At 39.2% G+C, this 144,179-nt stretch overlaps 1 protein-coding gene across 1 annotated transcript; it reads left to right on the forward strand.

The window, feature by feature from the left end:
- The first annotated feature begins 9,440 nt into the window (after positions 1-9,440).
- Positions 9,441-117,157, forward strand: LOC142836811 (uncharacterized). Its single transcript, XM_075951422.1, has 12 exons — positions 9,441-9,537; positions 12,175-14,499; positions 16,807-16,998; positions 28,300-28,467; positions 34,643-34,744; positions 48,779-48,889; positions 59,067-59,245; positions 98,915-99,072; positions 101,697-101,739; positions 103,439-103,625; positions 114,906-115,041; positions 117,058-117,157. Exons 1-12 carry the CDS (start codon positions 9,441-9,443, stop codon positions 117,155-117,157), a joined length of 3,798 nt encoding a protein of 1,265 aa, XP_075807537.1.
- The last annotated feature ends 27,022 nt before the right edge of the window (positions 117,158-144,179 follow it).

Consider the following 144,179-nt stretch of genomic DNA (forward strand, 5'->3'; position numbering starts at 1 on the left):
ACAACAAATAAATATTCATAAAGATACAAACCCAGAAGATCCATAACGGAATGAATTCCTCCAATATATATCATAAACCCTAGTAGCGATACACATTATTTGTGGATAAAACTAAATCCTGGGTATGCGTATAAGAAATAAAGTGCTTAGAACTTTTCAAATGTGAAATGGGGAGTCCTTAAAAATCATTAAAAATGGAAGTGGTATAATTTAGTTTTGTTTTTTTAAAAAAAATAGTCTGGCTTCTCTGTAAATATTAAAAGGTTATGAATTTAGAAGAGAAGTACTTAGAAAGCTGTTGTGATAATCCAGATTTTAAACATTTGTTTATGCATAGTACATGTTCCGTGTGTGCACTTGCAGACAGAGTGAGACGAACTTGCCGGTGAGTTGGTAGCGCAGCTTAGAGAAGGATCTAATATGATAAGTAGAAGCATGACTGTGACTGAATGGATGGAGATGCCGCTGACAGATGCACAGTATCAGAGGAGAAAACTGGGAAAGCAGGAGTCATCCGGGCTCGGGGGAGAAAGCAGGAGTCATCTGGACTCAGGGGACTATAGTTCAATTTTCAGGAAGATGCATCTTTTTAACTGTTGTGTGTCGCTTCTTACCTACTAAAGAACTAAGAAGTGGCTGAGTTGTAGCAATCTAGATGTCAGTTGGGACCTAGGCAAGAGTCCTGTCAGTGGAGTTCAAAGAGATAATAGACTGCTTGAAAAGAACTTGAGAAAAAGTCGAAAGGTGAAGAGTGTTGAGTCAGAAAACAGCCAAACTTCAATCTGTGTTGTTGTCTAGGTATGTGACAGCTGATAGAGATGTCAGGCTGATGAGAGAAAATGTCACTGAGGCAAAGGGGATAATTGGGGGAAGAAAGGTCCAGAGATACTTACATTCTCAAAAAATGCTTACATCATCCACAAAATAAGGAATTTGATCGATCCTGATACAGATTCAAAGAAATTTGTCATGATGGCTGAAAAGGAGAGAGACTCAGAGTCAGCTTCATTTTAGCACGAACTAAGTGGCAAATTCATCTTCTCATATATAGGAAAGTTGGGGAAGGGTGGGCAGGTAGGAGACTGAGAAAGAAAGCAAAACTCTTGCTTAAAAGATAAGACATAAGCCGGGCCGTGGTGGCGCACGCCTTTAATCCCAGCACTCGGGAGGCAGAGGCAGGCGGATCTTTGTGAGTTCGAGATCAGCCTGGTCTACAAGAGCTAGTTCCAGGAGAGGCTCCAAAACCACAGAGAAACCCTGTCTTGAAAAACAAAAAAACAACAACAACAACAACAAAAAGATAAGAAATAAGAAACCTTATCAATTTTTTTGTAGGGAACTGTTGGGATGACTATAACACCTCCAAATGAAATTAAAAATTTTAAAATTTTGAACTAGGGGCTGGAGAGATGGCTCAGAGGTTAAGAGCACTGGCTGCTCTTCCAGAGGTCCGGAGTTCAATTCCCAGCAACCACGTGGTGGCTCACAACCATCTGTAATGAGATCTGGGGCCCTCTTCTGTCATGCAAATGTATATGCAGGCAGAACACTGCATACGTAATAAATAAATCTAAAAAAACATTCTAAACTATGTACGAGGATTTTACTCTGATTTTCTAATCATAACTTTAAATCTTTTTGAAAAAGTAGGATTCTTTAACATTGTAAAAAAAAAAAAAAACTTCCTCTGCCTTAGTTATTTTCTTTAAGAACTCAAAGATGAATTTGTTAGAATTTTTTCTAAAGAAAGTAGAGATAATTTTTAAAAAGCATTCAAATGATTGAAAGTCTTGAAGAAGGGCTCACATGGGACAAAAGAAACAGGAGTCGGGGATACTAAGGGACAGCTGGCTATTCCAACCCTTCATTCTATTAAGGTTCAATAGAGACAGAGACCCACACTGGAGCACTGGACTGAGCTCCCAAGGTCCAAATGAGGAGCAGAAAGGAGGGAGAACATGAGCAAGAAGTCAGGACCACGAGGGGTGCACCCACCCACTGAGACGGTGGGGCTGATCTACTGGGAGCTCACCAAGGCCAGCTGGACTGAACGTGGCAGACAAGGAAGGCTGACCAAGAAGCCAATGGCACTGGGTTTTTTTTTTTAATTTATTTATTTATTAAAGATTTCTGTCTCTTCCCCGCCACCGCCTCCCATTTCCCTCCCCCTCCCCCAATTAAGTCTCGCCCCAGCCCGAAAAGCAATCAGGGTTCCCTGTCCTGTGGGAAGTCCAAGGAACCCCCACCTCCATCCAGGTCTAGTAAGTTGAGCATCCAACCTGCCTAGGCTCCCACAAAGCCAGTGCGTGCAGTAGGATCAGAAACCCATTGCCATTGTTCTTGAGTTCTCAGTAGTCCTCATTGTCTGCTATGTTCAGAGAGTCCGGTTTTATCCCAGGCTTTTCCAGACCCAGGCCAGCTGGCCTTGGTGAGTTCCCAATAGAACATCCCCATTGTCTCAGTGTGTGGGTGCACCCCTCGCGGCACTGGGTTTTGATCCTACTGCACGTACTGGCTTTGTGGGAGCCTAGTCTGTTTGCATGCTCACCTTACTAGACCTGGATGGAGGGGGGAGGACCTTGGACTTCCCACAGGGCAGGGAACCCTGACTGTTCTTTGGACTGGAGAAGGAGGGGGAGGGGAGAGAGGAGGGGGAGGGAAATAGGAGGAGGGGAAGAGGTGGAAATTTTTAATTAAAAATAAAAAAAAAATAGATAATGTGTTTGCAGCATACAGTGCCAAACAGACAAATAAAGATACCACTTTGCTAAGCAGGGCGGTGGTGACACACGCCTTTAATCCCAGCACTCGGGAGGCAGAGGCAGGCGGAACTCTATGAGTTCGAGGCCAGCCTGGTATACAAGAGCTAGTTTCAGGACCGGAACCAAAAAAGCTACGGAGAAACCCTATCTTGAGAAATTAAAAAAAAAAAAAAGATACACTTTGCTTCCAGTACTGTAGGATTAATTATACCCTTCTGTCTGCTCATGTGACTCATATAAGCAAATTATTCTGGGCACTGCCATGGGCTAACTTTTGCACTTTTGTAGAAGTAGAAAGCAGAGGACATTTTCAACATGTTTTGCTATAAAACTGGAACTTTATTAGCTACCAACAAATCAAATACATTTAGAAACAAGAAAGGGCACCATAGTAAAACATAATTAGGCGCATGTTGGCACAGACCATCAAATTCATTTACTCATGCATATTTATGTGCTGAGCACCATGCAAAATATTGGGTACACGTTGAGCAGTACATTAAATTTTCTATAACAAAGTTGTGCTCTCTCACGGCGAAAACACAAATCAACTCTAAAATTTCACAGTATGAGAAGAAGCAATCCAGAGCACCTAAACAATGTGTGTCTGCTCAAAGAGAGAGTTCACCAAATTCCTAATAATCTGGGCCTAAATCTAGTTAATCTGAGTTTCTGTTTCCCATCTTCAAAACGACAGTCTTGTATGTGATGACCTTGTCATAACTAGTGACTGTACAGTGATAGTTATGAACATAATTTATTAAACGGGCATATACAGTAAGATTGCATAAAGAATAACTGGTGTTATTCGACGAGGATGGTTTGCAGCATTTTGCATTGTGTTTCTTCAAGAAAACCATTTCAAGAAAAATGTATTCCCATCTCTATCTCAGAGGTTTAAAAAAAAAAGTTTTACAGAGATTGTAAGAAATGCTAAGTAGCCATCTGAGCCAGACGACAAACCCAGATGTTCTGAGTGTACACCCAAAGGGTTCTCCACTGAATACAGTTGGATCGCCACATTTTCTGCTCCCCCTGTATAAAACTATACAGAAATAATTTATAAACCACCCAAGTTATTTTGAAGCATTTTCAAAGTTTGCAAACCCAATATACAAATAGGACAATGATTGAAGATGTCAAATTGTGTATTTGTAATCTGTCCCAAATCAAATTCCCACATTGTCTTTCTAAGGGGAAAATATTATTACTTTTTATATCTACTCTATGGACTTATTCATGATTTTAGGGAGAGAGTAGAAAGCCATCTGGAAGTGCCATTGAATGTCAACTTTTCCAGAGAACAAAGATGCTGTAAGGAAGAAAACGTTATAATGCAAAAAGTTATAGTGCTACCATACTTTTTAGAATATGGATGATTTGGAATCAATAGACACCTTGATGTGAGGAATGTGGGGGAAATGAGTTGAGAGGAATTTAAGTACATTTTTACGAAAACTGGCAATAAGCCAGCCCCATTTAATTTGGCAAAATAAGCATCTTTATTGATTGGTCCACAGACAAAGGTTGCTCAGTCTTACACATAAAACTCCCCTGTTCCTATCCATGCAAACTTCTTTCCTTTGATTTTGCAGACGTTTATTCATTGTAGGACACAAGGGCAATGAAAATCAGATATAACTGCACACAAAGGCAGATGCCTACCAACAGCACTGCATGAGTAGTAAGGATACTACCCTCTCCCAAATACTTCTTTTCCAATGCTTGCTGTTACTGAAAACATCAGCAACAGGGAATATAAGCCTTTGTTTTACAACAGAGGTAAAGAATTTTATCTGCTAGGAAGAACTGCCAATTTTGCTAATGTGTGTATCCAGTCTCCCTATATTTAAATATTGTATGCAGGATAATGGTATAATGGAGGCAAAACATCGTCTCTTATACCACTTAATTCAATGAGACTAAAAATCTAATTACTTTAAACTTGGGTCAAAATCACAAAACTTAGAGTATTTTATTAGCATAAGAAAAATACAATAACATAAAATACAAATAATAATTAAATAGTGGCCGAAAAACTGAACTATCCTCTTGCAGAGAACCTAGGTTTTGTTCCTAGCTCCCACATGGAAACTAATAACAGTCCACAACTCTAGTTTTGGGATATCTTATAACCTTTCCTGACTTGATAGACACTAGTTATTTATGCACTCATCTCGACAAATACTTGTGCTCATAAAATACAAATAAATTTATTAAACAATGTAACTAAGAGAGACTTACATAGATCTAACCTACATGGGATGTAGAAAAGGACAAGATCTCCTGAGTAAATTGGGAACATGGGGACCTTGTGGGAGTGTTGAAAGGGGGAGGGGAGAGTCCAGGAGGGGAGCAGAGAAAAATGTAGAGCTCAATAAAAATCTATTTAAAAAAAAAACCAATGTAACTGTATAATTTGAATCTGAAACATCTAAAACCCTGTGTTTGTGTTTGCATGTATATATCTTATATATACTTGAGTTTTCATATGGTATGACTCATTGCAATAAATAGTTGAGATTCGACTAAATAGGAAGATAGAATATTCACAGGACAATATCATATAGTAAAAGTAGAACACTGCAGAGAAGCCAGAGAAAGATAGAATGCTGACAAATAGATAAATGAGCTAATTCATAATTTGATGAAATCTAAATTCTGAATGAAAATAATTTTAAGTTTGGTACTTTCAAAAGGTACAGATAAATGAAGAGATATACATCTACTAAAGATGAGAAGGAAAAGAAGAAAAGCCTATAGGAAATGGAAACTCCTGAATACTACAGTATGTAAGTCCAATTTCATGCTTTGGTGGAGGGTATGTACAAAATTAACTACATCTATATATACTTTGTTTATTATCCTAGAGATATCTGAAAAAGGTAGATCTGTATTAGGAAATGCTATACAAATAATTTAAAGGTTGATGTGGGATTGTCATCTGTGTGCTATGAATATGTTTTATTACCACTTGTTAATAAAGAATCTGCTTTAGGCCTGTGGCAGGACAAAATAAAGCTAGGTGAGAAGACTAAACTGAATGCTGGGAGAAAGAAGGGAGAGTCATGGAGACGCCATGTAGCTACCAAAGGAGACAGAGGCCCCACACCTTTATCAGTAAACCACAAGCCTATATAAAATAATAGAAATTGGTTCATTTAAGATGTAAGAGCTAGCTGGAAATATGTATGAGCTAATTGGCCAAGCATTGTTGTAATAAATATAGTTTCCGTGTGCTTATTTCGGGTCTGGGTAACCTGGAAATGAACAAACAGCCTCCACCTACAAGTGGTTTTGTCTTAGTTAGGGTTTTATTTCTGTGAAAAGACAATGTGACCCTCAGCACCACTTTCTTCCACGTTTCTACTAGGAAATCTGCTTTTTTAACCAGAACTCCCAAAGTCTGCATTCCTCCAAACAAAAACATGGTCAGGCTTGTCACAGCAATACCCCACTCCTAGTACCAACTCCTGTCTTAGTTGGGGTTTTATTGTTATGAAGAGACACAATGATCACAGCAGCTCCTATAAAGGAAAACATTTAATTGTGGCTGGCTTACAGTTCAGATACTTAGTCCAATATCATAGTGTCAGGAAGCATGGCAGCATGCAGGCAGACATGGGGCTGGGGAAATTTTTGAGAGTTTTGGACCCACAAACGTCTCTCCCAGTGACACACTTTCTCCAACAAAGCCACACCTACTAAAACAAGGTCATACCTCCATATAGTGCCACTCCCTATGACCAAGCATTCAAACACATGAGTCTAGGGTTCCCAATTCTATTCAAAACACCACAGAATTTTGCTTACATAAGTGAATTTCTACTTTAATTATTAAATTATTATCTGTATGTATTGTGAATTTAAAAGATTCAAGTAGAATATTTACTCATTTGGACATAATCAAATAAGCATCCACCTAATTATTAAAATCTGTAGTTAATGCATTGTTATATAACTTTCTCAAGTAGTCTTCTGCAATCTCAACACAGAAATGTATAGAAAGAGACTGCTTTTTCATTTCCCGACTACTCAGATGTGAATAATCACACAGAAATCATATTAATTACAACATTGTTTGGCCAATGACTCAGTCATATTTATAGTTAACTCTTACATCTTAAAATAACCAATTTCTATTAATCTGTGTATCACCACTAGGCTGTGGCCCACTGGTAAGGTTCTGACTGGTGACTGTAGTCTTTCTCCTTCCATAGCTATATGGCGTCCCTTTGACTCTGTCTACTTTCTCTCTATCTCTGTTCAGATTTCCTTCTTGCCATCACTCTATTAAGCCATTGACCAAAACTACATCTTTAATACCCAATGATAATAATGCATATTCATAGCATATAGAGGGGAATCCCATATCATCTTCCCTTTTGTTTCTAAATAAAAAGGAAGTTTTAACTTTAACATAGTAAAATTTCATATAATGAAACAGTTATCAAGCAAGAATTATAGTTACAATATTCTGTCCATTTACATTTGTTAAATTAAGGAAAATATTCTATTATCTATTCTATCTTTGTGAGTCTAAAGTTTTATATCTAATTTATCTTTTAACATAACTGAGGAAAACTATAACTATCTTCCTACAATTCTTCAAAGACCCCAGAAGGATATAATATTACCTAGGTTACTAGGAAGTCCATTATGAGCAACTTCTAAAACTCTAGAATTGACAGAGATATCTCACTACCTGGACAATCACTGAAAGTTCTTCCATAACATTGGGGCATCCATCTTCAGCCTACAGACCCATAATATCTGGCAGACTTTTCCATGAAGCAGAAAATTTGAAAGACTGTTTCACCTCTATTGTCAGTTTGTCAGTCACTTTCTTCTATATCTGCAGAACATCTGGCAGACTCTTTCAAGAAATAGGAACCCTCAAGGACTGTCTCACCTTTAGGCAACAGTAGCAGTCATTTTTCTGTAGGTTCTGCATGTCCAGTTCATACATCCTACCATCAAGCAGTCCAGGCAAGAGCAGTTTCTTGCCCAAATGGCTAACAAACTCCATAATGAGCCTTTTTGATGCCCATCATCCACTTGAAGTAGATTGGTGCTGCCAGAAACAGTTGTGTCTCATTGTCATGAAAAGTCCTAAGTTCTTAAAAACATTTTAAATGCCATATTCTGTTAGTCTTTGATAGGTTTGAAGAATACCTATCCATCTTAAATAAATCTCTGCACATCTAGAAAACCTAACTAACATTACTACAAGCTTGACTATTACAGATGACTATTTATTAACCTATATTTCTTAATTATACATTACATTTAAATGAGCTGCACAAATGCAATACCTTAATCAAGAGAAGAAATATACATATAACAAAATTGACCTTAAATTTTTTATCAATAAACCATGATTCATATCAATGCAAAGTATTCATCTGTATAGCATATCCTCCTTTAAATATAAACAAACATCTATATACAATCATTTAGGTAATTTAGGCATTGTTCTCTAGACTACGTCCTGCTGATGGGGCACTGTTAATCAGGTTTTCATGGAATATCCTGTATTGTCGGTCCATCTCAGCCAGCAGTCCTAAAGCTGTCATGGATGTTGGACAATCTGAGTTATTTCTTCAGTGGGTCTTATTTGATCAAGCCATATAAGACAGTAAGGAAACCACAGCTTTCTATCATCTGTGGGAATAAGAGCAGAACCTCTTTTGCAAAGCTACATATCCTTAGACCCAAATTTTAATGTCAAAATATCTTTAAAATATATAGGTTGGTTTAGCTTAGCAGCCAGTACAATGAAATATCTCTCTGTAATTAACTCATTCACAGTCAAAAATTTCAAAGAAATTACAATAATATACAAAATCCAGACTCTCTGTGTATTTGCCATCTTTTTTTTATTTTTCCATTCAAAAAATTTACACTTCCTCCCCTCCTCCCATTCCCTTTCTGTTCCCCCACTCCCCCTCCTCCCTCCCCTTCCCTCCTTAAGAGAGGGCAGGGAACCCTGTCCTGTGGGAAGCCCAAGCCCCCCCCCATGCACATCCAGTCCTAGGAAGCTTTGCATCCAAATAGACAAATAGACTTGGATCCCAAAAAACCAGTACATGCAGTAGAAACAAGTTCCAGTGCCTTTATCAATGGCTTCTCAGTCAGCCCCCCATTTTTAGCCACATTCAGAGAGTCTGGTTTGATTGCATGCTCATTCAGTCCTGGTCCAGCTGGATTTGGTGAGCTCACTTTAGAACAGGCACACTGTCTCAGTGGTGGACTAACCCCTCTCAGTCCAGACTTCCTTGTTCACCTTCTCCCTCCTTCTGCTCTTCAACTGGACCTTGGGGGCTCAGTCTGTTGCTCTGATGAGGGACTTTGTCTCTATCTCCATCTATCTTTACATGGCCTAGTCTTTTTTACTCCTTTAATCTATGGCTCTCTGTACTCTGTCTCTTTAAATACCTTGTTTAATTTTTTAAAACCATCTTTTATAACTGTTTATACTCCTCTCTTTCTCTCTCTCTCTCTCTCTCTCTCTCTCTCTCTCTCTCTCTCTCTCTCTCCCTCTCTCTCTCTCTCTCTCCTCTCTCTCAAGCCTACATACATTTAAAAACACACTGTGACCTATTCAAAGGTTTATTTCTTCCTAATCTATCTTTATTGCATATCTGTAATCATTTTCTGCCCAGGAGTGCTTTTAAAATGGTCAGCAGCTTGGTCACAGCAGCCCTGGATGCTTTACTCTCTCAGCCTTTTCATATGGCAGAGCTATCTTTACCACCAGCTCTGGGACTTCCAGGTGGGAGCTCTGCTCACCACCTCAACTCTGGTCAGCAGTTGGCCCATGTTGCCATCAAGTTAATTGCAGCATGCTGTCCACAAACCCCATCCAAGGGCTCTTCCTCCTGAAAGAACTGAAGCTGTTTGTGCAACTTGCATGAACCAGGAAGCCTTCTTAAAGGAGCCACACAGTTTCTGCCACTACCGTGAGTCAGGAAACCTTCTCTTAAAGGAATCATGCCTCTGCTTGCTTCTAGAAAAAAGAGCCCACCTGAGAAAATACAGCTACCATGAAGCCATGCTTAACTCTGTTGTTTATGTTTAGAATTCCTTCTCAAGTTCTCTCAGGTTTTATGTGGATGTAGTCCACCCATGTTGGTATGCCATGGAGTCGGCTCGTGTTGGTGTGCCATTTTGTAAACAGAGACTGCTTGTTCATTCCAGACTGCCTGAGACCGGAAGAGTGACACAGAAACTATATTAATTGCAACATTGTTTGGCCAATGACTCAGGCATTCTTCTAGATAACTTTTACATTTTAAACTAACCCATTTCTACTAATCTGTGTATCACCACTAGGCTGCATCCCATCAGTAAGGTTCTGGCTTGTGACTGGTGTCTTTCTCCTTTGGCAGCTACATGGCATCTCTTTGACTCTGCCTCCTTTCTATCTACATCTCTGTTCAGATTTCTGGCCTGACTTTACTCTACTAAGCCATTGACCAAAACAGCTTCTTTAATAACCAATGTTAATAAAACATACTCATAGCATACAGAGGGGGATCCCACATTAGGAATGAGGTCAATCAAAAACCACTCTAAGTGCAAAATTATCAAATGCTAAAAGCTATATACTGAATTACTCTTATTATATAATACATTATTTTAAGAATCAATCATAATCTCTAGTTCTGGAAAATAAAACCTGCTAGTCCATAAACCGTTACCATGTCCATGATTGATTATAAATGGACTTTAGAGAGATTTTTCTCCCTGTCTTCCCTCCCATGGTAACCACATTATTGTTTTCAAATTGTCAGCAGGCTCGTTGAAATTGTCCTAGTAACTGTCAAAGTGACGCCCTTCCTTCAGGATGAAGGGTGCCAAATGGAATGGTCAGAGTCTTCGAGAACTGCAGTATTCTTTTTCTCCTTTTTCTGTGAAAGGATATTTCCTTTCTGTGTAAGGAGGGATTCATAAGACTACAAGCATTGTATATACCACATAACTATATGTATATTATGTTTAAATCTGTAACATTTAAGATGAATTAATTTTAAAAAATTAATACCAATTTTAAGTTAATCAGCTTGTTAAATAATATTCCCTTTGAGGGACCAGTGAGATGGTCCAGTATCCTTGCCTCCAAAGTTTGTGACCTGAGTTCAGTCTCTGGGGCAAACTGCAAGTTGATCATTGACCTCCACATGCATGTCATGGCTTCTCTCTCTCTCTCTCTCTCTCTCTCTCTCTCTCTCTCTCTCTCTCTCTCTCTCTCTCTCTCCTCTCTCTCTCTCTCTCTCTCCTCTCTCTCTCTTTCTCTCTCTCTCTCTCTCTCTCTCTCTCTCTCTCTCTCTCTCTCTCTCTCTTTCTCTCTCTCTGTCACACACACACTCACACACATGCATGCATGCCCAAACAAACAAAATAAGGACAAAATATATTTAACCTATCACTACGAACACTGAACATCTGTTTCATTGATTGCCATGGCCCTAGTAGCCATTGTCATTCTTCTTTTCTGTTTTCTTTAGCAATCTCTCATGTATGATTTGAAATACAATATTATATCTTATTTTTCTCCATCATATTTTGTACAAGAGCAGATGCCTCATGTCCACATTAACAAACTTCATAAAGTAAAAGTAAAATAGTTAGCATTTTGAAATAGAAGAACACAACTTGCCAGTTGACAATCCCTGAGTCATATGTGGGCTCTGCATTCACTGGTCTCAAATTTATAGAGATGTTTAACAATATGAGTCAATCCTCGAGAAGTAAGAATATAAAGAGAGAGTCTAGTGCTTCCTTAGAAAATGAGAGAATGTGCAATAAGCGATCTGTTTCTCCCACAGCAGCTATTGGCTAGAGCTAAACATGCATATCAAGCCTATTTTATTTGTAATATTGCCTGGATGCCTCAGGAATTTGTGTTTGTGAAGATACCCTTTAAAAACTAGAAGGCAGTGGAATCAATGAAATGTGTTTGAAAGGCAGACTACAGGTTGTACTGATTCTCGTCCAATCTCTTTATCAGCATTTTTAAATCTATGAAGTTATATGGAGTTTGATATAGTCTTTAAATTAATGTGGCATTCAAATTTCAGGACAAGTCAATTTGTTTCTTATCAAGAAATTACCTTTAGGTTCTAGTTACATACATTTCTTTTGAAGCATGCATTTCTCTCCAATTCAGAAGTTGTCTTTGAATAAAGCCTAATTAAGTTTATTTTCTAAACTATCAAGTGTTCTTATGCACCCCAGGATAATTAATTTAAAATAAGACATTCATTTGGAATGGATTTTCATGAAAACTGAAGGAAACTGTTACCCAAAATGCTTACAAACGATATTCCTATATTCATCATATGATTTGAAACATCTGCTCTTTAAATGGACATAAAACATTTTTCCTTCCTCTCTCCTTTCTTTTTAGGTACGTCTCAGCCATCTGGTCAAGCATGTCAAAAAAATGTAAAAGATTTTGAAAAGGACATAAAGGGACACACTTCAGCGGCTGTGTTTCATCAGACTGGAGCATTGGGGAAATCGAAGGCAAATGGAGATGAGCGTATATCTGCTTCCAGAAGTGGGAAACAGAATTCCTCTTTTCTCCCCAAAGATGAGAAACAACCTCCATCTGACAGCAAAATACACAAGAGGATGGAGAATGATGACCCTCCTCTGGCCATCTCTCATCCGCTAGAGGAAGTCTTACCAGTGGCCATGTTTAATGACTGTGAAAAATCATTATCAGGCAAAATTACAACACAGGATATTCCAAACACAGTAGAAGCCTTTGAGCCAACAAAAGACAAATTTATTACAGCAGTCAAATGTGGGGCTTTCAATGTACAAGTGGAAACCACAGAAAGCATTTTCTGTAAAATAGGAGCACAGGTTCCCGTGAAAAAGCGATGCCCAACATGTCACCAGCGTTATTCTGTTCAAGTACAGAGAGGCTCCAGATCTCGGGGCCACTTCCCTAAACACAGTACTGTGTTAGCAGAAGGGTTAAAATGTAAGGTTCCATCTTCATGCAAAGGAGAGGTTTCAAGAAGTGATATCCCGTCAATAAGCATAAACATTGTAGGTAAAGAAATAATGGTTAAATATGTAAGTAAAAAAAAGACCATATTCATCAATTTATCTCATCCTAAAAGCATAGGAAAATCGGCAAAATACAGGAAAAGGTCCTTGAATCGCACTAAAAATGAACCTTGTCAGTCTCCTTCACAGTCTGCCATAAATCTTCCTGAAAACTGCAGGCTTGAAAACCAGAACCAGAGTTCAGACGGTTTACATGATGCTCCCTGGAGTGTGAATACTGCCCAGAAAGCGAATTCAGACAAAATTGTGGTTTCTCCAAGCTCACCTCTCAGGAGAGAGAAAAAGAAACTCAACACACAGCCTCTTCCCCCAGATGATTCTGAAGACAGGGATTCTGCCACATCTCAGCAGAAGGTCCTTCGAATTATTCTAGACAATCCCCCAAAGCAACATTTCTTCACAGCTGACTCTTGTCTTCCTACCTCATCTGAAATCTTAAGGACCACAAGTTTAAATAATACGGATTTAAGTGAAAGGTCTTTTGGGGATTCTAGAGATGTGGATAAAGAGAGGAAAAACAGCTCTGATGTCAGGGAAAATATCACCTCAGATTCCCAAGTACAGCCATGCACAGCAGAAACAAATGATCCCCTAAGTACTATGGGTGCTGGAATTCCCATTAAGGATGCCTCAGACTCTGAATTTTGTTCTTTGACTTTCCTGACCATGCAGCTCTTGGGAAAAGAAGCAACCGGCATCAGCTGCAGAGGCGATAGAACTCGACCAGCAGAAGGCTGTGCTAACTCAAGTTCTATATCTTTCCCTGTCAGTGAACACATTTTGAACCCTTCTCCTTTGCCCAGTTCATCTCACTGGGTCACCAGACATTCAGAACTTGTAGAGACTCCCGAGAACACAGTTTCCTTTAGCCAATATGATGGAGTTGAGACAGAGCAGGAGAAAGTACATGGTGATATGACTTTCGGAGACATTAATGAGGCTATGTTACATAGAGACTCTTCTGCAAACACACAGCTATTGGAAATGAAGAGCACACAGTATCCAATTGCCAGGCTTGCATCCTGCAGCCGCCTAACTTCGAAGAGCCCATGTCATGGCAATATACACAGCTCTGTGGAATGGGATCAAACAGAGAGCTGTACAAATCAGGTAGAGACGACAGCCCTCAGCGGAACAGAAATGCCAGCCATGGCCTCCAAAACTGGTGAATTAGAGCAGAAAGTCACTACTCAAAATTGCAGCGAAGGCACAGTTGATTCTAATTGCCCCGTGGGAATAAGAAACCCTAGCGAGCCAGCAGGGCATCTGGAAAATGGTGAAGATGACAACTATCAGGCACCAACAGTGGTAAAGAGTACATGCCGCAGGGATTTTGAAGACCTAACTGGTGAGAATCAGAATGAAATCTGTTCTCAAATGGACTTGCCACCAGACTCCATTGAGTCTGCCTGTACAGGACGTGCTACAGAAAAGCTGTTTCTTATTGATAAGACACTAAGCAGTGAGACAGCTCCAAATAATAATGCAGGTGACAAAAGTCTTGGACTGAACGACTTCCAACAGGAGCCAGCAGAGTGCCAAAAAACTGCATCAAGAGGAAACCCTGAAGAAAGTGAGAACAAACGTGACCCCACAGAAGCTTCCTCTCTCCCTGTGGATGTATTGCTGTTGAGACAGAAGGCTCTGAAAGGTACAGTGGGTTAAATGGGATGTTGAGCTTTTATGATCATTATGTGTGTGAGCCCAGGATGGTCCTGGGTGAAATACATTTTACTGCTTGGGATCTTTTTCTTATTGGCAAGATGTGTTAAGTATTTTGACTTACACAAACACAGGCAAGAATATATCAGCCTGTCTCTTCTCAGTAAATCAACCCTACCCATAAGTAGTATGTAGAGAAGTCGCTGTAGCTGTAGCTTATTATAAAATAAAAAGTGTTCTCTTTAAAAGATCAATATATTGGCAAATCAATTTTCTTTAAAATGTTAGCCTGTGCCTCTCATAAATAATCTATGATTTCTTCCAGCCTTGCAAGGTAAGCATGTTTGAATGGGAGGAATATGCTTGTAATAAAATGTGATTTTAACCTTGCTGTAGTGTTGCATGGAGAGGGTCATTCATGTCCCTAGGGCCATATGGAATAGTCATTAAAGCAAGGGACAAAAACCAGAGACAGCCTTAACTAATCCTAACTGAACCACCCGTTGAACCTTTAACTCCAACAGCCTTTGACCTTCGTTTTGTGTTACCTGGTCTTGCTCAAACAATTGATACAACGCAGGCACTTCTGAGACCTCAAAAGGGGCTAAGATGGAAGCTTTGTCCTAAGTACATAATGCTGTCTGTCTGGTTTCAATCTTGGTACAGCAAAACACCATTTTGGTCACTTCATAAAAGGTCCTTGTGCTTCTCAATGAGTCCAAATTATTTGATACTTAATGTTAGCATTATTCCATAGCGCAAATTAAAAATGCATATTGAATAAGTAAAAACTGTCTCTCAAATTGCAGCTAGCATGCCGAATATGCTCAGAAATGAGATTGAGAATGGAGAAACTTATGAAAAATAGCATCTTTCCTGTTCCTCTATTCTCTCTAAGATTTTAATGGAATAACTTAAAAGCAGGAGCAAAATTAATTACTCAAAAGTTTTTGAAATTTTAGGCATAAAAATATAATACAAGAAGCATTATCTATTGCATGTGTTGCCATAACATATGAAATTTGATTCATAAAAAAATAATCATCTAAAAACAATATAAAACTTATAAAAACTGTACATTTTTCTACTTTTTATAAAGCCCCAATGCAAAATCTGCTGATCCCAGTGACTGTTTGCCATGACCTGTATAACTCCAAATACCAGGGCAGACACATAAATTCCAAGATTTGTTCACTTGAAGGAGGTTCCCTTGGGCTCCTAGTTTTAGAGCTTAGAAAAAAAATTCAAGATTTGTGTCAGTGCATAGTTATTTTAGAACTGCAAGGGAACCTATAGTACTTATGCCTCCTGGAGGAGATACATGCACATCTGGATGAATATCCCCCACAAGCTGTTTTCCTATTCCCAGAAGTGTGTTGTTCCCTGTACTGCCTCTCCCAACACTGCATACAATTAAAAATTCAAATAGGAACCCAATCAAATGAGATTACTCTCAATAAACTGAAATTGTCCTCATTGGTGAACAATGGCAACCACTGTTTCCTGCATTTCTGCGGTTCATTCAAAGTCTGTCCTACAATCTTTTTACTCTTTTTCTCTTGGTAAATGAGTTTCAGGCACAGCTGACCTATTTGAACTTCTTAACCCTTGATCCACCATACCCCTTCAGGCCCTTAACATGGGGTGCTTATACTATTTGGACCAGTCTTTGTCCATATAGCAACAGGTTCATTCTTAGCTTGTCTCCTTATGTTTTCTTTCTCACATAGTAATCACAGTAAGAACTCAGAAACAAAATATACATACATATGTGTATGTGAGTGTATGTATTACAGACATACACACACATATGCAGGGCAGGTCATGCATTGTCTACCAGTTTGATTATGTGAGAAGATTCTAAAGGGAAACAAACGCAAAATTATAAAAACTCATTTTTTTTCTAGGAGCTGAATAAATAAAAAGTCAAGTTTTCAAATCTATGTTGCTTGGCTTTTGTATAGTATTAAAAAGTAAAATTTTAAACAATGAATTAACTTTCTAGATTTTATGTTGATGTGATTGAGGTTTTCTTTTTAATCCCTTTCAGCTTAAATGCATTGTGATAATTTATTGGTAATATTGTTCACCTAATAATTCAATTTCTTTGCCTGTCATCACAGAAAGCAATACTTTGGGACTAAATAAATCTTAATTTGTATCTTTGTTTCTCTCTCCAACTTAGCAAGTGGAACATGAAGGATCTGAATGATATTTTGGTCTGTGTTTCAAGGACTCTTTCATGTCCTATCTTGAAGGTGTGTCTCACTTTGATATTCAATATGTTTTATTCTAGACCAGAATTTGGAAAACAATAACCCCCGAAAGCTATCACAAGAATTGGCTCTAAGAGGTGAAAGAGCCAGTGATGGTTCCCAGGAAGAAGCAATAGACCAGTGGGCCAGGAGGAGGCAGCAGTTCAAGGATGGCAAGAGATGCAGCTCGGTTGGGGGTAGTTCTGTCATCAGCAGCTTCACAGAAGGCTCCAGTGAGTAGCAACCTGCGTTCCTAAGCAACAACAAAGGCCACTCACTGTCTTAATTAAATTCCTTTCCCTTCATCTCTAAGATATAGATTCTGGTTTTTGAACATGGTGATGTGGTGATTATATGTTTTTTTTAATGAATGATACTTCTTAAAATAATCAACTCTTTGTTACACATTAAGGAATTTCTACTTGGTAAATGACCTTCAGAATACACCTGCAGCAACCTGCTTAGGCTTCCTTTCTTTTTAAATACTAAAGTAGTCTAGCTATGGGATTGTTTATTAGTGTTCTACTTTTTTAAAAAAAAACTACATTTGTATTATAAAATATGCATAAAATAAAAGGGTAAAATCAATATCGTTGATTATATGAAAAAATGTCTCCTCATTTTAATATCTCTTTAATGAAGTGTCTTAAAACAGATCTGCATTTTTGTGAAATAGAGCTTCTTGAGGCTATAGTGTGTTACTTAACCAGCATTCTACCTCAGCCTCACAAACAATGGCAGTTGAGAACGGATGATAAGCTATTTCTGATGAAAACTGACTAAAGCAAAACACGAGCCGACACATGGGGGCAGGAAATGTAGATGCTACAGCTACTCTGGATGTGAGATTACAGCTGTTGATATTAAAGGAGACTTGGCTTACTAGTAGGGATGTGCTGTTTGCAAATTACAAAAGCAAAGTGCTTTTGGAAAACATCCATACCTAAACCTCAGTGCACTGCGATTTTCTTAGAAGGAAGAAAACAGAAACAGAACATTGTTGTGTTACAGAAAATGTCATTATGAAGAGACAGTGGTGAGAACAGTGAGGCACAAGCTAACAGAAGGACACAAGCGTCATCACAGGCAGGGGTGCTGTTCATTTCCCAGAATGAAACAGGAGCCTGACAAAAACTAAGGTTTGGAAGAAGTCATATATCTGTGGGGAAAGATTATAAGTAATGGGAAAAATCAAATGCTATGATATTTCCAGCACAATTCATGGGATCACAAAGAACGAAATTCAATGCTTTATTTTGTTGTGAGAGTTTTTATTCTTGTCCGTTGAGCTGTACCTAACTCGCCAGGTTTTCTTTATGTTGGGCGGCAAGGAACTACAACTGGAACGCTGCATATACTGCTGTCTTTGACACTTCCAATCTTCCCTGTTGTTCATATACACTTGAAATACCTACCCAAGAATGCACAGCTTTTATTAGACTCCCAAGGCTCTGCTCCTACCGCATGACTAATTTGTTTTAATGTTCATTTTCTTCCACATTATGCTCCACTTTTACTTTATCAACTGTTTTATTTATATACTATGAGATCTTGTACATGTTTTTAAATATATTGTTAATACGTTTCATTGATTTTCCTCACCATTTTAACAAGATTTATTAGTTTCCCTTCTTTAATAAAAGCCTAATAACTTTTTTCAAGAAAAATCATGTAGAAAGAAAAACTGATTTATTATGTATCTTAAAGTATTTTTGCCCTCTTAACTTTTAGTGACAATTGGATATTGAATTCTAGACTCAAAGCATGTAAGAAACTGGGTCATTGCCCTACTAACAGCAGTACCAGTGAAGAATTTCCGTTCAATATGATTTTCATGACTTCTGTCATTAATCCTATTTTGTTTCATGTACATTAAGGATTTTTCTCATCATCCTTATTATTCTTTTTGACTTCTCGTATGAATATCAGAATGTGTTTTTTAAATATATTGTCATGCTTGGCCCCAGGAGCTCACTGGGATTTGCTCACTCATAACTGTCTTCAGTTCATAGATTCTCAGCTGTTCGTCTGCTTTCATTACTTTCTCTTTTTGTCTGTGTCTTACTGGCATTATTTCTAATGGACATTTAACTTTCGGATCCATTCCCTGAACACATTAACAGCTTCTTTCTACAATGTTTCCCCTCATCTGTCCTTGCCACAGTCTATGAAAATCTAATGCTCTGTTTTCTTAGTAATTCAGTCCACATATAAGTCCTTCTTGGGTTTTTGCCTATTGTTTTAAAATTTTAATCTCTTTTTTTTTGCAACTCATTCTTTGGGGATTATTTGGTTGGGAGCTTGGTCTTTGAAGTAGGGTCTCTCTCACATGGGAATCATTGGAGAGGGTAGAAAAGGGGGAGAGAAAAGGAAGGAAGTGGATAAAAATTTGTAGCTCAATAAAAACAATAAAAATATATATAAAGCAGGGTCTCTCTCTATAGCTTTGACTGTCCTATACTTCCTGTGTAGATCTGGCTTGCCGAAAACTCACAGAGATCTTCTTGCCTCTGCCTTGGCAGTGTTGGGATTGAAGGTGTGCACCACCAAGTCTGGCAACTGTATTTTAATTTTTTATAAACTAACTTTACTTTTTGGATGACTCTCATTTTAATGCCTTTGAGAATATTAACTTTTTTGTATGAAATGTTAAACTTATTTTTGATAAGCTACTAACTACTTCTGCTAATACACATTTCACATTGGCTGAGTTTGTTGTCTCCCTTTGGGCTTCAGTTGGATATTAATTATTTGGCACATTACCTCCAATTGGGCAAACTATGTGGGCAATGAAACATCGTGGATTGATTCTGCTTTATCCACTACAATGATTCTCCTATTGCAGTGACTTGTTTAGCTCTGGCCCAGGAGATTCCATTTCCTACTGTGTCTCCTGTCCTTAATAGCAAACATTTTGCATTAGGCATAGATATTGCTGCTGCTTGTATCATGGTGGGCCTCAAAGTGGGGGTACTGTATTCACGAAATTACCTTGTAGTCTCTGATGGTACCCCAAAATATCACTGTCTTGTTTATACCTTGGGTCTCTCTAGTTCTTGTCTTTTCACATTTTCGACCCTCTTGGTGATATTCATATAATCCTGTACCAAACACTCAAATATAGTCAATGCTGAGATTTCACATCATAGTTTACAGACTGTATCTGAGTGTCAGGTGATACATAGCTCGGGGCATAATGTGAATTCTTCTCCTGTTTATAAACTCATTCATACATCTCACAACACACCACACAGAGAGAGGGTGGGGGACAGATTATCCTTTCTCTAACACTTATCTGGACTTCTAAACACCTCATTCTTTTATTGTGCACAGAGTTCAGATATAAATTCTGCTTCTAAATATGTGGAACTGAACATCCAGTGTTTCTAATCTAAACCCTGCAGAGATTAGGAGATAATTACACTCATGTTTTATAGCGTTTCTATCAAAATGAGAGGCCATAGTCTGTGCCTACTCCACTCTCTTGAAATCATCACAGAAAATACCTTTCATTTGCCCCTATGGGATCCTTTTCTACACTTCTAATGCTTTTTCTCCAGCACAAGAGTCTCTCCTCTTTGACCTATGTCAAGGGGCTCTCTGGCTTTTTATTAGATTTGGTTCTTAATAATATCAAGAGACTACTGATGTGAATTAGGTCCAAACAATATTGCTCCTGGTCTTTCTGTGTAGGAGGGCATGGGTGCCCTCTCTCTCTCTCTCTCTCTCTCTCTCTCTCTCTCTGTGTGTGTGTGTGTGTGTGTGTGTGTGTGTGTGTGTGTGTGTGTAATGTTCCTATACAGTAACCCACACCATACTGCGTTCTGTGATGTTAAGTTCTTGGAACTAATGTTACCCACTCGTTTTTGTCCTTGGGTAAGCTATTATCAATTCAAATTTAGCATACTTGGTTTCCTTAACGCCTGTCCAAATTTTGTGAATGTTCTAATTATCTTTAAGTTACCCATTAGAGGGCACCATCTTTTTCTGCCATAATCTTATAGTAAACCAGCACTTCACATTCTGATGCTGTTGTAAACCACCTATAAATAAGCCAGTTCTGGGTTATTATGCCTATAAGGATAAGTAATACCCCCCAACATAGCCTTTAGAGTTACTCAGAAGTAGAGGGACAAAGTTGAAATTTATTAGAATTTGAAAATTTTTAAGATTTTTCAATGCGAGATCTTGGTTATAATAGGTAAGAGTTATGAATTAGTGGTTTAGAGGAAACATGAATACCAGTATAAAGAATTTTAAAGGTAAAAAGAGTCCAAAGGAATATGTTGTCTGCTGTTGGTTTCTCTTGAAGAATTGTCAGGCTATTTTGGCTTATTTCGTTTCATTGATTTGATGTTTTTCTTTTGTAATAACTTCACTTATTCTTTGAGATTAAAAGATAATTACATCATTTTCCTCTTTACCTTTCCACCCTCCTGACCACTGATATACTCGTTGCTGATAGATATTCTCCTTGCTCCTTTTTTCTTGTTGATGTATACTACTCCTTGCTCTCTTTCAAATTCATGGCCTCTTTTTCAATTGTCTGTTTTCACATGGCCATGTGTATATTTCTACACATGGATACTCTTCCTACACAACTTGCTCAGTGTGATATTGCATGTGTTTTCAGGGCTACCTGTCAGTAATGAAATAAGCAATTGGTGTACTCTTCCCCAGTCAGCATTCCTTAGTTCTCTGTAGTTCTTTGTGAAGGGCTGAGTCCTCCTGGGCATTCCTCCATCTCTATAGCATGTCTATTGTTGTCCTTGTTCAGCTCACATCTAGGCAGTCATGTTGGTGAGACTTTGAGTGTAGCTTCTGACATTCCTAGAAAACACAATCTCACAGACAGCTTCTTGATTTTTCAAACTTTTACAATATGCTCACCGCATTTTCTGCAAAGTTCCCTGAGCACTTTTAGGTGCAGGAGTGTTTTATAGATGGGATTGGGCTGAATAGCTCTACATTTGAATGACCATGGTCTTCTGTGATGGTCTCTGTTTTTAAGAAAGAGAAGTTTCCTTGATGAAGGGTAAGGATTACCATCATCATCATCATCATCATCATCATCATCATCATCATCATCATCATCATTTATGCCCCAGGAATGCTTAAACATGCGTGGGCAGCCCATTTATGATGGTTCTCCAGTTGTTCCTATCCTGGGAAGTCCTAGATGCTTGTGTTATTGTCATACCCAAAATTCCACGGTCTTTTTTTCTGCTCTCTATCCAGCGTTTTGGGGACCATATGCTCTTTGTCTTTTCCTGTGCACTCCTCCGAGCAATGCTATCTTCTGGTATCTGACGTCGTTCACTCTCATAACATGACAGAAGTATCTCAAGCGTCATTGCTGTATCCTGTAGTTTACTTCCTTCTGTAGATGGAGATGTTTCTTAATGTTAAAAGGACTATACTTATCAATAAATATAAGGGCAAATATTAAGAATGTAGTTGGGATTATATTGGTTTAGTAAAGTGGTGGTTGTAGGTTCTCCTCCAAGATCCATGTCTGAGTAGCAGGATATATTTTCAGTCCTGGGCATAGCTTCCTTCCTGTCAGGTGGGTGTGATTAGAGACCTGTTGGTTACCACCCAGGCATATATGTCACTCCTACACCTTATATTATCATATCCAGGACATGATTGTGATTCATAAGCATTCAAAAGTCTCACATCTGTGAAAGACTATTGCTTGCTTTCCTCCTTAGGAAGCTTTCATGGACCTTTCTGTAACCATTCAGGTCAGTTCCAGTTCTGGGTTCTGTGTCTGAAGCATGGCATCTGAAACACAGGAGTTTAACCTGTCAACCCTGGGAAGCAGCAAAGGGTAATAGCAATAGTCTATCATATTTGGGGGAATCTCTTGGACAAACTTAACCAACAATTCAAAGGAGTGCTTTCACATTTTGGTGTTAGGGTTTTGCTTAGGTTGTTTGGGATCTCAGATTGAGTCTGGTTCTTTCTAGGACATTGTGTCCTTCTGTGACTTGACGTTATAGCAAGGTTCTTTCATTTTAGTGGCACATTCTTCTATTCTACAGCTCATAGACAGTCATGTCTGCTTTGCCCTTCGTGAAATAAGAAAAAACAACACATGTGTTGGAGTCATCTCGTGGTGGTCCACAAAACCAGCTGTGAATGGTTTCTACATCACTGCTCAGTGATACGGGCCATGCTGGGAATATTTATACAATGAAAACTGGAAATCGGCATATCAGAGAACGTTTTTTTTTTCAATTTGGAAAGCTATTTAAAACATTTACCAATACTCCACTTGAAATAATACAAGATCAGCTAATGTAATGCTAATGTAAATTCAAATTTAATGCCCAAACATAATAATTTTAATTAAACAATTACCTCTTTGGGGTAAGCTTTGTTTTGAATGAAAACTTATCCTAACAATTTTGTTCATGGTAGCTTGAGAACAAGAGTCTGCCACTTCTCTTTCAGCTGATCCAAGCCACAGACATATTGAAAGCATGCTATAGTTATTGAGAAATTCTTCAGTACAGCCTGCAGTTCAGCCAGCACAGTTTGGGCTAGTATTGTTTAATGTGCGGTTTGCATTCTTTTCTCATGTGTAGACTCAGCTCATGCTCCTAATATATGATGTAAAACCTGACAGCTTTATTGAGCATCATTACAGCTGGCATTTTCACTCTGTTAAGCTCGCTCATCTCTGACTTCCTATGTGATAACTGGAAAAGACATTAAGAATGACATGTTTATGTGTGTTGACACAGTTGATCAATCCACCTGACTGTGGGCAATGCTGACTAAGGTGTACGAGGTAAAAACTTGAAGGTTAGTAATGGAAGTGGTAAGGGACTGGGAAATGGGGCTCTGATGTTTTATAATCTTTAATGGCTCCTGTATCACAGTCAGATGTGACAGAAATTTGGATTTAATCATGTTATAATACTTCATAACATTTCTCATTCTTCACTCAGTTAATAAAATTATTATAGAACTGTACTTTTAAGATGATAGTTGCCATTGAGAAAGAAACTAGGAAGAAATAAGAGAGAGAGAATGGTGGAGGGAGGGAAGAAAGGAAGGAAGGAAGGAAGGAAGGAAGGAAGGAAGGAAGGAAGGAAGGAAGGAAAGAAGGAAGGAAAAAGGAAGGAAGGGGAAGAGAGGGACGGAATGAAAGGAGGAAGGGAGGAAGATAAAAGAGAGGAAGCAAGGGAATTAATTCTAATTTCTGATAATAAAAGCTGAGAGGACTGGAGAGTATTTGAGAGGTTAAGAGCTATTGCAAGGGACCCATGTTTATTCCGATCACCCATTAGATGTTTCAAAACCATATGGAATTCCCCAGGCTCCCCTGCCCTCTTCGAACTTCTGTGGGCACCAGGCATGTACATGTTGCACACACATACATTCATATAAAACTCATACACATAAAGTAAAATAAAAATCTATCTAATATAAAATGAAATATCTAAAAACTTTTAATAGCAAGGCCTAGGGATGGTGATGTGCCTACTTGATGCCAGGTTCTATGCTAAACCACTTACCATGTGCTTTCTCGTTGACATTGCCTGTAAAATTTTGAGTTATGTTCTGTATTTAAACCTCATTGTGATAATCAGGTCCTCATGCAGAGGATAAGGGATGGGTCCAAAGTCATTCAGCTACACAAAATTAGCCTTAGAACTGAATTTCAACTATAGACAGTCTAACCGGAACATATACTCTTATGAAAAACAGCAAATTACTGGATCTGTTTGAAACTCAAATAAAATCCTTGGCTCTTTGGGACAATCAAACAGGGCCTTGCATCTTTCCATACCACCTCCTATAATAGAAAAAAAGTGTATGGGTACCTAAGGTGTTCATGTTCTGGTCCTTTTTTTAAAAAAGTATTAATAATTATTATTATTCATCACTATTATTATTATTATGAGAACAAAACTTCAAATGAAAGGAAAAGAACATACCTGTATTTTTCTGATAAAGAAAGAGTTAAGATGCAATTTCACTAATATCAAAACATTTAATAACTCATGTTTGAAATGCTCATTTATTAAGTGTTTAATCTAGCAAACCTAATTTGGTAGCAACCTTTTTCTGACAAAGAGTTATTTGGACTAGCCTGCTTAGACCATGGTTCAACGTGGAGCAGATGCTGAGCCCTCAAGCAGCTATAAATTTTTAGCAGGTGTGTGGCTTGCTGCTTCACTGGCGTTTAACACCAATTTTATGTCTCTGCTTATGTAAGGGTATGTTCATTAGCTCTGTCTTGCTAACTGAGTGACTACAGAGCTACTCATCCACAGAATCACATCTGTTGGTAAGTAAGTGAGCTGTTTGATCATCCTCATACATATTGATAAAAGCAAAGACCCACATAAAGCTCTGCCCTCAGACCCTCACATGCCAAGGAAGGACTGCACATCCGATACAGGCATTTACTGCTGAAGGGAAAAACAGTGTCGATAAACCAGTTGTCCAGGAAATCTGTGTGAGCTATGTCAATGAACATTTATGAACTGAATTTTTGAGGTATAGGCATCCTCCTGAATATTAACCTTCAGCAAGCGATGAAAGGAGACAGAAACAGAGACCCAAATTGGAGCACAGGAAAGAAATCTCAAGGTCCAAATCAGGAGCAGAAGGAGAGAGAGCACGAGCATGGAACTCAGGACCGCGAGGGGTACACCCACACATTGAGACAATGGGGATGTTCTATTGGGAACTCACCAAGGCCAGCTGGCCTGGGTCTGGAAAAGCCTGGGATAAAACCGGACTCTCTGAACATAGCGGACAATGAGGACTACTGATAACTCAAGAACAATGGCAATGGGTTTCTGATCCTACTGCAAGCACTGGCTTTGTGGGAGCCTAGGCAGTTTGGATGCTCAACTTACTAGACCTGGATGGAGGTGGGGGTTCCTTGCACTTCCCACAGGACAGGGAACCCTGATTGCTTTTCGGGCTGGGGGGAGACTTAATTGGGGGAGGGGGAGGGAAATGGGAGGCGGTGGCGGGGAAGAGACAGAAATCTTTAATAAATAAATAAATTAAAAAAAACACTAAAAAAAAAAGAAAGAAAATGTACCTAAAACTTTAGAAAGTCCTATTATAGCTGAAAACAAAGCTTTAATTTAGCCTTAGAGCTCAGAAAGCCATTATTGTAAAACTTTTGGTTTACTTTTCCGGTCCCAATCAAATGTTACACTTAGATTTACTTAAAACAATTTAAAGGGTTTTAAAACATGCTATTTGGAAGAAAGTATCATATTCTGAATACATTTATTTAAGATTTCCTACTTTAGGGGACTTTAGAGTATTTGTAAAAATATTATAAGGTATCTGGAGATAGGGTCCAAATGTAAAAGCAAAATCCTGTTAGGATGGATATCTATTTAACCTATTTTATTAATTCTATGATTCTATACACTCTTTGTAGTGCACCTACATTCTGACTGGGACCTCCCTAGTAGAACAGATGTGGTATTTTTACACTTTGGGTGTTATATTAATACTCAAAAGGTGTCAAATTTGTCATTTAAACTTAAATTGTTATGACAAAAGTGCTTCCCTCCCCCTGTGTATCCACTTCCTCTTCCTCACCTGATTCTCTGAATGGATTATAGTGATATACTTCCTAGATATGCCTCTGTTTACAGCTAGCTGCTCTGGCTTTCTCTGAACCCTTGCACCACACCACGACCCCTGTCTCATTCATCATTCTATCCCCAATGTTCACAAAATTGCTCCTGGTTCAAAAGAGGAGAGCATTTATTTCAAATCAATTCAGCGAGTGAGCAAATGTGCCTGAAACCACCCAAGCCGTCAAATGTCTAGTGCAGTCTCACATAAGATAAGTAAATGGAGACGTTGGAAATCTATTGTTCATCTGCTTCTGGGTCAGGACAATGACTAATAATTATTCTTTTAAGTCTAGTACTAAGAAAGCAAAAGTGGAGATGAACAAGAACCATGAAGAATGATTCTCCAGAGGGAAAACTCAGAGATCAGAAGACCAATAGTTGTCTAGGGAGGTGGGAAAGGGATTAATTTATCTACCTAACCCGTAGCAGAAGTCTAGGTTGTGTTGATGGGAATAAGAGATTTCACCCAGAGACTTTCTGAGAAAGGTGTGGGAACTACTACTGTGTATGAGTAGAACCAGAGAAGGAAGTAAGGTGTTCTATTATGCTTTAAGGATGATTGCTGCAGCATTTACCTATAATCCCAGGACTTAGTCCCAGGATTTGGGGAAATGAGTCAGGAGGAACAGGACATTGGGAGGTCAGCCTGTGCTTTCTGTCTTACAAAACAGAGAGAGTAGTTGTGTTCTTTATACCTCCGACTCCTAATGCTATTTAAGAATGCAAATAAATACTGTAGTTTTCTTGAAATTAACGTTTGATGCTGAAGTGTGATTTTTCCACCCTGTCTGCATGAAAAACTAAAAGGCTTGGAGGAGGCTTTTTCTCAGGTTTGAACCTCCTAACCAGAGCACAAAGAAAAAAGGAAGGTAATGTGGAAAGACAAGCTCATTTCTTTTATGGACACAACTTTCCACAGGATCCAAGATATGCCTACACACAGAGAAAGTACTAAGCATCTATAGATCTAATAGATAAAACTATTCCTGTAAACCCATGGTGAGATTTCTAGAAATACACTTACTACTGTCTCTTCTAGCACAAAGAGAGGGACATGATTTTTTTTTTACTTAACAATCTTTTTCCTTGTACATGGAATTTTGGTGGGGTTTTTTTGAATTTTGTTTTTTTTTTTACAACTTTATTTCATGCACATTGGTATAACGATGTCAGATTCTCTTGAACTGGAGCTACAGACAGCTGTGAGCTGCCATGTGGGTGCTGGGAATTGAACCCGGGTCCTCTGGAGGAGCAGTCAGTGCTCTTAACCACTGAGCCATCTCACCAGCCCCTACATGGAATTTTGAAATGGATCCTTAAAGTTAATTTCCTATTCTTACCTGGTGTCAATCTGACCTCTAAATAGTAATATATTGTTTTTCAAGGCAAGCATTTTTCTTTGACTAAAGTATTTCCATACTTTATCCACTTCCCAGATTCCCACAACACAGACTCTGAAGCAATATTTGTATTTTTTAAGATTCATTTTATTTTAGTGTGTGTGTGTGTGTGTTTGTGTGTGTGTGTGTGTGTGTGTGCGCGCATGTTGGTGCAATGCATGTGAAGGCCAGCAGAGGGTGAAAGATTCCAGGAACTAAAGTTACAGTCAGATTTGAGCCACTAGATGTAGGTGCTGGGAACTGAACTTGCATGCTCCTAATTGCTAGCCCTTCTCTACAGCCATAGGAATATTTATTTTGCTATGCTATTTTAAGAATATGTAAATTATTCCCAAGAGAAATGTGCAGCAAACTTAGCTGCTTATATCTCAGGATGCTGTTCTTTATTTAAAGGGACCTTGCCTCCCTATCCATATCTGCAAGCTTTTTTACCTTGGCCACGAGAGCACTAGATCTTCTTTCTTGCCAAGCTATAACTTGATTTCTCAACTTTTCTATTCCTCAGTTACTTCAGATGATGCTCATTCTGTGGATTTTGGCTTTCGAGTTGATATTGAAGAGAAAGGATTCTACACAGAGAATTTTCATTCAACAGCATGGGTTTTCCGGGGTGATGATGGGAACCCTGAAGACAGCCCCAGGTGTCTTAGTAAAAAGCCAAGACCAGTAGCTGGTAAGGACTTTCGGTTACAGCAAGATGCATATGACTTAGAAAACTGATAGCCACTGAGTACTGAAGAATATGGGAAGTTGACATGAGTTTAAAAATCTAAAATTATTAAATGGAAACTATTTTAAAAGCTATTCCTGAAAAAATATGTTATCAGGTGTGGTGGTTTAAAAGAAAATGTCTCCCAGCCGGGCGATGGTGACTCATGCCTTTAATCCCAGCACTCAGGAGGCAGAGGCAGGCGGATCTCTGTGAGTTCGAGACCAGCCTGCTCTACAAAGCTAGTTCCAGGACAGGCTCCAAAGCCACAGAGAAACCCTGTCTCGAAAAACCAAAAAAAAAAAAAAAAGTCTCCCAAAGAAAGAGTTGTGGCTTTTTTGGAGTGTGTGTGGCTTTACTGGAAGAACTATGTTACTGCAGAGGCAGGCTTTGGGGTCTCATATATGCTCCAGTGACACCCAGTGTCTCAGACCACTTCCCATTGTTTGCAAGCTGTAGAACTCAGCTACCTCTCCAGTACCATGTCTATCTGCATGCTACCATGTCCCACCATGATAATAACGGACTGAACCTCTGAAATTGTAAGCCACCATCTCAATTAAATGTTTCCTTTTATAAGTGTTTCCATGGTTATGGTATCTCTTCATGGCAATAGATAGAAATCCTAACTAAGATGGAAGACTCAATTGTACTGGCTGCTTTTGTGTGTCAACTTGACACAAGCTAGAGTATCTGAGAGGAAGGAGCCTCACTTGAGGAAAAGCTGTAAGTCATTTTCTCAATTAGTTATCATGGGGAGGGCCCAACCCACTGTGGGTGGTGCCGTCTTTGGGCTGGTGGTCCTGGGTTCTATAAGAAAGCAGCCTGAGCAAACCATGAGAAGCAAGCCAGTAAGCAGAAACCCTCCATGGCCTCTGTATCAGCTCCTGTCTCCAGGATCCTGCCCTGTTTGAGTTCCTGTCCTGACTTCCTTCATTGGTGAACAGCAATGTGGAAGTGTAAGCTAAATAAACTCTATCCTTCCAATTTCATTTTTGGTCATGGTATTTCATCAATAGAAATCCTAGCTAAGACAACAGTGATTAACATGCCAGCATGAATGGGGAAAATCCCATATGGTCTCTACTCCTAGATGAAAAGTTACAGGTAATCAGTGGATGCTGAGAGAGGGAAAAATCAATACTCTTCAGAGACAAGCCTAATGATAGGTCATATAATTCCAAACAGATAGACCTAAGCATTTATGTTTATGAACAGCACTAGAGGACTGAGTCCATCATATTGTATTTCTAAATTTGTATGTGTATGTGTAACATTAACAATAAGAGAATAAGAGGCCATGAATTTGAGAGGGAGTTGGGAGGGATGGGGACACCTAGAGTGAAGGAGAGGAAGGGGGGGAAATTATGTAAATATTTATCATGCAAAAGTCTCATAAATCAAAAAAGAGCTTTTTCTTCAGAATAGTAACTCCAGATTTGGAGAAAATAGACAACTGAAATTGAGGATAATGGTATATACCCAAGATTCTGCACGCAGGAAGTGGAAGCCAGGTTGTAACCAGAGAAATGACTCAGGAGAGTGCACACTGTTCTTCAGAGGACTGCAGTGAGGTTGCCAGCAGGCATGTCAGATAGCTCACATATAACTCCTCACGCAGGGTACTCAAAAGCCTCTGACCTCCATAGGCGCCTATACACATGCATATACCCCACCCAAATACACGGGAATACACAATTTAAAAGTAGTAAAAATAATTTTTATTAAAAAGAAACCAAAATCAGCCTTGATTTCATGGTGAGTTTAAGTTCATCTTGGGGTTCCACAAAACTTGCCTCACAAAAGAACATTAAATGTGACAAATTTATAGCAAGTTTTCTTATGAGAAGGAAATAAGATAAATCAGAAAAGCTACAAGATCAATGATGATGATCCAGGAGTAATCTTAAAAAATTAAGGTTTCTATGTATAATTTTTATTTGAGTTTGTAGTATAATAGAAGAACCCCAGATTTAAAGTAGGAGCCTCGTGGCCAGGAATCTATCAAACTCATTGATGGAGATCAGGCACCTACTATGGACCTGTCTCATCTTAGAAAGGCAATTCATGGTGTTGAATGAATGGATAAGACACTGTAAGTAGAGTAAGTAAGAAGTACTGTGGAGTGAGTATTGAGTAACGCCAGCCACGTTACTATAAGAAGATACTCATTGATATTTTTATCCATGATTTAAAGCATTATAAAACTTGAAATTATGGACACGAAAATGAAATTGAATTTTTTTATATATCTTCACTATTTCTATCTCTTGGCTATTTCATTTTGTGCAGAATAGTAAGTATATTCACATAAATATATTTGTATATTCATGTGTAAATTTTACACAATTTAATTACATGATACACTTACTAAAGGAGCAAATATTTTTGACTAACTTCTTCCCCTGGAATCTGCTACATCACTTACTTATGCTGGGATGTACACATCTTCTTGACTGAGTAGCACTGGGAGATCAAAAAATTAATGTAGACATTGGGAAAGTGAGCCACAGGCAAATGGACAGTTTTTAAATAAGACATTTTAACTACCTCATACTATCTTTAAAATACTGCAATGATAATCTACATGTGTTAAAAAGGAAAATAGATTTTAGACTTATAAATAAAGCTCAATCCTTAATTTCCTAGTTCTGAGTTGGAAAATAGTCAAACCAAGGTGTCTCTTCCTGCAAAGCTACATTGCTGTAGCAACCTTAAAGATGTAGGATGTTTTGGTGTGTGAGTTTCATTATTTTTATAGAAATATTTGCTCTTTATTTGTATTTTTCAGGCCAACAATATGATGCCAAGAAAGTATTGTCTAGAGGGATAAATTACTTGACAATACATCCACAGTCTGTGAAACAACAATGACATTCATTTGTAGCTCCTCAGCAGCTGTGTGGCACTTATAGATTATTCACTAGATAGTGCCATGGGAAAGGAAAAACTATAAATCTTAAAATATGAGAAAATTGTCTTCAGAATGGGAGAGGAACACGCTACCAACATGTTGATTTTGTCCTCCCACAGGAGAGTTCTACAGATGAGCTCACCGTTTAAAGACTTTATGGAAATGTTTATTCTTCCATACATGTTATTGACATTCAGTTTGCTTGATTGAAAAACCTAAACCACAGAAACACGACCTTGAAAGCAATAGCTATTTTAATAATCTCATGAAATATAAAAACAAAACAATAAATGTGATTTGATTTGAATCAGCACATAAAAATCTTCCATTAATCAAATATGTGCTGGGTAAATCGATCTGTCAAAAGCAGAAGATAGCATCAAGAGAGTAACCTAGAGGGAACAAGAAACCTTGAAAAGTAGAGATATTAGAAATTATTGTTACAACAGTCAGAAATGGATTTCTGCTTTTCTTTTTGTGCTGATTAGCTAGCAGCCTATCTCAGAGTGTTGAAATATTAATTCCTAAGTCCTTGAATTTTCCAGTTCTGCCTCTTAAATTATGAGCTCCAATAAGACACTGTCCAAATAGTTAATGCCAAGAGAGAATTCCCTTAATGAGTAACAAACTTTCCCAGAAACACAGAGCATTGCAGAACACAGAACTTCAGAACCAGAATCCATAGAACACCTTCTCGGCAATATTGTTATGATTTTCTTGACAAAAAGAGAACAGCATGTTTTCTTCAGGCATTTTACAAAAACAAACATCCCTTCCAGAGTCCACATGAAGACACTGTATCCTTTCATCCCATTGTCAGTGTAAGCACGAAGGCTTCAAAAGGAAATAAAAAATTGTCCTTCTCGGACCTTTCTACTACAATCCTATTATATAAGAAAGTGCCTTGCAGAAAAACAGTGTGCAGCAAATGTTTGTAAATTAATGACTCTTCGTTGGACTGCAATGAACCTGTGAAAATGGATGAATGTCCCCTTGTTTGTATCAGATGCTTGTCTTCCTTATCTGACCAAACAGGTGGTCACAACTGAGCATGCCTGAGCAGAAAGCTTTGCCTTCTGCTATATTTGTTGCTTCTCACAAGAAATATAATGATTCATCCCAGAATATCTAAGAGAAAAATCAAGCAAATCATTTTACAAGCTCTGCAAAGTAATATAAATTTATAATGAATAATGTTTTTGCTAATGTTAGGAGACATGCATCTAAGACCATCTGTCAGCCATGTTGAATAAAAGGCTCTACAACATGTGAAGGACCAAACTAAGGGCTTTCACTACCTTCAGGAGCATTGTTGCCCATAACTTCAAAGACTCACAAGTTTCTTTGACATCCTCTGTGCTTTTAATTCTGCCTTTATTTTGTCTACATGTGGGTACAAATAGTACCTTTGGATATGGACTTTAAGATAAGGCAACTGTACAAAAAAGAAAATTCTTTCCACTTCAGCCTGGAGAAGGATCTGAATCTAAGAAGTAACAACTAATATCCACAGAAGAAAAGGGAGCAGCAGGTTGAGAAAAGGCAGTAAAATATATTACTTGGAAATTATAACGCATTCTTACTTTGTATGAAAGGGAATTCTGTTAAATTTCCATTTTAAGATGTTAGGTTACCCTACTCTTTTCAATAGCTTGAAATTCTTATCTTATACTTGCCGAGCATTTACACAAGTACCTGGGAGCTGAACTACTGTTCAGAATGTTCTTCTGAGGCTTGGGAAAGTCATTAGTTATATTTTATTATCTCTTGCTCTTTACTTACTGTTTACAAGTCTCCAAGGCAAAATGTCCATGATGTTCACAATCTGGAGTTAAGCTTTTTCCCCGTTTCTAAGGAATAGCAGCCCCTAATCATTCTGAACAGAGAAGACTGATCTGTGAGGCTGTTCTTCAGAGTGGGCATAAAGGGAAATGTGCCTGAAGGTAGAGGAAAGTCAAGAAGATCAATGAATGGATTGATGTTGTGAAGAAGTTAAACTGGTTAACAAGCAGAAGTTGTGAGGAACACACACACTAAACACACACACACACACACACACACACGAGAACATGATACAGAAAAGAAGCTGTGAAGGTAGTAGGGAGAAAACAATTATGGAAGGAAAAAACTGGACTACAGTAATTGAAGTTAGCTTGGTGACTGTAAAAATCCATGTACCGTTACTATGAAGAGCTTAGGATTCTCCATTGACAATGTAGGCAAACCTATGTGTTCCAACCTCTCCAATGCCAATTACTCTTGTATTTTTCAGAGTGAGACAGGTCTTTTACTTTTCTAGGCTCCTGTAAAACTTCAGTTTGTGGAATGTTCCAGTTTTCTTTTTTTTCATGAATAATGTTGTAATAAGTTCTCTTATTTATATATCTAAGCAACTCCACATTGCTAGAACTGTGTGCAGAGTACTTAAGGCTGAAACCTAAGGTATATTGCTGCCCAGCAGCAGTAAGCTTTACTTTCTTGACATGAGTACTTAACCACTTTACCTCTCAAAATTCTCTTCTCTAAATAGTAATCATCATCATCATCTTTTGTGAAGATTAAATTATACCACATTATAAAACTATAAAAACGAAATGCAGAGTTTTGTATAATTAATGTATTCTTTTCTAGAATATGTTCCTTCAATAATATAGAAAATAATACGTTAATATTTGCAAATGGAAATTTCATTGTTAATAATAATGACAAAAGCACTTTAATAATTGTTGATGCTGAAACTAGTAATAAAGATAAAATAATTCTAATTAAATGGCCTCATGATTCTAAAGAATTAGTAAAAAGTAATTTCTAAATATAGCTTACTATGGAATAAAACATCTTTATTGCTACTTAATTATTAATCTACATATTATTCATTTGTTCTCAGAAATTTTATCTACATGTTCTGTGTTACCAAATTATATTTATGTGACTATAGATACGTTAAATGAGAAAGGATAATTTTTAAGAAAATAATTAATTTAATGAAAATATTAGTCAGCAAAAATGTATATGATTAGAGTCACATCAATAGAATTTGGTAAAAAAATGTATATGATTATAGTCACGTATATTTATTGCAGTCTATTGCCTAGCATTGCTTGGAAACCGTTCTATTAGGCGTGATATGCAATCAGTAAGGCAAACATGCCACTTTTACAGTTCTGTAGCAGTGTGTAGCACTGAATGGCAACTCAAAGCAATTCATCCTCTGCTTTCTTGCAGTTCGAGAGCGAACTGTGAGACTATTCAAAGGAACCGGAGATTACCCCTGGGGATTCCGGATTCAGTTCTCCAAACCAATCGTGGTAACTGAAGTGGATACCAGTAAGTGCTATCATAACAAGGTCAATTCATACCACAACAGTCTTCTCGCCCCTGTCAAAATGTACAAAATAACCTGCCCTCTCTCCATCTTGTAACGTGCACATGTACAGTAAAAGCAACTTCTAAGAGTGGTTACCAAACAATATTGAGAAGTGTTCCTACCATGACCACATATTATTTTGAAGTCCAGACTTCCTGTATGAAGTGCACTCCTCTGATAAAAACAGAGATGCTGACTGTTTGTTGCTATGCAAAAGATTCTGGGAGTTATATTTGCACTGAATTATATCCATCATGTCTCTTCTTGCATCCTTTTCAATTTTTATTCTTAACTAAAGTATTATATCATCCCTCTCCTCCATCAAACTCCTCCTTACCCTCCAGCTCCCTGTCTTATTCCTGGTCTTTTTATTATTATTATTGCTACATATACATTAATACATATATAAATACAACCTGCTGATTCCACTTTGTGTTGTTTTTATGCATATGGTTTCAGGACTAACCATTTGTTATTGGATAACAAATTAAGGGGCTCATTTTTGCAGAAGACTATTTCTCAGCCAGTCATTAACTGATTTCATCTATGGGTAGGAGCCTTGTGATATTTCTTTCATCCATGTTGTGGTATCTACTGGTGTTAAAATTGCTCAGGATTTGTTAAGGCAGCCATATTGTCATGACTTACTTGTCATATCTAAAAGACATACTCTCACAGCAGACTTCCTGATATCTGGTTCTTGCAATCTTTCCATCCCTTCTTCTTCAATGTTTCCTGAGCCTTGTATGGAGGAGTCTTACTGTAGATGTATCAGTTGGGACTGGGCACCCCAGTATTAACTTTATAATTTAAGAGTGTAAATTGATTAATTTGCATTTAAATATAAATCCCATGTTGTATAACAGGGATGAAAGGAGTAGTATTCGTTATAGATAAATGTTCTGAACAAAGTAGTTTATATTTGTTCTCCATGTATATATGAAGGTAAACACACTAGATAAGGGGGAATGTGAATCAAATAATCCCACACTAGCTCCAAATAGAGTATAATAAAGGGGTTATTTATTTAAGGGGTACTCACAGATCACAATGAGGAACAGAAATGGAATCCAGAATCCAGGTATGAGAGGAGAGAGAAAGTGAGAGAGAGAGAGATAGAGAGAGAGAGAGAGAGAGAGAGAGAGAGAGAGAGAGAGAGAGAGAGAGAGAGAGAGCGCAGCGGGAACACACCTTTTAGTACCCAAAGCCATGCCCAACCTAGTCTAGCCTCTCCAGGGCCATTGCCTGAAGGAGGTTCCCCATCATATATAAGAACTTAAAACGATATTATCATGATTATTTTATAAATGGTTATATAAATGATCAAAGTCATTGGACAACTTGCCTAAGTTTTTATGTCTCTAACCACCAGGATTCAAGTCTTAGGAACTCAAGCTACTGAAGCAGAGTTTTTCAGTTAGGACACAATCAAACACCTGACACAAAGTGATTTAAACAATGGAGCAGATGAGCTGACTCACAAAACCGAAGGTTCAAAGAGAGTGCAGATGTTGGGTTTGTTTCAGTGATGCAGTTCTTTCATCGGAAGCATGACTTCATTCTTTTCATTGCTGTTCCAAGCTTCCACTCGGACCTAAATAATCTCAGCAGCTCTGGCTTTCCTATCACAAATTACAGAGTCAGAGAAAGAGGACAAGCTTGATACCTCAAATAACCTCTTGGGGACCTCACTGAACTGGCTCGGTTAGATCAGTTGAGGTTGTTTGGAGTGAATTATTAGAAAGCTAAGGCCTCCATAGACCAGAAAGTGGAGCGAGGCCCTTCATCTTGTACAAGTTTCCACAGACTAGACAACAAAAAGAGGTGATCTTGTGAAGTGTAAGTTTCATTTCACGACGTGCTGATACAAGGGCACTCAGTACCCAGTGAGTTGTCAATAACAATCACCCACAGAGCATCATTCAGTTTATTCAAACATAAGGTTTTGCCTCTTCTTGATTTATTAGTATTTGGCATATTATTTTATTTTTGAAAAAAATTATCATATCCCGAGCATGATGGTACATTTCTGAAATCCCAACACTCTGGAGAAAAATTTCAAGTTCAAAGCCGACTTGGACTACATATGACCAATGTTTCAAATGAACAAAAATCCTACTATCAAATAATTAACTACTTTGAATCTTTCTTGGCTAGATATTGACCTAATTTATTTTCAACTATTGGGAATAGTAAGCACATTAACTTTATATCATGAGTTCCTAGTCACACAGAGGGATTAACACTGCCTATAATACATAAATTATTATGGAATTAACATGGAATAATCTGTTTATTATAAAAATAACTTTTCTCCATATTATTTACTTTACCAATGTATTTTCCCATTCTGAAATGTCTAAAATGAATCCAAACTTTTGTCTACTCTCTTAGGCAATAAATGACTTGTTCTTCTGTTTTGTAATTAAAAATCCAGACTAAACTCATAACCACAGAACTACTACAAAACAGTTAAATATAGTCACAGATATTTCAGAATTCTTTTCCAGTGTCCTTTCCTCCTCCTTTAGCTTTCCACTTGAGATCAGCTGAAGTATGCAAACATATGTTGGCTTCCTGATTATTTTCTCTACTTCTAATTTCTATTTATTGGTACCTTCAATTTGTATCTTTTCCTCCTGTTTTCTCCAATTTAAAGACAATCTTTCGACCCCCCTTCTCTTAACTTACAACATAGTGATAAGGAAAAGAATCAGAGAAAAAAGTAATAAAGAAAGTTCCATTTACCCAGATCGTACCATCTGAACATATAGTGAAATCTAACATGTAACTGGGAGGCAGCTGCTGTACCTCCCCAAAAGAAGGAAGAGGGTGAGTATGCAGAGAGGCTCCAGCCCAAAAGCTGAGCGAGGAAAAGAAGCAAGACTATATTGGAGAGGACTCTAAACTTAGGGTACTACTGACAAATCCCAAAGTGGGCTAATAGTAACCAAATATTGACCGGAACTGAGCATCCATTGAGGAATGCTGCATTGGTTGTCAATAGCCTGATTCTGTCAATCCCTCCAAGTCCATTTACTCTCTGAAGCAGTCATACAGAGCATGGACTGAGTGAAGAATGGGAAGGGTCCTAAGAATTCAAGGAAGGCCATATTCAAACGTAATGGAGTCAGCTGTTTAACAGAGAAAAACTTAAGAAAACACAGCTTCCAGGCTGTGGTACGGTCATTGCACATGCTTCTTCTCTGGGTTTACACTGAGAGAGAGCAGCGGGTGGAGTCCAGTTTATTGAGAAAAGGAGTATGGGTGACTTCAGAGTTGCACACTAGGCAGATACAGGTTGCTCACAACAATGAACTCGTTTCTTGGCATAACTTTCTGCATTAACTATTATTATTTTGCTGTGGCAAAAGACCAGCAAACGCAAAAGGAAGAGTTTATTCTAACTCCTGGATTGCAAGCATGTAGTCCTTGTGGCCAGAAAGGCACGATATAGGTCACATTGGCAGAGAAGGCATGAAAAATGTCATGGTAGCAGGAAGGGAATGATGCAGACAAATGGGAGAAAGCCTACCTACACCATATTGGTGCAAATGGGAATCTTAGCCTGTGGGCCGAGTTCCAAGCTTGAGCCAATTTGCAGACCAGAACACCTTGAATAAAAGAACCATCAGGTTCCCTGTTTTACTGTTAACCTTTCTCCAGTGCTTCACAGAGGGATTCATGGCCTTTTACAAAGCTAAATGCACACTAGTAGAAAGGTAACAATCAGATTTTCTGGAGTCTGTTGGATACTGGTTCTGAATTGTTGCTGATTCTGGGAGATCCCAAGAAGCAACATGGTCCTCAAGCTAAAATAGGGAATTATGGAGGTCAGGTGATTGAGTTTTAACTAACATCTGACTCACAGTAAGTTGAGTGGATCCCCAAACTCATTCTATGTTTATTCCCCCAGTTCCAAAATGTATAATTGATATAGATATACTTTGAAGTTGGTAGAATTTTTACCTTGACTCCCTGGCCTGTGGAGTGAGGGCTTTTGTGGTTGGAAAGGCTACATGGAAGCATTTCGAGTTGCCTCTGCCAGGAAAAACAATGAATCAAAAAAAGTGCTGCATCCCTGGAGGAGCTGCAGAAATTAGTTCCACTGTCAAGGACTTGAAAGATTGAAGGGTGATGGTTCCACAACATCTCCCTTTAGCTCCCCTGTCGGGCCAGTGCAGAACACAGGTGGATCGTGGAGAATGACAGCTGACTTTCGAAAGCTCAGTCAGGTAGTGAGTCCGGTTGCAGCTGCTGTACCAGATGTGGTGTCCTTACTTGAGCAGATTAACATATCTCCTGGTACCTGGTATGCAGCTACTGATCTAGCAAATGCCTTTTCTCAGTACCTGTCCATAACGACCAACAGAGCAATTTGCTTTCCATTGTCACAATCAGAACGATACCTTCACACTTTTACATCAGGTATATATTCACTCTCTAGCCCTGTGTCATAGCTTAGTTCAAAGGGATCTAGGTTGTCTGTTTTTCCATAAAATATCACATCAATGCACCATATTAATGACATTAATCTGATTGGGCCATGTGAACAGAAAACTTTGGTATCTTGTTGGTAACACATATGTGCATCAGAGAAAGGCAAATAAAGTCAACCAAAACAAGAACGTCAGTGAAACTTTTAGGAATCCAGTGGTGCGGACATGCAGAGATATTCCTTCTAAGGTGAAAGATAAGTTATTGTACCTGGCTCCTCCCACCACCAAGAAAGAAGCACATTTAATGGTCCTATGTGGATTCTGAAGGCATATGGGGATTATGGAGAAAGGCTCCATCATCATCTGCAGACAACTGTTCTCCCTTTGAATGACAGCTCTTGGCTTGTTATTCGACCTTAGTGGAAACTGATTATTTGCCATTGAGCCTCCAAGTTACCAAGCAACCTGAGCTGCTCATCATGAGCTGGGTGATATCTGACCCACCAAGTCCTAAAGTAGGATGGGCACAGCAGGAATCTACTATTAAATGGAATTGCTTTATTCATGGTCAAGCCCAAACATGCCCTCAAGGCACAAGCAAGCTACATGAAGACGTTGCCCAAGTGTCTATGGTTTCTACTCCCATTGCAATGCCCTCTGCTATCAAGCATGCATCTATAGCTTCATGGGGTGAACCCTTTGATCTGTTGACTAAGGAAGAAAAAACAAGGGCCAGGTATACTTATGGTTCTGCACATTAAGCAGGCTCCGCCTAAAAGTGAACAGCTGCAGAATTACAACTCCTTTCTGAGAAAAACCCCAAAAGACTCCAGCAAATGGAAATTTCCACAGTGGGCAGATCTTCGGGCAATTCATATGATCACACATTTTCTTTAGAAGGAAGAAATGGCCAGATGTGAGATTGTTCACTAATTCATGGACTGTATCCGTGGACTGGATGGATAGTCACGGACTTGGGAATACCAGTATTGGAAAAATTGGTGAGAAATACATCTGGATGAGAAATATTTGGATAGCTGTGATCTCTCCAAATAAGCAAAGGATGTGAAGATACTTGTGTCCTGCATTAATGAGCATCAAAAAGTGACTTCAGCAGAAGAGTTCAGCCAACAAAGAGAGAAGGTGACCTGTTCTGTGAATAATCAACCTCTTCCCCCAGCTACCTCTGTCATTGTTCCCCTTGGGCTCATGAGAAAAGTGACCATGGTGACAGAGATGGAAGTAATGCATGGGCTTAACAAAATGTCCTGCAACCACCAAGGTTGACAAGGCTACAGCTGCTGATGAATAGCAGATATACCAATATCAGGGACCAATATCAATCCTCAGATATTGCACCATTTCTCCAGGTGAACAGCCAGTGAGATGGTGGCAGATTGACTACATTGCACCACTTCCTTCACGTAAATGAAAACACTTTCTCCTTACTGATGTAGAAACTTACTCTGGTTATGGGTTTGCCTTACTGCATGTAATGCTTATGCAAAATCACTATCTGTGGACTTACAGAATACCTTACCCACATCATGGTATTCCACACAATACTGCTTCTGACCAAGGAATTCCCTTCACAGATAGATAAGGGTAACAGTGGACCCATAATTATAGAGTCCACTGGACTTACCATGCTCCTCACCATCCTGAAGAAGCTGCCATGATATAAGGCTGTAGTTGTTTTCTTATGTCACAGTTAGGTGACAGCAGCCTGGAGGGATGGGGCAGGATTCTCCAGAATGTGATATATTCCTTGAATCAGCATCCAGGTTATGGTGCAGTTTCTCCACAGCCAAAAGCCACTGATCAAAGGGTAGAAACTGGAATGGTTCCACTCATTATCATTCCCAATGACCAACTACTGAGTTTTTACTTCCTATTCCTGTGACCTTAAGCTGCTTCCTATTTCTGTGACTTCAAGCTGTGCTTACCTAGAAGTTTTGGTTCCAGGGAGAGAGACACAACAAGCATCCATTGAACTGGAAGCCCAGATTTCCCCCTTGCCACTTTTGGCTTCTGATGCCCACAAACCAAAAGAACCAAAAAAGGAATTAACAGTGTTGGGGTATGTGATTGATCCAGATTACCAAGATGAAATTAGATTTCTTCTTCATTATTGATGTAAGAAAGATTATGGCTAGTGTAAAGGAAATCATTTAGGACATCTCTTTGTGTTACTATGTACTTTGAAGAAAATGAGAGACTGCTGCACCCTAATCCAGGAAGGATGATAATGTACATGGACCCTTCAGGATTGAAGGTATGAGTTATTCCTCCAAAAAAAGAACCAAGGCCAGCTGAAGTGCTTGGTGAGGGTGGAAGAAAGAAAAAGGGCAGTAGAAGGTAGTTATAAACGCAAACTATCCACAAGCAGTTGCAAAAAGACGATTATAAATGGCATGAGTATTTCTGTTATATTTGGTTCGAATATGTTTTACACAGATATTTATGTTTTCTATCCTTGAATCTTTTTCATGCAATGTAACACCAATTAAGAGAGTATCAGTGGCTATCATATTTAAGTTTGAGATACTAAAAATGTCCCTCCAAGGGCATTGCCACCTATTCTAAAATTTATAGTGTGTTTGTGTTTTATACAAGGAATACTTATATCATGTTTGGCATAATTATGACCTGTTTATTGGTGTCATTTGGAAATTAAACGTGACATAAAAAGATAGGATTGTGTGTAAAATGACAAGGGTTGAAATTGTAATGGCTATTCTTGTTTGTCAGTTTGACTACATCTAGAATTAATTAAAACCCAAAGATCTGGGTATACTTGTGAGGTTTTTTTTTTAAGGGATTTTTCTTCTTAGTTAAATTATTTGAAGTGGGAAGAACCACTTTCAATCTGGATCTTTTGAAATGGGAAGATTCATCTATAATCTAGGTCACACCTTCTACTGACAGCCTATATAAAGAACAGAGAAGAAGGAAGCTTGCTCTTTTTGCTTTTTCCGCTCTCTGTAGAGCATACATACATACATATATATAGAGATTAATATATACATATACATGAATGAATGCATATATTACATATAAAATAGCACAGTATACATATATATCATGCGCATGCGTATATACATGTACGGCAGTAGGACTAGGACTTCTAGTATCTGCAAAGACCAGAAAGCAATGAGAGATGAAAGTTGAGGTTTAGTCTCTCTCTCTCTCTCTCTCTCTCTCTCTCTCTCTCTCTCTCTCTCTCTCTCCTCTCCTCTCCTCTCCTCTCCTCTCCCCCTTCTCTTTTTGATACCTAAGCCAATGGATCAAATAGTACTACACACATTCATGCAAAACTCATATTCTTTCTGTGTTCAGTCTGGGAAGGTACGATAGTGCCTGTGGTAGCTGTGAAGTTTTGATACAGGCCATGGTGGCAGGAGTTTGGGACTAGGATTCCTCATATCTCAGAAGACCGGTAAGCAATGAACGATGAGAGTTGTGGCTAAGCTGCTTGATGTGACTTTCCCTTTGTGTCTGTCTCATTCTCTGCTGTCTCCATGTCGCTTGCCGCCCTTCCTTTCGTCCCTCTCCCCCTCCTCTCCCCTTTCTCCATTTTATTCAATTCGATACCCAAACAAATGGACAGAATAGTACCGCACACATTCATCTAAACCCCAGAGGTGTGTCTCCTTGGTGATTCTAGTCAATTTAATCATGAAAATTCACCATCACAGAGTCAATTTCTGATATCTTTGTAACTGTTCAGTGTCGACAGTTAACTGTATCTTTGTCGTTCTAACACAAAACAAATAACTCTGTGTGCTCTGCAGGGAACTTTTTTATTCAGTGGGCCCAAAGGTGTTTTTGCAATAAGAAAACTGAAGTGTCTTTTCTGTCACAGAGATGTGACAGTACATAGTTAACCCAGGATTTTATTCAGCATCAGAAAGTGCTGCCCTGGCAGGGATTCGCCTAGCTACTGAGTGTCTTTCTCTCATTTTTTTTTCTTAAATGTATTTCTCAGTGCTGAGAATCTCTCTGAAATCCATTGTCTACTCAAATCTACTAAATGAGGGGTTGAGGGACTTTCAAATTACACATATTTTCAGCCCTTCTGAGAATCTTGTTCATGCTATAAAACATTGTTCTGGAGGCAGCAGAGAGGCTTAATTACACACTAAAGATAAAAAAGATAAAGAGAAGAGACCTGTAGGTGGGGTGGAAATGATTATCCATAAGTATACAGAGTGTGAGCTTGCTTGGCACTCACGCAACTAATTGCCCACACCCGGCTGGCATCTGCATGAACGGTTTCTGAGAAAGTCTAAGTGCTTGCGAGATCTGTTGGCATAAACAAAAGAAACAGATGTTCCAACTTTGATAGCAAGCAAACTCGGAAAGAGAACTATACATTTAAGGCAGGCTAAGCAAGGGAGGAAATGATGAAGAGGCCCATGTTTCTGAAGCTCCCAAATTTAAAGTGCTACTCTTAGAGCACAAATTTCCAAGTGAAAAGTACAAGCTCCTTTTATTTTTAAAGTAGGTTTTCAGAATCTGCATTATGTGTAAATATGCATGAAATGAAAGCATGAAGTAACTTTTCTAGTAGCTTTTCCTAATAAAATTACAAGTGCATCTATTTGGAGGGAGCTGTAAATTTTAGAAAATCGTACTCTCGTCTTTCTACTACCTCATACCTTCCTAAGCAATTTATGTTGATCGCTTCTGTACCAAAACCAGAGTCACAAAGGGCAAGCATTTGTGTGGTGTGTTATCAAGTCACCTTGAACCATCTTTGCCCTCAGTGAAGCCCTTGTACTACAACTCCAGCATCATTAGTAGATAAAGGTGAACCTCATAAGATGCATGACAGTCCAGACTACCACAACCAGTGCCCATTATTTAAAAGTAAAAGCAGTTTTATGAACCAGTCACAAGAGTGGCAAACCATCATTCCCTACCAGCAATAATTATTCTCGATATCACAAACAAAAATACAGAGGTAACAAAATTTAAAATGAACAGAGGACTTGTATGGTTATTTACCTGAAAAAGATAAACAAATAATCAATAAACAAATTGACAGCATCAGTATTCACCAGAGAAAGGAAAACCACAGACTGACTAATTTTGTTTACAATATGATTATAATAAAAGGCCAGATAATAAAACCACCAGGAATATAAAGGAATACAGAACACCCATGCAAAACTACAGTAAAAACTTCACTAATTAGTAAGACTGGAGAGATGGCTGCTCTTCCAGAGGTCTTGAGTTCAATTTCCAGCACCCACATGGTGGCTCACAGCCATCTATAATGAGATCTGGTGTCCTCTCCTGGCATACAGACATACATGCAGGCAGTGCACTGTACATAAAAAAAAAAACAACTTCAAGTTGTATAATCAGAATAGAACTATCTTCAGAGTGATAGAACCTTTAAATATTAGGTTTAGTATTTAGGATTAGGTTTAAAAATTATTTTAAAACAAATTTTACTTAGAAAGCCCGCTATTAAACATGTACTTGGTTTTAATTTTGTCGTGTTTATTAACTTATCTAGTTAATCATTTAACATATTGATTAGTACAAATTCTCAAATTCCTCCTACTTTCCTTATTCTTTTAAAAGCTTTAGTTAGTCCTCATTTTTCCTAATGTCTCGAACAGACTAAAATTAATGATGATGTTATTAGAGTCTCCTTTAAGGCTTCAATATAGAACTGTTAATATTTTCTTCATCTTGGATTATTTTCTTCTCTCTGTGTCTGTGTCTCTCTGCCCCCATCTCTATATCTATCTATCTATCTATCTATCTATCTATCTATCTATCTATCTATCTCTCCCCTTTCCTTCCTCCCTCCTGTGTAACTATATGAATGCATATGCCCACATGAATTCATATTCTCTGTGTGTATAATTGTGCAAGCACATATGTGTTCATGAATGTAGAAGCCAGACTCAATATCCCACACCTTTCTCACTTGCTTTCCATCTTATTTTCCAACAAGTCTCTCACCGAACCTTGAGTTCACTGATTTGGACAGACTGTCTGACTTGAATTCTGGGCTGTTTCCTGTGTGTTTATCCCCAGCACTGAGATTACAGCTGTTCACTGCCGTGCCTAGCTTTTGACACAGATGCTGGGCATCCAAGGTCAGGTCAGCAGACTGTACTTCATCCTTCTTCACTGTGGTCTCCCCTGACTATATTTTTTAATATAGATATGTTTTGATTTTGTTTTTATTTGTCTAGTCCCCTTTCTCTCTCTTACTAATAGTAATTATTCCTTAAATTTTATCTTCAGGGCTTTAAATTTCTCTCCTTCCATTGTCTGAGTTATGAATGTGTTTGTTGGTTCTATCTTAACACCTATGTTTCTTTAATATCTGTGTTTTGAATCCTCTCTCTTTTCGCTTCTACCACATTGCTTACCCTACAAGCCCAACTATATTTTTCATTCTTCCCAATGAACATTGAAGATCATATACACCATGGTTATTGTAGGGTATCTAAGAGCAAATACACATTTAACTAATGGTTTTTTTCTTTCATATGTCAGAGATTATTTTGAAATACCATAATAAACAAAATGCGAAATTTTACTTGGTGGTATGTTTATGCTTCATTAAAGATTGATTGACAGGTATCTAAATGAATTCGGAAGACCATTTCAGGTCATATGAAAGATTGTTATGCTTCCTCTAATCTCTAGAATTATGTTATAGGCTTGTATAAATTCTAGTAGTAATAGCCATGCTGATCTGTTATCTCTATTCAAAGTTAATCTTCGTAAAGCCTAAATTATGAAACAATATACATGTTTTATGCTTACAATATTTTGTATCTCTCTAATGTCAGAGGATCTAATGCAAATTCTACATCCTTACCTAATACACCCTTTCTCCTTTGTCCATCTCCTTTATATTGTCACCAAGGACATTGCCCACTGGCCCACAGCATCTATGCTAGCTGACTTGGGTCACTAGCTTTGGGATTTGGAAAGTATGGATACCTTTGTTCAGAATATTTAGTGTTTGAGGTATGCTAGTTTTTTGAAATGGTGCTCTCCTTGGCAATTAAAAATACATGTTTGACTCAAGGCAAACAAAATAAAGGGTTATTAATTATGGTAGTAGTCTAATGTAGATGTTCTTAGTTGGAGATAGTTTCACCTAATGTTTCATGTTCTGGGGTTCATTTTTTTGCAAATCTATCAACCCCTGGGATCTCAAAGTCACTGGCACCTCCCAGACAGATGAAAAAAAAAAACCATAGGAAAGGGCGGTCTTCCTGTATCTTTAGGGTCTAGGCCTAGAAATGAGCGCCACTTCTGTTCACATTCCAGTGGCTAGGCCTTTCTCAGATTGCATGCCCGAGTGCAAAAGAATATGAGAAAGACTAACTAAATGTGAGCCCAGACAACAGAGGTTAAGTTTTTGTAAACCTTGTAGTCTCCATTACTCTGGCCTCCCGATACTCATGAAACATAATCCACTTACCTATTAATATCAGACCAGTTTCTCCTTTGTCTGAAAATCATTTTATAATTACTCCAAATTTTAAGAATTAAGAATTTCTTTTGCAAAAATCATAGTTCATACTGTCTTTGTAATTTGTTTTATATCTGTCACTTGATAATACTACATGTGTATTTTTTTTTTTGTTATGCCTCCCTGTCTCCCCTCTCTGGCTTTTTCCAGACAGGGTTTCTCTAATTAACAGTCCTAACTGTCCTGGAACTAGCTCTATAGATAGGTAGCTTCTCTTTTCATTCCCAGGAAAACTGAAGGTCCATGATGAAAAGAACTATAGCATAAAATTTGAAATGGTTCATTTATTCATTCAATATGTATTTGTTGAATGACTGTTAAGCTGTAAGCTAGTATTATGGGGGATATAAAAAACAATAAGAAACTTCACTCAATCTATGTTGTTATTTGCAATGCCATAAACAAATTCTCTAAGTCCTTTAAGACAGTGGAACAATGTATTCACTGCAATTGATTCATACAATCAACCAAGACATGATGTAATATTACTCCACGCAGCATAGTATATAAATGAATAGAACTATCAGAGGTTGCTTCTTCCCGCTTTGTGAACTAAAGGAGTCATGACTTATTAATCAGAAACCTCTCTACCATTAAAACAGATTTAGACAAATTGTAGTCATTAAGGATAATATTCTGCATCATGTTGCCCTCAGCGACTGAGTCACATCTTAAAAAGAACATTCTTGGCCAGGCATTATAATGCATACTTTTAATCCCAACCCTCTGGAGGCAGAGGCAGGTAGATCTCTATAGGTCCAAGACCAGCTTGGTCTACAGAGGGTGTTCTGGGACAACCAGTGCTATACAGAAAAACCCCATCTTAAAGAACCGAAATATAAAAAAGTAAAATAGTAAATTAACTTTCTTTGGAGCTGGAAAGATAGATTGGTGTTTAAGAACACTGGCTGCTCTTTCATAGGACACTGGTTTGATTCCCAACCCTCACATGCCGACTCCCAATCATCTATAACTCCAGTTCCAGGGATCTGATACTCTCTTCTGCCTCTGCTGACACCTGACGTTCTCTTGGTGAATAACCATACATGCAGGCAAGACATCCATATGCATAAAAACATAGTAAAAGAAAATACAATTTGAAAAGTATTATTTAAAATGAATATTCTTTGAGGAGAGCAGTGGTGATCTGCATATTAAAAGCCTGCTATTGTTCACACATCTCTATGAGTCCATAGACAGCATTTATGTATTGAGCATGCGCATCAAAGAGAGAGAAAAGGAGTTTTAAATAAAAGAAGAAAGAAAAAGTAGAATTCAACTTCTTACTGTAGGAAGAATTTTGGTCCAATCTCTGGGAGGCACATTTTTTTTAAATAAACTAACCTTAAATAGTATATTGACTTTTTAGCTCATAGAAAATAGGGGTGTGCTGCATAAATGAATTTGATAGAAATGCAAGGGACAAAATACCCCGTGGAAAGGGGGCCCCCACTCTTCCGCAGCTAAGGACCCAAGAGCTGAGGCTATTTTCAGTTTCCTGTCTGAAAAGACTCAGGAAGGAGCCTAAACAATGCAAGCCAAAGCAGCTCCTTCGCTCTTTCTTTTCTCACCCCCTCCCAACTACTCCAAGATCTGTTTCTGCCACAACTTCATAAGTATTTCAATTACTTGTTCCCTGAACAGTCCTACAGAGAGGCTCTGCCCCCCAGCTCCCTTTTTATAGATGAAGATATTGAGGTTAAGTGATTTTCTCAGGGTTACAAAGGGATCTCCAAGCAATGAGGGAATGAGAATCACTAGTTCAACCTTCTTGTGGATGAATAGATTGAGTTTCGGAGCAGCTTTGCCATTGTATTGCAAAGGAGTCACTCAAATGCCTGGCTGAATGTGTAATTCCTAGACGTGAAAGGGAGGCCACAAGAAGAGCGTTTTCTTTCTCATTAATGACATAAACAATTGTCAAGTTGGAAAGAAAGACCCTGTAGAAAAAGAGTCTCTTTTAGAAAAAAGTACAAACAGCAGGACTCTCAATTTGGGACCCTCTGTCAAAGAGACTGTTGTCATCTGTCTACTTACAGACAGTGCTGCTGAAGAAGCGGGACTCCAGATTGGAGACGTGGTGCTGTCTGTCAATGGCACTGAGGTCACCAGTGCTGAACACGCAGAAGCTGTGCACCTTGCAAAGAAAGGTAAGTGGATCGGTTAAAGACTCCGGAGTTCACCGAAAATGCTGAGCATGCAATACACAGGAAGCTCGAGCGTGAGAACATGACAGATACAGAAGGGTGCCTTGAATGCGCTGTGAACCACATGACGGTTTATTTAGTCATTGAATCTCTCTTCTGAACCACACACACTTTGTATCATCACCCATAAAATATTTTTGTCAGCACGCAAGATACACTCTACTACCAAAACATTTCTTTAATTAAAAAACAAAGATATTTTCCTCGTTAGAATTTGTTTACTATTTCTTTTCATTTCTTTTTACATATATTCCTTCCCTTCATTTTTCCATTGGTTAACAAAGAAAGGTTGTAGAGGTAAAGATCTCAGGGTTTTACTGTGGCACTGTGGTGTGTGTGTGTGTGTGTGTGTGTGTGTGCAAACGCATGAGAGAGAGAGAGAGAGAGAGAGAGAGAGAGAGAGAGAGAGAGAGAGAGAGAGAACTCCCAGAGGGCCACCTGAGGTCTATGTGTCAAGCAGTTCCAACATAGATGAAGCAACCACAGGAGTGGCTATGGTGCATCCCCTGTATCGTTGCATCCATCCACAGAAAACTTGTGAAAAGATTAATGCCATTGGTCTCTCTGAAAACAACTTTCTTAAGCACCATGTTAGAAGTCCTTAAAGTCTCATAGATAATAGATAAACACATTCAACTAGAAAATACTTTGTTCCGTCACATGATTATTTAATGTGGTATCTTACTCCTGAACATTATATGGATGCTGAATTATTTTAGACAATGAGATATTATTTCAAATGTGCATTTGGAATAAGTCTCGGGTGCCCTGCCATGTGTCAGTAGCCTTCTTTCTCGCTTTGGGTTACCAAGAGCTAAGAGTTCTCACATAGAAGCTAACATTTGAAAACCACTTATAAGTTAAGGTAGTAAGCATTCTTCTTAACTACTCTGAATTATTTTCAGGTAGAATTTAGCTTGGCACTTTATTGATCTATAAGATGTACACTGGGTATGCCAGGAACACAAGGACATTATCAATAAGCAAGTGCAATAGCTCTCAAAGGTCTTACCCTAATAGTTCTCCTTTCTGAAGCACAGCTTAGGAATGTAAGGTTTATTATCATACTTACAGTAGTAAATTGATAGTATAAGACAGTAAGGCAATGCTATTCATTACTTTTCTACTTACCTGTTCTCAAAGATAATTCCTTGTAATTTACATTTTGTGTTAAATAATAATTTACTAATACTTTTATTCCTAGTGGGTTTTTTTTTCTATTTTTCCTTTAAAAAGCACATGTTGTTTATAATACTTAACCATTCCTGGAAATTAAACGAAACAGAGATTATCTCCAAACCTGAACATAGAGCCTCTGGCCCTTGATAAAATGGTAACATAACATTGACTGTAGAGAAAAGTGACTTGAACATCCTAGCTTGAATTCATTGCTCCTGGGAGTTACTTGAAAGAATGGGCTATACTCTGATATCATCTGGGTTCAATCTTAACTTCCCTCTCCAAAAAGGAAGAAAGAAAGAAAGAAAGAAAGAAAGAAAGAAAGAAAGAAAGAAAGAAAGAAAGAAAGAAAGAAAGAAAGAAAGAAGGAAAGAAAGAAGGAAAGGAAGGAAGGAAGGAAGGAAGGAAGGAAGGAAGGAAGGAAGGAAGGAAGGAAGGAAGGAAGCAAGCAAGCAAGCAAGCAAGCTCTTGTCCTTATCAGTCCTCAAACTAAACACTGAAGACACCTTTGAAGCAGAAGGTAAATTATGGATCTAAGATATCAACAAATAATATAGAAAGAGACAGAAGAGATGATGTCATACTTGTATTTGTTACAGGGTAGGAATTACATTAAATAGCAGATTAGGGCTCAGTATCTCATGTGAGAAATAGGCTGGGGTGGGATACTTATTATTGATCTTGTCCTTCATGTGCTCCTGGCAAGCCTCATGCTCCCTCAATATCACTGAGCACTGGAAAGTGGACAGCACCTCTTGTGGACAATCAATGAGATGTGCCCAACTGGATGGAGACCTAGATCATTCTGTATTTGTGAACTATGTCCTGCATATACTTAGGGATAATTCACTACAGCACAGTTTTTAACTCAGATACAGTGAAAAATCTGGTAGAATAATTGAGAGATTCTTGGTCACTTGCCTTGAAAGCAAACAAGGCAATCACAGGATCTGGACCAAGGTAGCAGCCAAAGAAGTGTGCTGCCCCGAAGAGCATCACCTCACTCACCAGGAGGAATGCCAGAGAGGGATGCAGCTTTAACCTTGCTCCAGAGTATATTTTCCATAGCAACCCCTAAGCAAAAGATGCTATCTAGTCAAAATAATAAAAAATCTGGGAAACAGGGCAGGGAAAGAATGTCAACGTAAGAATAATCTTTAATAAGCAAGTAAATGAATACATCTGAAGAAACAGACATTTACAATTTAAAATAAGATCAATATAATCACTGAATTGGTCAAGGAGGACATTTATAGAATATGAAACAGAAAAGTGGCTGTAAAGAAGAGCCAGTTGTCAGTGCTAAGTATAAAGAAGACAAATATTGAAAAAAAAAAAGCAGTATGTGAACTGAATAACAAAATGAATACAATGGAGAGATCTTGGGTGATCCAGACTAGTGTATAAACCTCCCAGAACTGAATGAGAATGTGATCAAACCGGACTCTCTGAATGTGGCTGACAATGGGGCTGACTGAGAAGCCAATGATAATGACACGGGGATTTGTCTCTACTGCATGTACTGGCTTTGGGGGATTCTAGCCTGTTTGGATGCACACCTTCCTAGGCCTGGATGGAGTGAAGAGAACTTGGACTTCCCACAGGGCAGGGTACCCTGCCCTCTCTTAGGACTGAAGGGGAAGGGAGGAGGGTGAGTGGGGGAGTAGGAGGGAAATGTGAGGGGGGAGAAAATGGAAATTTTGAATGGTATTATTTATAAAGCAATAAAAATTTTAAAAAAATAAAAATAAACCCTCCCAGAAACTGTCAAGGAGAAAGAGAGAGAGAGAGAGAGAGAGAGAGAGAGAGAGAGAGAGAGAGAGAGAGAGAGAGAAGGAAAAAGAAAGTAAAAGGGAAGAAAGAGAGAAAGAAATAAAGAACAAAAAGAAAAGATAAAAGTCAGACAGACATAAAAACAAGCACAAAGGGTAAAATCAGAAGAACAAAAAAAGCTATCTTAATCAATAATTCCTGAGAGAGAAAAAATTAAGTATATGAAAAGAAAAAAATAGGGGTGTGTGTGTGTGTGTGTGTGTACATTCATGTATGTGTTTGTGGTGGGGGTGGACATGTGTGTTGTGGAGGCCAGAGATCAACTTCGGGTGTCATTCCAAGAGTGCTCTCCACCTTGTTTTGTGAGCTAGGATCTCTCAGTATCATGCAATTCACTGATCTGAGAGGTTAGCTGGCTAATACGCTCAAGATATTTGTTCATTTTAGGTTCTCCAGTGCTGGGATTGTAAGCACATGCTACGATACACGGCACTTAAAATACAGTTGTGGTGATCAACTTGGGTCCTTATGCTTGTGTAGCGAGCACTATACCAACAAAGCTATAGCCCTAGTCCACGGAGAAAATTATTAGAAACATAACCAAACAAGATGTTCCAGGATCAGTGAGAAAGAAAAGAAATCAGAAAATACTTACAGGTTATCAACTAGATGGGCATAAAATCTCTTAGGCAGGGAGTCTATAGTGAAGCTTAAGACTAGTAAAGAGAAAGAGGAAATTATTGAAGCTTCAGGAAGAAAACACTGCATCACCTCTAAAGGAACCAAAATGCAATTAGACTTTGTAACACCAGATTCTGGAATAGTATAGAGTAATATTCTCCAAATATTAAAGAAACTCACATGCATCATCCAGGTAAAGAATTATTTGATGTAAGTACATGGCAAAGGGTTATTGGTGTTCATGACTTTAGAAAGATTACTTCAAGGAATCTCAGATAAAACACTTTGCCAAGAAGAACTATAAAACACAACAGCTTTATATTAAGCCTGAAAAATGGGTGCGAGGAGAAAGTTTAAAGTTCCCTATTAGAGCTTTTGGTCCTACATTGATCAAAAGAATTACTTAATAGAATTCAATGCATTTGTATAATTTTAATGTCCCAAACATAGAGAATAAAAGCAGCGGTTCCCTTTATCTCTGATATAGACTATCTAATATGTAGCTTTTTATTGCTATGACAAAATGTTTTAGATAGCCAGCCTACAAGGCTATGACCCAATCCGTGGTCATTTGATGTTGATGCTTTGAACTGTGGAAGTATCTGTTGTGTCAGCAGCATGTGGTACAGGAGGATGCTCACCCTATCATAACCAGAAGCCAACACACAGAGACAAAATGGTCCACTGTCCCAGGAAATGCTTCATTGATCCACCTCAATGAACTAACTTTCTCATCCTGGGCCCTACTTCCTAAGAAGGTCCACCTACCAGAAGTGCCACGGGGTGACAACCATGGGTTGAACATATAGGAATTTGAAGAACATTTATGTTCTAAACAATAGCATAACCAAAATCCAACCATTAAAACAGAAAAGCACATACATATAAACAAAAATAGTTAACAAAGAAATCCTGGAACTATTTCTTTTGCAATTGACAAGAACAATGCTAATTATAACAGACCTGTTCATCATAATAACAAAACGCCTAACCAAGCCAATATAATACAAGCAAGAGAAACAGTGTGTATATACTCTCAGGAGGAAGCGACCATTCTTTCTGAAGATTAAATGATTACAAGGGACAGAAACCTACAACTAAAAGAGAATTACTAATAGAACTAAGACCTCCTGTACAATTTGATTGTCCAATGCGATATGGAGAACCCTGAAAACATACACACAAGTAACACTATGCAGACTGATCAGGTTATATTTAGCAATATTTATGTATATACGTATACATTTATATGAATGTAACAACAATTATTGAAAAGAGATGCCATGAATTTGAAAGAGAGCAAAGACTGGCGTATGGGAGGGTTAGGAGGAATGAAAAGGAAGGGGGAGATGATGTAACTATAATCTCCAAAATAATATAACTTTCTAAAAATCAGAAGTATGTATTTATGCAAACAACAAGAAAAAGGAAAGGGGAAAATTACATGTGATTAACTATAGCCACAAAAATTCTAAGTGTTTAGAATTAATCTGTCAAATAATGAAAAATTTATGGAAAAATCTAAGTCTCTCGAGGTCTGTAAAAGAACTTGGATAGGTATGCAGCTGGGTATAGAGTGCTGTGTGCTGTGTTGAAGGCATTAGGTTCAATCCAGTATAATGGAGGAAACTAAAGGCCTGGAAATTAATACTATCTTAGGCACTTATGTATAAAACTGTGTAAAGCGCTTAATTCTCCCAAAATCACTCCAAGAATTCAATGATACCATAATAAAATTTAATTAAATGTATAGGTAGTTTGGAAAACTTACAAGCATCCAAAAGATTAAATATCTTTAAATGGATGCACTATTCACCAATAGACAAGTTGGCAAAGGGACATTTTATACCAGATATTAAGATATATTCCAAACTTATAATAACAGGTAAGACTGTTTATCTTTTGTAGGAACATAGAATAGATTAGTGATCTGCAAAGGACTAGAAAGTTCCAAAAATACCCAAATATGCATCAAAGCTTTGGCAAAGGTGTCATACATTGAGTTCTGTACACATTATTCTATATACAGAGGTGGACTTGGGTTGTACCAGGCCTCAATTTTAAAGGTAAAAGCAGTGTCATTAAAAAATTATAGACAAATTTTCCCACTAACCAAAACAAAGGTAAATTGCCAACAAGATGTTGTTTCAAATTCAATAACATTTTTGAAAAGTATCATATAACAGCAAGCTTTGACGGGCATAATGGTAAGAAAATGAGAATCTTTGTACACTCTTACTGAGATATAGGGTGCTCGGCAAGCAATCTGCACTTCCTAGTGAAGTACCTTATAAATCTTATGTCCTAAAAGCTGTACTTCTGGACAGAGAAACCCAAAAACTACTTAAGGGACAAATACAAGGGCATTCGCGCAGTATTTTATGTGGTAGAAAGGAATGAGAGCCAGCAGGGTGACCGTTACTAAGGGAATATGTAAACCTCCATTGTAATGTACACACACTGCATTTCCATTCACTTTGAAGCCTCACGAATAGATTTTTAAAAGATGGTTTCAAGTTGCAAACAAAAGAAAAGACAAGGATAAACAAAAGGTGAAGATGGAGATGGGGAAGAGAATCAGGCAGGCATACAGAAAAACAGCATGACATCATTTATGTAACATAAGAAGACATACACACACAAGACAGTGTGGTCACATTCCCATATCAAGCCCATTTTGTGTATACCTGTTGTAAAAGAGAAATTGTTGTACTTGAAGAAATAACTTAAAAACAGAGCAAGGAACTCACAACTCCAAAGACAACCCGGTGGCGTGGTCTAAACATTATGATGGGCACTCTGTCCTTGATTTAACAGCAACAAAAAGAGGCCCCTTGAATGGAGTCTACCATACCCCAACTGGAAACTAGAGCCTTGTTCTGAAATATGTAGGCAGTAATGGTAAAAGAAAGTTGAGTAAACGGGGTCACTCAGAAGCACTGATTCCGTAAGAGCATCCCTGGCTGTGACAGTGATTCATATTTACGGACATCAAATCACTTTTCAGAGAATGCTGAAATCATGGCACAGCCAGGTGTGCGAGACTCGGGGGGGGGGGGCAACTCTTAAATGTGGAATGATGAGTGATACCTCCATATTCTTAGTGTTGATCAACTTTCTTCAGCTCTCCGTGTTCTGTTTTTCACAACCAGCCTGACATCAGGACACAGCCAGCATCTTTCTATTTTTGGTTTTGTTTCCTGATGGGCTCATGCATGTATCTAATGACCCTTGTTGTTTTCGTCCCCTTCTTCCTGCTGAACCCTCTTCTTCTGCCCAGAATTTTAAAGACGTGGCCAAACAGTTACAGCCCTATAACTGAAAATCTTACTTTGTTATCTTACCTCAACAGAGTAGCACGAGAAAGGGGGACACCACTCCAAACTCTTACTTTGTAATTGGCATTATTAGTCAGAGTACTATACACACCCCTGCACAAATGACCTTTATTCTGGTGATGATGAGGAAGACAGAACTGATTGTTGAAAGGCACTCAGTGTCATACTGAAAATGACCACATCTCTATGTGACTCTTTGGGGCTTTCTAAGCTTACTTGCATTTTGAGACGAATTCTCATTGTTTGGCCCAAAGGCAACCTTCAGCTTGGGGTCCTCTTGTTTTGGCTTCAGCCGTCTGTGCTGGAATTACAGGTATACAGCACCACACTCTGCTGAGTCTTTATTTAGATTGCCCCATACAGTGGCTTTGGCTTATTTTTAATAGGGTTGTTTACTAGCAGATTCGAAGAGGAGATTTAATCACCAATCTGGGAGGTAAGGGAAGACCCTGAAGCTCAGGGAGCTGGCAAGTGTCCGCTCCATCAGGCCTTCGTTTCAGTAAGTGCAGGCTTTAGTAAAAGCAAACGCTGAAGTGCCTCCGGAGGCCAGGTTCTCGGCTGCTGAACACGGTGCAAGCCCTCGGGGACAGAAGGCATCTTGCACATTTCCACACGTGTGAGGGCGGTAAAGTTTGTCTGGCAGCGGAGGTGTGACTCCGACACAGCTTAAGATTGGTGGCATAATCAGACAGGGAGCCAAGGAGAAAGTGTGAATTAGAAAAAGAAATTATTTTTCTGTTCCCTGTAGCTGCAAATAACCTCACCGAATGCTACACTTCCAAACATGGGCCAGCATGCGAGGGGGAAGTTGTTTCTGGGGAGCTTTTGTTTGGAAGGACTTTGTTACGAAAGAACTGCGGTGGGTAAAGATGTGATTCGAAAACTTCTTTATCTCACAAAACCGATAATTTTCTTGACTCTGTCACCTCACGCTGTAGATAGTCACCTATCTGCATGCTTTATCCCACCCACTACTCAAAGCAAGCAGGATGCTCAGTAGGTACAGGCGATGGCTGTCTACTTCAATTCCCAGGCTCACGAAATTGAGAAGCAGAAGTAGTAATATGGGGTGAGGGAACTAAGAGTTTCTTTCTTAACTGAATTATGTTGAGGTTAAATATAAATGTGGTCAATGGAAACTAAATCACAGATGAAGAAATGAAGATATATTATGGTTGGTGGCAAAGACCAAGCAGCAGGGGTCTCGTAGAGACAGAAGTGCCTGCGGGCTTGAAACTGAAATTGTATTTGGACATCATCTAAGAACTTGCTACAGACATAGAATGTCAAGGCTCAGTCTGCACCTACTGAATGCAGGCAAAGTGTTTAATTTGTGTTAGTTTTAAAGTCCCAAATTCAGACAGTTCCTAATATCAGTTTTTAAACGTTGACACTTAAAATTTTAGTTCTTTCAGTGCGCAATGACTGCAGAAGCAGATTCTCTCTCTCTCTCTCTCTCTCTCTCTCTCTCTCTCTCTCTCTCTCTCTCTCTCTCTCCAAAACACAGTATCAAAGTCTCTTCTGTGAATGTCAAGCCCAAGTCCTCTGGGCCCCAAGTAGCATGTGGTAAAGAGGATAAAAGTACCCTCTCCCGACAGCTGCTTAGAGCGCAGCAACTCCCCATGCATCAGGCTCATGCCCTCGCTCTGGGTATGAGAAACTTTCTTCTCACATGATGAAGCCATGCTGCATCAGGGCCAGCTGCACATCCTTGCCCCAGAGAGGATTTTTCATGGCGCACCAAGTTATGTTTATGGCCAGGCTGAAGCCCAAGCTGAGTCTGATCGCTATCAGAGAAACTCGCATGCAGTCTGTGTAAGCAAGAGGAAAATGACCTCAGGGGCAGCCCACTGCAGCAGTCCATAAATAAATTGGCAGATGTGTCAACCGAGCGCATTAGTCCAGGAGTGCAGTTCTTTGGGGACTACAGTCCAAAGACAAAGACATGTGTGGGTTGCCGGTCAATCTGGAGCATTCCTTTTAATTTTTCTGGATGCGTTTTTGACAGGAGCTTAAGGGCAGTTCAATAAATTAAAATGTATTTACATGGCAATGAAGAATTATCTTGACATACTGAGAGTTATTTAATTACCAAGGTGCTTCATGTGCTGCTAAAGTTAAGACTGTGTCAGCCTTTCTGGGACAAATCTTTATTTTCAGGGCCATGTGGCTCAGCCAGGAATGATCCCCTGGGTTGGAGCTTGTCAGTTATGGAAGATGAGTCTCCTTGCTGACCCCCATTTCCATAGACAGTTCTAAACAGATCGGTAATCTCAATGTCAACCATCATGATGAAGTCAGCGCTGCCAAGGCCAAATGTCCGCCTTCAGGGATGTGGCCTCCCTCTCAGAGGAATTGTAAATGAAGTCATCGCCCATTTGCGATCTTCAAAGTGTGTCAGGGTTGCTGGCTGTCGGCGTGGCATTCAGAGAGCTGTCTTCAAACATCAAAAGGTAGGCATGTGGTGTCCACGCTGGCAGTCGCAAAACACAGTAAGGTAGGCAGTGACCCCATGTTAACAGGGACAGAGACAATTTCCACAACCTGTACTCTATACCAGCTCTGTGTCACAAAAGTCTAGCCAGGAAGATGTTCCGAGAAAGACAGGAACAGGAAGCTCAGGGTAAAGTCACACGTTAATGTGGACACAGAAAAGAGGCAGTACCTAAGGCCACCCGGAACCGCTATTTCCAGACTCGAGGGATTTGATAAGCTGCAGTTTCAGCTAGAGAGGTAGGTAGTGATATAGACTCTCCCTTTGGCTAAACCAGACTAAGGAGGCTAATTATTGCAAATAAAAGTGAGGTAGAAAAATTGAGGCACACCCCACCCCCACTTCTTCTTAGGAAGTAAATCAAGATGTTTAAGGAATTAGGTTGGTACTACATCAGTAACATTGCACAGACTTGACTCTGTCATCAGAGCCCTTGTGGTTATTCAGCAGCGAGATAATTGTGGTTTATATTCTTCATAAACACATAGGAATGAATTTCTGAGGAAGTTGTTTTAATGCAATGGCAGGATTCTGTTTCACTACTTCAGAAACTCTGACCGTTTCTCCATCCATTACGTCTTCATAGACTCTGTACCTCCAGAAGATTATAAAATATTAAGTCACTGAACTAGCTATCCTAAATTCATGCCTGTAGGTCCAGACATCTTGACGCTGGTGGTGGGATCCGACATAAGCCGCTGTCCTAATACTCCGTGGCCCACCTGTCGCGGCTACCTGCATAAGAGGACTCACTCGGGCTTTGTGAAGGGCTGGAGGAAGAGGTGGTTCGTGTTGAAGCATGACGGCTATCTCCTCTATTACAAACACAGGAAGGTAATGACTGATATGGGTAAGAATAAAGAACACTGGGAAGCAAAACCTCCTTGAGCTATTCCATGCCCAAGAATTGTCCTTCAGTGAATTATACGGCAGTACTCTGGAAACAATAATTTCCCTTCTGACTGAGCAAGAATTGTTCTCTCTTCAAAAAATCAAAGAATGTTAATGTATGCTCTCTTCAGCTGCATAAATCAAGGCACATGTTTCTTCTCTTTTGCTTCAGTTTTCATCCCTTATAAAAATTGTCTTATCACTGTAAAGAAAATAAGAACCAAAGATAATTTTCTAGTACCATTGGTAAGCAATGTGGATCTGTAAAAGCATAGCTCTTTAAGCCACAGTGTAGGCAATGGACCGTGGGAGGTAGAACTCAGTGCTGTTGAGGCTGCTGAGTTAGAGAACTGAACAAGTCACCTAGAATACCTATTTCATTGTCCAGATTTCAGGAAACCAGTGACGTCTAACTCTGCATGAAGGCTGGGGTAGCATAAAGAATGTCGCCAAAGTTGTGCTAAGGCAGCGCTCCTCCCAGATGTTTGTGACTGAGTGAGTCTGAGATGGGTCCGTGCACTTGGAGGGACCTTCTTTACAGCTTACATCGTGGTAGTGTGTGTGATTTCTCACCCAGATGCAATCCGGTGTCTGATTTTGCTAAGTGAATGCAAACATGCTTAAAGCTAACAGCAGCAATTTCATACATAACTCCCACTCCCTAACTTCCCACGAAATAGTCTCAGCAGCTGTCAGTGGTCAAATAGACTCCCTGTCCTAGTGTTCATGCGCTCCCTCACTAAACAAAGGATGCACTGTGCCCCACAGCCTTGTGATCTTTTGACTCCACTCCAGGGACATGCATGACCCACCTCTAATTGGGGTCAACAAGAGAATTTTGGCTATTTACCTCGTTCATGACACAATCTTATCTTTTTCTTCTGCCTTTATTTTACATTTTGTGTGTGCATGCACGTGTGTGTGTGTGTGTGTGTGTGTGTGTGTGTGTGTGTGTGTGTGTGTAAGAGAGAGAGAGAGAGGGAGGGAGGTAGGTAGAGCTTGTGCACACTAGCACATGTGCATACATGCACTTGGGTGCATATATAAACAAACTTAATTTCTTCCTGAAAAAAAAAAAGCAAAAAAAGAAATCAGTGTATTGTGAAAGTCTGATGCTGAATGACTGTGGGGACTTTCTATTCCTGCATTATGAGCCACTTCCTTGTGACATTCTGTGAACTGCTCTGCCTTTCGTAGGAAAGTGAACCGTCCAGCTTTTTTGAGAAACTTTGTCTCCCTCCAGTGCGGGAAAATAGGATTTCCTCTAAACAAGATGAGAAATTATTATCTCTCCTTGGTTTCTATTTTCTTGAGTATTAAAGTGGAACAACAAGAAGTTTTCAATCTAGAAAACATTTGTGGAAACACTGGACACGAGTTTCCAATCTGTGAAAACATGTACGTTCCTGTTTCAGAAGCCCAGAGGAGTCCTGGAAAATGCCTGCAGTTTCCTTCCCCACACCCTCAATAGGCAAGAGTGTAGCCCCAGAAACTTGATGACTTTTTTGTTTTTAAGATTTTAAGGTAATTCTAATTTGTAAATTGAGTAAATAATGTGTGTATTCCAACTTAAAGTAAATAATAACAACAATAATAATTAATTGACCTTTCACACTGTCCTCTGAAGACTGTAATCCTGAAGTTGTCTCTCTTGCCTTACATTAGTTAATCAATTTCTGTCTCCTCTTATAAAATAGGGATCATTGTAAATGTTAGTTTTTATGCTCTTCTTCAACAAAATAATATAAGAAACATCTTTGAGTTAACTATCTCTTATTTTAAGATCTCCGATTGCTGAGATCCAGCAGGGTCCTAGTATTTCCAACTTGGGTTTGCTATGTGACAGTCAGGGCACTGGTGCTGTTTAGCTTCTGTGGTGTTTTTCTGACTCTTTGAATTAAATGCATTCAGATGAAGTACTCGTGGCATAGTTTACCACAGTCCCCACTACTCTTTATTGATTCATCTACTTTTTTTTCTTACCTACCAAACTTTTGGCATTTGAAAGTATGAAGCCTGGAGTAGAAGGTATGTGAAACTTTTAAGCCATAGTAGTAATTTCAGTTAAATTTGGAACGCTTCCATCTGTTCCTAGTCTTCTTTGGGGATCTCGTAATTAGCACACAGGTAAGAAAAAGCTGTTGTGAGAAATGTAACTGTGGCTGTCACTGCTATATCAGCTTTTGACATGACTATGGGAGAGTATAAAAAGCTATCATTATTTCATGTTTAAAGAGCCCAAATCAGGTGCCTTATACCGGTACCCATTCCAGAACACATTATGCCTGATCTGTAAAACAGATAGCAATGTCTGAGAAGAGCTAATGAGGCATACAAAGTACATAACTGAATAAATTAGCAGAAAATGCATTCACCCATTCAGAAGTTAGTCACGCAGCAAATATCATGGGATAGTTTTTAAATGCCACGAATTATGTAAACACCAGGAAGGAAGCAAACAAACATGGTGCCCGCCCTGTTGGTGCTTACAGTTCCATGTAAGAAGCTAAGGTAAGACATCAAATCCACAAGTAAATACGGAATTTTATTAGTATTACAAATAAAAGTAAACATAGAAAGAATAGTTGCAGCATTGTGAATCAAGTACCAACATGCTGCTCTCAGCTGCCAAGTTGTTAAACCTTGATGATGAATAATTCTAGAATATAAGAAGACTTGGATATTTGTCAAAGAGGGTATCCCAGGAAGGGCAAACGCAGAAGGGGTCCCTTCGTCTTCCAAAGCTGGGGTTCCAGGGAAAGATGAGGTTAATCCCCTGGACGGCCTGCAGCTCACTGCTTTGCCAGGCCAGAACAGTCTACAGTCTGGGTACAAACAGAAAGCAAGACTTTGGGGCCCCACAGAGCAGGAAACCTTCAGTTGGTGGCTGGTGCAGTTATGGCAGAGGAATGAGAATGCATGTGTGGCTGAAAGACCTGAAACATGAGAAGTCCTTGTCGCCAAGGCTCTGTCAAAGGAAGTAGTTTACGGACTATAGGAGACAAACCTCGGGGAAGAGGAGAGGAAGCAGAGAAAATCAGGATCTCAGAGTGTACAGAAGACCTGCAGTTTGTCCGTATGGTGAGGGTCACAGAAAGGTAAACGTCTGAGTCTGCTAAAGCGGCAGGTTCCCAGAGGGACAGCACGTAAGGAAATGAAGGCCGGAATAAAGCACCTTCTGCTGGTCACAAACCTACCATAGAGCTACTGGACAGAGCAAGTGGCTCCCTCCCTAGCAGTGTTCCTCTAGCGCCCTCTGCTGAGAAATCTTAGCACCACCGTGCTTGTACAGAGCTAGGAAATGAGTTCATTAAAAAAGAAAAATAGAGACAGCAAGGGGTGATCAGAAGCTGAGACACACTGAGAGCACTAAATTGACACCTGGAAAAAGATTTAAAAGCGTGCATAAATTAGGAAAGGATGTGAATATATAACTAATTCTTTGGAGGGTGTGTATGGAAATCGGACACTGGAACAAATGTCCTCCTTGGGGCTGAGTGCAAATCAAGACCCAGTGGGAGTGCTCATAACCTGCATCCCTTCCAGCTCTGAAGCCTTGTATCCTTTTAAGAACACTGATTGTAATCATGAACAAAATGTCCAGTAGGAGGGGGAGTGTGTGTGTGTGTGTGTGTGTGTGTGTGTGTGTGTGTGTGTGTGAGAGAGAGAGAGAGAGAGAGAGAGAGAGAGAGAGAGAGAGAGAGAGAGCGCCTGTCCATGTATGGAAGCATATAACATTTCAGCAGAGACCAAAGAATTCAGTAGAAGTTAGCAAGACAGAAAATTTGAATAAACATTTGTTATCCAGACCAAGATAGTCACTTCATGGTCGTCTTTTGACTAAAACAGAAAATACCCTAGGTCATGGGATTTTCTCAAGTTTATTCTCACAGTTTTGCTGAAAATGAATTAGAGGGTGATATCCTCTAATGTGATGGTAACAGCCCCCCAAAAAGCCAGGGCTGCCACTGAGGCAACAGGCTATATAGTAGTCCTGGCTAGGTTAAAAAAAACTCTCCAAAGATGTTTCAGAACAAAAATCAGAATCATTGACAGAATATGGTAAGTCATTGTAACAAATATAGCACCTCACTAGCAGCAGATATGTATTTCTCACAGTACTGGGGGAGGAGAGGCTAAGTCCTAGAGCAAATCGCCAGCAGATTCAACATCTGGTGAGGGTGCACATCCTGCCTGTTTAGGGTGTCATCCTCTTACTGTCTTGCATGGGAAAACGGGGGGGAGGGGGAAGAGTCTTGATAGTTGAATAGATCCTAATCTCATTCGTGAGTTATCACTCTTGTGACCTAAACTACCAAGAATCCTACCTCCAAATTCCTACACCCTGAGAATTAGATTTGGGCATATGAATGCAGGAAACCCAAATATTTTGTTTATATCCTAAGAGAAGTAGTATGGATGACTCCCAGTTTCCTGGAAAGCATAATTGATGAGGTAAAATTTTAATGGTTCGCTGAAGTAAGAGTAGATCTAAAGTTTAGGTTGAACTGATGTATATTGTAATTGGCATGCCTTTGTAGGATACTCAAGTTTAGAACTAGGAAGAAATTTATATATATATATATATATATATATATATATATATATATATATATATACATATGTAGTATATAATATATATATATGCTATAATATGGTAGATGGTAAATGTATTCAGCTAAAAAAGTTGACAAAGGTGCTAAGGAAGCATTTCTTTAACTTGGGCTTTGAGGGTCTGCAGAGAAGGAGGTTGGCAAGGCAATCAGAGAAGCAGAAGCAAAGCCCAGGGAAAATGTGTCATAAAATAATACAAGATTGTACTTTCAGAAAGGAAAGTGGTTAAGTTCCCAATCTACCAGGAGGCCACACTAAATGATCATCTTTCCAAAAGCAGTCTGCATAATATAAACTGAGTTTGGAAGGAACCAATTCATTAACATGAGTTAAATGTTGAAAAAAAACATTCAAAGTCCGGAATTTACCAAAAAGTTTGACAGTGAAAGAGATGGGACTACTAGCGTAATCAAAGAATATTTAGTCCATTTACAGTTAGTGTAATTACCAATACAACTGAATTTCAAAATGCTATTACTATTTTGCTTCCCATGTTGCTCTTCACTTTTATATTTATTTACCCTTTTATCTTTCAGCAAATTAGTTTTTATTGTATTATTTTAACACCTATCTAAAAGATTGCCATACAGTGTTAAAACTATTAGAGCCTGATACAAAAGAGTATGTGTATTTTATAATATTACCTATAGTGTTTTATGGGCATTCTGGCATTTAAGTTAACCATATCCTTCATAATATGTTATGAATATATAATATCATATATTTTAGTTTTATATAGGTTGCAAACCTATGAGATGTTGTTAATATTCTTTTATACTCCTAATATTATATTCACTTTATTTTTAACTATATTTTTACCACAATCAAATATACGTCCTTTCCTGGCTCTTCAAAAATTTGAATTATTCTTCTGTTATAGCATTTTTTATTAATTTTTTTAATTAAAAATTTCTGCCTCCTCCCCACCTCCCTTTTCCCTCCCCCTCCCCCCCCACTCCCCATATGTCACTCCCTTCCCCCCTCCCTCTCCAGTCCAAAGAGCAGTCAGGGTTCCCTGCCCTGTGGAAGTCCAAGGTCCTCTCCCCTCCATCCAGGTCTAGGAAGGTGAGCATCCAAACCGGCTAGGCTCCCACAAAGCCAGTACATGCAGTAGGGTCAAAACTGAGCTCCCAAGGTCCAAATGAGGAACAGAAGGAGGGAGAACATGAGCAACGAAGTCAAGACCGCAAGGGGGGGCACCCACCCAAAGAGACAGTGGAGCTGATCTATTAGGAGATCACCAAGGCCAGCTGTTACAGCATTTTTAGTGAGTGACCATCAGTTTATCTTTCCTTAGACCTTTCAGATTCTTAAATTAGTTACAGAATCCTCAGTTTGGTAGTTATTTCTTTCCAGTGAATTTTGAATGGGTATTTTTCCTGTGACGCTTATAAGCTAACTTATCCATAGAAACAGGAAATTCCAAAAGAGCAGCCTCTGACATGTGCTGTGTGTGTCTCTGGCTTGCTTCCAAGCTATAGTTAATAGCTAATTTGCTCCACAAAGCTCTCAATTTAAATCTTGCATTTTTACTTTACTCCCCATTTGATTCTCTTTTACAGCCTCTTGTTTATGCTGCAGTTATCAATCTGGCCTTTTTATTTCTTTGGACATCCTTATAGTCATATTAAACTCTAGTTCTAATCACTCCTTTATCTACATTCTCCGTAAATCTTCCAACCTTCTTCTGTGTTCTCTGCAAACGTGTTCCAGTCATAAAAGATAAGAGTTCTGGAGACTCCTGTTCCCCCACAATCTTATCAGTTAGAAGAAATGGAAAAGTCAACCTTCAGTTCCTGTGAGGGTTGACCTTTGCTCCAATACCCTTACTTCAAGCATCATTCATTATTACCAGGACCACCTCTTTTTTATGTTACCTTTAAAGATATTTTTATTAATTCTTTTGAGCATCTCATAATGTCCTCCTTACCTCTGTCTTACCGTAGCTCCACTCACCTTCCTATCCAGCCATGTTTGAGTCCCCCCTGCCATGGAGTCTCTGTATGTTGTTCGACTATTGCTGGGAGTAGAAGGGTCTGCAGGACCACTTCTTGGATAATCTCTCAACTCTGTGAGTCTGTTGAATGCTCTGCTCATTTCTCAGCCTTTTCATATGGCAGTAATCCTTACATTAAACTAATTTCTGCTAGACTTTGGTGTCATTAGTCTTCATTGTCCTCCTAACTCTCTGAGATATTTGAAAAGTATTTATATACGCGAGCTTTCCCTGGCTTTTTTTCTAGCAGTCAAATTGATACTAATCAAGTCTGACATGATTAGAAAGAACTTGAGTGACAGCTGAGATGGAAGGTGGTATGAGGGCAGAGCTGGTTTTTTGTAGTGAGTTCTAAGTTGTCAGACATTCGTTTAAATATGAGTGCTGTCAGGGAGTACTTAAAGCTAGCAGAGGGGAAAAAATGGAGGTACAAAAGAAGAGGGAGAGCAAACAGATGTATTTACCATGGATCAAAAAAAGTAGGTTGTATCTAGCCCCTCACTGAGAGCAGAAGGTTACATAAAAGAGAAGACTGACTTTTCAAGCAGTCGTCCAAACAAGAGGATGCATTCCTCATGCATTGCTCAGAACAAACCGCTGTTTGTTGTCTTATGAATCTCTATGCTCAAACCCAAATGTGGGGGTGTGTGTAGGACCTGGAGGCATGGCATCCATGAGGCCTTGCAGATGCTGAGAGAGATAAACACTGTTTTGCTTAAAATGCTAGGCTCTGTTTCAAAAGCCGTGTTATTGGCTGTGTTGGGGGGAGTAGTTTGATGGCGTCATGGCACGCCGTGAGAGGAGAGTTCCTTATGAACAGGAAGTAAAACTCGGAGGATGAAATAGTACCAGTTCATTGATGTAGCTTAAATATCTCCTGTAACTAAGACTACTCGTTCGTATTTATAAATGCAAAGCGAATCATAAAGTGATGCAGTTCAATTTTTCTCCGATTCTAAGGATCCAATCCAGGGCCTTGTGCCTGCTAGGCAGATACTCTGCCGTTAACCTACATTCCCGTGTACTTTCCAAGTCCGTCAACTGCAAAGACTACATGTGGGCAGCGTAGAGAAACAGATTAATGCGGGCCCTAAAGGTCAGTCTAGTTTTGCAGCCCACAATAATACAATGAAGAATTTATGTCACAATCCGGGTTAACAAACTGTTCCCAGAAAAATATGTAATTCTTCGGCCTAATCCTGAAGTTCATCAGAGGAAAACCAGGGCCAAAGAATGTCCTTGACTAGACGGTGGAAGGGGGCAACACAGCTGGCTTCCATAGATACCTAAACTTTCATGTGTCTCCTTAAATACAATTATTAGACACCCAAGGGATAGAGTGGCGAAGACAGCATTGGAGCCCCAAGAGATATGTAGAGGGAGAGTCAGGTGGGTTAGTCATGTGACCATGTAGTCCTATGCCACAAGGTCACCTAAAAACAACGTGGGTGTATAGATTACAAGAGCAAAGACCAAACGGAGTTGAAGTCTCTGGCAAAGGGAGGAGGCTGCAATCTAGAGTTCACAGGTCAGCGGAGTGTGTGCTCCTGTTAGACAGCTGAGAGATGAGCTTAGCAGGGGTGGGCGGTCCTACTAACTGGCCTTTCCTTGCCTGGGTGTGTCTGTGTTTCATTTCATTTCTTTTTTTTTCTTCCAGTCTAAAAACATGGTCATCTCTTGAATAAACATTCCTTATAATTAGCTTTCTGCTAATTTATAGCTTTTCTTCTGATGCCAAAGCTTTTGAAAGAGTCTTCTAACACCTTTTTCTTCTACTGCCTTTCCACACCTTCTGCCATCAAATGCTTGAGGAAGGGAGTGGTTGATGAAATGACAAGCATGTTCATATTATCCAGAAACAGTGGAAAGTGAGAACGTGGTAGCAATGGGCTACCAGTGTGCAATAGGAAATTGTATTTACCTGATAAGTGTTCTATGTGGATTAAGTTAAGAGATAAATCAGTTATTACAGGGCATGGTGCATGATTTCTAACACTATGCTAGGATTCACCTTCTCTTTCCATTTCACCCCATTCTCAATAAGGAGCCTGCGTATGTGTCACAGATAAATGTCAAATTGTAATAAATTCAGATTTGCTTTTCTAAGAGGTCCTAGAAATTTCTTCTCACAATGCCAAGCATCCATCTAGAACTTTTATTCCATTTTTGTGCCTACATGGAAATAAATTGTACTTGGAGACCACAAACCGTGACCTAACCCTCCAAGGGCGCATCTCAAGGCCTTACTGCCACCCTGCTTCAATGCCTCTACAGATCCCAGCTTACTCTGGTTGCCTAGCCCACTTGCTCACACATCTTGTCAGAATCCCTCAGAACAGGGATTCTTCCCAATCAGGACTCAATTTTAGCCCCCAATTTTTTTTTTGTGTGACCCTGGATCACACAACACATAAGTACACAAATCAAACACGTACTGATAATAAATCTTAAAGAACTTCATTCTAAAACCATTTCTTAGATACATATAATTTTACTGTTTACTAAAGATGAAAGAAAATTTTGATGCCAATGAGATGGATGTGATCCTTTATTTTTACATGAAAATCCAATCTTAAACAGGGCGATAGTCCACTCTTTTAATCTCAGCTCTTGAGAGGCAGTGGCAACCGGGTCTACTCTAATTGAATTAGAGCCAGCCTGATCTAAATGGTGAGTTCCAGGCAAACCAGGTTTACAAAGTAAGACCCTGTAGAAAAAAAGAAAGAAGGAAGAAGAAATTAAAGAAGAAAGGAAGGAAGAAAGAAAAGCAGGAAAGAAGGGAGGGAGGGAGGGAGGGAGGGAGGGAGGGAGGGAGGGAGGGAAGAAGGGAGGGAGGGAAGGAAGGAGAAGAAAGAATTGAATATTTGGTGCTCCAGTGTATAGAACAGCTTAAGTTTTCAGGGTTGATTAATATTTTGAGTTTATAATCATGAATGGTGAGATTGTTGCTTCATATAAATGCAAAGTTCAAAATGACAAAAATATATTTAGGGCCATTTTAGAATGATTGGAAATTCTGTCTTAATGACAAGTCGAAACTGTGCTAACATTTTTAAAAATGAAATTCAAGTCAGTAACAAAAACAAAAACTTTAAAAGTCAGACATTCTAACACAGTACAAAAGATAACATTTGACACTTTCCACTTGGGGAATGATGGTTAAAAAAATATAATTTTAAAAATTAACCTCTTCTACTTCTGTAAGAGCAGAAACCTCTGTGCTTATAGTAAATACACTGTGATTCAAAATATGCAGTCGTCTCAACTCTGAGGTTAAGGTATTCGGAGCAATGTCTGTTGGCACTGGCTGCTGTGATAGCATGTCCAGAACCAAGTGTACAGAACCAAATCACAAAGAAGATGCAGGTGTCGGCAGGCCCTACTACAAACACCCATATTCACTCCATTTTTATTTTCCTGTAAAATTCTGGTTTTGTGCTGTTAAAAGCCTTTTGCTCTTGCCTTCAATTTTCAATCCCCACATTCAGTTAACATTAGGCTGCCAAGAAAGGTCTAAGTCTACAAGAAGGAAAGTTAGAAAAGTATTAAGTAGAAGCTGAGCTCATTGTTTTCTGAGATCTCAGTAGTAGATGAGAGAAACACACAGCGGACAAACACTTGCAGCACTCAGAAAGAAGTGGGCAGGTGGATTTGGGTATGTTTATGCGCTCCAGCGTCTTGAAGATCATCTCCAAGTCGCGGTTCTCCTTCCTTGGAACCTTTGGTGTAATTTAAGAGATGCCCAGTAGGTGGAGTAGCTTACTCACAGTTTTCAAAGTTACCAATGCACAGTAGTTAGAAACAAACGCCTTGTAGAGGCTGCAAGAAACACGAAAAGTAAACGGCCAATGAAGAAAATGAAGACTAAAGGTGATACAATTTAAGACGTAAAACCTATTAATAAAATTATGCAGTTGCTCCCTTTAGACCCCCGCACTGATACTAGCTTATAGCTTCTGATCCCTTCTGCTATGGAGCCCCTATTGGCAATGACACAGGCAGCCTGTTCTAGTATGAGAGAGGGACAGGAGTCAGGTAATGGGCTAAGCATATTCCGGTGGTGATGCTCCATTTAAGCTATTTATACAACATTAAGAAGGCTCTTCCCGGCAAAGGGACATGCGGATTGGAATAAGCACTCCCCCTTGGTCTTCAGCACATTCTTCCACTACCTTCTGCTTTTTCCTCTCCAACATTCCTTTTAGAAAATGTACACTTATACAATTATAAGAAGGATATTTTCCCAAATGACTTTCTTCCCAGAGTGGCCAGTGCCTGGAATTCTGGGGACAAAAACAAGGCCACAATCCCTGTTTACCTTTAAGAGATTTATTCTTTGGAGAAACTTAGATTTATTTATTTATTCACCAAATACTTCCTGGGAGCTTACTTTACGCCTGGGATAGAAGTGTAAAAGTGGTAAAAGGGCTCACAGGTCTCATGAACCATCTCTGTAGGACAATACAGAAAAGAAACCTGGGAACTTTAGGTACCAACACAGCGCACTGGAGGGTGGGGTATGAGGTGGGAAGTGCATTTATCAGGTGTCAAAGAAGCTGTCTGCTCATACAAGAATGTGTAGGTCTGATAAAGATCCAAGAAAAGGATGTAATCAGAAGAAACTGGTAGAACTGAGGACATGAAGTAAAACCTGGAACTATTTTAGTCATTGCTTTCTTAATAAGTACTGAAAGTTCATTTAGTTGCATCTTAAGTGTGTTGCATGGAGGGCCTTCTTGTTCGTCCTGGCCACCAGGCTAACTGAGCCCCAAAATAAACTCATAGAAACTGTATTAATTAAAACACTGCTTGGCCCATTAGCTCTAGCATCGTATTGGCTCTTACATCTTAATTTAACCTATTTCTAGTAATCTAGTAATCTGGCAGTGGCTTACCAGCAAAGATTCGGCATGTCTGACTCTGGTGACTCCATGGTGTCTCTCTGGCTCTGCCCTTTTTTTCTCCCAGCATTCAGTTCTGTCCTCCCTGCCCACCTAAGTTCTGCCCTATCAACAGGCCAATGCAGTTTCTTTATTTGTTAATGGTAATGACAGCACACAGAGGGGACTCTCACATCATAAGTGTTGTTATCTGGCACGGAGAAAGATAGCCAAGGAAATCAAGTGTAAGAGAAGCATCCTTCTGAAACCCAGTGGCTCTGTTTCTCTTCCTACCACGACAGTAGCAAACAATTGAGATGAGCATAGTGCCAAAACATGATGATGTGCTAAAAGGAAAGGGGACATCAAAAAAAAAAATCAGAAAAGGGACAAACTGTAGTGTTGAAGTTCATGCGAGGGCCTTCAAAACAACCTGCTTCACCTCCCCTCTACCTCAGTATTTCCTGAAATATTGGTTGAACATTACAATTAGACCCAATCAGGCATTTATCAGACATCTCAGGTGATACTTTATGTGTGCCAAAAGACAGCTGAAGCTCCATTGAATACTTACATTTTTATCAGTCCTTCAGCTCTCAAAAAGAAAGAAAGGAAGAAAGCAAGGAAGCAAGGAAGGAGGAAGAAAAAGAACAAAATCACCTTCCTGCTCACAGTACCATTCTTCAAAAGAGAGAGGAGACAGATTCAAGAAAAAAGCTACAAAAATACTCGTGTTGTTGAGAGAGCATGGATTTTCCTGATTTAAAGGGCAGGTGTTCCTGGTGATTTGTGATTTGCTAGTCTGCAAATGGGCATTTTTCTTTCTGTGTTTGAACAAAGTTGGGGCATTAGGCACTCCTTGAGATCAGTAATGTACCCTTCCTAAATCTCGAGAGCACTGAGTTCTCACATCATCCTGTTCTCGGGACACACTGAGGAAGAAGTCCTGATACTGCTAACAGTGACCCAGTGGGTAGAGAAGCTGCACGGTCCTCCTGTGCTGCAGACAACCCTCATGACATAGCAGATGTTTTTGAGATAATAAAGAAAATCACCATATTATTTGTGTGCACTGGTGTCTTTGTATTTGACTTAGAAGGCAGGCTCTGAAGAAAATAAGCTAAAGTAAATTTGGATTGTTTACCTACCTCCTATTTTTAATTAACTATCAGGATGTTTACTAACCCTTCTATCCAACTCCAATAATCAAAGGAAAGGTCAGGGTTGTCTGCCAGCTCGGTATGTTGTCATAAGACAAGCTTTATGGTTCTTTTCATTCTTATTTCTGTATCCTCCGAAACACGTAAGAAAGGCTCTGACTTCTTTCTTGTACTGAACTTCCTCGGATTTTGTAACGGACAGCAGGCACAATAGTGCTTTTGTAAATCTTGGTCCAGATGTCTGAAAACCACTTTTCAAGGACTACTGAACTCCTGTGCATACATCTTTAGAGACTTCAACCCAAAAGGTCATCAGGATAGAAAACATTTTACAGCTCTATTTCTCGTAGGGATACTCTCCTCTCACTTGAACAAAATATATGTTACTTCAACAGAAGGAAAATAGACCCATTAAAATGCCTTTATTTGTCACACACACACACAAAAAAATCTTGGAGGAAACATTCAAGAGTGCACTATTAAGATAAATTATCCATGAGGTACAAGTGTCCTTTGCATTTTTCCCTTTGGGATATATTTGTCCTCATTGTTTACATAAAAAGTGTCTGCTTGCAGATCTGCCCTTTTACTTCAGAACTAAGATAAAGTTTCAATTTAAACTGAGTCATCCTTGTCCTAAATATTGCATAATGGCACAGTCTGCCATCTCCCGTTTGCTTTGGCCAACCACAATGACAGGGCAAAATAGGCTGAGGCTCCTAAATCTCTTTGCACCTCTGCTATTCTGTGTGGTGGTCAGATGAATTTATTAAATTGTTAAGAATTATAGTATTGAATGAGTTACACAAAGTGCTACTCCAGGAATCTTAAAATAAAAAGCTTGCAAAAGGAATGCCTGATCTAGCTATGAACACTGTGTTCAGAAATCACAGAGAGGAACATCTGCAATGTGAAATTTTTTTATCAGAAATAGAAGAAGCTCAAGGTCAGTTTAATATTAATTCTTCCCCGGTTCTTTCATCTAGATATCAAGTTGCATTTGAATCTGGCAAAAGGTTATGTATGTAGGTCAGTTTAGCCTTCAAAGCAGAAATTTCTTGATAAATATTCTGTATCTGTCTATTTCGTCTTCAATATCATTAGGTTATTTTAAAGCGAAAGTGACCTAAACTTGCCTTTTCATGGAAAGGGAAATTCATTTCTGCTAAGTTGAAATTGCTTTTGAATAATTTATAGGGAACAGTGAATTCATCAGATGTGATACTATCAGCAGCCGTGAGATTGTATTGTTCTAGAATGGATGCTATGGGAACAGAGAAGCCAGAGTTGGTTAGTACAAGAATGTAGATCCAGAATCTCATGCAGGATACAGATAGGCCAGATTCTAGAAAAGGAAACCCTAATTAAAACTATGGAAGAATACATTAAAAGTGTCCTCACTCTAAAAAATATAAACAAATAAAAAAGAATGATATTCATTTCACCACTGTGAAATTGACTGTGACCAATATTGTTGGGTTTTGTGTCAGAATATCATCACTGAATGAGGAGATAATGATAACTGGAACAAGGGCTAATGAATAAAAACACATGAGCCTACAACATGAGTTCTAGTCTGCTGAAACGCAATATGTCTAACCCTGTCTTCTCAATTTCCTAATTTATGGTACTAGGTCCTCTCCAAAGCACCATGTTTAATCTTCTCATTCATTAATTTTTAAATGTTCTTATTGACAAACTTGTATTTGTGGATAATCATTATTTTAGAAGCAAGGCTGAATAATAAAAAGTTTGTCCTCTCATAACCAATGGTAATTGCTCTTAAACTTGGAAAATGGGTAGGAGTTGCAAGAGGATCTGGAAATGGGACAAAGAGAATCCTAAGTAGATAGAACAGGGTGACGAAAAGCTAGACAGACTTGTGTTGGGACCAACCAGAAAGCTGGAAATGGATTCCCTTGGTTACATCATGACTGAGGACAGACAGGTGCTGACAAAACTTAATTCAGACTAAAGAACTGCACTGTACTTGAGAGCTGTCTATGATTTCAGAAGTACAAGTGAAGAAATTCTTTAGTGCTATGGGGTGATACTAAAGGCTTGGGTGTAAGGTAAAGCAGACACCTTTAATTAAGTCAGAGAGTTAGATAATTCAAGAGATAATCCAAAAGAGAAGAAACTGATTGCTGGTGGTGGTACTAAGAACTCAAGCAAGAAGACTGACCTCAAGCATATGTTAATATGATATCTGTTCGTCTAACATCTTCCTCCTTTTCTTGCTCCATTTTTCCAGTCATGAACCATCTCTAGCACTTAGATACCCCCTTATATTGCTCCCTGACTACTACAAGAAACCAGTTCTAATAGTACATTATCAATGAAGTAGATACTATCATTTTCCTATCATTCTCTCTAATGGCTAAATAATGGTATTTCCACACAGTTGGTTTGCTTGCAATCTTACATCATTTGATTCACACATTTCAAAATGTGTGTCTGAAATCCCCAAGATGGGGAAGATCAGGACCCTACAGATTCTTCAAGGGTCTAGGTCATGTTTTGAGTCATTGCTGGACTCACAGATCCCGGATTACCAATGTCTAGATTTGCACATTCTGTGAGAACATTGTGACATCACTCACACTTTCTAGAGGCAGCCTTGCCTTTGCCCCTCACCCACAGAGGTCTCTCTTGCCACCACCTTACTAATTTCATTACTTCATTTCATTCTTTGAATTTTCTTGTTTTATGAGCATGTCTTTGAAATGCCTTTAGGATATTGTTGCCTTTGTAGCTAAACCCAGTCTTAATCTCTATGTCTCTCTACTTTCCTTCTGAATAGTTGTTTCTGTAATAAATAATATGCTGCGTTCTTCCTGGTTCAAAGTCCACTTGTTGTTGCTGCATACCAGAAGCTAACCTCTCTCAAAGGTGAATGCCAAGTCTCCATTGATTGACTTCCTTATAGGTGGAGGAGGAAAAAGGGGAGATTATTTGCTGGCAATAAAGTTTCATAATGAATTGAAGACAGCTGATGTGGTATGGAGAGAGGGGCATGAAGGAAACTGTTAACAGAAAAGTATAAAAGAAGATACCTGGGGGGAAGGGCAGGAAGTGTGCCAGATTTCCTCTCAGACTGACTGCGGCTGTTCTGCTGACCTGTGTGCTGCAGATATGAACACACGTACATAAACTGATAGTCCCTGCTAGTAACTCACCAAAGACCACAGCTTTGATCAAAGAAATTTTAAAGAGATAAAAGCACAATAGGTCTTCTTTTTTTGACTTTGTGCTAAATATTAAGAAAATTTCAACAGATCATGCGTTCATGGAGTTCCCATGCATTAATTTCATTTCCTGTGAGAATAAGATAACATTGGCAACAGAAAATGCTTTGCACACTCTAGGACATACCAGAGGGCCCACTGCTTTGAGATTTTTCTTTTAATATAGACATAAACTGACTATTGAAAACATAGCTAAAAGGTACACCCAAAACTTTCTGAATATTCTTTTGCATTATTGGAAGGGAATAGTGATGGTTCTGAAGTTTTTCTGAAAGTTTGTAACATGCCATTGTTAGTAATAACCAAGAAAATTGGTAGAGAAGTTTAAAAAACTCAGAGCCAGGTCACCCAAGGTAGATAGGCTTAGTGTTCCAATGCCCTTTGCCTTTGAGGCTATGTGGGGGATATATACTGAATAAAAAAGCCAATAATTACCTGTACAGGACAGAAGTGCAAAGGACTAAAGTTAACCATCAGCATTCAGAAAGCACAGCTAAAATCTATTGTGCTCTCTTATCTTAAAATGTTGTAGTTAAAAATACTTTATTGAATGTGACTCATTGTTTTTAAACATCTTTAACTGTTTGTTAGATGAGAATTCAAAGGTCAAATTCAAAATTTAACTTACTTTTCTACATAATCTTTTTAATGACTAAAACAAACATTTCACAGAGGTAGCAGACATCCAAATACAGGAAGTGTTTCACTGGCTGAGCCCTCTAGATCAAGGTCCACATCTATGGTCTCAAGCAGCGAAAGTGGAGGACTGGTTGTTACTAGTGTTTTTATTAGTAGTAAGGAATGAGATATATGTATGATTCATTCTTAAGTTTGACAGCCTTTCTGTTAAATTTAGATAGTAAATTTCCACCCTCCTTGCTGTCAATCAGTCAGTCAGTCATACAAACTAACTAGGAAGTGGGAGTGATTTTGAACAAAACATCTTATTTAAGAGACCCAAATGCTTTTATAATGCAGGTATGTTTTTTTTCATTAATGAATCCCAGTATATAAGCCAACTTAGCCAATAACATTAGCAATATTCCAAAGTGTTTTCTCTATATCATGAATTTCGGTCTAAAGGAATTCTTTTCTCATCTATAAGTAAAATGTAGCCTTTACTTTCAAGGGGCAAATCACATCTCATTTTCCCTGAAATATTCACTGTAGCACATGACTGACAAGTACCTCTCTCCTCTCTCTATCTATCTATCTATCTATCTATCTATCTATCTATCTATCTCTATCTCTCTCTCTGTCACACACCCCCCCCACACACACACACACTCCTCAGTAAATGTGGAGGACTGATTATTATTAAGTGTTTCTTAGTAATAAGGAAACTTACAAGTGGATGATTCATCCCTAAGTTTAACAATCCTTCTGTTATGCCATAAACATTTCAATGTTAGTCAAAACAATGCTATGATCACTGCCACACAGTGCAAAAAGCATTGTATTTTTTTTTAAATAAGGAAAGCTAATTAATCCGGAAACTCAACCACAAACTAGGATAGCATTGTCCTGGGGAGAATGAGCACACATCTGCCTGTGAGTGTGGGGTCACACCGCCGTTTTGTGGAACTCACAGCCTGCTTTTAGTCAGTAGAGTTTCAGGCTCAAAGTAATCAAGTTGTGACTCAGAAGTGCAAACTATATGATGATAACACAGACAGGCAATGTAAAAATATTCCTAATGCTTAATTAATACTATGTTTTGGGCAACTACTTTTAGCTATAAAAAGAGAAATTACATAATTTTCTTTCTATAGCTCAGTCTCTGGGGTATGTATCATAAGGATGCCATGATCTTAACCTGGGTAGTTTAAAACTCTAAATGACTGCCAAAGGCCGGTGGTGTCAATGACACCACCCATTTATTAGTGCTTTCAGTTTTCTTCCTGGACATGGTGACTCTCAAAGACAGTGTGTTCCTAAGATCTGCAATTCTACCAGAAGCAAAGCAAACGTTGAAAACATGAAAAAGATCTTTTTTTTGAAATACCTAGTGCTGGAGTTGAAAGAAAGCAGCCATTGCAACACAGTGTGGAGGCTGCTTTCCTGCCAATGCACTGAAGACACAGCCCTGAGCTTATGTGCCCTGAGCATCCACAGGGCCTAATTCAATGCAAGGGTTTGACTGTTTTCAAGACCACTGTTGCCTGTTGTTGTTGTTGCTGCTGTTGTTGTTGTTCTTTGCAGGTATATAATCATTATTCAATCGTTTGAGTTTAAAAACAACAAATAACTTAGTGTTACTGACATTTATGAGCAGCCTCAGGCAACATACAAGGAAAAAAATACTGACAATGCTCACCTTTTATATTTTGTTTTGATTCTTACCATAAAGTTGGTTGTATAAATTAGGAATGTCCAATAAACAGCTATACAAACTAAAGCAAATGAGATAAACATAATTGGGCTGTATAAAGTAGAAAAAAATAAAGTTGCTAGAAATTTTAAGAAATAGTCTTCAATGTGCAAAAAATACATATTCTTAACAATGGTTATTTGTTTACAAAGCCAACATATCATATGTCATAATCATTGTAGCCAGGACAAATTTCTTACATATGGTGTTCTCACTCTTTCTGGGAGCTAGCTTCTCTTACATCAGGACCCCAGAGGTTTGTGAAAACAGAATCACTGCTTCTCAAGAAAACCCAGTGTTGGGTTCCTGCAAGGCACAGATCAAGTTTTTTCACCAACTAAACAACACCTAGCAATGTTTTGCATACATTTCTTTTCAAAGATGCCCCCCATTTAAATATATAGTTGGTTTATTGTACTGAACACATCTTTCAGTACTTCATGCCTGAGCCATACCTGCTATGGATGGTATATAAGAAACAACACTACCTTTTGGTTCTTGGGAATACTCTGTATTTCGTACTGGACAGTACTCCAGCACCATAGTTAGGGACCATTTTAAATTAGTGAAACCACCACTCAAGCAAACAAAATGAAAAGAAAATGTATTAAAACAAAATAAACAATAAAAAATAAAGAAGCTACCATGACAGTGGGGTGAGTATTGATCTGGGGGAGTTACAAATAAGTTTTAGAAAGTAGGCAGATTCATAAATATGGAATCCCCAGATAACAAGTATCTACTGTTCCTTACAAACCATTGTGTCCTAAATTAATAAGCTAAAGAAAGTAAAAGATTTTTCTTCCATCATTACATTTTATTAAAAGACATATATACAATAGTAAAAATAACGTGCTGAGAGCTTATTATACACAAAATAGGAATCCAGGAAGCCCATAAGAAACATTTAATCCTAACAACCATGAGGATGGCTTAGAACGGGAGTTGTACTCTCGAGATCTCTGAGCACAGACTCTGTCTAGATATAAAATCAGACTGCCTTGCTACTCTATGCAATACGGCATTACTGGAGTTAATCTGAGACTCTGTTTCTAAATCATTTGATATCCCATTGTGTGAATGGAACTCAACTATGGCTTTAAGACAACTGGTCCCTCCTTCAGGCTCTTATAAACTTGACCATGAACAGTCATTCTACAGACAATGTTCTAGACTGTGAGATACAAAAGAACAAAATGCTGCCTTGCAGATAATACTCTGTTTTTATCTTATTTCCTCAGTAATCCATTCATTTGAGTATACAACGCCTTCTTAGGAAGAAATTAAAAATGTTTTTTTCTTTAAGGGATATAAGTGGTAAACGTGGTTTGTTATACCTTAAATATGTGGCTGGCTCCTCTCTACAATTTTTTACAAATAACTGGAAATTGTATCACATCTTTGTCTGAAAAAGTCCAGTAATCCCTTTTCAATCACAAAACAAAGGCAAACGCTTCAGTCTGGCAATTATAATTTCTGCAGTCTGAACCTTACCTTCAAACCTGCCCTAGGAATGCCTCTTTTCTAATTTTTCTCATCTAACCCACAGCATACACTACTACCCTAGCACACAAAAATCCTGGCCATTTCCTTCTCCTTGGTAATTCTCAACTTCAGTTCCTACACTTTGCTAAAACACAGCCTCCTGAACTAGACCTTGGTATCTTCAGGTCAAATTTACTCCTACCCCATTATTCTATGTGCCTCCTTCCTCAAGAAACTGTTTACACACACAGAAGTTGTTTGGCAAAAATTAGATAACGGAACTGAAAGGAAAGAGTCATGAGTATCTAGCTGGGAGTTAGGCATGTCTCAGAAAGGTTTCTACACAGGAAATGGAGACTTCTTAAACTCTTGCTTAAACTGATTGCGCTTATTTAACTTCTTCATGTTTTTGTACTTTGATTTGGTCTGGTTTGGTTTGGTTTTGTTTTACAGAGAGAGGGAAAGATCGTAAAGTTGGATGTGTAGGGTTGGAGGACAAATATGGAGGAATTAGAAGAGAGGAATTATGATCAAAGTATATTATATGGAATTCTCAAAACGAAATAAAAACAATTCTAAATGATCAAAATTTCCACAGGAAAGACTTCATTTGAGTATTTGGCAATTTACTAATCAGTAAAAACTTTAAGTATAACTTGTCAAGGTCTCTCTTATTTTTCTGGCATTCTCTTTAAAGTCTAGACCATCCCAACGGCTTGTATCACTAGTCATAGATCATCAATCCACACCATGTGCTGGTGCATTTACTACTCATAGACCATCAAGACATGCCATATGCTGGTGGAATCTAGGTCTTCAGAACTCTGCTCTCCTGAAATGGAGAACTTTCATGGAGTTCTTGTGAGAATATAGAGGTTTCTGTGTAAGGTGCACTTAATTTCCACTGTAAGGAAGTTGCTACCAGAACCTTTTACATGAAGAAAAGAGTATACTGAGCCAATAAGAACTAGATCAAGAAATGGATCTCTGAAGCTTAAGTGAAAAGGAAGCATGGAGAATTGCAAAGCAATGGTAATGCTTAAGATTTATTCTGAAAGTCATGAAGACTTGTTGGAGGCTGCTCGTTTCTTACAATTCATCTCTTAAACCAGATAGCATGAACACTGGCCTTGAAAGAAATTATTAGCATGTGGGCTTGAGGTGTATGCTTCCCTCACTGTTCTGGGGGTGGGTGGGTTGTAGTAATAGGGGCGACGGCTGGGCTGTGTCCCCAGCACCCCGCCCGCACGGCTAGCTTTACCCTAAATAATTACACGGAAACTGATTCTTTTAAACACTGTTTTGGCCCATTCCTATCTAGCCTCTTCTAGGCTAATTCTCACATATTAATTTAGCCCATTTCTAATCATCTGTGTAGCGCCCCTAGGTGCGCTTACCGGGAAGATTCTAGCCTAAGTCCATCCTGGGTCGGAGCTTCATAGCGTGCGTCTTCCCTGGAGCAGGTAGCATGGCGTCTCTCTCTAGCGTCTGCTCTGGAGAGGAGAGCTGTCGAGTCTGACCTCACTTCCTCTTCCTCCCAGCGTTCTGTTCTGTTTACTCCACCCACCTAAGGGTGGGCCTATCCAATGGGCCTAGCAGTTTCTTTATTGCTTAGCCAATGAAATCAACAGATTGATATCACTTCCCCTTTTTCTGTTTAAACAAAAAAAGGAAGGCTTTAACCTTAACATAGCAAAATTACATATAACAAAACAGTTATCAAGTAAAAGTTACATCAGAAACATTTATACATATAACAAAATTGACCGTAAATCTCTATCAATAAAGCAAAATCTATACTAATTCAAATTATTCATATCTATATCATATCCCCCTTTAAATGTAAAAGAACATTTATAAACCATATTTGGGAACATGGGCGCAGTTTTTTCTCTCCAAACTGCTTCCTGCTGAATGGGGGCGTCGTTAATTAGGTCTTTCATGGTATAACCTGTGTGCCAGGGTCATCTCAGTTGGCAGTTGAGCAAAGCAATTTTCTGAAGATGTTCACAGCAACCCTTCAGGAGGACGTGGTCCATCATACCAAATCGGAATTGAAAAAATCCATAGAGTCTCATCCTCTGTGAAAACAAAAGAAGAATCTCTTTTCCAAAGTATCATATCCTTAGATCCAAATTCTGAAATCATACCCTCATGATATCCGTTCTGGTTCCACTGGGCAGCCCATATAATGAAATGTCTGTCTGTACTTAGCTCCTTTACAGTCAAAAATTTTAAAGAAAACACAATGTACATAATCCAGATTCTCTGTGAATTTTCCATTTTTTACGTGGCTTATATTTCTTTATTTCTTTTAATCTCTTAACTATCTGTACTCTAAAGACTTTACCTTTTTTTTTAACATTAACTTTATTTTCTATATTCTTTTTCTTCTCTCTCCCAAGCCTACGTACATTCATCCAACAGTGTGACTCATTTAGTGGTCTGAATCTGTCCTATTGTGAATCTGCAATTTTTTACTGTCCAGGAGCACTTTTGATTTGCGCCTTTAAATCACTAGGCGCTTAAGAATCTAAGCTGTGACATTCCTAGGTTAACTTTTTGCTTTTTGAGCGCCATTTGTAGTAATAGGGGCGACGGCTGGGCTGTGTCCCCAGCACCCCGCCCGCACGGCTAGCTTTACCCTAAATAATTACACGGAAACTGATTCTTTTAAATACTGTTTTGGCCCATTCCTATCTAGCCTCTTCTAGGCTAATTCTCACATATTAATTTAGCCCATTTCTAATCATCTGTGTAGCGCCCCTAGGTGCGCTTACCGGGAAGATTCTAGCCTAAGTCCATCCTGGGTCGGAGCTTCATAGCGTGCGTCTTCCCTGGAGCAGGTAGCATGGCGTCTCTCTCTAGCGTCTGCTCTGGAGAGGAGAGCTGTCGAGTCTGACCTCACTTCCTCTTCCTCCCAGCGTTCTGTTCTGTTTTCTCCACCCACCTAAGGGTGGGCCTATCCAATGGGCCTAGCAGTTTCTTTATTGCTTAGCCAATGAAATCAACAGATTGATATATGACACTCCCACATCAGTGGGTAGAAAATATATAGCCTTCTGGAAGTGTCTCACAAGGGTGCCAGTCTTAGGAAAATGAAAAGCAATTTTCTGTCATTTGCCCAGGGAATTCTCTACCATCTTTCCTCCCTTCTTTACCATCCACATGAGCTGTTTCCCCAAAGAGTATTTCTGTACTGGCAAACTTTGCCTCTTTCCTGTAAGTTCTGGGCGAGTTGCAAAATGTTCATTTCTGATGAAGAAACTTGTTTCAGTAACTTTGAGCTTGAACACAACTGTAACAAGAAGTGATGATGAAAAACATCACAGACTTGGACAAGTATATGTACCAAGGTTCTCATTCAGTTTTTTATAAATTAGAGAATGGCAAAAAAAAAAAAAAGAAAAGTAAGAATGCACCCCCCCCACCAATGGGTCATTGTTTTCTCTTAATTGTTACTTGGATCTACCACATGGGAAGCATTAGCTTTACCACAAGGCATGATATTGAACACTTGGCTTATCTTATTTTATTGTTCTTCCAAGGGCTAATATGTGCTATAGAAGTACAAGTGTGCTCACACAAATGCTCAGTGGCATGGTCAGGACTTAATTCTTAGCCACGGTCTTAGATCTGGCCTCTTTGCTGTGTTATTTCTTATATGTAGAGACTTTTAAAACCAACAGTACTGAATTGGGTCTCAGAAAATCTATATTTGAATTTCACCCACTAGTCTTGTAAATCTAAGGAAGCTGGTTTCTTCTTTAAGAGGGACTCAGAATTTTTGACTATCAGACTCTTTGGAGGAGTTACCTAACCAATATAAGATCTCCTTGATAACCTTACAGTAAATATTGAGATTCATCGCTGTTTCTCACCAGCGAATCCAGCACTTCTGTGAGCCAGTTTGAATGGCAGAAGTCAGAAACATAGAAAGATGAGAAATATATTTTATACTGAACTTCTCCCTAAGATGTTGAAATGATCTATAACTGAGTCTGGAGAGGCTTTATGGTATGTACTACAGCAAAAGGGAGTTTGCTGATATGATCAACTTAGTTAAGAGCGCCGAGATGTAGGCTCTATCCTAGATTTTCCAGACATACGCAGTGTCATCTTAAGAGTCCTTATGAGAGGGAGATAGAAAGATGAGTGTGACAAGGGACACGAAGGTGGACTGATGAGCTGGGTATTCAAGCAGCCACTACGGTTGGAAAAGGTAAAGATGTAGCTTCTCCCCCACAATCTCCAGAAGATATAGTTCCCACATCAACGTGTTTACTTTAGCCCAATGGAACTAATTTCAGACTTTGCCTCCAGAATGTAAAGACAACCCATCTTTTTAGTTGCAAGCCACTGTATTGTGGTATATTTATTACAGCAGCAGCAAGAGACTAATAAAATGCCTACAGATTCCAATGTAAGGATGGTTTGAAGAGGCACCAAAGACACTGAAAGGCCTGTGGGCATGTGATTCCAGCAATCCTAACAATGCTGACCTCTGGAAATAACAGTGATGCATACTGAGAAAAAGAGAGAAGCTTGGAGGTATGTGTTGGAAGCAAGGCTGGTTGGACTTGCCAGATTCCCTTAGCTCCAAAACCACTCTTTGCTTTGGCAGAAGTAGGAAGCCCTGGGTACTACTTGGCACATTGCAACCATCAGTCCTCATCAGTCAGGGCTGCTAAACTAGGTGGCCAATTTGACAGATAAGAAACTTACCAGGCAGACACATCTAGGCACTAGAAAAACAGCTCATAGCCCAGAATCTGCCAGTCTATGGCCAACTTTGCTCTGCAAGGGCCTAACAAGAAGAAAAGCAAGACCAAGGATAGCAAGTAGAACACGCGTGGATGCCTTCACAGGTAAAGAATAATTCCGGTTACATGTAACTTCTTTATAGGAAGTGGGCATGATATTCCTCATAGTAGAAGAGACGGAAAGCAATCATTTTCTTACACAGTGCCACTTCTCAGACCTTCCTGGACACTACTTTCCGCACACTTCCTTGTGCCAATGAGGGACCCACCAGGCTGACTGTAATGAGGCATTTCTATGTGTGAGATTTCAGACTGTGGTCTTTGCCCTCAGGCCTCTTACTGAGGCTTCCAGCTGCTTTTAAAATCTCAACTGGAAGACAGAAGAGAGGCAGAGAAGAGAAGAAACCCTACTGGGGACCAGGAGTGATGACAAGCCATATACTCAATACTGCCTTCTCAGAGAGAAGTACATCTTTAGGCCCTGCATGCACATGGTACACTTACTTACATGCAGCAAAACATAGGCGTAAAGTAAATATAAATAATTCTTCAGAAAAAGAAAACCTTTAGCCCTAGCTTCTAATTTAAGGAATGTTTCATCACAGAGGCCTAAAGGGAATTACTCCGATGAGCACTAAGGTCCACTTGGGATGCCACATTTCAGACGCAGGGAATGCTAAGTGGAGTGGAGCTTTTGTGCCAGCTATTAGCTCTGATCTCTCTGACTTAATGCTGTGTCTATTCGTTCTATAAAAGAAAGGGAGTTTTCTGCCTCAGTACCATTTGCTTTTGCACATTCATTCAGGAAGTCTTATAGCAACCTGCCCTTCCCAGATGTGAAAGAGGAAAGTGAGCCATTCCTCACTGAAGATGTTGAAAGCGTGGATAAAGGGGAAAGCATAGGCACAAAACATGACATCCAGTATTCCCGGGGTTTATTTAAAAAATAACGTCTTCTTTAATTCAATGAATGAATGTTAACATAGTTTAAGGTAGCAAGAATACAGAAGTGATGAAGAAAGCTACTTGTTCTCATGGGGCAATATCATCTTTATATCAATAGAAACTTAAATAGAATGTTAGCTTTAAGAGTGACAACCACAGTTAGGAGAACAGAACTGGGGTTGGATGAATGTTGAATAGGAACAGCCATTTGGGTACACTTCTCTGAGGAGAGACCACCGTCTCACTAAATGATGAGACAGTCGTAGCCAGTCATGTCCTAGAGAAAGAACAACACAGGATGATGAAAAAACTATAAAGGCGCCACGGTGCTGGTCTAGGGGTCTCATGAGAGATGTGATAGTTCAACCGCAATGAATGAATAACAAAGCAGAAGTTGAAGGTTGGAGCTAGGAAAGCTAGAGATGCATTTAGTCAGAAGCAGAGCCTGTCAGAATCAAGTCCTGAAACCTGAAAATAAGCGGCTACTTTTATGATGGGGGCCACCTTAAAGCCAGCTTTTGGCTGGATACTGGTTCTGTAAGAACAGACCACTTAGAATGTAGAGCAGTTTGTGACTTAATTTTGTCAAGTCCTATTTAAAAAAAGAAAAAGAGCCTAAGGAAGATTTCTATAACAATAGTAGGAACTAGTGCTACCTTTGACAAGGAGACACCCCCTGAAGCTTCTTATTGAGTGGTAATTATTCATTTTCATGTCTAACTCTGCTCTGAGAATATGGGCTATAAAAGAACATTAAATTGGGCTTGAAGTATGCTGGCTGGAATCTAGAACTACATAAAAATTCCCAGGCTCCCCATTTAAAGATTAAATGCTTTTTAATTATTTTCTACCCACTATCTTGGTCTTGATGTATTGCTGTGTTCTATATTAATTAGTTAGTGTCACACTTCCTTAGGTATCAGATGCCTCCTTCCCACTTTTACCCTCTCGTACCCATGACCCACAACCTGTCAAGAGTAAAGGGTAGCTGACACTAGGAAGAGGCTAAGCAGCAAGAGCGTAAGACTGTCCCACAAGGACAAGGAAGGTGATTTGAATTAGAGTCCTACATTAATGGGATAATGGACCACAGTCCAATTACACTCTACAGTAACTTATTTATAACACACAAACTCAAAGTGCGACAATTAAACCATTTTAAGAGCAGGATTATATCCTTCTGCTTAGCACACCATGACACCTTCTTTGTGTTTGGGCCAGAAGAAAAGAAACTGCATCCCACTATAGACTTTTATCCTTAGGTACTAAAATGTAGCAGGCTACAGATAGATGAAGTGTTACCATTGTGGGGAACAGAGTAGAGGGTGTACATATGAAGTTCTCTACATTACAGTTTACCCTCCACACCTCTGTCTGGAGCCAACCAATAACAAAAGTATTCGAAAAAATTGTACCTGTACTCAACATGTATACCTTCTTCTTTTCATTATTATCTAAGTAATACAACATAATCATTACTACACAACATGTATATTATATTAGATAACTTGGGGCGATCTGAAATATACAGGTGAGTTTGCATAGGTTATATACAAGTCATGTATCATTTTTGATGGGCTTAATAATCTTCAGATGTTGCTATCCACAAATGGACCACGAAACAACTCTCTACCAATATGGAGGATGACTGCATGTTTTCTGGTGAGCTTACAGTTGTTTAGAAGTGTAAATTTATATATAACTTATATATACAGGTATGTATATGCATGTCTATGATACTTCTTGAAAGAAAGGAAAGAGGGAGGGGAGCAATGAGGGAGGAAGAGAATCCAAGAGCAAGAATCAGAAGATAAAATTAACAGCTCTCAGATGTATTCAGTTAAACCAGGCAAAGTATTAAGTGACCTCAGCTGGAAGTACAGACCCTATCCCAAGGCTGTGAAAAGATGAAAGAAGACTAGATAAGCTCACTTTCCAAAAGTAAATGACTGCTCAGCTTCTTCCTGGAGACCTTTATTTTTCTCTGTCCAAATCCAACAAGTAATCGTGTAGTTATTACCCTCTTGTAGAAGGAATACCCTGCCCATGATTTCTGATGTTACCATGAGAAGATAGCATTTTGTGCATGGCACATAATTCTTAATGCTGACAAAATTTGAAACTAGTCTTTACCAAGAATGGCAGGTACTTCAGTTTAAAAAATTAAAGTAATAATATCTGAGGCCACAGACTAGGCAAAGTTTCATAGCCCATATGTTGTAAATTTCTTGTTTTTTAAACCTAATTTGTGGATATATATTTACCTTATTTATGATTTTGTGTATGATGGTTATAGAATACTATTCTAAATTTGCATAATTATGGTTGGGATAAAAGGTGACTGTGAGGTCTTGAAGATATTGGGGCAATCTAAGTTCACACATGTAAAGAAATTAGTACCATTCTTGGAAGAAAAATAGGTAGAAAACCAAATAATAACTCTTCTTATTGCTAATGTAACTGACAATATTTTCACCAAATCACTTTTTCCCCGTCCTAAACTATTGCCCCCAGATACCAGCCAGAGAAGTCCTAAATTTTTCTTAGTATTTTGCTTGTAGAATGAAAGTGTAACTTATGCAGTTAAAATATTTTGTAAGAAAATATCACTTGGTTCTAGGGTTCAACATGCTTTTCTTTGAAGTAAGATTAGAACCAGTCAATTCTGCTGTGCAAATACTGAGGAGAATACATGCTAAATCTATACCACAGCCCAAATCCATGGTCTAGACGCAGTGATTGGAACACCTTTGATGCATCTTTAAACATTCTGAAGTACCCCATATTCAATCATCTGTCCTGAGTAGAATGCCCTAAAATCTAGGCTTCCATCTTAGAGGAGACCTAAGTATTAAAATGAGGCAATGTTACTAGAAGAACCATTCCCCCAACTTCAGGGAGAGGTGAAATTAACAGAGGCAGAATGAAGCCTACTCGTTTCTATAATGAGGGACAAACACTATTGCCAAGTAATACAGTAAGAAGCCGGGTACTTAAGCCATAAGAAACAGTCATGCTGAGTCCGATGAGAGCAATCCCCTTCACAGCTTATCAACTGCTAAGAGAGAATTTCCTCAGGACCTAGCACTGCCCCAGCTCCAACATGGGGCAAGCAGCAGAAGCCTTCTCTGATGAGCTTATAGGCACAAGAATCTATAAGATTTTTTAAAAAACCAGATTGTCTAACAAGAGATTAAGAAGGGCAGTGCTAGGTTGTCAAGACGCTGAGTCCCTAAGGAGCTTACGAAACCTTTACTCTCAGCTAAGAGATCAGCATAATGACGTCTCTGGCCCCTAGGGTTAATGTGAATATGACATTTACTATGTCAGACATTTATAAAAGAAATCTCATTTCATGGAGACAGTGCTTGAGTAAATTTTTATTCACATCCTGATTTTTCCATCTATTAACAGCATTTCCTTAGTCAAATCATTTAACTCCACTTGCCTGTTTTTTTGTTTGTAGAACACAGTGAATGAGGTGCTCATCGTATACTGCTTTGTAATGTTGTCGGAATCATTAACGAGCATTAGGACAAATATTTCAGGAAGAGGAATCTGGGCCAATGAGTAATTTTCACTGGAGAAAAAGTTAAAGACCATACAGAAACCATTTGTATTATTTTAATCACTGGACTAGTAAAATTGCCTAATTGATAGTATCTGAGTCTTTTAGGTGATTTCTGGAGATTAGACAAAAGAAAGAGGTAGAAATTCCTAGCCAGCTGGGCGGTGGTGGCGCATGCCTTTAATCCCAGCACTCGGGAGGCAGAGGCAGGCGGATCTCTGTGAGTTCGAGACCAGCCTGGTCTACAAGAGCTAGTTCCAGGACAGTCTCCAAAACCACAGAGAAACCCTGTCTCGAAAAACCAAAAAAAAAAAAAAAAAACCAAAGAAATTCCTAGTCAGAACTTAGAACTTTGATCATGACAAAGCAAGCACTGTAGAGATAAGTACACTGATTCTTTTTCTAACCTCCCTACAGGGGCTTCACTGTAACTCACAGACAGGGTCTCTCTTCTGAGATATCTATGAAAGGATTCTCTGCCATTAACTAAAGAAACTGATTCAGCAGACCACTATAAATTTCAGATTCACTAAGATTTCACATAGGAAGTTAGCATGAATTATTTTTTCTTGCCTTGTTTATATTTATGTTTATATCTTTTGATAAGAGGGTACCCTAATCTTATGGGCTCTTACTTGTGAACAATAAACCATACTTCCAATTTGCTAATGTCATTTGATGCCTCAGAAGGGGAAAAAAGAAAAATATTTAATTATATGTTGGTTGTGAAGAAAGCACAACCATAGAGTTATGATGGAGAATGTTCCAGAAGAGATGATTAAATAACAAAATTCATGAATAATAGAGTTTAAATATTTTTCACAGAAAGGGGTGTGTGTGTGTGTGTGTGTGTGTGTGTGTGTGTGTGTGTGTCTTAGGTCATAGGGTTTTGTTGTGAAGAGACATCATGATCACAACAACTCTTAAAAAGAAAAATATTTAATTGGGGCTAGCTTACAGAGGTTTAGTCCATTATCTTCATGGTGGTATGCAGGCAAACATAGTACAAGAAAAGGAGCTGAGAATTCTACCTCTTGTTTACAGGCAGTAGAAGCAACTGTATCCCATATTTGGTGTAGCTTGAGCATTTGAAACCTCAAAACCCACCCATACAATAAAGGACTTCCTCCAATAAGGCCATATCTACTTTAACAAAAATATTCTACTCCACACGTCCTAATAGTGACATTCCCTATGGCCAGGAATTCAAACACAAGAGTCTATGGGGGTCATACCTATTCAAACCACCAAAGTGTGTGTGTGTGTGTGTGTGTGTGTGTGTGTGTGTGTGTGTATGTGAGAAAGAGAGAGACAGAAACAGAGACAGAAAGACAGAGAGAGAGAATAGCCACTTTACAATAAATATATATTTTCATAGAAATACCTTATATGTGGCAAATGCCCATTAAAATTAATTGATAAAAATTTGATTTAAAAAAGTGATCAAAGGAATTTAGTAGCAATTTCTCCGAAGATGTACAAATTGCCCACAAGCATGGGGAAAAGAACTCAGTGGCTCATCTCTAATAATTAGGAAAATAAAAATAAAAAATACATCAATACATAATTTCATACCCATTAGAATAGCAATTATTTAAAAACTATGAAATAACAAATATTGAGTACTGGAAAGGATAAAGAAAAATTGGAACCTTTGTACCCTGCTGGTAAAATATATAGCAATGATTGTTATAAAAGTATGGCAGCTCTTTACAATAAAAAGTACAATTACCACATGGCCCAATCTTTCCACTTCTGGGAATATTGCCTTGAAAACAAAAGCAGAAACTTGGACAGTTACTTGTAGATGTGTGTGTAAAGCAGCATTATTCTTAATCACCAAGAGGTAGAAGCAATTTAAGTATATATATTGATAGATGATAGGTAAAAATAAATAGATGATAGATACATAGATGATAGATAGATAGATAGATAGATAGATAGATAGATAGATAGATAGATAGATAGATAGATGATAGATAGATATTCAGTGGAATATTATTACATCGTTAACATATTTATCTTATTTTTAATTGTCTATAAGTTTGTGGGTGTCTATGTGTCTGAATGTATGCACATGAGTACAGAAAGCCAGAAGACAACACTGGATTCCCCTGGAGTTAGAGTTTCAGTCAGCTGGGAGTCAGTCAACATGAATTCTGAGAATCAAACTTGAGTCCTCTGAAAGAACAATACATGATGTTTATTGCCAAGTCACCTCTACAGCTCCTATCACATTTTCTTAAAAGAAAGTAAATTCTAGCACATTCTGTAAACTTAAAGACATTATGCTAAGTGAACTAAGCTAGTCACAAAAGTTCAAATACTCTATGCTACCCTTGCCTAAGATTCTCAAGTGGTCAAAGTCATGGAAAGAGAAAATACAGGAGTGGCTGCCAGGAACTGGGGTAAGAGATTCAATGTTGGTGACTTGGAGTTTCAGCTTGTGATGATAAAGAGTGTTCTTAAGATGATTGATGGAGATGGTTTCACTCAAAATGTTTAAAGTGATAAATTCTATGTAATATCTATGTAACCATAGTCCTGAATAATTAAAATTGAATGTTTAATTTTGCTCCCTCAACTGTTTTATCTGGAAAAACTTCTCACAATGTTTCTGTTGATTGTGTTCCAACCTCCTAAGAAGGAAACATCAGGCTGACCTGAATGAATTTTCCCTCTACTGAAGAGTCTTTCATCTCCATGCCCACAGACAAGCATTAGGCTTCATTTTCCTCAAACACAAAATATGGAGGGTGTTTTACCAAGTCACAGCATGAAACAGGATCATGTAAAAATGACTGGCAAATAGTTCATACTCAGGAAGTTATTGTTAGTGCCATTAGCATCATTTCTCCTACTTAAAATTCACTATGGGGAAAAAAGTACATAGCAGAATCCCTGCACACAAAAAGAGCTCCACATCATCTTTTTAAAAGAAGATCCGCATACCGCCTACATAATTCAACACTGAGTAGCGTGACACAGGCATGCTTTGTGAGAAGACAGAGATTGATGGAAGTTACAAAGGCAAGATTTCAGGAAGAAAAGAAATTTAAGCAGGGACCTTGAAGGATGGTTGGGACTGGAATGGAAGACGGGAAATGGGAAAGTGATGGAGAACTTGAGAAAAGGCATGGAGAAGCGTGATCCTGTGACACTTTCCTACTCTTCTATTAGTGACAGTCATAAAAAGGATGGTTGGAAAACCAGGGGAAAGCCTCATGGGTATATTTCTGATGGTCTCATACTATATCAATCTGAGTTAATGCAGTAGATAGACTGTATCTAGTGGAGTTTGGTAGGTAACTTAGTGGTTGGGCAGCACGCCTAAGTCTCTGGAACTGATCCTAAGCACAGAAGAAGATAGAGAGAAAGGAAAGAAAGAAGGAAGGAAGAAAGGAATGGAGGGAGGGAGGATGAAAAGACCAATTTCTTCATTGTAGAATGTCAGTATTTCTTTTTGAGCTCTTCAGACAACTGGATGAAACCCATTCAAATTATAAAGCCTTAACTGTTTAACTCAAATTCTCTTCATTCAAATATTAATCATGGCTGAAAGATCACCTTCCTTAGAACACATAGAATTGTTTGACCAGACAATTATTACAAACTTAACAAAAAATGAAATGTAACCCAAACAAGAAATATAATACAAAGAATTATTGCCTAAGAATATGAAAGAGGAACTGTAATTATAGATTAAATAGGGAACCCTTAAAGCTATCTTAAGACAGAAGAAAGAGGCTCAAAAAGGGCTATTTGGAGGGAAGAATTCAGAAATCATTGAAAAAGTTTGCTAGGGCTCACTGGATGTTGGAGTGCCCAGTCAGAACAAATCAACAGTCTCTGGGGAAACAAAACCACAACAAAAAGCAAAATAACAGTGCTCAGGTGAATCTAGGTTGTGAAACAGGTATGCTGCAGGTCAGTGGTATGCAGGGTATCAGGTTACTGATGCTGCAGTGAAGTCCAGAGAACATGAGGCCTGCATCATGACAGCCATTAGAACTCTTAGTGCTTAGTTAAGCCATAACTGGTACTTGGGAACAGGAGGAAGTCCAGTGTGACATAAGAGAGATGGTGGTACTCTATTTGATTGGGTAGTTGGTGAAGCCATCTTCTTTAGGGGTCTAGTGTTTTGAGTAACTCTTAGGGAAGAAAAAAATAGATTCTCAAATGTCTACCTTCGCAGATCATAGAAGAGCATACAGAGCAGAAATCTGGACTAGCACCCCATCTGAATTGTCTGGGAATCCTGACCATGTCTTTTTTATCCAAGGAAAGCCCTGGACTAGCTTCATTTACAATTAGAGAAAGTCTCAAGGGCTACAGAGTAGGAAACAGCATTTTTAGGCTCTTCTGAACATCCACAAGACTCAAAAGGATTGCCATATTAAAGTACCACAAGGCCAACTAGAGACACTCAGTCCTTATTCATAACTGATTGGCTTCTGTGTCTAGATCTCTGGGATGGAGTGGTAGAGCCTATTTTGGTGATGAATATTAGCCCAAACTTTGAAAGGCAGAAGAGTCAACATTAACTGCTGGATGAGCTGAGACACTGGTATAAATGTCAAGAACTTGAGCATATCAGCTATTTGTTCAACTAGAGAGTACACTCTGGGAGTGCCCCTCAGGGCTGTTCCAGGGGCTCACATGGGGCCCTATCTGTTCTTCCTTAAGCAGATTTCTGGTGATTTCCTTGAGTATCTTAAGTTTGAGTTCTGTTAATGGCCACTTCTCCACCCATACCGGCTTACCAGGTGCCCACCTAATGGACAGGACCCTTAGGACAGTGGCCTCTTTTTCTGGGGGTGAATCCAGGTGTTGGGGATCTGCTTGATGACACCTTGCTCAGTTTCTCCCACCTTACACTTCTCTCTCAACCCAGCCATATCCTCTCCGGGCTCCACCTCCCTAGTGTTGGTATTAAAGTCATGTGACTCCCAAGTACTGGGATTAAAGGTGAGAGCCGCCACCACCTGGCACTGTTTCTCTTTTAGACTAGATCCATCTTGTGTAGCCCAGAGTGTTCTAGAACTCATAGAGATCTGTCTACCTCTGCCTCCCGAGTGCTGGGATTAAAGCTGTGTGCCACCACTGCTGGCTCCTATAGCTAACTAGTGGCTTAACTCTGCACTCTGATCTTCAGGTAAGATTTATTTGTTAGAGTGCAAACAAAATATCAGCACAACTCACCAATGCTCAGGTTGTTAATCTAGGCATGGGAAAGGCAGGCTTGACAAAGATTCAGTAGTTACCTCTCTAGGCAATTCAGCAATAACAACGCCTGGTTCTCTGTCATGGAGTTAGCCTTTATCAGGGGGTTGCAGGAACTTCTTAGCCCAAACATTTATATGCCATTTATAAATAGTCAGACATTGTCTTAAATACTTTACATCTGGTTAACTCTTCAAATAATTCTATTTTAGCCTGAAGGTGGTGGCACATACCTTTAATCCCAGCACTTGGGAGGCAGAGAAGTAGGCAGATCTCTGTGAGTTCAAGACCAGCCTGGTCTACATGAGCTAGTTCCAGGACAGGCTTCAAATCTACAGAGAAACCCTGTCTTGAAAAAACAAAAAATAATAATAGCAATAATAACAATAATAGTTTGACTTTGCAGAAAAGAAATTGGGCACGAAGTGATTATGAAGTCAATAGCAAATCACCAACTGATCCACTGAGTAGTATAAGGAGTATTCAAGCACCACTGTAGAGTCCATCCACCAAAAAAATAAATACCATGGTAGTCCCCTTTTACTTATGATTTTACTTTCTGAGGTTTCAGTGTTTCCATAACCTATGGTTAACTGTGTTTCAAAAACCGTAAAGGAAAAAGTCCAGAAGCAAATAATCCATCTCATTGCAAGCCTTTCTGAGCAATATAATGTATCTCATCCCCCTGCATCCCTCTCTGGACATAAAGCATGACATTTATAAAGTACTACACTCTATAGACTACCCTGCTATTAGTCACCTAGTAGCCATTTCGATTATCAGATTCCCTGTCATGGTGACATGGTTTTTGTTCTTATTACTTTAGTTAATTATGTTCATAATGTGTAGACGTATTGATGCGAATGTGTGGCACAAAACCCTGAAGGATCAACTAAGTCTTGTGTTATATGGCAATACTGCAAGGCATGAAGAAAAATATTTATAACCAGCATCAAGCACTCTCTGTTTCACATGTCCACTGGCGTCCTTGGAAAATATCCTGGGAGAATATGTGAGCCCTATCGTGCATTTAGACAGGGCACTTTAAAACAAGCATTTCATCAAAGAGCATATGGTACAAAATGCCTTTGATTGACCCAAACCTTCCAAGCTGTTAATTCAGTTTCACTGCTTCACAGCTTTTTAATTTTTAACAGTGTGAGTGTGGAGACAAGGTCTTGCTATACACCTTTGGTTTTCCTTCTCCTCCCTGTGTAGTTTAGACAGGCCTCAATCTCATAATAATCTTGTGTTTATTGCGCAAGTACTGCGATTCAACGCATATGCCACCCCTCCAGTCCTTTAGTCTCCTTTTGTAACGATAAGTATTGCATGGTAGTGGGTATACTTTTAGGAGTAATTTGGGAGCCAAGGAAAATGTAACAACTAGGCCATTCAATTGAGAACATAAATTTCTCTTCAAAGCTGTAGAGTTGGGTAGTCCAAACTCAAATACTGTTGGCAACCTTCCTCTTGGCTAACTTTCAAGAAGAAACCTGTTTGTCTGGGCATAGCATCAGGATTTGCCCAACGACAACAAGCTCCTTTAGCTGCAAGAACTCCCATGACGACAAACTCCTTTAGCTGCAAGGGCTCCCAGGGCCTCCTGGAGCCTGGAATCTGGCTGCTGCCAGGAAACAACATGGTGCAGTCAGCCTGTATTTATCACATTGCAAACCTGATTCCCCACTTCAGGCAAACTGACAAAGAAAGCACAAAATTCTCAGTTGGCAGCCAGTTACCTCTGTTGATGTCACATCTGCAGCCAGGGATTTTTATAAAAACAGAGAAAGAGCCATAGCTCTCTGGAAAGATGAAATACCTTATGAGTGTACTTCTGCTTTAAAACGTGAATGGTTGCAGTGAAATTGCCTCCATCTCATTGTTTTTTAACCAAAGTAAAAGGGAAGGTCAAAAATCACGAAGTATTAACTGAGAAACTATTATTACACGTAAACAAGTGTGTGGTTTTCATGTTCATTTGACTTTCTGTTTTCTGTCATTTGCATTCTGCCCTGCCTGCCTGGGGGAGAAAAATGAAACACAAACAAACAACAAATAAATAAATGCATACACAAGTAATCTCAAATAATCTAGGGAGGGGCTTGTAGTCCCTCAAGAGTCATGGCGTTTATTTCTCCACAATACAAAGACAGCAAAAGGCACAGCAATGAAAGCCCTCCCTTCCCTCCTTCCTTCTCACCCATGCCTTTGACTTCTCCCCTGATCCTAGGACATCGTCAGTCATAAGCATCTTCTCATGACCATCAAGGAATGATGGTTTTAGTGGCATCCTGCCCTGCCTGCCTGGTGAAGTTGTTTCAAACAGCCACCTAGAGATAAAGGGTGCCCAGTGTCATTAACAAAATTCTACAATTTTATTCCAACCCTCCAATTTCATTGCTTCTCAGCCCTGCAATGTATTCACCTTTACTGAGTTGCTACCCTTTAAGACAGTCTTTCTTTCTGTCTATATTTGTCTTGACTCTGTTTTTCTTCACTCAGAATGATCTCTTTCTCATGCTTTTCCTTGCCTCCTGAAAAAGTGAATTTTCAGGGTTGTATGCCCAGATAAAATGAAACATACACCCAGTGTCCCCATTTTATTTTTTTCCTTTTCAAAGACTAGATGTGTCAACAACAAATTTCTATCATATTAAAACCAAAATTTTGACCAAAACAGAAATTCAAAGGCATCTGCAGGTAGTTTTATTTTAGCAGAAATCCTCAAAAATACAAATGCCTTTGTCTTGTCTTTATTCTTCTCCATAAAGGCAATCTATTTCAGAAGCACATTCACTCTAGGTTGGGTTTTTGTCATCATTATCTCTTGATGTTTCCCATGTCTGAACACTCTGACCTTTGGAATTCATTCTGTAAAAAATATAATTTTCATGATAGACAACCCCAACATTACCCAAGGTCTTCTGGTACAAACAGCCCGAGTTCTTTTATTCTCAGTCTATAGCTTCTGGACATCGCTAAACAATTCCTAGTTAAATCCCCTCAGCATCCATGCTATTTTAATCAATCCTTCACACAGACAGCAGCTGAACCTATGAACTGGCTCAGGAATAGAAAGCAGTGCCAGAGGATTTCTGTGCCTTGGACAAAAGAATATAAAGTTGTGGGGAATGCAGCCTTGAAGAAATTTTCATTGTTCCATCACTGCTAAGACTTTTGGAGGCATGTTAGGTAAGGGATCAGATAGTGGCAATTTAATATTTTGCCAAGGAAAAAGACTGGATTTGGCTCAAGGAAGTAGGGGTTTTTTTTGTTTGTTTTTGTTATTGTTTTTAAGGCATGACAGTAAAATTGAAGCCAGGTTTAATTGTCCTTTATCTCTAGAAAACATGTGATTGATGAGCCTGGCACCACAGTGCAGGCAGTATTAGGGTTAGAGGAAATGGAATCTCTTCTTCAACATCTGGATCTCACCAAGAGGGGTTTAAAGGTTCTTGTACCAGTGAAATGGAGATAAAAGAATAAGCCGAGAAAGCACAGCTGCAAGAGATCCCACACCTACTGCAATGCCCCGTGACCAAAGTTTCACTGCAGTTGCTACCAAGGACAAAGCAGGTTCATCAGCAGGGGATGAGAGGTAGCAGCTGGGATTAGAAAAAATGTCATCTTGGCCATGGTGCAGAGCCTGTAAGAGAAAGTATTCCTGGTTTTTAAGCCCAGTCCACCAAGTTGTTGTTCATTTTTCTCATACACGTGTAACTTGAGCAAATAGAAAATAACCTCTTAAATAACTAAGGGACCTATTCCTAGTTGTAGAGTTTGCCATGAGCAAACTCTTTTAAATTCTCCTACATCAAAGGATGTGGAAAGACTCTGAATTCCCTGAGTGACTACATCTTACTGACACTTAAGGACAGCATCACCTAGTCTGTTTAATAGGCCCTCTCCAGACAGACTCGGTGGGTATTACTTTCAGTGAACACATCAGTTGCTCACCAATAGAAGAAGTTCATTAGATTCCATTTCTATTTCTGATTCACCTTTAAGATGCTCCTGAAAATACAACTAAGTAGCAAAAATTTTCAATAACCCAAGCATTCATCATTGATTCCAAAAACCAATAGTCCCTTGTATCCCAGTGGTCCAAGAAACCAGACATAGATGTGGTACGGAAAGATGCTGATGGAAGACAGGGATTATGTTCTGTTTCTATGTCATCTGTGTAATACTGAAGCATGCCATTTGATCTAATAGTCTTTCTCTAAAACAGTGACTATTAAGATATAGTTTACGAAAACTCCATAAAAGTTTTGAGATACTACTTGTATTTGAAAAATATCCTTGCATCCATTCACTTATGTGCCAAAGACATGTGCACAAATATTCACAGAGGTGTTACTCAAAATAGCCCCAGGAAAAAAATCTGTCAGTTTATACAAAGGGAAACAGACTGTCACATCTTCTACAATAGAATATCACTGTCTTAAAAAAAAATGAAGTGCTAATTCCTGCAACTTAAAAGTTTAAAAAAAAAATCACACTAACTAAAAAAAAAACCCACAAGTTATATGGTTCCTCTTCTATTAAACATCCAAGAATTCCAAATGCATAAGAACACACGACATGTCTATTCATCTGTGATTTGGGAAGGGGGTAGCAATTTCCAAACTAGATTACAATGGTATTGTCTTAACTCTATAAACTTCCTAAACATCAATGATATGGAGCTGCAAAGTGAGTGATTTTATGGTAAGTAAGTAAGTTATATCTCAATGCAGGGATGGTAAAAACAGATATGTTAATGAAAAGGGAATTTTAAGAAATAGCTAAAAAAATCAATGAAAATAAAGACTATTTACCCATAAAATTATTTTAGTTTTACATGAATATCATTGTGCGTGAAAGTGTTTTTTTACAGGAAACTGTTCTGTGGTCCTTTTGAGTTGCTGTCTCTGGTCTATTACATGGAGATGACAGACCTAGTTATCTCATGAGCTTTTGTCAGGCTGATCAGTTGATGGAAATGGTTTAAAAGGGGGTCTGACACACAGTAAGAATGGTGTAGGTGCTAACTCTAGATGTCACGTCATTATAATGTATAGTTTGTGATACAGGTTTCTTTTGATGTCCTTTTTGGTGACAGGAAAGCTGACATTAATAATACTTTCCCTAATGGGCATAAATAAAGTTCATCTTCATAACAGCTATTCAAAGTGTATTTAAGAATTACAGATAGTTTGGTATATTGTGTTATATACTAAAGATTATATAATCTACAAAGTGTGTTTTACTTTATTTTCTTTTTCTGGAAAAAATTATCAATTAAAAATACTCATTTTCTTCCTTTCCTTTTTCATTTTCTTTACTAACTGAACATCGTTTTTATCAATTGAAGGATGAAGAGAAGTGGCCACCTCTAGACATAATCAAATTAGAAGGAGCAGAAATTGACGTTGACAGCAGCTTGGGAAAACCGTTTGTGTTTAACTGTATACCTCAGTCTGGAAATAGAATATTTTGCCTCTGTGCAACTTCAAACCAAGAGATGAAAAGGTAATACATGAATCTCCTGCCTCTCTGGTTTTACTTTCAGTCAGGGGAATGTTTCCTAAGTAGTAGACTTACATATTCAGAAATAAACAGAGAACAAAATACGGTAGCAGATGTTTTATTAAGTACAAGAAGTGTGGGATGTCAGGAGTTCACTTTTTTTCAAGCAGAATTTCCAAAGCCCCTGAACATACTCTGTTAACATTGCTACCGTAATTCTTATTTTCTTTCAAAGACAGAAGCTCAAGAATACTGCCGCTCCCTGTTAAGGCCTCTCATTCCGAACAAGTTGCCATGTGTAGATATTGTAAGATAGATAGTTATTGGTATAAAAATAAAGAAGCATGACATGGAACAATGCCCTCTGGTGAGATGAGGTAGATGCATAAAGACTGCATTGAAATTGTATAAGCATATATTCCTCAAAGAGGGAGAATGCTTTGGCATCCTAAAACGGTAGCAAAAGTTCTGACTATTAGATACACACTCCATTACCCCAAGGGAATGCAGTTCACTGGCCACTTCAGGAACCCAAGGGAAAACTGTAATAAAGGAACTGGCATGCTAAAGTGAGGGTTAAGAGAGGCTACAGAATAGAAAGTCAATGGAAAAAATAGCATGTCCGTGAGTCTAGTCTTAAAGAATACCTCCTTCCACCTTTAAACAGAGTAATAGATCAGAAACATTATGATCAAAAGGTATTGTGTCCTTATGTGAGGAATATTGTATATTTGAATAAATATAAGGCAAATGACAACCAGGATAATATGACAGCAACTTGGCTCTATTTCAATGAATACACAGTATTTATTTATACCAAACACAGCTAATGTACAATTTTAAAGTTTCTATGGATTATCTGTATAATGAAGAGCCCATCTTTGGAACCAAAAGTAAATAAATGGGAAAAAATGTGGAAGAGGGAATGGAAAGATTGTCAGATCCAGCAGATGATGGGGTTTGCTGTGAGATTGTGTCTCCTAGCAACATCAGAAGCTACACCCATATTGACACTGATTGACATGCCGCCAATAGTGGACAGAGAAAGAACCAAGAGGCTTCAGTCTTAAACACAAACGCAAACAAACAAACTATAGGTAGCTAAAGAATGCTGAGAATGGGAGAAATAGTCTTCCCCGGAGAAAAGTACACCAATTGGTTATCCAGTAAGTGATGAAAATACACATACAAGTAGCATTACATTGACTGAATGTGTTAGATGCATATGTACATATATAGTGCATGCAATAAAAATTAGTGGGGGAAAAAAGAGGTCATGAATTTGAAAGATAGCAGGGAGTGGTATATAGGAGAATGTAGAGCGAGAAAAGGGGAGGGAGAAATGCTCTACTTAAATTAAAATCTCAAAAATGAAAAAAGTAAATAAACCAAACAAAATGCAGGGTTGGAACTAAAATGGTAGAACATTTGTTCTTTTGAATACCAAACGAAAGCTGGGAAGCATCCTAAGAGAAGACCTACGGCATACCAACTGAGAATGGGGGTGGCGGCTTGTGAGCGTGGGAGTGATGGAGATATGTATGGAAGAGGTGCACACAGAGAAGAAGAAATGGAGCAGAAGGGAGCCGGGGAGACACGGTGGACCGTGGGGAGAGCAGCTAACACTGTGCTTTGACTGGAAGTTGGGGCCTTTGAAAGTTTGGCAGGCTGGGGAGGGGTCGATATGCCACTGCCAGGCTAAGGAGCAAGGCTGGAAGAGCTCAGGCCTCCAGATGGAACCACTAAGGCATACGAATGAAGCCACTATGTCCAAAGAACACTTAAGAAAGGAGGTAAGGCAATAGCCGTTCACCAGTATTTCCATATTTTAGTAGCTCGTGCCTTATGGTTAGTATGGCAATTCTTAACAGCCATGCTGTTGTTAATAAATTAAAAGCCTCAGAAACAGTGAGTGAATTTTCTCTTAGGCGCTGATCACATAATAGTAGTAGGGGATCGCATGAATGCTGCTTTAGAGATGCCTAATAGCATAATTTTTGCCATAAATTAACCTACAATTTGCAAGAATGTGTTGCCTTCACCCAGGAAATTCGTCTGAGGTTCAGGACTGTAGGCGGAGACTGTTAGTTTATTTCCTGCCTGCCCAGTCCTGAAATAATCACTCAGAAACTATATTAATTACAGTACTGCTTGGCCAATAGCTTAAGCATACTTCTAGCTAGCTCTTACATCTTAAATTTCTGTTATTTCTATTAATTTTATTATTATTTCTATTAATCTGTGTATTGCCACGTGGTTGTAGCCTGCTGGTAAGTTTCTGTACAGCATCCGGTGTCTGTCTCCTGTGGTGTCTACATGGCTTCTCTCTGACTCTGCCTTTTCTCTCTCTCTCTCTCTCTCTCTCTCTCTCTCTATATATATATATATATATATATATATATATATATATATATATATCTTTTTCAGCCTGGCTTTACTCTGTTAAGCCATTGGCCGAAAGCAGCTTCTTTATTAAACAATGGCAATAAAACATATTCACAGCATACAGAGGTGAATCCCACATCACGGGACCGCTCTGCCTGAGGAAAGGTTGAGTAAGAGCAAGCTCCTGTATGGGGCACTATGCAGTCCTCCAGGGATGCCCCTCTCATTTTGCTATCTTTCAGGTGGCTTGAGGCAATGCACAAAGCAGCCCATCCCATACGTCAGGTAAGCATTCTCCTTGGTCCTGGTCTCTGCTTCCAGTTCGTGTTTCTTTACAGAAGGGATAGACACTGTGTTGCCCAGTCTGGGACATCTTAGATCTGTTCTAAACACTGGGGAAAGGACCTGGAGTCAACAGGAGTTCTGCTCAGATCTGGGAGGGGAACTTGGAGTCCTGCTGTTCTTTTCATTTTCTAACCCTCCCTGGAAGACTTGGGATGGAGTCATGAATAGGAGTGTAATTTCTGACCCACGGAGTCTTGCAGTAGTCCACCATGGCGACAAACGAACACTGCTGTTTCTTCACACTCTCAGGCTCTCCAGGATGTCCTAGGCTGCAGCTACCATCTGAGCAGCTTGTGGGAGCCTGTGCACTGCATTCAGATCCCCACAGCCAGCGACACATTCATCTCTGTTCTCTAGACATGCTAGTCACCTTATACTATCCTTTAGAGCAGTATCACCCTGTTAGATTTGTTCCTGCAAAATGTTAGGTGGCTGCATTGCATCATCAGGAAAGCCATCACCACAGCGCCTATGGCATTGGGTGCCCCTCTTTCTGAGTTTGTGTTGTAATGCATTATGAGAACCCTTCCTATAGCCTGCATGTTTCCTTTCCACACTGTGGATAAGATTTGCAAAGAAGTTGTAGATTGTATTAAATGAGATCATTTCCTCATAAGATGGCATGCACTTAGCGCCTTCTCTACCCACTTTGAATTTATACATTGGCAGAAATTCAGGGTGGAGTCTGGATGTCCTTGCCTTGTAACTGTCCATTCAGAACAATCAGAAGCATTGCCAAATAACGAACAGTAGGGCGTTCGTTTCATTTTACCTGGAACATGGCACTCAGTACACTGGCCCGTCTCTCCCAGGCACCACCCTAATGAGTCTGGACACTTTTAAGAGCTATCTATTCTGCTAATGCACCGAGAGTGTCTGTAGCAAGTGAAGAAAAAAAAATGAACAGCCAAACTCCCAGCAGGCTCCCTCTTCACAGCACAGAATACCGCAAGCCCTGCCTGTATTCTGTTATCTTTTCACTGCCTTGCTAAAACTAAAGGGCAAAGCCAAAATGGAACAGAGAAATTGGCAAGCGCAGGCCGGTTCTGACGAAGAGATAAAGCGCAGTGCCCCTAACTGTGGGTCAGAGTTCTCAGAAAGAGCCTGTTTCCCAGGCCAGGGGACTGAGGGCTGCCCTCCAGGGTAGAGGGTCTCCATTTATCATCAGTCTTCCACATCGATGATCGTGTGAGCCCAAGGCTAGGGCTGGTTTGGAGTATTTGATTTGCACAAGTCAGGGTTCAGATAAAGAAAAGCATGAACCAGGAGCTGCTATTATTCATAGTGGACATTCCAGAATCTAGCCTCAGAGAGCAATGTGATGTGAGGAGCCCCCTATCAGGATGCACTTTACAAAGAACACATCAGCAAATTGGCTCTCTAGTCCCAATCTCCTGTTCGTTGGCTGATACTCTTGTTTCCTTTAGGATACAATGGAACCAAAGAGAAGAGGGTGTTACCTAGAGGCAAAGGATAATCTGACTGTGACCCAAGCAGTGAGATTATATTACCAATAGAAATGTTTAAGGCAGTGGCTCCCTAAGGACAAATAGATTTATCCCCACATCGCTGCTGTGTGGTGGGCCAAAGGCATCTGGTGCAGGATGTTGACCTGCATATCGCTGTGCTCCACCTGCAGAGCCACGTCTGGGAAGATGTTACCCTGCACAACAGCAGCCTCCCACCTCTCGCTATCAAGCATCCTGAGTGTCTGGGCCTTCTGCACCAGCTGGAGAGAAGCACAGGGGTGTGGCTCCAACACTATTGCATTCTGAAGGACGGCTGCTTGTATTTCTATTCTAGCATTCGCTCTACTCAGGCGTCAGGTAAGGCGTCAATGTCATTTGGAATTATGATGGCAATCCTGGGAAGAACACTTTAGCTTTACTGAACTTTTGGCAGGCCCTGTGTGAGTGTTTCATGGATACTCCACAGAAGAGGGGTTGTAGCCTCAAGGCCTTGCGCTTGCTGTTTAGAAGATAAACCACAAACTCCTCATTCTCTGGGTCACTGATTCTTTTCAAAAGGAATGCTACTCATTTTCTTGGGTTAGAAACACCACCATCTTTTCCCCAAAGTATTCCAACTTAGATGTTGGCAGTCTGATTTTGTTGTTGTTGTTGTTATTGTTGGTGGTGGTGGTTTTCATTTTGGTTTTTTGTTTGGCTGGTTTTTTGTGGTCTGTTTGCTCAACTTCGCACAATTTACATTTCATATAAAATGTGAAAATAACATCTGCCTATTATATAAGAATGCTGTGAAGACTAAGCCATTGTTATTGAAATAGCATTAGCTCTACATTTAGTGATCTGAATATAAAAAGCTGCTCCCATACATTTTACATCATGTATCATAGAATTACTTTACACTCCTATGAAGTTATATATGTAGCTAGGTTTTTGTTTGGGCCACCAAATCACAAATAATGATATGGAGACTTCTTATTAATTATGGAAGCTAAGCCTATGGCTTAGGCTTATTCCTGCTAGCTCTCATAATTTAAATTAACCCATTTATATTAATCTACAATCAATCATGTGGCATTATCTCTTGTCCATCTTGTACCTCCTTTTTCCTCTCTGATCTCCTGGCATCTCTTGAATACCTAAATTCTTCCTCCTCACTTTTCTCTCCTTGGAAATCCCACCTTATCCTCCTGCCTAGCTATTGGCCATTCAGCTTTTTACTACAACAATCACATCAATACACTTTCACACAGTGTATAAATATCCCACAACATTTCCTCCTTTTTGTCAAAATGAAAAGGAAAGGTTTTAACTAATATAGTATAATTATATACAATAATAATTGTCAAGTAAGAATTACATTTACAATGTCCTGTTCATTTGTATTTGGAAAATTCAGAGAAAATACTCTATTTTTATCCTAGCTTGATAAATTTATCATTTTATACCTAAACCATTTTATATCATAACTTGTACTACTATCATAAAACTATCTTTTTAAACCTCAAAACATTATGTTAGACTAATTAAGCTTTTATGCTCCTAAACCTTATAAACTTTATAGGTAACAAGGACTACTATATGCTATCTAGTCTTAAATCCCCATCAGAGACCCAAGAAGGAAATAATATTACCTGAGTAAACATAAAGTAGATAGAAAGCAACTTTCAAAATTATAGAAATGATAGAGCATCTGACTGCCTGGACAGCCACCCAATATTGGTACATCCCTCTTTGACCTACAGGCCTAGATTATCTGACATATTTTTCTATGAAGCAGGAATTTTGAATGACTTTTGTACCTTGTCTTGGCAAGGCTTGGCAGTCACTTTTATTTCTGTCCTACTTGTTCAGTTTGAACAGCATACTATCAACAGTTGAGGCAAGAGTAGTTTCTTGCTGAAATAACTAACTTTTCCACATTGGAAACAAATTCCATATGGAGGTTCTTCTATGCACATGATCTTTTTTTTTTTAGGTAAATTGGTGGTTCCAGTAGAAGACATGACTCGCTGTCATGAAAAACATTAGGTTATTTAAACATTGTAAATATTATATTCTGTAGGCCTCTGAAGTGTTTGAAGATGACCTATCTATCTAAACTATATCTCTGTTCAACCTTGGAAAGATATCTAACATGACTACAAGTTTGATTATTATAAATAATTAATGACTAACCTGTACTTCTTAATTATCCTTAATAGATTTCAAGGAATAGAATTTTACATTACATTTTTAAATAAATGAATAAGCACAATACCTTAAATAAAAATAAAAATATATAGACAGTATAGCAAACATAATCTTAAATTTGTTTCAATATATAAAAATCTATACCAATGTAAAATATTTGAGACTAGTAGTTGTTCAAAAGTAGACTTATCAATTCACCCTTTATCCCATCATTCTATGCCTGCCTTTTCCCTTCAGGAAGTGATCCCTAAATTTAATCTTTGTTCAGCTTTTCCCCTAAACATGTTCAACAGCAACTTGCAACCAACCTCTCTACATGATGATAAACATCCATAATTTACTGAATAACAAAAACCACCCACCCCACCTCTTGGGAATGTGAATGTTGTGTTCTATAGACTACTTCCTGTTGTCTGGGGATGATGGCATCTTTAGGAATCTTGAGAAAATTGGGATAATGGTCAAATCCTAGGAGAGTTTGTTGTATTATTTGTTGTCCAGTTTCTTTGTGGTGGGAAAGTCCAGGGCTTATTTGAAGTCCTGACCCTATGTGTATATTCGAGTTCCACATATAGTACCATATGTTGTTGGATATTTATTTGGGCCACCAGATCACAAATAATGATATGGAAACTTCTTATTAATTATGAAAGCTTGACCTATAGCTTAGGCTTGTTCCTAACTAGCTCTTATAGCTTACATTAACCCATTTATATAAATCTACATTCTCTTATATGGCATTACCTCTCTTCTATCTTTTACCTCCTGTTTCCTCTTTGAGTACCCTAGCATCTCTCACTCATCTTCTCTTTTTTCTCCTTTGAAATCCCACTTATTTCTCCTGCCTAGGTATTGGCCATTTGGCTTTCTTATTTCAACAATCACAGCAATACATTTTCACAAAGTGTACAAATATCCCACAACATATATACATTTTAAATGAAATACACAGTCTCTTTAAAAGATATACCTATTAAAAGATCATGTGAATAATAAAAATAATTATACCTGAAATTTATAAAAGAGTTTTTCTGTATTTTAAGAAAAAAGTCTTTTTTATTTATTTCAAAATTTTAATTGAAATACAGTTATAGCATTCTCCCTTTTCCTTCTCCTTCCTTCAATCTCTCCCATGACCCCATTACTTCCTCTCAAACCAATGGCCCTTTTTTCTTTTATTATTTCTGCTACATAGATATAAGCACATAAAAAGCTGAGTATTTTTAGGTGTGTGTGTGCGTGTGCATGTGTGTGTGTGATATGAGGGCTGACCAATGGCATTGAATAACCAACTAAGATTTAATTCCTGGTGAAGACTAATTTTCCTTCTCTCATCAGTCTTTAGTTACTTTAGTTTAGTTCAGTTTGCCAAAGTCTCTAGCTCTTTGTGTAGCAGTGAAATGCCCCCTTCCACATTAGGATGTCTATTGGTATTAACCACCTTGCAGGTACTATTTGGGCAGCCATATTGTGGAGGTATCATGAGTGAAGTAACCCATTCCTTTCTAGGAAACAAGATGTCACAACAGAATTCCCTCTCCTCTAGCTCTTAAAACCTTGCTGCCCTCTCCTCCATAATGTTGTCTGAGCCTCTGGTGTAGGGCTTATATTGTAGACAGATCTACTAGGGCTTGGCACGCCATGATTAATTATCCTCTACATGTTGACAAGTTGTGGTTTCACTCTGCTGCAAAGAGAATCTTCTTTGGTAAACGCGGAGAGCTGTACTTATCTGTGGGTGTAAGTATAAGCTTTAGAATGCAATCCATAATTATACTTGTTTACTGAAGTGATGGTAGTAGGTTCTTCTTTAAGATCTGTGGCCTCACTACCCCTGGGGAATTGGCTAGGTTTCTTGTACCAGACAAGATTTCCCTCTTGTGCAGGTCTTACGTCCAGTTATACTGCTGTGATATGAGTGCCCCTATTGCACTTTTAGGGATATCTTGACATTCTTGGTCATTGTTGGGGTTCACAAATGTCACAACTGGATAGAACTATCGATTACTTCCCTCCACTTCCAGATTTTACAGCATCTTCTTGTACTATAAAGATTAATCCTAGAGAAGGAGTCTTTCAGAGCAGATCCCGTTCAAATTCTATATCCAAAGCTCATGGTGTTTTTAGTAATATGGACTTACTTTCAATTTCTGGAAAGCAACAAAGGGCAGCAGCAATAGCCAATATTGTTTGGGGAGTCTCTTGGAATCCTCTAACCAACAATTCAAGAGGAGACTTTTCATACCTGGTGATTTTTTTTTTTTTTTTTTGCTAGACACTCTATGGTTCTCAAGAGGAACATTATCACCTAAAGTGACTTAACTTCATTTGCCTTAGTTTGGGTTACACTTCTATATTTCTAGTCCTCTTTGAAGGAAGTCAGAACAGGAGCTCAAACAGGGCTGAAACCTGGAAGCAGGAGTTGATGCAGAGGCCACTGGTTTAGTCATCATGGCTTACTAAACCTGCTTTCGTATAGAACCCAGGACTACCCGCCCAGGGATGGCACAACCCACAATGAACTGGGCTTTCCCATTGATCTCTAATTCAGAAAATACCCTACAGACTTCATGACATTTTCAATGTATGGGCCTACTTTCTCTTTTTAAATAATTTTATTTATTTATCTTACATCCTGGCTTCAGTTTCCCATCCCTCCTCTCCTCCAAGTTCATTCCCCCACCTCTCCTCTGCTCCTACCACTCAATCCACTCCTTCTCAGTATGAAGAATAGTATCCCAAAAGCCAGTAACTGATGGAAAGAGATGCAGACACACAGCAGAACATTAGGCAGAGTTCAGAGGGGGGGGGGGGAGAAAGGATTGTGGGAGTTCAAGAGGTCAAGGACACAACAAGAAAACTCACAAAACACACTAACTCACAGGGGATAACAGTATCTAAACTGACTACCAGGAAGCATGCAAGAGACTGACCTAGGCACTCTCTATATGTGTTTTAGTTGTGTAGTTTGGTCCTCTTGTGGGAATTCTAGCAGTGGGAACAGGGGCTGTCTATGAAGGCATCTTCTTAATAGAAGTTCCCTCCTTTCAGATGACTTACACTTGTTTCAAATTGACGTAAAACTACCCAGTACATTCACTGACCAAAAATACATATACACAGATATGTCTTATCTATAATTTGAGACAAATGCTCAATATGACTTTTTTTAGGCCTTTTCACACATCCTCAGTGATATTTATCCTTCCTCTCTCTCTTTCTGTATTGACATCCCACATAGCCATCGATTAAATCTGCCCCATTCTCTCATTCTCCTTTAGATTTTAGTAAAATCAATCATCATTGTCATATTTCTGGTTGGAAGTCTATTTGAGTGATCGTTCACTAATTAGCAGTAGTGAGCATCTGCAACCTGAGCCATTGATCTCCATCTTTAGCATTAGTGCTCATGCTTAGCTAAGACCAGTCGACATGCCAAATGGGAAGCAAGAATCCAGTGACAACTCTGGTTTTCTTGGATCTTTAAAGAGATAGAAAGCTCACATCACTCCATGGCTCATTTTCTACCTATCATTCTGGATGAAGACTGGCATGATTCTTCTTTTAATCACACTGAAGTTGTTTTTGACATGATCCAGATGAACATATAGCTAGGAAGTGATAAACAGACTCTTTCAGATCTAATAGAGCAGGCTGTTCCTGTACAACCTATACCTTCAAATTTTAATGCCTGGTCATAGAGTAAGAAGGCAAACAAAACAGTCACAACTACAGATTCATTATTGACTTAGAGTATTATTTTAAAATATCAATGTCATACCGAATCAATCAAGCTAATTTTCAAGAGATTATTTCCATAGATACAATGAGAGTGTTTAAGTCCAAATTCAGAGATTGCTCCAAACTCAGAACTTTCTTTTAACTGCTTCCAAACCCCTGAGTCTATTTTGAATTCCCAGAGATACAGTAATGCCACACATACCTTGGCAGTAGCCAAGAGCTCTCTAATTGGACCTAGTATCTGCTCAACAAGAGAGATACCATGTCTGGAACAGAAAATCTGGCTAACTAGTCAGTGCTAATGAAAGCATGGTTATTGGAGGAGAATCTGCCAACTCTAATTTGCTAAACCAGCACAATCCCTAACAAGATCTATAAACATTTGTCCTCTATATTAGTCAGGGCTTACTAGAGGAAGAGAATTTACATAATTATATATATATATATATATACATCATAATTATGCTTAACATGATATAACTAGCTCATGTACAACTATAAATGAATTATATTTATAGGAGATTTATTAGACTAGCTTACAGGTTATGGTCTGGAAATGATTGTCTACCAACAGAAAGTCTAAAAATCCAGCAGTTGTTCAGTCCATGAGGGTGGATGTCACAGTTGACTTTCAATATATGCCAGAAACAGGAAAAATAGGCTCTAATTTTAGTGAAGGAGTGAACTTGCCAGTCAGAGTGTGGACAAGCAGTCAAAGAGCAAAGGGTTCCTTCTGTGCTCTTTATACAGGCTGCCAGCAGGTATAGGCCAGATTGAAAGGAGATCTTCCCACCTCTGGATTAAAAATGGGTCTTCCCACTTCAAAGGATTTCATTAAGAAAAATCCCTCAAAATTATATTTAGCCTCTTGGGTTTTATTTAATTTCAGAGGTGGTTAGGTTGACAACCTAGAATATTATCATAATCATGCCTCCTTTTGATATGCTTAATTTCCAAATGAAAACAGTAACCAGGTCATAATTATAGCTAACATAGTATAACTATCCCAAGTACAATCACAAAGGAATAATAGGTTTAGCTAGGTCATAATTATGAGTCCATCATTTTAACTATCTCATGGACAACTACAAACAAATTATAATCTTTAGATTAGGTGGCAATTTCCCCTGAGGGACATTTTGTTAGTTTCCCAAAACTTAAATATAGTAATCACTGATACTCTCGTAATTGATGTAACAATACATGATAAGTAGGAAAGAAAACACGAATATCTGTTCAAACACATTTTAACAAAATATGACAGAAATATTTATGTCAATTATAATTTTCGTGTCTACAATTGGTCACATGGCCCTAGCTGGAATTTATAACTACCTTTTTCTACTATTCATTCTGTACCTCCTACACCCTCAGCAAGCACTTCAGCAGGTCTTGGTTCTTTTCTTGGAGGAGTGACCCAAGATATGAATACATATCAAAAGGAACTTATTAGACTGGCTAACAGAGTACAGACTGGAGAGTCCAACAATGCCTGTTTGTTACTGAGGAGGCCAGCAGCTGCTCAGGCAATGAGACTTGTTTCCTCCTCAGTCCCAGTCAGTTGCTGGAGGCCTGGAAGATTCTTGAGGGCTACTGGTCTTCAGTCCACACAGGAAAGCTGAAGAAACTATGTTCTCATGTCAATGAATATGGCAGCAACAGATGCGGCAATAGTAGCAGCAACAACTTATCAGCAAGAGGTGACAGCTAGCAGGCAAGAAAACTATGTCCCTTTTGCTTCCTCACATCAGGAGCATTGGGAAAAGTGCCTGCCATGTATGGAGGAGTCTTCTCAATTCAGCCCTAATCAAGAAAATCCTAACCTAATCCAGAAACCCTTCACAGTATCTGCAGAGGCTTCTGTCATGGATGGGTCCTTCAAGTTGGCCACATGAACCATCACACACCCCCACCAGAGTTCTAATGCTCATCTTTAATTCTTACCAGAGACACTAAAGAAGTGGCACTTTACCTTGTCTAATCTATAATTCTTGGCTTTGTCTGTGCTCAAAAAGAGCTCTGCGCAGTGCTAATGTAACTTACAGCTCTCTGTGTCCTTGATCCCTAGCAGTTATAACCCTGGACCAGACCTTGAGTACCGTTCACTGCAGGGTTTCTCACGCTGAGAGTTTTCAGTCAGTTTCTAAGTCATATAATCAGTGTAGTCAGTTGTGATTATTTTTTAAACAACTGCGTTGAAAGCATGGTCACAGCAATGAGATGGCTCAGGGAATAAGGGTCCAAGCCAGATGCCCTGAGTTCCAACCCCAGATACCATGATAGAAGGAGAAGAGTAAACAGACTCATGATGGTTGTCCTCTGACACCCCCCTCTCTCTCTCTGTCTCCGTCTCTGTCTCTCTCTCTCCCTTCCTTTCCCTCTCTCTCACAGAAAAAAAAATATAGTATATCATACTGCTTCACAAAATTTTTGGTCAATTATATTAGAACCTACAACAATGTTCATTTCTCAAATCTCTGGACCACAAACAAAATTATTAGGAAAATACTGATATGTATTCAGAGCCTTTGGCCTCTGAATATACACCTGCTCCATTAGTGAGTTCTATATCAGAATCTTGGAGAAGAAATATAAAGCTAGCCACTGCTTTTGGATTACATTGTAACACACCAGCCACTCGTTGCTTCCAGCTTGACACCAGACTGCTGTGGTCCCATCCTGTCAGGGTTTCTTTACTGTTTTACATATTCTAAATGGTTTTCATTTTAGTCCACTGATCTTTCTTTGGAGCTGGGAGACCTCACATGATATTACCTGACCCTGAATGTAGCTGTAGTTTTATTGGCATGGCATTTCTTTCTGTCTGCACTGCTGAGAAAATACTTAGGAGAATAAGTCGGAGAAAAAATAAAAGTGAAAAGGAGGCGGCGGAGAGGGAGAGCTGTGGAAAAGAATATAGCCCTGATTTCCTGTAAAAACTGCATTAGGCAATAAACCCACATCACCCTTTCAACTAGGTATATATGCCTCTAAAGTGCAGTGGGCGAATTGGAAAGACAGACTCTTGGTTCCCAGAACACTTTCTTTGCCTAAGTGTCAAGAGAGGCATTTGTTCTTTAGCAAAATTTACTGCTGGCTCTCATGTGCTTGCTAATAATAAGAATATTTCAAAAGTCTTTTGGTCAAGGTCCTTTACATAAGTTGCAGGATCTTGTCATTGTTCCCTTTCATCTCTCTTGCAAGAGCTAGAAGTAGCCAATTGTTGACTGTTGTATGTTACTAAATCACATCAAGGTCTGTGTGCACTTCTCAGAAAGATCACTCTGCACTGTTACAGGAAACAGTGTATATAATGCTTACACCATTCTTACAACTAATATTGGACTGGGCTGATAGTTACTGCTACTAACATAACAAAGGGGCACAGACCCAGAGAAATTTCCTTAAATGAGGTGCTGTGGTTACAGCCACCAGCTTTACTGTCTCTTATTATGCCCTGCAAGTGACTAGGAAAATGGCTAAAGGTCTTGCTGTTCATAGGAACCAACATTTTTTTTGCATTTTTATTTATTAATATTTATTTTTACTATTTTATACATGTATATAATATATTCTGGTAATATCCTTTGTGGTGGTCTGAATGCGGTGTCTCCCCTATGTCTCAGGCATTTGAATACTTGGTTTCCAGTTGTTGGTTCTGCTTGGGTGTGGTTAGGAGATGTGACCTTGGTGGAGGAACTATACCACTGGGGGTGGGCTTTGAGGTTTCAGAAGCTACTTCCATTCCCAATTAGCTCTCTTTGTTTCTTGTCTGTGGTTCAAGCTATATGCTCTCAGCTTTCCGCTCTAGCCACAGGTCAGTCTGTTCTCCCCAACTGTTATAACCATCTGGAACCAAATACCCTATTCCTGGTTCTATGAATGTCCTTGGTCATGTATTTTTATCACAGCAATAGCATGATAACAGCTCTGTCCTCTCCTATCCTCCTCCATCCATACCAACACAGCCACCTTTCCTCCAAGTCCCCATCACACTTTCCTGTCTTTTGGTTGGTGATCCACTGATACCCCCATCAGCAGGGGTGTGGAGCTATCTACTGGAGCACACGTAATTATACCACCGAAGACGATGATGTCCCCTCTCGAAGCAAGTCTCCGCTGCCATCAATTAGTGAACACAGAGATAAAAATATACAATGTCCATACAATGGAACATCATACTACTCTGAAAAGAAGTAAAGAACTGATGAGCGACGTGGGTGAAAGGAAGCAAACATTGAAGAGAGTGTGTGCTGTGAGTTGACTTTTCTGTTAGGTGCTGCAGGATAAAGAGCAAATAGAGAGAGAAGAGTAGATAGGGATTGCTGACAGCTGGGGTGGCACCTTCCACAAGGAGTGGCTGTTCATGGGAAGTGTCTCTTTCTGACATGAGGAAAGCTACACTGAGGATCCCACAGATCCCGGAAGTACAGTAAAACCATTGATCCACCTCCGCCTTATAGTAAGCCAATAATACTGCAATGCGTTGTTTTCCTTGCTATCCACTCCTCATCCATCACTCCACCTCAGAGAATAATACCATCCTATTGTGTGAGCTTCATAGCACTGAGGCCAACTAAGGTAGAAAAAATATCTGTCCATTTCTGAAGTCAATGTTTTCTCAAGAGTTCCAAAATGAACTCTTTTCAAGTGAGCATAAAAAGGGAATTCAATATTACCTCTCACATTCTCCACAAGAAGAAGCAACACCTCCCTAATTCTTAAAGTGTAAAATCTTTCATTCTGCTTACAATGAAAATGCCTGTCATCCTCACACAGTAGGTTGATGGTGAGTGACTTAAAGGAAACCAGGTCAACATTCCTCAAGGTTTCCTTTCATGATGCCGTACCATCATCACAGAGGCAATCAAGCAGAGTGTGGCATTTTCTTGGTTGCTTTTGTAACGAAGTGCACTGTGGTCACTGCTGGAGGTGCTAGGGGATAAGAGCAAAGTGACCCAGAGAGTTCATCTCTAAATATCCTAGCACTACTATCACGAATAATGCCTGCGTCTCTGCAAGCGATCTGGGCTACCTCAGAGTAGAAGAAACAGACAAGAGTATTGGCCTTTCAGAATCTTCTACATCAATATCCTTACAAACCCCCAAAGGGGAACAAAATTTAGACCAAGAAATATTTTAGGATTTAAAGGACCGTGAGCAAATTACTTTTTATAATCAGTCATCTATTCTCCTTGCTAATTCAAGTTCGTGTTTTCTTATCGCCATATGGGTTCATATTTTAGGTAGGACTTGCAGTATACAAAAAGAGGGAGAATCTGGGTTGGTTGTAGAAAGTACCTGCAGCCTTCATCATGCTCCAAGAAGTATATTTTAATGCCCCCAAGAAATACTATTTAATTTTCTTCTGGTATGGTATCAGCTATTCCTCCTAGATAATGAAAAGTGTATTTCAAAACTATGTCTTTCTGGTAAAGAAGCTTATCCAAGCACAGATAAATATCCATCGTTTACAAATGGAACCAAGAAGTTCAGATGCTGCTACCAGTCTTGCTGCTGGACACAGTCAATATGTGGCCTCTTTTGAAGCTAGCTTCCTCACCTGTGAGGACACGGCTGGCCAAGCAGTCTTTTCATGCACAGAATTTTAGCACCTTTGCTGACACCTTTTCATCCTTTACTGTCCCTGCTCTCACTTCTCCCCATCCCCCACCCCTGCTTCTTCTTTCCTTCCCCCCTCTGCAGGAGGCCTGTATCTCCAAGGCTATAGGGTGACTGAACAGACCCACGGCTTTGAAAAGTCAGTAATTGAACTCAAACCTCCATCCGAAGAGTTCAAGACCTTCTATTTCTGTGCAGAAAATAAAACAGAAAATCAGCGGTAAGCCAAGACCTCTGCTTCCTCCCACGGCATGAGTCAGTCTGGACAAATGGTCAGCCAAGACCTCCCCTTCCTCCCTCTCTGTCAGCCTCAACAAGGTCTCTTTAAGGAGAGCATCCCTTTATTTTCCAACTCCACTCCTTAAGAGAACTCCATCCTTTGACTGTTCTCCAGGACTATTTTTTTCTTCATCCCTTCTTCAGACTTCTCTAGAGATCCTTTGTTTCACGAATGAAAATATAGTAATCAGAATGCCTGTCAAGACAATAGGTAACTTAAGCTTTAGCACCAAGCAAAGCAAACATTCCCATCCCCCCATATACACCATTTACAATTTATAAGTGATCCATATATTTTTAAATCATATGTATTAGCACATCTTAATTGTGTAAAACATAAATCCATGCCAGGTGGTGGTAGTACGCACCTTTAATCCCAGTACTGGGGAGGCAGAGACAGGCGGATCTCTGTGAGTTTGAGGCCAGCCTGGTCGGGAGTGAGTTCCAGGACAAGCACCAAAGCTACAGAGAAATTTTGCCTCAAAAACACCAAAGCCAAAACAAACAAACAAAAAAAAATAGATCTGCCATTTGACCTCTTCACATCGCTTGCATTGATTTATCTATTTTTAGCTTGGTTGAGGATTTTATTGTAAGCCATGAAGGACATAAAACTAACTTAATTCGTGGTGTATTCAACTCAGGCTATCATTCGAAATGAACATTTAGTTCAAATGGTTCTGAAATACAAGGGAGGTGAAGTCACTAGACACAACACAGCGGGGAAGGCGCTACTCAGCAGCAGCCACTGCTCCAGCCTTCCCAAGATGCCCATGCCCTCTAGACCCCATCTCTGCCCTCACCTGCACCACAGTAATCTCCCAACTGTTCCAGGCCTTTTATTACAACGCCACAGATCCCATAAAGAAATTCCTTACTAAAGCCAGTTTCTAGGGACAGTTATTAAGAAATTAGGTATTAAACACAAAAAAATCCAAAAGTGAGACTTTAGGGATCTCCCTAAAATAGCCACTTAGGCAGAAGACTGGGAACCTCATCTGTCTTTCCCCCACTATGTAAACGTTGCTTGTGCCTCTCCCTTGAAAGAGGTGGCGGAGTAGGAAGAAGGTGTGTTATTGCTAGCTGTGTTGCCATGGCTCCCTTCCTGGACATCTGGTCAGCAGATACTGTTGATAAGGCTCCAGCAAGCACAACGGAGCAGGGGTCATTGAAACTGATCTAAGTCCCTCTGATAAAACCTACTGGTTCCTCCGTTACAGCAGGCTCAATAGTTGGGCATTCATTTAGAGTAAAAACAAAAATCGAACCATTAGAGAAATATTTCAAAGAGTAACATTGGAAAGTCAGAAGCTAGATACAACCTAGAGCTGTTTGTCATCCCCACTTATCCCTAAAGGAAGTTTCAAAAGTGATCAAAGTTAGAGACGCACACATTCATTTATTAGTGTTTCTGAGATAATCTGCTGAAAATATTCCTGGGTAACCGTTTCTGGTTGTTAATCCTGGTAGTCTAGTAATACAGCTCCTGCCTTTAGAAACACTATTTCAAAAAAAAACATTGTCCAAGAAAATGAAAGCAAGAGAAAGACAAGGAGGATTATTTAGAGAGTAAGTGTGGTTCCAGAAACCGCACTTAAAAAAGAAATATTTCCTCCAATATGACAATATTTGTTGTATGTTTAATCAGCAAAGCTTAAAATTAAATGACAATAGCAAAACACTATTAGGACTTTTAAAAGCAAAGAGCCCCACGGATCACCTTTTACCAACATCTCCCTCTCTACTACTACATAGATCCCTTGCTTTTATTAGAGAGCTATCTCTATACCTTCTCATCCAACCTGGAATCTATAAAGTGTGCTTTTCGCATTTATTCCAAACTAAATAACCAAGAGAAACAACTAGAAAATAAATTAAAGAATTTTGTCATGTTTTACCTCCCAAGGGCCTGACTGGTTTAATGATTTGGTCTATTGTTTTTTTTTTTTTCTTGCAGCTGGATTACAGCTTTGAAAACATCTATCAAAAAATGGCTTCCTCTGGACCAGGCTATTCAAGAGTTCATGAACAGACCTCTAGAGGAGACCAGAATGTAAAAGAAACTCTAAATAAAAGCACACGTTCCAAGTTCCATGAAGGTATCCCCAACCGGAGGAAAGAAAGGAAACATTTCTGAAATACAGTTTCCAAATGTAGCTACTTTTTAGATGTTAAAAGTTGGAACATATGACGTTAGTGTTCAAGTATTGTGTGTAGGTCGCAGTCTTTTCCCTGGGATGTTCACATTCAAGTCAAGGTCCCTTAGCTCCTCTTCCTCAAGTATTTGAAAGCAAGAATAAACATGGATTTGTCTTTTATGTTCTTTGCAAAATCTTTCGTTCAGACCTTTGGCCATAAGCTTCCAAGAGCATTGCTGGGCTATAATACAGGACATTAGCAAAAGCTAAAATCATGAAAATAGTATCTTTTACAGAATGAGTGTTTCGGCCAAAAGAGGTCATCTTGTTTAGGCTCTCTTATGATGAACAGGCCTAAGCACTGCCCCAGGACTTCTCAGGTGGGGTTCTTCTCAACAGTTTCTAGAAGCTATTGAATAATACAAGAGTGAAATAATAAATAATCAAACAATGAAATGAGGAAATAGGCTGAATGTAAGGAAGACATCTCAAAGACGTAGATCTGACTCACCATGTGAATCTCTACAAAACCAAAATGAACCAAGAACTCACTGCGCTAGACCTAGAGAGCAAATTCTAAAGGAAGTTCAAAGGTCTCAGTGTAATGACCCCTATGTGGTATTGAGGAGGCTGCAATGCATGTTGGAAGTCCCACATCCTGGACGTGAACCAGAAATTTCTTTCGTGATCAGCTGTAAGATTAAAATACCCCGAAGCAACTCGGATACGCAAGACAGAAGGTGAAAGCAAGTCTGTCGTTTCATAAAGGATGCTGTTTCTGAGCCGCAATAGCTTTGCAGCTTGGCTTGCGGTCTTCCTTACAGATGAAGGCGGGAAAGGGAGTTGATTTCCTGCTGATGGCCATACCAGTGGTTCCTGGTGGAAGAACACCTGAGCCGAGCTTTTGTCTCTTCACCCAGCATTTTCCTGCTCGTTCCCACTCCCTCACTATGCCCAGAAAAATGGGATGGGTCACACAAAGACACTTTGAAAGCTGCCTGTCAAACAGGTCCAGTCTGCAGCAAAACCCCGTAGCAATACCCCATAGTTTTCTGTATATTACTTTTGCATGGTTTTTATTACTACTTTTAGTTTTCAAGATTGTAATATAATTACATTATATCGCGAAACCCGTCCATGCCCCTTTCTTTCTTCCAAACCCTTCCATATACCTCTCCTTGCTCTCTCTCAAACTTCGGACCCTTTGAAATTCTTTACATATTATTATTCTTTGCTGGATAAGCTTAAGTGTGGAAGAAATAAGGAAACCATGCCATTGTCCTATATTCTTTATCACGCCTTTGTTAAAATGAATATATCACCCCCAACACTGCCTGTACCTGTTATTTGTCATAATTCAAATAAAGGAGTCTTGTGAGCAAGTGAGGATGAGATCCTTGCTCAGTGGATGAAGAGAAGCTGCCTAGATAAACTCATGCCCAAAAGCTTCGTGCTGTCATGCTCTGACCAACTTAATGCCATAATCAAAAACTATTTAAAAACGGACTCTCTGAACATAGCGGACAATGAGGACTACTGAGAACTCAAGAACAATGGCAATGGGTTTCTGATCCTACTGCACGCACTGGCTTTGTGGGAGCCTAGGCAGTTTGGATGCTCAACTTACTAGACCTGGATGGAGGTGGGGGTTCCTTGGACTTCCCACAGGACAGGGAACCCTGATTGCTTTTCGGGCTGGGGGGAGACTTAATTGGGGGAGGGGGAGGGAAATGGGAGGCGGTGGCGGGGAAGAGACAGAAATCTTTAATAAATAAATAAATTAAAAAAAAACTATTTAATTAACAGCAACACATAGCCCTCGATCCTGAAAAGGCCGCCTTTGTTCTCACAGTATCTGCTAGGACAATAATGAGCTCTTTCAGCTGAAGCATCAGGAATGTTCATGTCGGGAACCTGGGGCTTGCACTTCCTCTCCCCTGTGGTGTTTCTGCCTCTCTGGAGCTGGGCCACGGAATGCACAAAGTGTGCTGTTACCAGGCAGCCAACTAGTGACCACAGCCGACTGTGACACTGGCATGGCCCTCTCCCCTGCGGGGAGGGAAAGAAAAGCAAACACCTTGGTCCAATGAAAGCACAGTTTACTCTGATTCAAGCATTCACATAAATTCCTTGAAAGTAAATGATACCAACCTTCAAAGTCCAGCGACGCCACCCCAAATTTACTGTTCTTATTCCCGGGAGGGTTATCTGACATTACTAATCATGCACATTAAGTAAAATATTTTTTAAGAAAAATTCTGGGTTCACCTTTTCATGCAGAAAGGGCTAGTATAGCTATCTCATAATCTGGCCTTAGGTAGAACCACCAAGAGTGTCTTATAGCTACCAAAATTCCTTGGTAAACTTGATTTTCTATTAGCAATCCTAGGAGGCGCCAATCCAAAACTCAGTGGTTCTCGACTTTCCTAATGCTGTGACCCTTTAATAAAGCCTCTCATGTTGTGGTGCCCCCCCCAACCACTGTAGTTTTGGTAGTGTTATAAATCATAATGCAAATATCTGTCATGTAGGAGACCGGATGAGTGATCCACATGGGGCTGGAGAGCCAGAGTTGAGAACCACGGCTATATCCTGGTGTTTTCATAAGATTCCCATCGACCTGCATGGCAATTCCGGTCTCACTCTCGTTCCTATGCTGACACTGTGCACACTTTAGGGAAACCACTAGACCACTACCCTTGACATTTCCATTAGAATCACACTCAGTGAAGACAAATAAATAAACACCCAAAGCACAATCCTTGGTTTTCCAAAGAAGGGAGTGCTACAATTTTCAGCGCCGTTCCTTATTAATGTTACTAGCCTGAGAAAATGTCCTCATGATCCCTCGCTGCCATATCACCGTCCATTTGAACTGAGGCTCACAGCAATAATTTCCCCCGAACTTTTTAGGAAAGAAAATGCTCTCTTTGCAGAAGTTTACCTAACATCATAGACATGTGTATTCTGTGTGAGTTTACCCAGGGACCACGTGGAATTCTTCTCAACAACTTGTCCACTTCAGGGTGTAACAGTTAAGCTGTAGAGTGCTTTCTCTAAAAGAGGTCACTCTGTCCTCACAAGAACTTTTCATCATGCATGGACATGAAAACACAAATACTATTTACACAACATTGGGTAATATTAATACTCTCCAATTTTCAAACCTGCCTTTTTAGAGTGGAATCCATTCTTGGACAGAAAATTTTTATATCAATGACTTCGTCACAGGTTATTACCCCAAGGCAGATATGCCCAGGATTCATAAAAGAAGCTATCCATCAGTCTTTTGAAGCAAAATAGAAAGATCTCTGTAGTTACTATTTGACAGTTACAATGATTAAGGACCATACATACCTTGCTCACTATGTACTTAGAAGCCTTCAGTGTCCCAAATAAATTTTAAGCTATTAATATTTATGATGAATAAAATTCCATTTTATAAAAAGATGAATGAACTCCATTTGCTGATCTAATCACAAAAGACATTTGAATCTGATAAGTTTGAGTTTCGATTCGAACTTGGTCAAAGACATAGAAGACTTGAAATCATGAGAATTTCTGGGCGAGAACTTAATCATACATTTGTAATGAGTATCCTATATCCCAGATGCATTGTGAACTGGGCCTGAGCCAGAAGAAACTCTGCTTCTTTCCTCTGCTCTGTCACTAGGTATTTTTCATTCATTCTTCTTTCTCCCTTTTAAAATTTTATAACGTCTTAACTGAATTTTTCATATTTTATATTTTTATCATGCTTTTTCTCTCCCCAACTTTTCTCAGATCCTTCCAACCTCCCCAACTCCACACCCTTTATCTCTCCTCTCCTCTTTCTCTCTCTCTCTTTCTCTCAAAAGTGAACAAGCAAGCAAGCAAACAAACAAAAAACCCAAGAAACATATACATACAGGCATCACAAACACAAAAATTAAAACCTCAAAAATCCAATAGCTAAAATATAACCAGCAACTAAAAAATAGGATGATGGCATCAATGTATTGAGTCAAAGTATAAAATTAATCTTAAAGTACATTTAACCTTTTAGGTTGTGGTGATTCACTAATTTATTCCTTCATTTCTTCTTTCTTAGTGCACACAAGGCACTGAAGAATGCTAGCCTTACCAACAAGGGTGAGCCCAAAAGAAAATCAAACATATGCCAAACAAATGAATAAATCAAAAATGATGAATGCTAGAAAGAAAATAACCAACTCGTTATAAGAGAGAATAATAAACAGGTTAAAATTCCCTCCACCACATTGCCATCCAGTTGATGTGGAAAAGCCTATTTGGGGATAACCAGATTTCCACTAGAGCAAGGAACTCACATGAGCAATCACAGTTTGGGGAACAAACAAGCTGCTGGCAGCAGGGTAGGAACCACAAGGCATCAGTCGCTAAGTTTTACACCAGCACTTGTGTGCTCTGGAAAGAGGGGCTTAAGCAAAGTCACTTTGATAACAGTTTATAAGGGAAAGTGGGCAGACTAGGAAACAGCTCGGTCCCTCACATGCTTGCCACATAAGGGTGAGAACCAGAGCCTGATCCTCAGAACCTGTATGTGATGTGTGACGTGACCGTTAAACCTTGTTTATCAACTTGATGGGATTCGGGATCACCATGGAACCAACCTGTGGGTATATCTGTGAGGGATTGTCTCGATTAGGCTGAGATGGGATGACTCAGCATAAACGTGGGAAGTACCATTCTATGGGTGGAGGTCTGAACTGAAGAAAAAGAATGAAGTACGCTGAGCACAAGAGTCATTACGTTCTGCTTCCTACTGTGGAGGCAACTTGACCACTTTCCTACTAGTCCTACTGCCAAACCTTCTCTGTTGCAGGAGCCTGTGTCTCTGGGAATTGTAAACAAAAATAAAATCTTCCTCCCAGAAGGAACTTTTGTCGGATATTTTGCCAAAACTACAAGGTAAGTAACGGACCCATATTTTTAATCATGATCTTAAATCTAATTTTGATGGTTTAAAAATAAAATATCGCAAATAGACCTAACATTCTTTATATCTCCAAATTCCTAATTAGTGACCTGGAAACAAAAGGCAGAATAATACGGCCAGCATACTGCTACCTGTCCACAGGATTTAGGGAAGTGCATCTTAAGATGAAGTCCTCTCCCATGGCAATGAATAACCATGATACAATAGAGTTGAGACCTAAATACACATGACCATTATGCCCTGAGCCAAAGCAAGCAACTGTCTACCTGTGTTCACTAAGGGAATATATTAAGATTTGGTTAATGGTATCATTACTATAAATATTCTGCTAGGTTTAGAAGACATTATACACAAAATATGAAGAATTTTTTAATTTGTGTATTAGCTTTATTTAAAAATGATAAAATATTACATGCATTAAGTTAAATTAAGTTTATCATTAAAGTGATTTTCCTTATTTTAGTTTTAGATCTCTTATTGTATCTATTAAAATCTCAATTACAATTTTAATTGTTTGAGAACTTTGTACATGTATACAGTAAAATGTGATCCTATATATACCCCTATTGCCCACTCTCCAATTCCTCCTCTATTCCCTTCAATACCTTTCCCTCCTAACTTCATGTAATTGTCATATTATTATTATCCCCAGTAAGTTTAATAATTTCAAAAAGTCAATACGTGCCTGGGTTTGGAGGTATCCATTGGATCATAGAAAACCCATTAGTGACCACACCTTCAAGCACAGTGATTCTATAGCTCATCAATTGAGGGTGAGACTTGAAGAATGCCTTCCATCTGTTTGTGACTCAGGATATATTTACAAATTGGATAGTACTAAATTATAGCTTCTCTGTGGTGCTGAGACAGAAGAAACAGCAGAGGAGACATAAATTTCCCCTGACAGTAAGTGCCGGCTAGAGATGAAGCGCCACGATGCAATCCAGAAACATTACAGGGCTGAGAAACTGAAGGCTACATTTTCAGTATGAGTGAGAAATTAGGAAAACCAGGGTCCGGCATAAAAGAAAGCAGAGGGCAATGAAACAAATCATCCATCTGGAAAGTACCAGGACTTTGAAAAGAACAACAGAAAGTGGGTTAATGGGATTGTGTAAATAGCTCTTATTCTGACAGCTGTAGCAATTGTAACTATTGTGAACATTGCGAGGACTCAGATCTCAACAATGAGTGAAATGGTGTGGTAGTTTGAGTGTTACTGACCTCCATAAATGTCCAGAGAGAGATACTATTAGGAGCTGTGGCTTTGCTGGAATGGGCATGGCCTTGTTGGAGGAAGTGTGTCATTGTAGGAGTTGGTGTTGAGGTCTCCTATGCTCAAGCTGTGCTCAGTGTAGACTCGGCTCACTTTCTGTTACCTGTGGATCAAGGCATAGAATTCTCAGCTCCTTCTAGAGCACTATGTCTGCCTGCATGCCACCTGCCATGATGACAATGGACTAAACCTCTGAAACTGAAAGACACCCCTATTAAATGTTTTCCTTTAGAAGAGTTGTCATGGTCATGGTGTTTCTTGACAGCAATAGAAACTCTGACTAAGACAGAAGTATTCAAGGATGCATCAGCAAATTTGCTATAGACAACTTATCTTTAGCTACAACAAGCTTAAACAATCCCATCAGTGAAGCTCGGTCATGTGCTGAGAAATGAATTGCTATTCTCATGCACCTTTTTTTTCACTCCTCTCTACCGCATAGCTAGGAAGCAGTGGTAGACACATCCCAAACTCTATGGCAGCTTAGACTCCAGATGTGATCCAATTCAGATGTACCAGACTGAGTCTGGACTAGAGAAGGACAGGATAGGATCGTTCCTACTGTAATATTATTTGGGTCGTATGTAGCTCTTTGAGGGCTAGGATAGCAGCAGCTCTGTGGCAATTTATTATGAAGATCTGGGAATCATCAGAACTCAATTTTATATCTGTCTCTGGCAACTACAAAATAGAGGTTTAAATGATGTCTAGGGATGGAGAGATGGCTCAGTACGTAAACCCTTGTCATGCAAGTAGAAGGACCTGAGTTCAAAGCCGCAGAACTCACACACAGCTGACTATAATAGTGAACATTTGTTATCTGAACACTGCTGTGGGAGATGGTAGGCGTAGACTAGAAGAAACACTGGAAACTCATAAAATGGCATCCGTGTTGAAAAGGAGAAGAAGAAGAAGAAGAAGAAGAAGAAGAAGAAGAAGAAGAAGAAGAAGAAGAAGAAGAAGAAGAAGAAGAAGAAGAAGAAGAAGAAGAAGAAAATCTTTATTGAGTAAGGTGAAAGACCAGAGTAATGAGGTTGTCCTCTGACTTCATGTGTACCATGGAACTCATGTATTCACATTCACACACACACCCACACACAAATGCATATACGTACATTACCTACACACAGAGGAGAAACAGTTCTTAACCTATGAACTTATTATGGGCAAATTAAGTATGAAAGTTTAGTACAATAATTAATAACTAGAAACAATTGTCAGCTGTTAGAGTTTCAGGGTAAGCTATTAGGGTTTAAATTGAAATTAGTTGAACGTTAACAGAATTTGCATGACGAGTCAAGTTTTGGTCATGGATGGGACTCAGTAAGTTTTCTTATCATGAAGACACGCTTTATCTTGTACTCAACATTGAAAAGAAATCGCAAGGCATTGCCTATAAATTCTGGAGAGGTGGTAACTGTGGCTGGTAAGAGCAAGAGCGTCTGGAAAAGAGAAACTTGTCACACACTAATATTCCTAGAAGCTAATTGCTTGGGACTGTTCAGGAAAATCTGTGCAGATGGAAAAGCCATAAATAGAATCATCTCATTAAAAATAACACAGAGAATAAAACAAGCAACGAATCAGTTTGTTGTTTAGTTCACAGATGAGTACTTGAAAAGTTGGCCGAACTGTCATTTGCAAAGGCTTCTTTCTCAACTTAGATGACAGAGAGAGAGCAGTAGTCAATTATTTATATGGCCTTGGAGCCTCTTATGTGCCACACTCTAAGACAGGAACTGGGGACAAAATATTACAAGGCAGATGAGTGGCCTGAAGTTTCAGTGGTGCTCCTTGATAGGAGTCAAAATGACAGAAGAAAGGAGTTTGAATAAAATATAATCAACCCAGGGAGACAGACTGGTGCAATAATATCTCCATAATGTTTCACTCTTTTATTCTGAATACATTTATTTTTTTATTTAGTATTTGATAATTTCATAATTGTATACAATCTATTCTTCTAATATCCACTCACTATTCCTCCCACCAACTCAACCCCTAATAACACAACCTCTGCTAAACTTCATGCCCTCGTGTATGTGTGTGTGTGTTTGTATTGTTAGAAACATAACTGAACCCATTTTTTGTAACTTAAAATACCATTCTGTATTACTTGGGAAAATGTAATTTTTATAAGATAGCCTGTCATTGGATAGCTCAAATATCTACCAAACCCACAACAGGCCTTGATATGCTAATGTACTAGACTCAAGGTGAGGTTGACATGTTAGTGAGCCAGCCCAAGCTGTGAGTTGGATAACACAAAGCTACAACCTAGTGAAACAATTTAAAAATTGGGTCCTTAGAAGTGGCCCATAGGATCACACTGCCATGCACCCCTCAGACCCGATTTCTCTAGCCTCTGTTTGATGCTCATCAGCAAGGGGACTTTGGGACTGGCCCTGTGTGACCCTGGCTTCAGGGACTTCTAAAGTTTCTGCACCATTGCTTAGCTCATGCATGGCTGCCTATCAGTGCTAGTTACTAGCCAACACTCGCTAGACCTTCTGGACCTCCACCAGTGCCATCCTTCCAGTTTACCACAGCTGAGAAACTTCACGAGAGACATGGGTTGAACCCGCGAAGCTTCTAAAGATTCTTCACCTGAGAAGATTCCTGAATGGAGCCCTGCAGTAGTGTTTTCTTCCCACCTAACTGCTCCCTGCTTGGTGAGATGTCTGTTCAACTTTTACATTAGCACAGATGTGTGTGTGTGTGTGTGTGTGTGTGTGTGTGTTTATATATCTATCTGTGCAACTAACCCCTGGTAATGCTACCCAAAAGTATATAGAAATGGAGCCATCCATTGGAGCTTGGGCAACCTAACAATGGCCACACCTCAAAGTCACATGATTCTTCTTCTTGCTGCATCCATCAACTGTTAATATCTCCTCAGCTAGTGGTGGGGCCCCAGGAGCCTTTCCCTATCCATGCTGGGATATGGGCTGCCTTGTCCTTGTTCAGGTAGACATGGCTGCTATGAGTTCATGAGTACTGCAGTGATGTCATGTCCAGAAGACAACATTACATAGCTCTTATTTTTATCCTCTGGCATCAACCTTCTCCTGGAACGCCCTTTGACTGAGAATGGATAGAGATAAGCAGCATAGAAAGAGTGCAATGAGCTGACTTGCAAATGTCTGGCCAATATGATGGCTAGTCTTGGTTGTCAGCTTGGGTAGATCTGGAACCAGTGAAATGACAAAGGCACTCTAGTGAGGGACTTTCTTGATCAGCCTTTTTGAAGTGGGAAGACCCATCATAAATGTGGCAGAACCTTCGATGGTTCCAGATAAAGGGACATGGAAGAAGGCACTTTGCTTTGAACCTGCTTGCTCTACTTTGTTGACAATTTCCTTTGTTCTGCTGCTGCCATTGCTGCATTGCTCTGTTGGTATTCAGAACTGGCTTCTTTAGGTGTACAACTAAGACTGAAGATAGCAGCCTCCTAAGAATCATCCAGACCTATAATGTCTACTAAAATTATGAGATACCTGGCCTTGTGGACTGAGAATCCCCTGGATTCTTAGCCTCTCTTGGGAAGTCACACAATGTTTATCTATCCAGAACTGTTGTGCAAGTTTTTCAAATAAATATGCTTTTAATATACTTATTATGTTAGTTCTGTTTTTCTAGAGAATCCTCACTAATTCATGAAGGGATTTTAATTGTTATCACAAATTTATATAAAAGTTCTAGCATTTTGATGCTCAATCTTACTCAAAGAGCTGGGTCCACTAGACCATTGACTAAAGTGAACAATCATTCCCCAAGCACACAGATTCTGATTAGGATCTTAGTGCATGACTCATTAGCTACCAAGTTATCACTCAGTTATTTAGAGAAATTTCCAAAATTAAAGATGTTTTTAAAGTAAGAAAACAAAAAAATCTAAAATTTGATACAATCCAGGGACTAAAATAAATTAAAAGTATATAAACTATGTTCTCTGATAAAGGAAACAGAACTGCATACAACATAAATATAATGAAAACTAACTTTGATGAAATAAAACAAATCATTTTTAGAGGAAAGAATATTGCTATGTCTCCCAAATTGGCTCAAACTCAAATCTCCCTGCCTCAGTTTCCCAAGGAACCAAGATATCTGGATATCTAAACTCCCAATTCATTAAAAGAATTGAAAGATAAAATTGATGATTCCCTCTACACGTGCAGCAAAAGATAAAAAGAAGCACAAAATAAGAGAAAACTGAGGAAAATACAACAAGATTCCAAGTTATAAAATATCCAAATTAGAGAATGTATAGAAACCAAAAAATTAAAATTATCAAAGACATAATACAAACTCTACCAAGATAATTGAAAACACAACTCTCTGAAATGACCCTCTTTATGCATATCAATATATAGCTATAGATAGATAAAAATATAAATATGTATCAGAATAGGTAAAATGATCAACAACAACCAAAGAACAAGAGACCCATTGGATGACATAGCATTGTAAAGTTTCCAAACACAAGATATAGATATAGTATGAGAACTCAGAAAGTCTAGGATATATCCAACCCAGTAGAAATCAGAATAATAACAGATTTTTCTATAATCTAAAATTTAATATCCAACCAAACTGCCCATCAGAGGTGCTCTGTGTATGAGTTGGGACAGAGCAGGTTTTAATCTATGACAAAACCTCTATTGCTTAACACTGAAAAGCTTATCTCTTGGAGTCCAGGAGAGTCTACAAGGCCAAAGACTTCTATTGCACTTTTCAATCCAGAATACTTTTTAAAAATCTTTCAACTTCCTCCATGGAGAAAGAAATTGTTTTGACCAATGGTACATGCATATGATTCCTAGTCATAGTTCATTGGCCAAAACAAGCCAGTGACCCTGCAGAACTGCCAAGAGGCAATGAAGTACCACCTTTGAAAGATTTAAAGCAAGAGTATGAAGCAATAGCAACTAGACTATGGCATTCAAAAGACGAGGACTCTTCACCATTGAAGTATAAAGCAAATGGTCCAGATTAATATAGGTAGACCCAGGGCTCCAAGAAAGTGATCGGGGAGGAAATAACAGTATGTAGACTCTCTGGTGAGGTGGGGATAGAGAGGAAAAGATCATTGCAAGGTATAATGGAAAAATATTAGAATAAGTACACAGAAGACAATATAAATGAAAACATAGTAACTGGGAAAAAGTAAAATTATATGAGGCAGAACTTGTATTATTTCTGAGTCATTTAATTTAGCAAAAATATAATTTCCCTAGTCATAATAATGCAGATCTTGACTTGGAACCAAAATTGTTATACAAGTATATTAGCAGAGAGTTGAAATTTTAAGAGTTTCCACATCTAAGAATTCAACCAACTACAGATGAAAAACATTCAGAAGAATTATACTGAACATGTCCAGACCGCCAGAGATTCCAAACACAGAAGAGTCAATCCTACACAAAATATGACCTCAAGGAAACGGGAGACAAAAAACTGGGAAACAGATCAGTTTACCTTCCATCACATGCTGTTTATGACTGGTTCATTCATGACAACCCATGTACTGAAGTCCCACATCAAGGCAGCAGGGCTACTAAATACCAGTGCAGTGGCTATCACACGGCACCGCATCACTGGTTTCTCACCTCACATTTCTTATTCTTCATTCTCACATCCATAGGCTTCCCTCCCATAAATAAAGGATCAAACCATTAATCCTGAGTTGACCTGGCCTTGAAGAAGCATTATATACAAAGCTCTACACTCAAGCCAAAGTGGCCCAGAGACTAGTGTGTGGGGAGGGTGAGGAGGATAAGATGTATTAGTGTTAATTTCCTTTATAATCCTTCTAATTTCAAAAGAGTTTTCATGGATAAATTTCATAAAATAAAAATTAATTTAAAAGTGAAACATAAAAACTACCCTTTATGCATGTTGGATAACTTAAATCTTTCAGAAAGTTCCCATACAAAAAAACTAAAATTATTTTAATGATATTTTGAGATGGATGATACAGATCTTATATAAAGTTTGTATTCAAATACATTTTATAGAGTTTTCTTTAAAAATAAAAGTCCCATCTACCTCTTTTTTGGAAAGACAAGGAGGAGGTCACCTTTAGATCAATACCTGCCTGCATCCCGCTTCAAGTACTGTTTTCCTGAAATGGCCGCAAGTGCTTTAGAGCACAACAGCAAGTCAATCTATGGACTTAAGCTAATGAATTATGGAGGAAAGAGAACCAGTAAAAAAAAAAAAAAACTTACTGGTTTTGTTTTTATGTTGTCTTTTGAAAAATGGAACGGAGGGTTGAATAAATGATTTAATTAAACCACTTAATGTTTTATTAAAGCCAGAATGGCATAGAGTTCCTGTCCGGCCCTCCACTTATCAGAAACCCGTTGTTTGTTTTTATTATTAGATGTGTCTAGATAGTTAGAGGCTCTAGTCGGTTTTAAGAAATCATATGTGCACTTGTATTGTAAAAGCCGTCTGTTGGAACTCAAAATTCTACTGAAAACAAAACCAAGGCAGGACCTGAATTGCTCAACTCTATCACTATCTCCCACTGAGAGGTCCATTTCTCACTCTCAGTGGCAGGAGAGACTCTCCACTCACATGGCAAAGAAACTCAAGGGCACACGTGCAACAACCACATAGACCCGGAAGGAGGCAAGAACACTCAAGGAAGTACCAAGAAAGACACTGCCTCTCTAGAGCATGTTGGCCTTTTCCCTTACTTTGGAGTGTGTCATTTCTCCCCCCTACCTCTCCAAATTCTGTATCCAACACAAATGCATTGCTCACTGAAAGTAAATGGCCAGGTAGACACTAGTGGGTAGGAGCAGCCTTTCTCTTCCCCAAGATGATCCTTAATCCTGTCCGTTTTTATTCGAGACAGTTATCAGTGGGAATGAGTCCAACACAGAATAAAGGGTTAAATGTGATCTGAAATGTATATGTTCCCTGCCACCAGCTCACCCCATATAAGGGTTCACATATATGGCTTAATTTGCAACCTTGGAATGGTGTGACACCATAGACAAATCAGTTCTAAAACCTAGGACTTTTTGCCCTGGACAGTCCTATTAATATTTTTGCTTTGGTCTTTGTACTGCTAGAGGAGAACTTTCCAGACAAAAGTCGCCTTTTAACCAGACAAGAGTATCTTCTTCCTGTGCTGTTGGTGTCTGGGTCATAGATCAAAGCTTCCATGGTGGGTCATGTGCCTAGTGGCTCAGGGCCAGGGCCTTCTGCGGCCATGAACTTAAAAAAGAAAAGCCGAACACACAAAGAATGTTTGGTCAAATTTGTGAGTCACACACTTCTGTCAAACCAGGGCAGCAAATCCATTTGTCTTACACTTTAGACCAATACAATTTTATGAAATCTGTTTCAAATGGAAACTTTTTAAAGTCACAGGCTTCAGCTTACCTGTTTTGCAAAATACTGACCAACCAGTCTGACTGGCACAATACAACAACGAGCTTGAATTGAGAGATCACTTAGACTGGCTGCTACTGAGGGTCCCACATTATTCTTTCTGCTTATAGTCTCTCCTCTCAGAAATCTCCTATACCAGTAGCCTCCTTTTTTATTTTCTCGCCTTTATTTTTTGACCCCCATGTTTCTATGTCCTCATTCTTGCCATAACCATTCAAATCCAGATGAGATTTGTTTCATCATTCTTAACTTTGCCTATTTATTCTGAGGACCCCTGGCAGAATAATAGCTCAGTGTATTCATACCATTAGCAGTTAATACAACCAATATATGAAGTTTATAAATCATATCCATGAATAGTTTTAGCTAATGCTCTTCTTTCCCTAGAACGTGGAGGCTTCTGACCTTAAATAAAACTGCACAGGCAGTTTTTGCTCACATTCTTTAGGGAAAAAGGGCAGAGGAGGCAGAAAAGACATTGATATAAGGTGAGAACTGGTTTCCTTTAGCAACCACCAGCCTCTTTTTTCGATTCCCCTCCTTGTTCTGTGCCCCAGAGGAGAAAAGAAGGCAGCAAGCAGCTTAAGATATATGAGTTTTTCAAAATTTTATACTTAAATATAAGTTTCCAGAAATAACACACTGTACATATCCTTCTGCCACTTGCTTTTTTATTCAACATTAAATTTTTGAGCTAGGTCCCTGATGATTTATATAGCTCCAGGGCTTTGTAGCTCCCATTTTTCTAAAAGAGAAAAAAAAATCCTATTACTTGCTAAGGAAGTAATACAATTTACTGGGTATGTAGGGATAAGTTTACCAACCCATCCACAATAAGCCCCTTTGTAAACACATGCACTTAAAAGCCGAAGTTACTTTGACAAATTAGTAGAAAGACTTTTTGCAGTAAATTCCAGGTTTACAACTAAGATAGAAAGCTTTCCTTAGAAGGTTTAAATAATTTCATACTCGCAAACAGCATTTCTCCAGCAGGCTAAATTAAGGCACAGTGAAAGATCAATCCAAGAATATGCTTTGGCTTTGAGTCTGTTGCCTTTTCTTGTGGTTGAAAATCAGATACATTTTTTTTTCTCCCAAAGCTCTTGCCAATGTGTTCTTTCTTCTACAGGAGTTAAATCAAAGTCAATGCGCAGGCCAGTGTCCTCACTCAAGTGACCTATTTTGGGCAAAGCCTTGCTTGCACTCGTCCTGACACCTTTCCAGAAAATATGCAAACGAGGCTCACATCCTTCTACAGCCTTGTCTTCAGGGATGTTAAATAGCTTCCTTCTCCCTGCGCCCCTGAAGCCTCCCAGCCTCTTGGTGTTGCTGTTCTCTGGAGGCAAGTGCTTTGAAGAGGTTTTCCCTTTCATCTGTCATCTTAGCCTGATCATCTTCCATTCTATAATGATTGCTTCAAGAATTATGTTCAGAAAGTATCTATTTAGTTTTTTTAATTTGTTTTGCTTCTTTAAATGTTTCTTCTAGGACCAGATACTTCACCTAGAATTTTTAAATATTATTATTTGTTTTATGATATGTAGGTATTTTGTTTGTCATACTGCTTGTATGCCTAGTGCTCACAGAGGTGAGAAGGAGTTGGATCTCCTGGGGCTGGAGTTAGAAATAGTTGTGAGTTGTCTCTCTGTGGGGGCTGGGAATCAAACCTGGGATCTCTGGAAGAATTGCCCTTTCTCCAGTCCTGCACCCAGAACTTCAGTGAAAGATCCTAGGAAAATCATGTTTGTGATGAGGCAATCATACATGTATCAGAAGCAGGCTGGGTTTGCTGCTGCCTGCCTTTGCCCCAGACGCAGCTCCTTGAGTGACCCCAGCTTTTGTTGACCAAGCCTTTACTGATGCCTCCAAGTGTTTTACCTGTTCCACCCACATCATCTTTTCTCTCTTTCCTCCCGCTTAGCTCCCACTGTCTCAGTCACAAAACACTTATTTCACCTACAAAAGCAGGTGAAAATGCTGTGGGATATAATTTTATGAACCATAAATCTGTTCCCATACTTTCTGGTAGAAAATAACGCTGCCTATGGTTGTTGATAGGATAAAAATTGAAGTTGCCTGTGAGATAAAATACGAAAAACATGAGGGGTGAATGGAGAGCAAGCTACAACACAGCTCACCTTTCTGTATGCACACAGTCTGGCTGGACCATTCTCCCACCCTGCAAAGGTTTCCTGCCTTTCTGCTGTTTGCACGCTACTCCAACACATTTCTCTTCATCGTTTGGTGCGAGCAGCTGAAGTCATCTCACACCAAACACCCTGCAGAAGCCATAGCTGTAAACACCACTTTTGAGATATCACACATGTACTTTTTGCTCTTTTGTCAGGAATTCATTGATGCAGAAAATGACAGTTGAGAAAATGACACTTGAGATGGACTTAAGACCTTGGAAACACGTGTTTGTTTTTAACATCTAAGCAACGAAAGCGAAAATTCTGCAATTCCATTAACATCTGTTTGTATGTTTTTGCATTGCAAAGATGCTGAAATATTTTTCTGCTAATATGCTTCTTAAAAAATCTCCAGTTACTCCCTAGCTCATATTGAAAGAATCCAAAGTGGACTTCTTTTATTTTTATTTTTACAGTATATTTATTGCACATGGATCTTTGTTACAGATGGCTATTTTCACAAAAATATATATTATGAACTGAACATATACTATTCTACATCCTCCTTTCTCCCTTCTACTGCTCCCAGTAGTCTCCTTTGTCCCCCTAGATAGCGTCCCTTTTACTTCTATGACATATTATTGCACAAAACTCAACCTGACCATGGTTTTGCTTGGAGAAATTTGGACTTCAGTACTTTGGGATAGGAAAGTAGTGGAATGCTCTAAGCGCTTCCTAATGGACCATGCTAGTAGGAGCATGAAACACAGATACTTTGATCTGATGAACAGTGAGGGGCTGACTCAAGAGGTTACAAAGGAGAAAAATAATATGTGGCCTAAAGATTATTCTTATGACAATATGGTAAAGATTGTGACCACTTTTTGCCCTTGTCTGAAGAGTCTGCCTGAGTCTGAAGTGAAGATAATTGAAGATTTTGAGATTTCCTTGGCAGAGAAAATCTCAAAGCACCGTGATATTGACTCGGTCATGTGGTAATTAGTGATAACTCTAATGATTCTTTATAATAAAAGACCAAGAAATGTAAAATTTGAGGAGAAAAAAATGGAGTTAAGTGGAGTGAGCCAAATGCTGTGTTCAAGGAGATAAATAACATTAAGAAATGGATAAAGGTGAGCTCTCAATAGATCAGCCCCACTGTCTCCGTGGGTGGGTGCACCCCTTGTGGTCCTGACTTCTTTGCTCATGTTCTCCCTCCTTCTGCTCCTCATTGGGGCAATGAGAGCTCAGTCCGGTGCTCCAGTGTGGGTCTCTGTCTCTATCTCCATCCACGCCAGATGAAGGTTCTATGGTGATATGCAAGATATTCATCAGTATTGCTATAGGATAGGGTCATTTCAGGTTCCCTATCCTCAGCTGCCCCAGGAACTAACTGGGGACATCGCCCTGGGCACCTGGGAGCCCCTCTAGGTCCAAGTCTCTTGCCAACCCTAAGATGGCTCCCTTAATTAAGATATGTGCTTCCCTGCTCCCCTATCCAACCTTCCTTTATCCCAATCATCCCGTTTCCCCAAGTCCCCCCCCCATCCTCCCCTTCTCACTTTTCTCTCCCCATCTCCCCTTACCCCCCTCCCACCCCATCCCCAAGATCCCAATTTTTTGCCCGGCAATCTTATCTACTTCCCATAACTAGGAGGATAGCTATATGTTTTTCTTTGGGGGCTGATCTATTGAGAGCTCACCAAGGCCAGCTGGACTGTGACTGAAAAAGCATGGGATAAAACCGGACTCTCTGAATATGGCGAACAATGAGGGCTGATGAGAAGCCAAGGACAATGGCACTGGGTTTTGATCCTACTTCATGTTCTGGCTTTGTGGGAGCCTAGCCAGTTTGGATGTTCACCTTCCTAGACCAGGATGGAGGGGGGAGGACTTTGGAACCCTGACTGCTCTTCAGATTGGAGAGGGAGAGGGAGAGGTGTGCAGGGAGAGGGAGAAGAGTGGGAGGGAAATGGGAGGCTTGGAGGAGGCAGAAATTTTTTTTTCAATTAAAAAAAATAAAAATAAATGGATAAAGGGAATGATGACCTTAGGGCAAGATCCCATCCAGCTAAGTTTCTAACTTGTAAACAGGAATTAAAGAAAAGTTTAGGGCACACTTTTAATGCCAGCACTGGCGGGGCATAGATAGGTGGATCTCTGAGTTTGAGGCCAGCCTGGTCTAACAAATCAAAACCAGAAAGTTTGAATATGCAATTGAACAAGGGGCCGTGTTATAGCCCCAGCAAGCAGCAGAACTTGGCATCTTTGCCATGTGGCTCTGAAGTTAATGATAGAAGAAATGGGCTATGGATTTACCCAGGGATTAAGGAAAGCCACTGAGGCCAGGCATGTGTAGGGGTGTCCCTGAATGGAGGCCCAAAAAAAAAAATAACCCAGAAAGGTTATTGGAGGAAGCTGTGAAATTGAGGCCTGGATTGCCTTGGACATGACAAGATGTTAGAGATGCCAGAGTTGTGTGACATGGGATACCTGCAGAGGAGAACTGGTAAGAGGGAGTGGAAAGAGCTCAAGTCAAAGAATAGTGTTGTTATCAACAAATCTGAACAGAATTGGAGATCTGCAGAGCATTATAACACCAGACATGGAGAGTTAGTGTTTGATTGATTGTTTGTTCATTTGGTTTTTGATCTTGCTTTGGTTCAGTATGTCCTCAGTTTGCTCCCTTCCCTATGTTTTGGAATGGCAATGTATATCCTGTGTGATTATATGTTAGAAGTATGTTATCTGCTTTTTTATTTTGATTTTTATAGGGAATTACAGTTAAGAGATTGCATGAATCTCAGAAGAGACTTTGAACTCTTAAACATTTTTGAGATTGCAATAGACAGTGGGAACTTTTGAAACTGGACTGCAGTCAACAAAGGTAGACAGAGTTGAAGATCTGAAGAGCATTTTGATATCAGACACTGGGATGCTGAGTTTGGAGTTTGTCCAGCTGGTTTTCGGTCTTGTTTTGACCCAATATTTCCTCATTATGCTCCCATTGTTACATTTTAGAATGGCAACATATATCCTGTGCCATTATATGTTGGAAGTATAGGAAATGTCTTTTGAAGATACATTGAACTTTAATCTTTTAAACATTATTGAGACTGTGATAGACTGTGGGGACTTTTGAACTTCAACTGAAAGCATTTTTGCATTATGATATAGCTATAAGCCTTTGGTAGCTCGAATGTGGTGGCTTCAAAGAAAATTGTCCCCAAAGGGAGTAGCAGTAATGTGAGATGTGGCCTTGTTGGAGTAGGTGTGATCTTGTTGAAGAAAGTATGTCATCACTGTGAAGGTGGGCTTTGGGGTCTTATACATGCTCAAGATACTGTACAGTGCCTCAGTCTTCCTGTGGTCTTCTTATCAAAATGTAGCTAGCACCATGTCTGCCTGCCTGCTTCTGCTATGCTCCACATCATGATGATAATAGATTGAACCTCAGAGTAGTAAGCCACTATCTCAATTAAGTGATTTCCTTTGTAAGAGCTGCCGTGGTCACACTGTCTCTTTACAGCAATAGAAACCCGAACTAAGACATCCCACTTCAAGTGATTTAATTAAGAAAAATTCCTCACAGGAGTACTCTCTTGGGCTTTAGTTAGTTCCAAACGTAGTCACGTTAACAACCAAGAATAGTGATCACAACTACCTTACAGTATTTTCTTCAGAGCTTATCAAACAGTTGGTTCAACTTTAATCAAGCCCACATTATAGTTTGACTTGCTCTCATGTTTAAACCTGCTTGCTACCCCATAAATCCTTGGCAAATTCCACCTTGATATCTGCTTCTGAAGAGTTCAATTGGGAAAATTTAATGAATAAAAAATAATAGCACACATCAGATTAACAACATGGTATATCTGATCCCAACAGAAAGGAATAGATAACAAAACAAAACAAAACCACTATGATGTCCTGATGATATAAATAGAAAATCCCTATTTAAAAGAAAGTTTGAAAAATATGGTTAAGATTCTATGAGTGAAATGAGAAATAAATCAAAATATAAAATCAAAAATAATCCTGCCATGGGGTAGGATGGGGAAAGTGGTTGGTCCTAATGTTTGAAACTTTAATAAAGACCAGCACTGGAGAAGAGAAAATGAAGCAGAAGTTTGTCTTGAGACATTATGTAAACCCAGGACTCTGAAACAGTTGCATCCTTGTATAAGAAAGATTGGGAAAACTCAAGTCACCTGCCACAAAAAAAGAAAGCTCCGCTCTTTCCTGACTAGAAAAAAATAAATATCTCTGTACCCAATACTTTACCACACATATGTTTTCATTTCCACTGGGATGGCATAGGAATTCCCCAGCTTAGAAATAAAATATATCCTGAGCTCAGGGTATTGCTAGAGAAAGAGATAGCAGTAATTTAGTCTGGATTGTATCAGAAAAAAAAAAAAACAACAACCAAAAAGCACACAGCACATGTTCAAGAACAATGTAGGATGAGCGAGAAGCAGAAAGTATAGCTCACCAAAAAAAAAGGCATAATTAAAATGGCTTGCATAGAAAGCATAAGGGAAGACTAACTCTGAAAAAAGAATACCCACAGATTTCAAAATAAACAAATTGTCACTGCTAAAAATGAGTATCTGAACACTTGAAACTAAAATTTCCGTGGTTAGATTGAATAGCAGATTAAATAGACCCTAAGATCAAGATTATGTTTTTATATGAGTAGGTGTTTTGCCTGCATGCATAGGTATGCATCATGTGTATGACTCCAGCCCATGTAGGTGAGAAAAAGGCACTGGGTCCCCTGTGGATCCTGGGAACAACACCTGGATCCTCTAGAAGAGTAGTCACTGCTTTTCACTACTGATCAATCTTTCCAGTCCCAAGACGATTTTGTTAATGGCTCTGAGAATAATTTTCCATGGCGATAAAGGCCATAGCAGAACGCCACTCAAAATTCCCATTAAAAGAATCTGTTGAGAATAACTAACAATGCCAGCTACTGAGCTTTTGAGCCTCTGCTTTATTTACTCTGATGTCTTGGGAACACCAGGAGCACTGTGAAACTCTTATACTGGGTAACTCTTGCTAAGTAATCCCATCCACCCAGACCAGCCAACCTGGACTACAGTTGTCTATTGTTCCCCATCATGCTTTTTCTCTCTTCTTTCTCCAAAGCCAATCCTGGACAGTGGCCAGAAACCTGAAAACCTTCTGTCCTGGTTTGTTTGTTACCGCTGTGATAAAACACCAAGAAAAAAAGCAACTTGGAGAGGAAAGGATCTACTTGGCTTCCACTTCCACATCATGGTGGAAAAGCCATCATCAAGGAAAGCCAGGGTAGGAACTCAAGGAAGGAGCTAAAGCAGAAACCATGGAGGAATGCAGCTGCCTTGTGAGTTCCCCATGGCTTACACAGCCCAAGTGCCCAGGGATGGTGCTGTCCAGGGTGGGCTGGGCCCTCTCACGTCATTAACTAGTAGTGCCACACAGGATTACCTACGGGTCTATCTGATGGGGGCATTTTCTTAACTGAGGTTCTGTATTCCCAAATGACCCAGCGTTTGTCAAATTGACAACTAACCAGTCCACCATTTCTACGCACTTTTTCTTGCTCCCTTTTTGCTCTCATTTCTTCCAACAAGTGTCTTTCTGAGTCTGATTTTACTTGAACTTCTTAGGCATGTCCAACATATATACAGATAAATTAGATGTGACCACAGAACACTAACTTAGAACATAGGCAGAACAAATTAACATTTTAAAAGCTTTAAATTTCATTTATTTTCAGGATTTTCATACATAAGTTCTGTATTTACGTCATTTTCATCTGACCTCTTCCCTCTAATTCTTTCTACATCTCCTTTACTGCCTCTCAAGTTCATAAATTCTTATGATTGTTACACATATTTATGTATATGTATATACATATATATTCTAATAATGAAAGCAATTAACTAAATAAATTCATGTTAAAAATTTAAAACTAAGCCCCAAAAAAGGAAGTAATAGGAATGTGAAGTGAATGGGTAGGGTGGGGCAGATACTTTAGATGGCTTGGTAATGACTGGCCTTATGGAGACGTTTAGATAAGGAAATGTGGAGGAACCAGTAACACTTTTAATTAACAATATGCACAATTTGTTTACTTCTTGACCCCACAATGAGAGGAAATCTTTTACCAGTCTTAATAGCGGGTGTATATACAGGATGGAAAAATCATGTATCTCTTGCTCATGCAACCTCTCTAAGGGATGAGGTCATAAATACTGCAAGGGTTGGGTGAGCAGTCCCTTGGGGAAATGATGACAGTGTGTGGGAAGAGAGCTCATTCCCCTGGAAACTGCTCAGCCCTGTTACCTGGTTGCCTCATGAGACGCAGCATCCGCAGTTTGTTTCAGCCCACACAACACGGCACCTCTTGGGAGAAGTGGGAGCCATGACAACAGGGGCCTTGGGCCACTGCTTCCCATCTAAAGGGAGTCTTGCTCATCTTTATTGCCCTCCCCTCCTGTTGATCACTGGGCAGGTGTGTCTCATCACTCAGACTTGCCAGGAGCTGATTATTCTTTATAGTCACAGCATGGCCATCAATGTAGGCATCCATCTTCACCCAGACTTCCCTTCCCACTACCTGTAACTTCACCCTAGAATTCAACTTTTCTCGTGAGCATCCTTTGGAGAGCCCACATGCTTCCTAGTTCATCCTCCTCATTCTGTAAGTACTGTTTACCACCTGATCACTGCTTACCTATTGACTCAGGTTTATTTGTGTCTCCTCTGCCTCTTCAAAAATATAATCTCCATGACAGCAGGCACCTTCTGCATCTTGTTTACTACAAGATACCAGGTGGAAAATAGCTAGTAAGGCCACACAGAATTGCCTACAGGTTCCTCTGAGGAGAGCATTAAACTGCTTGTTTCCTACAAACAGTGTCTACTTGAGTGACTTAGGCTTTCTCTTGCTGTCATGAAAGATGGAACACCATGACCAAAAGTGACCAAAAGCAACTTAGGAAGGAAAGGGTTTCTTTTGCTCAGACTTCCATAATTCAGCTCATCACCAAAAGAACCTGGAGGCAGAAGCTGATGTAGAGGTCATGGCACAGTGCTCCTTATGGCTTACTCAGCCTGCTTTATTTAAAGTACAGGGACCACCCGCCAAGGGGTAATATCACACACAATGGGAGGGGCCCTCTCACATCAATCATTAAGAATATTTTCAGAATTATTAAGAAACCTTCAGGTTTGCTCATAACCTGATCTTGTAGTGGAACTTTCTCAATTGAGGTTCCCTCCTCTCAGTTGCCTCTAGGTTGGGTCAAGCTGACAAAAAAAAAAAAAAAAAAAAAAAAAAACAAACAAAAAAAACCAGCCAATCACTACTATATTGTAGGAATTTAAATATGTTCAAACAGATTAATTAAACAACAAATAAACTGCTCCACAAATGCTCACTGAATCTTCTTTCCATGTGAAGACTAGAAAAACAATTGTTAGCCCTAATGCCCATTCTTTAGTGTAATTCTTCAATTTTAGAGCCTGTCGGTGACTGTTGAGATAATGTAATGCATATCTCTCATGTCCATCTTTCTACATGAGAACCATACTTCTGCATGCTGGCCTCATGCCCAGATTCAACAGACTATACTACATCGATTTTATTTGGGGCAAGATGCCAGCTAAGGACCAATTGGGAGAAATTTCCCACAGTAGGCAAAAAGAGCCACCTCATTTGCAAGCCTAAACTGCTCTCAGCAGCAAGTAGTGCTACACAGGCTCTCACTGAGACAGCACAGTGGGAGAGCACACCTGGGCATTCTGGTACATGACCTCAGCAGCCAAAATTACTTCTTGTTCCAATGCCAACCCGGGGAAACCTAGAAAATCCACTTACACAGCTGGAAGCTTCTTGTTTACAGTGGCCAGTTTACAGTCCCCACTTAATCCCTGCCTCTTTGAAGGGGTTTTCTGTGTGGCATTTGCTTATTCCAACATTGCCGAAAAGTCCAACAAACAATATTCATGCTATTTTGTTCACCTTATTTTTGATTTCTCACAAAAAGTAGGGGGGGGGGAGTAATTCAGTTGAGAAAAGATGACCATAGAATGGAAAAGTAATCTTAATGAACATTTAGCTTCCCAGCCAAATTGTCAAACTATGACAGAAAAACTGGTTTTATCATTTAATAAGATTTTGATAGGAATTGCTGAAGGTCAATTTAAGCATCTTTACACTTATTTACTCATTCAATGTGTGTGTGTTGTGTGTACATGTGTGTGCACTTGTACACAGACACACATGCATATCATGGCTTGTGAGAGTTGGTTATCTACTGCTATGTGGTTTCAGGGAATTAAACTCTTATCATCAAGTTGATGACAAGTGCCTTTATCCACTGTCAATGAGCTGTGACTTCAATCGGTAAAACTTCCAGAAGGCAAACAGTCTGGACTTCATGGAGCCCCACAGCCAGGGGCACTTAGGTCTGTTTTGCCACCCAGACATGCTTTCTGATTTCTCATCTTTACTTTTAGAAGGGACACTTACATGCCATGACACTGCTTCTGTGTTTTGTTTGTTTGTCTGTTGGGTTTTAGTTTTAAGGGTCTTTTATTGAGTAATTTACTTGGCCAACTTAATAAAAGTTTCTCAAAAATAATAAGTATATCTGGCTTCCCCCATTGTGTCTCTTGAGCTTAACACATTATCTGGAATTCAGTGGATGCTAAATAAATACATATGCATGACTATAAATAAATGGTCAAAAGGAACGAGAAATAAACCAGACTAAGTATCACAGCAGTATAACAGAAAACAAAAACCTTTTCATGCCTCTAGTCACAGACAACTCAAAACCAACACCTCTGATATCATATGTTTAGTATAATGTCACAACATATCCGCCAACCATTTCTTCAATGACGAGCAACAGGATGTCCTATAAGTCTTGACATTATCTACCTAGTGGTAGTAGCAAATGATACCAGGATAGAGACTCGATCTGACAGGGTTGTTCATAATCCAGATACCACTCCTTTAACCCTTGGATATAGCCCACACTTCTAACTAATTGGCTGTAAATTAGTGACTCTCAGAAGCCTCTATTATGCTCTTTGAACTCGCTGGAGTCTCTCTCAGAACTCAAAGAGACAACTTCCCCTGTGATTACTGACTGACGGACTAATATGATGATGCAGAACTGAGACATAACAGGAGTAAAGACTCATATGAGATGAAATCTGGAAGGATCTTGGGCACTGGAGCTTCTCTTCTACTTAGTTAAGATTCATCAGCCTCTCGGTATACATGTGTACTTGTCAACTTGGGTACTCTGAATCTCATAGTTCAGGGACCTTTATTGAGGCTGCAGTAAATAGACATGATCAAGTATTAGTTCCCTTTCAAACCCTTCATCAATTTCTGACAAATAGGCTAAAGCTCCAGCCATGTTTCATCTAGAAGCCCACCAAGGGGTGCTTCATTTGATGAAAAATTATATTACCTAGATATTAAAATATATAAGCAGAATTTGTTTTCCAGCACCATAACTGTCTAGAAAAAGCAAAAAACCCAGGATAGCCAAAACAATCCTGTACAATAAAAGAACTTTTGGAGGCATCACAATCCCTGACTTCAAATTTTTCGACAGAGCCAAGATCAAAACCACTGATGACAACTTAATGCTGGAGAGGTTGTGGGGTAAAGGGAACACACCTGCATTGCTGGTAAAAGTGCATGCTGGTACAGCCCCAGGTGGGACAACCATTCAGGAAGTAAAGATGGGGCAATGAGAACAAGAGAATGCTGAGAAAGAGGAAGCCCATTCCTCCCCAGTCCTGCCCAGAACACCAAAGAAGCAGGATGTGACCTGCCCTGATGAAAAAGGTACTGAGCCATGTGGCTAACATAGATTAAAAAAAATAATGGGTTAATATAAGCTAAGAGAGCTAATAAAAAGCCTGAGCTAATGGGCCAATCAGTTTATAATCTTCTGGAGACCTCTGTGTGATTTCTTTGGTGCTAAATGGCTGCAGCTACTGAGCAGGAGAGAAACCCCGACAAGCAGGCCCTCATGTTACAAGCCCCTTTGGATATCAGTATGACAATTTCTCCAAAAATTAGGAAACAACCTTTCTCAAAACCCAGCAATATCACTTTGGGGTATATATCCAAAGGATGCTCAATCATACCACAAGGACATGTGTTCAATTTTGTTCATAGCAGCATTGTTTGTCATAATCACAACTGGAAACAACCTAAATGCCCCTCAACTGAAGAATGGATAAAGAAAATGTGGTACATTTACACAATGAAGTACTACACACAGAGAAAAATAATGACATCTTGAAATTTGCAGGCAAATGGATGGAGCTAGAAAACATCATATTGAGTGAGGTAACCCAGACCTAGAAAGACAATTATCATGTGGACTAACTCATAAGTGTTTTTTAAACATAAAGCAATGAAAACGAGCCTACAAGTCACAATCCCAGAGGACCTAGACAATAATGAGGACCCTAAGAGAGACATATATGGATCTAATCTACATGGGAAGTAGTAAAAGACAAGATCTCCTGAGTAAATTTGGAGCATGGGGACCATGAGAGAGGTTTGAAGGGGAAGGGAGAGGCAGGGACGGGAGCAGACAAAAATGTATAGCTCAATAAAATTAAAATGTATAGCTCAATAAAATCAATTAAAATGTTCTGGAATACAAGATTATTGAGTATGATAAATCCTGTGAAGGTTCTATGTAATCAGAAGACCTATAAAGTCCAATAGTATGGTTTAGTCCAAATTTCAAAACCCCCAAAGCAGGTATTGCATTGGTGTGACCCGCAGTCAAAGACTGGAGACCTGGCTGCTTTTAGGCACTGCTGGTTTAAGACCCAGGCCCGAAGGCTTGAGATTCTAGGGTTATGGTAGTCAAACTCAAGTGATGAAGGCTGTCCCATTCTAGGAAAGAAAGGGAGAAAGATAGATATGAGAGGAGAGGACAGAAGAAAGAGACAGACAGACTTAATTTTCCTTTACTTGTTTGTTCTAGCAGATTGCAGGTTACCATTCCCCAAGCTGAAGACAGAAACTCCTCTAGTCCATCCACTCATTCGAGCCTCTGTCTCTACCTTAACAGCTTTCATGCTCTATTTTCTTAAATATCTTGAGTAACTATTGTTATTTTTAAT

Source organism: Microtus pennsylvanicus, chromosome 17, assembly GCF_037038515.1.
Source record: "Microtus pennsylvanicus isolate mMicPen1 chromosome 17, mMicPen1.hap1, whole genome shotgun sequence".
NCBI classification, from domain to species: Eukaryota; Metazoa; Chordata; class Mammalia; order Rodentia; family Cricetidae; genus Microtus; species Microtus pennsylvanicus.

What these genes read in the sequence shown, in the direction of transcription:
- LOC142836811 (XM_075951422.1), top strand. Translation starts at nt 9,441, where the DNA reads ATGGTCAGCAGCTTGGTCACAGCAGCCCTGGATGCTTTACTCTCTCAG. An exon ending in ACCAGCTCTGGGACTTCCAG is followed by an intron (nt 9,538 to 12,174) that starts GTGGGAGCTCTG and finishes CTTTCTTTTTAG; the next exon opens with GTACGTCTCAGCCATCTGGT. An exon ending in TGTGCACCTTGCAAAGAAAG is followed by an intron (nt 48,890 to 59,066) that starts GTAAGTGGATCG and finishes TCATGCCTGTAG; the next exon opens with GTCCAGACATCTTGACGCTG.